The 144179-nt window shown below is 41.9% G+C and overlaps 4 protein-coding genes and 3 pseudogenes across 22 annotated transcripts; 3 read left to right on the plus strand and 4 right to left on the minus strand.

Annotated features, from left to right (window-relative positions):
* Window positions 1-5432: 5432 nt before the first annotated feature.
* Window positions 5433-32243, minus strand: ZNF404 (zinc finger protein 404). Of its 3 annotated transcripts, none has more exons than XM_081215400.1 (5): window positions 29701-32243; window positions 26177-26271; window positions 16338-16397; window positions 14795-14921; window positions 5433-10397 (listed from the first exon to the last, which is right to left on the minus strand). In XM_081215400.1, the coding sequence occupies exons 3-5, from the start codon at window positions 16365-16367 to the stop codon at window positions 8875-8877; spliced, it is 1680 nt and encodes a 559-aa protein (XP_081071526.1). In that variant the 5' UTR covers window positions 16368-16397; window positions 26177-26271; window positions 29701-32243; the 3' UTR covers window positions 5433-8874. The 3 variants fall into 3 exon arrangements, with proteins under 3 accessions (XP_081071526.1, XP_081071525.1, XP_081071524.1); XM_081215399.1 differs by having other exon boundaries at window positions 26177-27889; XM_081215398.1 differs by lacking the exon at window positions 26177-26271.
* An 11640-nt stretch (window positions 32244-43883) lies between these two features.
* Window positions 43884-64388, plus strand: ZNF45 (zinc finger protein 45). 6 transcript variants are annotated; one of them, XM_081215384.1, is made up of 9 exons: window positions 43884-44243; window positions 47286-47367; window positions 53600-53697; window positions 54260-54422; window positions 54509-54581; window positions 56012-56058; window positions 58641-58812; window positions 59358-59453; window positions 61801-64388. In XM_081215384.1, exons 6-9 carry the CDS (start codon window positions 56044-56046, stop codon window positions 63627-63629), a joined length of 2112 nt encoding a protein of 703 aa, XP_081071510.1. In that variant the 5' UTR covers window positions 43884-44243; window positions 47286-47367; window positions 53600-53697; window positions 54260-54422; window positions 54509-54581; window positions 56012-56043; the 3' UTR covers window positions 63630-64388. The 6 variants fall into 6 exon arrangements, with proteins under 6 accessions (XP_081071510.1, XP_081071515.1, XP_081071513.1 ...); XM_081215389.1 differs by having other exon boundaries at window positions 58641-58767; XM_081215386.1 differs by lacking the exon at window positions 43884-44243 and adding an exon at window positions 46508-46800.
* Window positions 63728-85888, plus strand: LOC308605768 (uncharacterized protein; the record flags this gene model as incomplete). The annotated part of the gene is made up of 7 exons (XM_081216045.1): window positions 63728-63862; window positions 67552-67753; window positions 71400-71568; window positions 71650-71870; window positions 75705-75799; window positions 79660-79786; window positions 81864-85888. The coding sequence occupies 7 exons, from the start codon at window positions 63728-63730 to the stop codon at window positions 83729-83731; spliced, it is 2817 nt and encodes a 938-aa protein (XP_081072171.1). The 3' UTR covers window positions 83732-85888.
* A 5505-nt stretch (window positions 85889-91393) lies between these two features.
* On the plus strand, window positions 91394-102840 carry LOC308605399 (uncharacterized protein). Of its 9 annotated transcripts, none has more exons than XM_081215359.1 (7): window positions 91400-92761; window positions 92847-92897; window positions 93476-93797; window positions 94992-95037; window positions 96925-97051; window positions 99073-99156; window positions 100581-102840. In XM_081215359.1, exons 4-7 carry the CDS (start codon window positions 95023-95025, stop codon window positions 102767-102769), a joined length of 2415 nt encoding a protein of 804 aa, XP_081071485.1. In that variant the 5' UTR covers window positions 91400-92761; window positions 92847-92897; window positions 93476-93797; window positions 94992-95022; the 3' UTR covers window positions 102770-102840. The 9 variants fall into 9 exon arrangements, with proteins under 9 accessions (XP_081071483.1, XP_081071485.1, XP_081071487.1 ...); XM_081215361.1 differs by having other exon boundaries at window positions 93523-93797; XM_081215363.1 differs by having other exon boundaries at window positions 91400-92372; window positions 93523-93797.
* A 3827-nt stretch (window positions 102841-106667) lies between these two features.
* Window positions 106668-111406, minus strand: LOC308605769 (protein FAM170A-like; annotated as a pseudogene). The gene is made up of 2 exons: window positions 111397-111406; window positions 106668-109128 (listed from the first exon to the last, which is right to left on the minus strand). The product of its transcript is annotated as a protein FAM170A-like (transcript).
* A 9040-nt stretch (window positions 111407-120446) lies between these two features.
* Window positions 120447-125602, minus strand: LOC308605770 (protein FAM170A-like; annotated as a pseudogene). Its single transcript has 2 exons — window positions 125593-125602; window positions 120447-123326 (listed from the first exon to the last, which is right to left on the minus strand). The product of its transcript is annotated as a protein FAM170A-like (transcript).
* Window positions 125603-134857: 9255 nt separating this feature from the next.
* On the minus strand, window positions 134858-139582 carry LOC308605771 (protein FAM170A-like; annotated as a pseudogene). Its single transcript has 2 exons — window positions 139573-139582; window positions 134858-137304 (listed from the first exon to the last, which is right to left on the minus strand). The product of its transcript is annotated as a protein FAM170A-like (transcript).
* Window positions 139583-144179: the final 4597 nt, after the last annotated feature.

Genomic DNA, 144179 nt, shown 5'->3' on the forward strand with positions numbered 1-144179 from the left:
GAAATAGAGACACAGACGTAGAAAACAAACGTACGGACACCAAGGGGGGAAAGTGGCAGGGGTGGTGGTGGTGGTGTGATGAATTGGGAGATTGGGATTGACATATATACACTTATATGTATAAAATAGATAACTAATAAGAATCTGCTGTATAAAAAAATAAATAAAATCCAGAAAAACCCCAAAACATGCTTATTTTAAATAAGGATATAAAGTACTCTCTAGAAAAGTTGTATATGAATTATTTACCACCAAAATTAATTAGGAACTAATAGTACATCAAAATTAAGGTACAGTGAACATTATTTTTATATAAACTTGCTAGTTTTAAGGCCAATATGGCATATCTTATAACGTTTCTATTTATTTGTCATAAGTTACATATGTTTTCATGTACATTTTTAATTCCTCTTTTATTAAATCTCCATTTCTATCCTTGGCTCACTCTTCTTCACATTGGTGTATTCATCTGTATATTGTTATATAAAAACATTATTCAGTCCAATAGTTTCTCATATTTGGAACAAAAATTTTCCACTTAATTTGCTTTAACTTTGCTCAAGGGGATATTAAAACAGGAGCTTTACTATTTTCGTAGATAAGTTTGTTTATTATTTACTTTATGTTTTCTACTTGGATGTTATGCACCCACACCCAGGATTCTGAAAACTTTCATTTATATTTTATAAATATATTGGTAGTCTATGTTTCTTTCATTATTTTCTTATTGTGGTAAAATATGTTTCATAACGTTTACCATTTTAACCATTTTTAAGTGTACAACTCAGTAGCACTAAGCACATTCACACTGCCACTATCCACCCCCAGAACTTTTGCATCATCCCAAATGGAAACTCTGTACCTATTAAACTATAACTCCCCATCACTCCAGCCTCTGTTCCCCCAAACCTCTGGTAACCACTATTCTACTTTCTGTCTCTGAATTTGACTGGTCTAGGTACCTCATGTAAATGGAATCATACAATATTTGACATTTTGTGTCTGGTTTATTTCACTTAGCATAATGCTTTCAAGGTTTCCATGTTGTAGCATGTATCAAAATGTTACTTCTTTTTTAGGGCTAAATAATATTTCATAATATGTATAAACCACAGTTTGTTTATGCACTCATCTGTTGTATACATTTGGGTTTTTTCCACCTTTGGCTATTGTGATATAATGTTGCTATGAACATTGGAGTATAAATATCTGTTCAGTTGTTTTGGGTATATACCTAAAAGTGTAATTGTTGGATTACCTGGTAATTTAAAGTTTTGAGGAATCACCATATTGTTTTCCACAGCAGCTGCACAATTTTACATTCCTATCAGCAATGCACAAGCGTTCTAATTTCTCCACGTCCTCACCAATGCTTGTTATTTTCTCATTTATTTTTAAATTATAGTCATCATAATGGGTGTGAAGTGGTATCTAATTGTGATTTTGACTTGCATTTCCCCAGTGATTGATGTTGATCATCTTTTCGTGTTCTCATTGGCCACTTGTGTATCTTCGTGGAAGAAATGTCTATTCATTTGATCATTTTAAAATTGGGTTGTTTTGTCGTTGTTGAAGTGTAGAAATTGTTTTTATATTTTGGATGTTAATCTCTTGCCAGATAAATAATTTGAAATTTTTCTCCCTTTTTGAGGTTGCCTTTTTTACTATACTTATAGTTACTTTGATGTGCAAAGGTATTTAATTTTGAAGTCCAGTTGATCTATTTTTGTCTTTTGTTTCCTATGCTTTTGGTGTCATGTCCAAGAAATCATTGCCAAATCCAATGTCATGAAACTTTCCCCTTGTGTTTTCTTCTAAGAGTGTTACAGTATTAACTCTTACTTTTAGGTCTTTGATCCATTTTGAGTTAATTTTTGAATATGATCTGAGGTAAGGGTCCAACTTCATTCTTTTGCATATAGATATCCAGTTTCCCCAGCACTGTCAGTTGAAGAGACTCTTCTTTCCCCATTGAATGGTCTTAGCCCCTTGTCAAAATCAATTGACAATAAATGTGTGAGTTTATTTACGGGCTCTCAATTCTATTCCATTGACCTGTATGTCTGTCTTTATGTCAGTAACACAGTTTTGATTACGATACCTTTGCAGTATAAGTTTTGAAATCAGGATGTTTCAAAACTTTGTCCATTAAAAAAAAATAACCCATGTGAGTTTCAGCTTGTATTCAGTGCATGTTAAGTGCGTGGCTTTTACAATATGCTCATTAGATCAGTATGTTTAGCTTGCAATTTTTGTCTGCCTGGCCTATCACTTACTGAGAGATATGTTAAACCGTCCACTATGTGTATGAATTTGGCTCTCCTTGTGCTTCTGGCATCACTCTTCTCTCCAGGTCCATTCATTTTGTAACATCTCATCGGAGCTGACTTTTCAGTTTCCTTTTTCAATTTTCCCCAGTGCAGATTTCTTTAATATTCTTAGATACTCAGCTATCTAAGCATTTGATAGACTGTCTATCAGCATTGGAAATAATAATTTCTCTATTTTACTGAGTGAGCATTTCTAAGTATTTTGTAAGATTTTTCAGGTTACCTAGTTTGCCCCAAATAGAAGTCTCCATATTATTTCATGAAGTCCTGCTAGACTCTGTTTTGGTGCCTATCTGCCTCAGCCCCCCTTCATTAGCTCTTAGTTGCAATACGTTATGAGTATCTTTTTATTGGTCTACATTTCTAAACCAACAGGCAGATCTTTGAAGGTAGATACATTTCAGATTTGTCTGTGTGGCCCCAGAGAAGGGCTATCTGTAGGATAAAAGAAGGTCCTTGGTCCCCACATGCTGATGGGAAGTGAAATCACAGTGTCAGAGGGTGTGATTGGGACTTACGCAAATTTAGTAGATGGTAGGCTGCTGGAGGAAGGAATTGAAATATTTGTTTCTGGGCTGGGTGGGAGAAGGGCCAATCACATGTCTATAGGGGTTAATTTGCATCTGGAAGTTCACAGGAGTATTTATCCCAGGCCTTAGAGCAGAAGCCTTCATCCTTACAGTGCCAGGGATATAAGTCTTATATCTGGTTTTTATGTCAGGAATTCAGCTCAAAACAGGTCAAGGATGGACATCTTAGGCTAGACCTCAATCCTCAGACTTCTCTGTCAGTCTAGTTTCAATTCTACCTTTTGTAAGAAAAGCTGTAAGCCCCCTCTGTGAACTGAATGAATCAGAATATGGCATCTAATAGGCTAGAGTTCCATCTTCATTCTTGAAAGAACCTAGAGTTCCCAAGATTGGAGGTAGGAGTTCAAGCTTAATAAGTCCAAATTTCAGAATGGAATTATTGTAAATTGGTCAGTTAGGAGATACAAAACAAGACTATTCACTCATGGATGTAACTCCCCTTTCTCTACCTGCCTTAAAGCACTGCTCTATTTCAGTTTCCCAAAGACAGGCATGGGGAAACAATCAGTTACTTGTTTTAAAAGCCAAGGATAGTGTGGTTTGATAATTCGACTTCTAATGCTCATTGTTTATGTTTCTCAAGCTTAGGAGCATTTATCTTACTAAGGCTCCTATCTTACAATGTTCTATAAATTAACCTGGCTGCTCTTCTTCCCCGAGGGATAATCTCAAATAGCATCCCCTAATACCTTTTTTTTCTAAAGTTCATGCTACCTTTCAAAATGTCATTTAGCATTTTTCTCATCCTACCAGAAAAACATGTCCTAGAAGGAAAATATAAGTATCTCCCTCTTGCAGGTACTCTGAATTTTTGATGAGGTGGGGATGAGTACTTAGGGAACACTCATGGGAAATCTTTGCTCTGCTTTTGATTGAGATGAGATAGGGGGATTTGATGACTATTTTAGTGTATAGCAACCTGGGTGCATAAGCAAAGATTATGTTTGGCTGTGAGTAAGACAGATAGACCCAGAAGGACAGTGGTTCAACCAGGAAAAATTTCTATGTCACATAAAATTCTGGAGGTTGGAAGTTTAACCCTGGCCTTATGGCTCTGCTCCAAAGCCCTCCAGTGCATCTTATTCAAATCCAGGCAGCAGAATGGAGGCATGGAGGAAGAAAGCAAAGGGGACGAACTAGGCACATTTAAGGAAGGTTCCCCAAACTGCCACACAGTTCCAGTTATCTCCAATTGGCCATAACTGAAAATCCATGGACCAATAAAGTGGAGAAAGACAATCATGATCCTAAGTGGCTCTACATGAGCAAATAAAAAAGAGATGGTTCTTTTATTATTGGAAGAAAGGGAGATGAATATTGGGAATAATTAGCAGACTTGGCCCCTACTTAAAATACCAATGATGGCACACAACTTCCTGGACACCAGTACTGGTACAAAATATCTAGCAGGCTGGAATTAGATAATTGAAATGTGGGCTTATAGGTATACCTTACACTGTTTAAGATCTTTCTGGAATTTTTGGTCTCTCCCATCCTATTGATCATTATGTCCTGCTGATTCTACTTAACATATGAAAAATATTTGACATTTTTCTACCATCACAGCTGTGGTGGGTCTTCCTTATGTCCAATCTGGATTATTGCAATAACTAATAATACTGCAGATACCTTGCATTCAGTTTTTTTCTCTCATTCCCACACTATGTCTAATATATTCTGTATTACCACCAGATTGAACTTTGTAAGACACAAGGTTAGTGTGACTGAAGAACTGACTTTTAAATTTTATATAATTTTAATTAATTTAAATCTAAATTTAAAAACTGAAGCAGTGTCAGATATTTTCCCATCACTGACAACTTTGTTTTGGTAAGACTGCATTTCACTTTAGTCATTGCACTGCATAGATATTTGTAGTATACTGTGCATGTTGTATGTATGTGTTGTGTCTAACATCACACATAAACACATCACTGATCTAGTTGGTGTCAAGAAATTGATGTGTTTATTTGAATATTTTATGAAGACAACACGAGTTACACTGATAAGAAGGAAATAATTGGTAACTAAGTTACTTTATCATTAAATTAGCATTCTAGGTTTAAAAAAATAAGTATGTACATTTAAAAAATTTAAAATGAAAGCATACTACTGATGCAGAATCAAGTGGAGTAAGTACTATGGCCAGAATAGTTAAAAATAAGAGACTGGAAGAAGATATACTGTGAATTTCATGACGAATGACAATTGCAATTTGCTGTGACAGAGCAAATCAAAAAAGCTGTTTGATTATGGAAAAAAAGAACATTTAAGTTAATGAAGTGGAAAATATTGTGAGACATTTTCAGCAAATACTAGTAAATTTGATGAGAAATTTCCTCTTGATAAGCAAATAGGAATAGATGAAATTAGTTGCCTAAAATCTGAATTAAATATGCAACGAAAACTTTAAATAAATTTTAGACATAATCTGAGCTTATAACTGTCTAGCTATAAAATGGCTTTGGGTCTTGCCCCAAAAAAGGAATCAAATTTTAGATGGAGAATAGCAAGATAAATGATCAGTTTAATTGTGGAAATTTTGTTATGATTTTATGAGCAAAGACTAAAAATTATATTTTATAAAAAGTGAAAAGAATCTTCAATTAAGCCACCCAACAACTGCCCTTAGAATACAAGGTCTTTCTAACAATATCAAAAATCAATTAACTTAAAATTTGTAAAGCTACACATATTCTTCTTTAGTTTCAGATGAGTTGTACAATATGAGATACTGCCCATTTAATACTCTGGGTACATTGTAATACAAAAGGCTTCCAAATCAAAAGGAAATTTTGTCAATTTTCAGCCTAAAAAATCAGATTCATAGCACATATATTTTTGAATTTTTTATATATGTCAAAAAAACAGTTTCCACTAGGTATGAAAAAAAATAATTTCTATCACAATGGATAGTGCTCCGACAATGTTACACTAAAAATGTGGATTCCTTGGAATTTTGAGGCAAGACACTAATGTCTTCCTAACTGCTTCGCTTCACAGTATGAAAAGTATCATGGTTTAGAATATACACATAAATATTATGAATCATTATTACTTTATGGAACTGTTGAAAGAGGAAACAATGAATTTATTTATCTTATGTTTTTGGCCAATGCTCATTGATTGAATGACGACAGAGTTTTACAAAGATTTACCATACTTTGAACTTTGAGACTTAAAAAAAATACTTGCCAAGTATTTCATAATCAAAACCCCCCCAAATGACAATGTGATTTATGTTTTCTTACCATATCACGCTGCATATGAACAAACAAAACCTGAAACTCCAAGGAAAGGAAAAGCTTTTCTTGTGACCTAGCTAAAAGGGTAGGAACATTTGTTGAAACTGAAACTTTTAATAAGTTAATAAAAATAATTTTACATATTTTCTAGATGAATCAACATAGAAAAAATTCACTGTAATCGAAAGCACTGTAAAAATATGCTGGCAATGAAGAAGTAGGAAATCTTAGTAGAGAAACAGAAACTATAAAAAAGTACTAAAGGGCTTCCCTGGTGGTGCAGTGGTTCAGAGTCCGCCTGCTAATGCAGGGGACACGGGTTCGTGCCCCGGTCTGTGAAGATCCCACATGCCGCGGAGCGGCTAGGCCCGTGAGCCACGGCCGCTGAGCCTGCGCGTCCGGAGCCTGTGCTCCTCAATGGGAGAGGTCACAACAGTGAGAGGCCTGCGTACAACAACAAAAAAAAAAAAAAAAAAAAAGTACTAAAGAAAAATTCTAGAATTGAAAAATGCAATATCTCAAAATAAACATTTGATAGATAAGCTTAACAGCAGAATTGAGAGGACAGAAAAAAGAATCAGTGAGCAATAGAAATTATCTAATCTGAAAAACTGAAAAAAAAAAGGTTGAAGATAAATAACAGAGCCAGTGACCTGTAGGACAATATCAAAAGATTTAACATGTGACTACTTGGAATTTACTCCAGAAGGAGAAGTAAGGGCAGAAAACTTACTCCAGAAGGAGAAGTAAGGGCAGAAAAAATATCTGAAGATATAATAGCCAAAGTTTTCTGAAATTTAGTGAAAGGCATGAGTGTACAGATTTCAGAGGCTCAGAGAACCCCAAAAAGGATTAACACAAAGAAAACTATACCAAGGCACATCATGCTCAAACAGCTGAAAACTAAAGGTAATAAGAAAATCTTGAAAGCACAAAGAGGGAAATGACACATTACACACAGAGGAAAAATAATTCAAATGACTTCTCATAACCTATAGAGGCCAGCAGTCAGTGATATAATATCTTTTGTAAAAATATATAAAACAAAACCCAGGATTCTATAGCAAGAAAAAAAATCCTTCAGGAACAAAGCATTTCAGTAAAAGAAACAATGAAAATTCACCACCAGCAGACATATACTCCAAGAAGTGCTAAATTAAGTACTTCAAGCTGAAGGGAAATGATACCAGATAGAAATTTAGATCATTGGGAAGGAATGAAGATCATGTGAAAAGGTAAATATATGGGTAAATATGAAAGATGATGGTGTTTTTTTGGTCTTAATTTCTTTAAAAATACAAAAGACTGTTTAAATTTCCAAGTGGAATGGTGATGTGACTTTCTGTGGGCTACTTCTTAATTGCAAAAAACAAAACAAAAAAACCCCCCAAAACCAGTACTGATACAATGGAGAGAGCTGGTGGTCAATACATGAATCAAGAGATCAAACATAGCTTCACTATGTGCCACCTGTTATTTTACAATATTGAGTACACAATATTATCTATAAGTTATCATGTCAAAAATTCTTAATCTGAAACCTAATCAAGTCTCTAGACATAACATCCAGCTCAGAATAAATGCGAGGGATAGAGAAACAACTTAAGCCCACTCAGAGAAAAATTAGTACAAATACAGAATGTGCAAAATTGTATGGGTTACTTCTCCTGAGTCTTCAAAAAGTTTGTCACAAAACAGGTAGAGGATAAGTGTTTGACCAAAAGAGACTCAATAGCCATAATCATATAAAATATGTGACCTTAGTTTGGTTTTAGCCTTTTTTTAAAAAAGCCAGCACTTTCAAAAGACATTCTTTAAAAAAACTGGAGAAGTCTGTAAATGGGATGAATATTACAGAACATTATAGGTCTACTGTTGTTTTTTAGGTGACAATGGCTTAGTGGTCATGTAGAAGATAATCTTTAAATCTAGCAGTTGTATTTTTGAGTTGTATGTTGATTTTTTTTAGAGGTGAAGTGATACCTAAAACATTCACTCAGAAAGAACAGCAAAATTATATATATCATATATATATATAAAATGTATGATGTATGTGAATCTGTATATATACATTTTCATGAGAGAGATACTAAATATAGGTGGAGGGTAAATAAACTTTCATTGTACCATTGTTGTACCTTCTATGTAAATTTGACATTTTTCAAATACTTGAGGAAACCTCCAAGTCAACATCTGTCTTTTGGCTACCCATTGTTAATCTCTAATTTCCATGAATTGTAGGGAAGGTGGATTGTATGTTATCTGTATTATAGAAATTATTGTAAAAAAATTTCTTCAAACCACTTTCCAATTTTTCAACAGCTATACTCTCAATATTCAGCAAAAGCATAGGGTTTCTTACCATTATTAATCTTCAGGGGGATGAGCTTTGAATAAAAAAGTTTCTTGTTTAAAACATCCTATGGGATTTTGTCCAGAATTAATTATCTGAAATGAAATATGGATGAGTGATGATAGATTTTTAAAATATGCTCATAGAGTCTTCCTTCCATATGAATTTATTTATAGTAATACTAGTAATTGTCATTAAAGAATGATACAGTATTTAGTAAGCAAATACTCTGTGTCAGATGCCCTTCCAAACAATCATATTTTATGTTAAATAATTTAATCTTTACCATATCGTTAGGTGGTAGAATAGTGATAATGTTAAAGGATGTGTCATGGCTAAAGGCTTTCTGACTCTCATTACATTAAGACTTTCTTGCCAATGTGAAATCTTTGATGTTGAGTAAGTTGATAGCAACGAGTAAAGGCTTTCCCACATTCCTTACATTTATGTGGCTTCACACCAGTATGAATTCTCTGATGCTGAGCAAGTCGATCGCTACGATTAAAGGCCTTACCACATTCTTTACATTCATAAGGTTTTTCACCAGTATGAATTCTCTTATGTTGAGAAAGACCTGAGATAGAACGGAAGGCCTTCTTACATTCTTTACATATATATGGTTTCAAACCAGTATGGATTGTCTGATGATAAATTAGTTGAGAATTAAGTCTAAAGGTTTTTCCACATTCCTTACATTCATAAGGTTTCTCCCCGGCATGAATTGACTGATGTGTTTTAAGGTCTCCAACACGACTGAAGGCTTTCCCACATTGTTTACATTCATATGGTTTCAAATCACTGTGAATGATCTGATGTTGAATAAGGTAAGAATGGAGCTTAAAATTCTTCCCACATTCTTTGCATTCATGGGGCTTCTCGCCAGTATGAATTCTCTGATGTTGTGTAAGTTGAGAGCCTCTACAGAAGGCCTTGCCACATTCCTTACAATCATAGAGTTTCTCGCTACTATGAATCCTCTTATGTTTAAGAAGGCTTGAGCCCCTACTAAAGGCTTTTCCACATTCCTTACATTCATGAGGCTTCTCACCAGTATGACTTCTCTGATGTTCAATAAGTAGATAACTGCGAACAAAGGCCTTTCCACATTGTTTACATTTATATGGTTTCTCACCAGAATGAATTTTCTTATGCTGATAGAGACTTGAACGATGACCAAAGGCCCTTCCACATTCCTTACAAATATAGGGTTTCACACCATGATGAATTTTCTGATGGAGACACATATGTCGGTACAACCTAAAAGTTTCCCCACATTCCTTACATTTGTAGGGTTTCAAACCAATATGAATTTTCTGATGTTCAGTAAGGTGAGAATGACGTCTAAAGGCCTTCCCACATTGCTTACATTCATAGGGTTTCACACCAGTATGAATTATCTGATGTTGAATAAGCTGTGAATAAAACCTAAAGGTCTTCTCACATCCATTACATTCAAAGGGTTTCAAATCAGTGTGATTTTTTTTATGTCTAATAAAATGCTGGAGAACTATAAAGATCTTTCCACACTCCTTACATTCATAGGGTTTTACACCACTATGGTCTCTCAGATGTTCCATAAGGTGTGAGTATTTCCTAAAGCCCTTTCTACATTCCTTACATTCATATGACTTGTCTTTAATGTGAAGTCTTTGATGTAGAGGAAGGGATATATGTTTTCTGAATATCATTTGATTAAAATATCCCATTTTAAGTTTCTGTTGTCTTTCAAATTTAGTTCTGTTCTGTGAGTCATTTCTGAAAATAAACGCCGTAAAGTTGAAGGTTTTACTTCTATTCATTGTCTCCCGATGGTATGAATTTACTTCGTAACTGCTTTTTTCTGAAGATAATTTGTTGCTCTCACTTGTGAAATCAATGTCTGAAAGAAAATGAGAGAACAAACAAATGCTATTTTTCTTGTACAAGGGGAAATATAGTAATAGTAATAATAAATTGACAAGTAAATTCCATTAGAAGTAAAAGTGTCATAAAATTCTAAAATAATGTGATGAAATTTTTTAAAGGCAAGAAGGGCTCAGAAAAATTTTAAAGCTAACATGAGAATGTAAAGTTTGTGAATAGGCAAAGGGAAAAATCAGTAGTTCTCATATTTAGTTGTGGATCAGTATTACCACAGGAATCTCTTACATATACAACCCTTTTTTTTTTGAGGGAGGTGAAGCAGAAAAGAATAGCTTTATTTGCTTTGCCAGGCAAATGGGACAACAACAGGCTAATGTCCTCAAAACTGTGTGTGCCAATCTGGAGGGGGGTAGTGAGAAGTTTTATAATAATGGTTCAAAGAGGGCATGATCAGCTCATGTATATACTACCCTTTAGATATCCACTGAGACTGAGTGAATCAGAACCTGTGAGTAGGTCCTGGTCATCTATATTTTTAATATTCTCTACCAGAAGGCTCTCTATGTAATTTTTTCAATGGTCTGTCTTTATCTTAGAATGAAACCTAAACGCATAACCATAAATAAGAAGACTCTGTCTTACTTGTACAAATTATTTCAAGCCCTTGACATCTTTTTCCCTATATCTGACCACACTGCATCTTTTCAGCTACTAGAACATACTGCAACTTTTCCCATTGCCTGTGGCTTCACACGGATGCTTTACCTTGCAGGAATCCTCTTAGGTGGCTTCTCTAAATGACTATCTCCAGGTGTTGCAGGTTACAAATTACTTCCTCAGAAAGGCTGGCTCTGCTAACTGTAAGTAAATTCATATCCTTTATTCTATATTCCAACATCTAATTCTTTGTCTTCATGATGCTTTTTTCTCATACATATTTATTGTTCCGTTTGTTTTACTACTTATTTTCTTACTCTAAAGCTCAAGTATGAATTCAAAATTTCTTTCAACTACCACTGAAAAACAAGTTCTACCAAAAGGTAAGTATTAAATAGTGAACTGTAGAATAAAATAGTGAATTAAAAAAGGTAACTTGGATGAAAATCAAGGTAAGTAAGGATAAAAATCAAGGTCAGTGGAGAAGGCAACTGAGTAAAATGATGATCTAGTTTCTGAAAATTATGCAACAGTTACCAACTATCTCACTCTGACTCTAATCTCTCACACCTTATTGCCTCAGTAGTGGGGCCAAATTAGCCCTAGACTAAAAGCTGTTCTGGACCCAGCTTAACAGAGCTTAAAAGCAAACCATGAAAGGATCAACAGGTCCCATTTACTGAATCCCAGAACAAAGTCCCCCAATCCAGCATTATAACACAGTAAACGTTGCAATGTCTGGTACCTAATACAAAAATTATCAGGCATGGGCTTCCCTGGTGGCGCAGTGGTTGGGAGTCCGCCTGCCGATGCAGGGGACACGGGTTTGTGCCCCGGTCCAGGAAGATCCCACATGCCGCGGAGCGGCTGGGCCCGTGAGCCACGGCCACTGAGCCTGCACGTCCGGAGCCTGTGCTCCGCCACGGGAGAGGCCACAACAGTGAGAGGCCCGTGTACCGAAAAAAAAAAATTATCAGGCATGCAAAATAGTAGGAAAATATAACCCTTCCTAGAAGAAAAATCAATAAAAAGAAACAGAGCATGGAGTGACACAGATAATAGAATTAGTAGACAAGGATATTTAGAGAGCTATTATAAATATACTCTGTATTTTCAAGTAGCTATTTTCTAGTCATCTCTTACTTTTCTGTAGCTTATCCTTTGTCAGAATCCACATATAAGAGGTCATGGGAAAAATTTCCCCCTAATTCTTACCTGTTCAAAGTTTTGCACTTTAATGATAAATGACCCAGGCCTGAATCTTCCAATCTGTGGGAAGGCTCTTGATGACTGATGCAGTTTCTTTAGTGCTTGTGAGAGTTTTCATATTTTCTATTTTTTTCTTGAGTGTTGGTTTTGTAGATTAAAATTTTCTAATAATTTATTTCATTCAATTTTTCAGTGTTTGGCATAATGTTTATCAAAATTAGCATCATATTTTCAAGGTTTCAGGATTTGTAATGAGGCCCCCTTTTTTCCTTACATAGATTCATGTTGAGAGAGTTGCACCAATTTTATTAATTCTTTGAAATAACCAAATTTATAGTTTTGACTTGCTCTTTTATATGTTCAGTTTTTATTTCAATAATTTATGTTCTTTCCTTTATTATTTCCTTTCTTCCACTTTCTTTAAGTCTGTTGTGCTCTTCCTAACTTACCAAATGGATGGTTAGCTTATTAATTGTCAGAATTTCTTCTGGAAATAAAAGATCCATTGGGAGAGTAAATTTAAAATCCAAACAGATAAGAGCCATTAAAGGAGTGAAGAATTGGCCCTGAAGATCTACCACTGCTTTTCCCCTAGAGAAACTCACTGATTCTGAGCACAGTGATAAAAAAGAGGTAGTTGAGTATTACCAAACTGAAAACCAGCACTGACCCAGCTTAATATCTGCTATTCTATCAGACCCAGAGAGGAAAATGTTAAGTTCTCTCTGGTGGAAGATACCACTATCTAGAACCTCTTCAGTTCTTTTGTACACAATGTCCAGCACATGATCACTATTACTAGTAACTTGGAGAGGCATTACCATATGACAAATAACAAGCGGAAAAACCAGAAACAGTAGAAACAGATCCACAGATGATACCAAACAATGAAGGCATACAAGAATTCCAAAATAACTATTGACGGAAGTGTTTAAAAAACAGATGAGGGACTTCCCTGGTGGTCCAATGGTAAAGAATCCGCCTTCCAATGCAGAGGATGTGGGTTCGATACCTGGTTGGGGAACTAAGATCCCACATGCCATGGGGCAACTAATCCTGCACACCACAACTACTGAGCTCACGTGCCTCAACAAGAGAGCCCACGTGCCGCAAACTACAGAGCCCATGCACCCTGGAGCCCACGTGACACAACTAGGAAGAGAAAACTTGCACACCACAACTAGAGAGAAGCCCGCACGCCACAACGAAGAGCCTGCACGCAACTAAGACCCGACGCAGTCAACAAAAGAAAAATAAAATAAATTAAATAAAAAAAAACAGGGACTTCTCTGGTGGTCCAGTGGTTAAGAATCTGCCTTCCAATGCAGGGGACGTGGGTTTGATCCCTGGTCGGGGATCTAAGATCCTACATGCCGAGGGGCAACTAAGCCCGCATGCTGCAACTACTGAGCCTGCTCACTCTGGAGCCCACACACCACAACTAGAGTGAAGGCTGCTCGCCTCAACGAAGAGCCTGCGTGCTGCAATGAAAGATCCCACGTGCCAAAACTAAGACCCGACACAGGCAAAAATAAAATAAATAAATAAGAATAAATAAATTAAGACATAAAAATAGTAATAAAAAGACAGTAAATAAAAGAATTGCAACAGGTAACTGGAAGTTATAAAAGACAATCAAAGTGAATTTCTAGAGAGATAAGTTCTCTAAAGATCTAATGTAGGTATAACTGGAATCCCAGAGGAGAGGAGAGAACGGTCAAGTATTGTCCAAAAACTGAACAAAGACAGTTCTGAGTAGAATCTATCAAGTCACTGAAAGCCAACATTTTCACTGCTATAACAGAAAAATACTCAAAAAGATAATGATCTTGACTCATTCTACCACTGTAAAAATTACAAAGGCTCATCTGTAATAAAGAGAAAACCAGGACTCTATGTTACCTGTTCTCCATGTAGGTGGATTGGCAATTAAAATAGAATATTTATTGACATTATGAAAATATACATAATTTGACATTTGTTTCCTTTGCCAGTAGTTATGCAGAAAATTCCCAGAATTCAATCCTTTGGTCATTTAGAAAAAGCAACTGCAGGATGGATCAGAAGGAGGTAGGAAGGTAAATGAAGGACAGAGAAGATTTAGGTGCTGTCATGCTGCGGAGCAACTAAGCCCATGCGCCACAACTACTGAGCCTGCGCTCTAGAGCCCGCGAGCCACAACTACTGAGCCTGCGTGCCACAACTACTGAAGCCTGTGCACCTAGAGCCCATGCTCCACAAGAGAAGCCACCGCAATGAGAAGCCTGTGTACTGCAACGAAGAGTAGCCCCCGCTCGCCACAACTAGAGAAAGCCCGCGTGCAGCAATGAAGACCCAATGCAGCCATAAATAAATAAATTAATTTTTAAAAAAGATTTAGGTGCTGAATGAAGGTGCTTATTTCAATCTAACATAGCCCAAAATAGTCCTTTGAGAATATGGAGCAGAAATTTCGCTAGTTTCTTGGCACAGAGCATAAAATATACAGTAGAAAAAGTGGATATTCCAGATAGCAGATTCTACATTACTTCAGGCAGATGTCCTTACCCAGTGATATCAAGTTAGTATAATTCTCCAACATCACATCTCTGTACAAATTCCTCTGATCTGAGTTTAGGCATTCCCACTCCTCCTGAGAGAAGTCTATGGCAACATCACTGAATGTCAATGGCACCTGAAATGACAAATTCATGCATTATTTGTAAAAGTAGAAAAAAAATTTCAAGATGGAATATTGAGTTGCAGTATGGGGGTGATATATAAAAACAAGTAGGCTGAAATTAAAGATCATGACATGGATAGATGAGAATAAATAATAAATAAATTAGCATATCTGAAGTAGATTCCCTACCCAATCTTGAAGAATCCTGTTGGAACACAAAAAGTTTCTTTAATTTTAATTTTCAAAATTTTCTTTAACCTCTCCCCCACAGTTCAGTATTATCCACCAGATGTGGTCCTCATCTTCCCTTTCTACAATCCCTTACTGAACTTCTGGTTCTTGAGTTAGAACACACTAATGTAGGGTGATCCAGAACAACACTGAATGACTCAAGCCAAGCAATCTCTCTTCCCCTACAAAATGGGCCTCAGAACCCTATTCACTTCTTAGTGATTCCTTAGCCAGAACCCCTCCTCTCTCTAGGCAGGCACCAATCCCATTTCAACCCAAACCTAAAAGCTTTTCAAAGCTGGGATCTCATCTCACACTGAGACTGAGACCATTCGAAACTAAATTCTCCCTTATCTACCTGGAAAACTATGGAGAAAGTTCTCCCTCTTCTGGTCAAATAGGACAACCATTTCTTTTTTTTTTTTTTTTTTTTTTTTTTTTTTTTTTTTTTGCTGTACACGGGCCTCTCGCTGTTGTGGCCTCTCCCGTTGCGGACGGAGCACAGGCTCCAGACGCGCAGACTCAGCGGCCATGGCTCACGGGCCCAGCCGCTCCGCGGCATGTGGGATCTTCCCGGACCTGGGCACGAACCCACGTCCCCTGCATCGGCAAGCGGACTCTCAACCACTGCGCCACCAGGGAAGTCCAAGGACAACCATTTCTATACAATGAAACTACAAACCTAACAAGGGAAGCTAAAATACTTCCTTCAAGGTACTTCACCCCTTTACTGCTCCAACACTGCTCTCGAGAGAAGACTGAACATATAGAAGAGGAATAAATCATTTGATGAAAAACTGAAAAATCAGGTTGAAAAAAGGGAGCAAATAGGGAGGACACCATCCTTCTCTGTAAAGGCAGCAACTGTGAAACAGGCTGAGACACAGCTTTCCTAGGAAGGAGGTTTTGGGATAAAGAATGAAAATATTATCTGAATTAAAAATTGTAATATTTGGGCCTCCCTGGTGGTGCAGTGGTTGAGAGTCCACCTGCTGATGCAGGGGACACGGGTTCGTGCCCCGGTCTGGGAAGATCCCACGTGGCGTGGAGTGGCTGGGCCCATGAGCCATGGCTGCTGAGTCTGCGTGTCCGGAGCCTGTGCTCCGCAACGGGAGAGGCCACAACAGTGAAAGGTCTGCGTACCACACACACAGAAAAAAAATTGTAATATTTCAGGAAGGAGAGACATCCACTTACCTGGCCCATGGTTTTAGAACTGCCAATCATCCTCAGAAGCTGAGTCCAGAGAAGCCAGAGCTGAGGGAGTAAAAAGAAGGCTTGAGACCCAATGTAGCTCAGAACTCCCAAAATTAAGGTAAGAGAGCCTTTCCTTTTTCTTCTTTATTCCTGTTTCTCACCATCCTTGCCCACTCTCTGCCCTCCCAAACACATAAATACATGTCAGGGGATATGAGACAGAGTCCAGACAAACTCAAGCCCTTTCCTGTGTCTGGGAAACAAGCCTCACAAGCGTGGATACAGAGCAGAGGCTCTCTTGAACCAAAGCCAGATCCAGACACGCCCCTCTGGCCTATTTCTCATTCTGATCATGCCAAATGTACCCAGCTTGGGTTGTCCAGTCACACTAAGTAGATCCTCCCCAATTCAGCCCTACCTTCCAGGGTTGAGACCAGGCCATACAACACAAACTTCAACAACCTTCATGTCCTCAAAGTGGACCTGGACTCTGCCAGACAAAAGGCAGAAAACAGGGACTTCCCTGGTGGTGCAGTGGTTAAGAATCCACCGGCCAGTGCAGGGGACACGGATTCGAGCCCTGGTTTGGGAAGATCCCACATGCCGTGGAGTAACTAAGCCCGTGAGCCACAACTACTGAGCCTGCGCTCTAGAGCCCTCGAGCCACAACTACTGAGCCCACATGCCACAATTACTGAAGCCCATGTGCCTAGAGCCCATGCTCTGCAACAAGAGAAGCCACCACAATGAGAAGCCTGCGCACCGCAATGAAGAGTAGCCCTCACTCACTGCAACTAGAGAAAGCCTGCGCGCAGCAAAGAAGACCCAACGCAGCCAAAAATAAAAATAAATAAATAAAATAAATATTTTAAAAAGGCAGAAAAGAGTAGCGACCAACCTGGAAAACTTGACCACTGTAAAACTGTCTGCCCATGTGAAGCCTGAACTTGACTCCAAGGTCCTCTGGGCTGACCAACCTGGATTTCCCTATCAGGATCCACTTTGCTTGCTGGCATGAATCACTGCCACCCAGTACTCACAAGGGAGATGTGAATTCATACTTGGTAAAGCCATACAGTAATACATAGATATTTGTAACCTTCTATGTGATAGCTGCACTATACACATTAACATTTAATCCTGAAATGTACTTATTAACTCAATTCAACAGATGAGGAAATAAAAGCTCAAAGAAGTAAAGGTATTTTCCCATATCACAAACTATAAGTAGAAGTGATGTTTTCGATCACATTTCTATAATTATAAAGTCAACTTTTTTTTTGAACTGTTGTCTCTGACACCCAGATTTTTTGTTTCATTATGTGAAACCTGAACATAAATAATTAAGACAGCACCTGTCAAAAGATTTACTAAAGAGATGTTTTAAAGCAACAAAGATGGTACAATTTTACAGGTATTCAACTGTCAGATTTTAAAAGTTGATGATACACCACATATTAGTAAGGCTGTAGGGAAAAGAGCATTCTCATGCTGTCCTATAGACCTGTGAAAACCTAGTGCAATTGAGGCATGTACGAAAAATTATGCATAAGAAGAATTTAACAATGAAAGGCCGTTTCTGAGACTTCACCTAAAGGAAATAACTGTAAAATGTGCCTAGAGATGTATAAAGGAATATGATGATAGACACTAGTGAAAATGAAAAAAAAAAACCCTGGAGAAAAATCTAAATGTACTTAGATGGGTAGTTAATTCAATAAAGTGTATTCATTCATATAATGGAAAATGAAATAGATACTGAAAATGATCGTGCAGATCACTGGTTCTCAATAGGGGGTGATCCTGCCCCCCAGGGCACAATTGGCAATGTCTGGAGACATATTTGTTTGTCAAAATGTGTGGAGGGGTGCTACTATAACTAGTGGGTGGAGATCAGGGATGGTGCTGACCATCCTACAAGGCATAGGAAAGCCCCCCACCACAGCTAAGAATTATCTAGTCAAAAATATCAGCAGTGCTAAGGTTGAGAAACCCTGACATAGACTTATTAAAGGAAGATAACGTAATCCAGAGTCTCTATAATATATTATCGACAATGCCAGTATATGATAAAACTTACGAAAAATGCAAAGAAACAGGAAAGTTACTGATAATCAAGAGAAAAATCTCAATAGAAATAAACCCAAAGATGATCCAGACAATGGAGCTAGTAGACAAGGACTTGAAGATATTATGATTAACATGCTAAAGAAAATAGAGGAAAAGATGGACAAAATGGAATGCAAAATGGAGTATATCAATAGAGATTTAGTAGAATCAAAAAAGAGACCCACATGAACATTTTATAGTTATAAAAATATAACTATCAAGATTTTTTTAATGTATTGGATGGATTTAACAGCAGAAAATGGTATTAATTAACATAAAGTCAAATTAACAATAATCTTACGCAGGGAGAAAAAAGAAAGAACAGAGCTGAACGTAAGAGAAATACAAGGAACAGACAAAATGTGGAACTGAACACCTAAAAGAAAACAGAACGGAAAATTGATTTGAAGAAACAATGGACAAAATCATTCCAAATCTCATGAAATACCTTGATACATAAATCAAAAAGCTCAGCAAACCTAACCAGATAAAATAAGGAAATTCTAACCCAGGCACATCATGGCCAAATTGTTGAAAAACAAAATGGAAAAACATATCTTGAAAGTATGTAGTTTAAAAAAGACATCAGTTATAAATAAACAACAATGAAAAAAGTTCTTATCTCAACAGAAACATTAGCGGCCTGAAAAATGGAATTGTATCTTCAAAGTGCTGAAAGAAAAAACCCTGACAACTCTGAATCTTATGGCTGGAGAATATATCTTTCAGAAATGAAGGTAAAATAAAGATTTTTTTGAACAGAAGCTGAGAGAATTTCTGATCAACAGACCCACAATACAAGAAATACTAAAGGACAGCAGTCAGGCTAAAGGAAAATAATCCTAGATGGAAGCATGAATTTGCCAAAAAGCAATGAACAGCTGTGGACAAGTAAATATATGACTAATATGACCAAGCAAATGGACTGTTTAAAGGAACCAAAACTAGAATGCTTTATGAAGATTGTATTACTGGAAGAAGGAATGACAATAACAGCATAAATGGATTTAAACTATTGAAATGTTCTTATGTTATTTGGTATGTGGTTAAAAACCCTACATTTTTTTTTTCTTGGCTGTGCCATGCGGCATGCAGGACCTTAGCTCCCCAATCAGGGATTGAACCCATGCCCCCTGCATTTCGAGTGCAGAGTCTTAACCACTGGACCGCCAGGGAAGTCCCCTAAAAACCCTATTTTAAGGAAGACTGTATTAAAGATGCACCCTATATGGGGAAATATGTGTACATATAGCTGATTCACTTTGTTATATAACAGAAACTAACACAACATTGTAAAGCGATTACATTCCAATAAAGATGTTAAAAAAAAGATGCATCCTATAATAGCTCAGGTAACTACTAAAAGAATTATACAAAGATGCACAACTAAAAAAGCTAAAAGAGGAGATTAAATGGAATAATGAAAAATACCTGATTAATTCAAAAGAAGGCAGGAAAGGAGGAATAAAGAAATGAAGAATAAATGGGATAAACAGAAAACATATAGCAAGATGGCAGATTTAAACCAAACTGTATCAGTAATTGTAATAAAATGTGAATGGACTAAACATTGCAATTAAAAACTAAAATTTTCAGATTAAATTAAAAACAGGATAAATTACACTGCTTATAAGAAACATACTTTAAAGACACAGATATGTTAAAAGTAAGAGTAGAAAAGTATATTAGAGGGCTTCCCTGGTGGCGCAGTGGTTGAGAGTCCGCCTGCCGATGCAGGGGACATGGGTTCGTGCCCCTATCCCGGAGGATCCCACATGCCGCGCAGCGGCTGGGCCCGCGAGCCATGGCCGCGGAGCCTGTGTGTCCGGAGCCTGTGCTCCGCAGCGGGGGGGGCCACAGCAGTGAGAGGCCCGCGTACAGCAAAAAAAAAAAAAAAGAAAAGTATATTAGAGAGTAATTAGAAGCACACTGGTATATTAACAACAGATAAATAGACTTAAATGCAAGAAGTATTATAAGTAATAGAGATATTTCCTACAATTCAACAAGAATATAATAGTTATCCTACATTCCTTATACTCCTAATAAGATAGCTTCAAAAGCAAAAGTCAACAGAATTAAAGGACAAGTTTATAATTAAATATAGAGATTTTTTAGACCCTCCATTGGTAACTGATAACAGGAAGAGAAAAAAAAATCAACAAGGCCATAGAAGATTGAACAGGAATAACCAAAATGACCCAACTGAACATTATACTCCCAAACTACAGACTACACATTCTTTGCCTATTTTTCAGAATATTCTGGGCCATAAAGCAAGTATCTATAAACTTCAAAGGATAAATATCAAAGAATGTATATTTTGGAACTCAAAAACAGGTATTTCTCAAATGTTTCCAAATATAAAAATTCACTTGAAATAAGTACAGGTCAAAGAATAAATCATAATGGAAACTAGAACATATTTGAGGCTAAATGATAATAAAAGTATGCCATAACAAAGCTTGTGAGATGCAGTCAAACCCATGCTTACAATGACATTTTTAGTTTTAAATATATATTTTTTGTTTTTGTTTTGTTTTTACAAATGCTGCAGATAAATGCCATTCATTATCTAATCACCACTGGTAATTACTAGGTGTACTAAAGACATATTGACATAGTAAATCAATTAGTAGTGAAATTATGAAAATCCTTTGTCAAGTTACTACAATGCCAAATAAACCCATAATTTATTTTCTCCCAGTAGATAGCATGAGCATTTATAATGATTGCCCACTTATTATTTTTCTTTCTTATTACTCTTTGATCCCCTTCACCCAGACATAAATTTATGTTTTATAAAAGTAGTATGGTTAAAAACCAATGATCTACCTTTGGAAGCTAGAAAAGGAAAAGCAAATTAAGCCTACAGAAAGTAAAATATACTAAAACAAATGGCATAAAAAACCCAGATCTATAACAGGGAAAAATCAATAAAGCCAAAAGCTATTTCATTGAAGGGATAAGATTAATAAACCTCTAGCTATACTGTTCAAGAAAAAAATTGCCAATATCAGGACTATAAAAGGAGATATCACTACATATATTATACACATTATTAAATTGATAACAGAATTTTATGAACAACTCTATGACAATAAACTTGAAAATGTAGATGAAATTTTAAAATTTCTTGAAAATACAATTCAATGAAACTGATATAAGAAATGGAAAATCTGAATATTGTTATATATATTAAAGAAATTAAATCTATATTAATTAAAGACCTTCCCATAAAATGTCAGACCCAGAGGCTTCAGTGGCAAATTCTCCAAACATTTAAGGAATTAAAAATGCCAATCAAACTCAATATCTTCTAGAAAACATAAAAATGGACCATGTCATGAGGCCCTCATAATTGTGATATTAAAACCTGACAATGACATTACAAGAAAGGAAAACTACAATATATCTCTCTCATGAACACAGATGCAAGTATATTAAATATTAGCAAGGAGAGGCCAGTGATATATATGACCAAGAGATTTATTCTCGAAATGCAAAGTCACTTTATTTTTAAAAAGCAATCAATGTACTCTTCAAACTTTAAAGAATAAAGGAGAAAAACCATTCAATCATTTCATTACATGCAGAAAAACCATTTGATAATATTCAACATCAGTTCATGATAAAAATTCTCAGCAAACTAGGAATAGAACTTCTTTAATTTGATAAAGGGGATCTACAGAATAAAACTGAGAGGTAAAATATGGACTACTGCCTTGAGTTCAGGAATAAGGCAAGGGTCTCCACTTTTACCACTTCCATTTAACTTTGTATTTGAAGACCTATCCAATACCATAAAAGAAAAAAGTGAAATGAAAGGTATGAAGATTGGAAGGAAAGAGGTAAATCCATATTTATTTGCAGATAACATGATTTTGTACAGAGAAAAAAGTTTTCAATCCTACAGACTATTAGAATACATGAATTTATTAGAAAGTTTGTTGACTAAAAGGTCACAGTATAAAACAAACAATTATATTAAAGCAGAGCTATTGAAAAATGAGATTTAAAAAATCCCAACAGTTCATAAAAAACATGAAAAATATAAAACACTTTGGAATGAATCTAACAAAAGAGGTGCAAGACTTTTAGACTGAAAACAACAAAACATTAAGGAAAGAAGTTAAAGAAGAATTAAATAAATGGAAACATATTTCATGTTCATGAATTGGAAGAATCTATTTTAAGATGACCAATTCTCTCTAAATTGATCTACTGATTCAATGCATCTCTAAACAATATCAGCAGCTTTTTTTTAGAACATTAAGAAAATCATTCTAAAATTATATGGAAATGCTAAGAATCCAGAACAGTCAGGGCAATTTTGAAGAACAAAGTTGTCGAATGTACATTACCAGATATCAAGACATAATATAAAGCTACTATAATTAAAACAGCGGGACTGACACAGGATTGACAAACAGACCAACAGAATAGACAGTCCAGAAAGAGCCCTGTACATATATATATATTTTTTAACAATAAAAGTCTGACTTAGAGGAGAAAGGATAGTCTTTTCAACAAATGGTGCCTGAGCAATTGGCAATCTGTGTGGAAAAAATGGTTTTGACCCTGATCCCACCACATATACAGATGTAAATTCAAGATGGATCATAGGCCTAAATGTGAAAGCTAAAGCAATAAATTTTCTGTAAGAAGAAACAGGAAAATATCTTCATGATCTTGGGGTAGGCAAAATTTTCTCTCTTTTTTTTGGTTTAATTTTTATTTCCACTTATTTTAGACTTAGAGAAAAGTTGCAAGAGTAGTACAGTTTCCTATATACTGCTCAAACTAATTTGAACATCTTACATAGGACAATGGTCAAAACCAGGACACTAACATTGGTACAGTACTACAAATGGCATATCTTATTCAAATATCACCAGTTTTTCCCACTAATGTCATTTGTCTTTCCCAGGATCCTATACATGATCCCACACTACATTGAGCTGTTATTTCTCCTCAGTCTCTTCCAGTCTCCACAGTCTTTCTTATGGTAATAGTTTTCAATTGCTGCCATAACAAATTACCACAAATTTAGCTTAAAACAACACACATTTATTATCTCACAGTTTCTGTGAACTTGGAGTCTGGACACAGTTTCGATGAATGGTCTCCTCATGCTGGTCTTATAAGCTACAGACAAGGTATCAGCTGGGCTGATTATTCAGAGGCTGAAGTGGGGAAGAATCCACTTTCAATTTCATTCAGATTGTTGGCAGAATTCATACCCTTGCGGCTGGATGACTGAGGGCCTCAACTTTTTGCTGGCTGTCAGCTGGAGAATGACCTCAGGTCCTAGAGGCTGCCTGCAGTTTCTTGCAAGGGCTTGTCCAACACTGCCTTACTTCATCAAGCCCACGAGTAGAGTCTCTAGCTCCAGTCTGCTATGATGGAGTCTTTTTTTGTTTTGTTTTTGGTTTTTTTTTGGCCATGCCTCGCAGCACATGGGATCTTAGTTCCCTGACCAGGGATCAAACCCACGTCCCCTGCAGTTTAAGTGCAGAGTCTTAACCACTGGACCACCAGGAAAGTCCCTATGATGGAGTCTTATGTGACACAATGTAACCATAGTAGCGACATCCCATTACTTTTGCCATATAAAGTAACCTAATTACAGGACAGACATCCCCTCACCAATTTTCTATTGGTTAGAAACAAGTCACAGGTCCTGCTTGCACTCCAATGGAGGGGGATTATACAATGGCATAGACACCAGCAGGCAGGAATCATGGCGGTCACCCTAAAGTCTGTCTATCACACCTAATTCATGACCTCTTCACTTTGGAGGAGTACCAATCATTTAAGTTATCAAACGTTCCCCCCACTTGGTTTGTCTGATGTTTCACAATTGGAATGAGGCTCTGCATTTTTGGCAGTACCACAGTGATGCTCTGTCCTTCTCATTGCATGATATGAAAGGGCTCATGATGTCAATACTTTATCACTGATGATGTTAACCTTGATCACTTGGTGAAACTGCTTTCTGATGTGTTTCCCCACTAGAAAGGTACTACCTTTCCCTCTGTTGTTAATAAATATCGTGGGTGATGGGGAATCCTTTGACACTATGCAAACCCTTTTTCTCTTCAAACTTTCACCCTCTAGTTTTAGCATCTACCAGTGGATCTCGTCTAAAACAACGATTACTGTGGTGTTTGCCTAATGGCCATTTTCCATGTCCCTCTTTCCTTCTACATTTAACAACTGGAATTCTACCATAAGGAAGATCTGTCCCTTCTTCCCCAGGAAAAGATGTTTTAAACAGAACAAAAATGCAATAGCCATAAAAGAAGAAGATTGCTAAATGAGCTCAGTTAAAATTAAGAATATCTCTTCATTATAAGATATCATTAAGAAAGTGAATAAGAAGCTACAGGCTAACAGGAGATATTTCCTTTCTCTGTCTGTCTCTGTCTCTCTCTTTCTACACACACACACACACACACACACACACACACACACAGGTTTATATACACACACAAAGGACTTGTATTCAAAATATATCTAAAATTCCTACAAATCAATAGGAAAAGCAACAAAAGCCAGGCTAACAAATGGACAAAAGATTTGAATAGACAGTTCATCAGAGTCTGTCAAAATGGGCAGTATCATATGAAAAGATGCTCACATTTTTTATCAGAAAAATACAAATTAAAATCACAATGAGATACTCCTACGCATGCAACAGAATGGTTAAATTTAAAATGACTGACAATATCAAGTGTTGGCCAGTTTGAGAAGTAATTAGACCTTGCATACATTGCAGTAGGAGTGTAAATTAAGTTAACCACTTCCACCCCCAGGTATATTCCCAGGAAAAACAAGAACATGTGTCCACAGAAAGACTTGTACAAGAATTTTCATAGAAGGTTTATTCATAATAGTCAAATACTGGAAACAACTCATCATCATAAGAATGAATAAACAAATTGTGGTAAGGTCATACAATGGAATACTACACAACACTTGGGTTGGTTGATTCACAAAACAACACGTATGATTCTCAAAAGTTCAGTTTTGGACAAAAAGCAGCAGAGACAAGAGATACCATTTATATGAAGTTCAAGAACAGGCAAATCTCTTCTTGAGTGATAGAAGTCAGTATAATGTTTACTTCTTGTGGGGGAGGGTTCCTTCTAACTGGGACAGGACGCAAGCACATCTTCCAAGAGGGGACAGAAATGTTCTATTTCTTGATTTGGGTGGTGTTTTCAAATGTAAAGATTCATTAAGCTATATGCACAGCTAAGATATGTATACTTTATTATATATATTTCCATGAAAAAATGATAGACCTTTATTTGATGATAATGGGTAAAACCATTATATTTCAAAATGTTACCCTATTATGACAAGTAAAATAACATGTACGAATATATGCATGTGCATTGAGGGATGGATAAAAAAATTTGGAGTAAAATGTTTACAGTAGTCTCTTCATTTTGAGCTTTTCTGTACTTTCTGAATTACTGTATGAGAATGTATTACTTCTATAATAAAAATTATAATAGAGCTAATCACTCTCTTTGAGATTGGAGGGTGAAATAAAAGATGAATATGGTGATATTTGGGGTATGATGATGAGGCCTTTTTTTCCTCCAAGGGCTTAAAGTCTTTGAGTTGATTGTCTCATACTGGAATATCAAGGTTCTGTGTCATCAGTCATGAACTTTGATATTCCATAGTTTTCCCTTTTCTGGATTCCCCTGACTCACCTGGACAAATCCTCTTGTCACTACACTCTCCACCTACTAGGCCTGGACTCCTTGTTCCAATTCAGGAATTACACCTGGCTTGGAAACAGAAAAACCTGCACATAAAAGAAATGGAACTTAGGCATGCTGCAGCTCTCAACAAATCCAGATACAGTCCTATGGTGAAGGGGCAGGGAAGTCCAGCATAAGAAAGGCCAAAGGAAAGCCATTCAAGGAACCAGGATGATGATGCCTCAAGGAAAATAGAGTCAAACAGTCATTTAAATCTCAAATCCCTTGGAAATTCAAACACTTCAACCTCCCTAGAGGGTCTCATTAAGGGAAGAAAAAAGCCCCAGAGATCATATTTTGAATTTAAAGATTTGATCATAAAGACTCTGCTTCTGGGCTTCCCTGGTGGCGCAGTGGTTGAGAGTCCGCCTGCCAATGGAGGGGACACGGGTTCACGCCCTGGTCCGGGAAGGTCCCACATGCTGCGGAGCGGCTGGGCCTGTGAGCCATGGCCGCTGAGCCTGCGCGTCCGGAGCCTGTGCTCCGCAATGGGAGAGGCCACACTAGTGAGAGGCCCGTGTACCGCAAAAAAAAAAAGACTCTGCTTCTATGATTTTTCAGTATCACATCCTTATACAAGTTCTTCTGAGACAGTACAGTTATCAGTAGAGGCTGTTGCCACATTCCCAAACATCACTAACCCTGAAATGACAAAGCCCTAAGTTCCCATATGGCCTGAGAAATTGGAAGAAGTGAAGTTGATCAAGATATATAAGTGGTACAGCATGGAGAGCAGGCGTGTTCAGCATTCTAAACTCAGCAACAGCCGATGTGTCCATGTAATGAAATATTAAACAGTCATTAAATGCTAAGTTTGAGAAACTGTTAAGGGAATGAAAATATTCAAAATATCATGTCAGTAAAAAAAATTAGGTTACAAGGACCAAAAGCTCAATTAAAAAGTGGGCAAAGAATCTGAACTGACGTTTCTCCAAAGAAGACATACAAATGGCCAGTAAGTATGTGAAAAGACCCTCAATATCATAAGCCAACGGGGAAATGCAAATCAAAACCACAAGACCCACTTCATACCCACTGGGATGGCTATAATAAAAAGGACAGATAATAACAGGTGTTGGTGAAAATGTGGAGAAATTGGAACCCTCACACGTGGCTGTTGGGAATGTAAAATGGTACAGACATTTTGGAAAACAATCTGACAGTTCCTCAAAATAGTTACCATGTGACCCAGCATTTAGCTAAATGTATACCTAAGTGAAACAAAAATATATGTCTACACAAAAACCTGTACACAAATGCTCCTGTCAGCATTATTCATAATAGCTAAGAAGTAGAAACAACTCAAATGTCCATCAACTGATGAATGGATAAATAAAGTATGGTATATCCATACAATGGAATATTATTCAGCCTTAAAAAAGAAGAAACTTCCGACACATGCTACAACATGGATGAATCTATGTGAATCACAGTGAAAACACTATGGTAACTCAAAGAAGCTGGTCACAGACCACATATTGTGTGATTCTAGCTCTACAAAACGTCCAGAGGGGCAAATTAATAGAGACAGAAGGTAGGAAAATGGTTGACCATGGCTGGGGAGGTTGCAGGAAATGGGGAGTGACTGCTGGTGGGAACAGGGTTTCTCTTTAGGGAGATGAAAATGTCCTAAAGTTGACTGTGGTTGATGGTTTCACAAGCCTGTGAATATATTAAATGGATAAAATTGTACACTTCAAGTAGCTGAATGGTGTGGTATGTGAATTGCGCCTCAATAACACTGTTAAAAAATTAGGTTACGAATGCACAAAATCATACAAATACAAAATACGATTATATTTATAAAAATATATATACTTATCAATATATATAGAAGAAGTGACAGACATCAATAAATAGAAAAAATATATAAATGTATGTACCTATTTATTAACATTGCTTATTTGTGTGTCATAGCCCTGGTTTTCTTCCTTTTCCTAAATGTATATTTCAGAAAATTTTAAACAATAGCCATTCCTTAATTTCACACACACACACACACAGATATGTTTATTTTTTAAAGGAGCAACCTCTTCTCCAAACAGGTGGAAAAAAATCTCACCTCTTCCTCCCCCCCTTTAATATCCCTGAACCTGAAGATAAAGCCTAGTACACTCCATAACAAAGCTTCTCAAAATTTTACCTCTGGGAACTTATCAGAAATGCAGATTCTCAGCTCCATCCCAGACCCACTGAATTAGAAATTCTGAGGCTGGGGCCCAGCAAACTGTATTTGAACAAGCCCTGCAGGTGATTCTGATGCAGCTTACATTTGAGAACCAACGCTGTTCTAAAAACAGTTCCTGTGTTTTTACTGAAAGGTTTTACTTCATTTCCATCAGTTCCCAGTACTTGAACCAACCCTCATTTGTTTGTCTATAGAAATGTATGTCTGTGTAAACTGGAGGCTATGATGTTTTGTATACATTAATGGTAGTCTCAATGCTGCTTCCTATTATGTATTCCTGATTGATAGATTTATTTTGCTTCTGAACCTGTCCTCCTAGCTAAGATGTCCTGCAAACAGCTGGTGAGACATCTTGTCGCATTTACTGTCACTATGCATTTAACATCACTAGAATAAAAACGCTAAGGTGTAAAATCCATTTTTCTTCACAGAGTTCTAATAATTTGGTCATATTCTGGCAGTGCTGCTATAAACAAAATGATGTCTCTTCCTATCAACTCCTGAGGCAGGTCACCTGAATTTCTCTAGTCGCATTTCAGATCCTCTATCTTACTTATTCCTCTCCTGATTTCATTTCTTTTTTTTTTTTGAATTTTATTTATTTTTTATACAGCAGGTTCTTATTAGTTATCTGTTTTATACATATTAGTGTATATATGTCAATCCCAATCTCCCAATTCATCCCACCCCCATTTCCCCCCCTTGACGTCCATACATTTGTTCTCTACATCTGTGTCTCTATTTCTGCCTTGCAAACCGGTTCATCTGTACCATTTTTCTTGATTCCACATATATGCATTAATATATGATACTTGTTTTTCCTCGTTCTGACTTACTTCACTCTGTATGACAGTCTCTAGGTCCACTGATTTCATTTCTTTACTGGATAACAAGTCATTTGAGGATAGCAACTATATCTTCTTGTCATTGTGTTCCAATGAGTACAAGCATAAATATCTGGTATTTGACTCAAATTTCAAAACCAGAAATTTATCCTTAGGTTATGACTATAATAGGACATAAAGATCTATGCATAATGATGTTCATTATAGACTAATTTAATTTTTAGTCAAAAATAGAAATATAATAGCTAACAGTAGGCCACAGGTTAAATACATTATGGAGAGAAGGGCTTGGGGACCCTGACCGGGTGATTCCTCTGCATGGCCCTATGATTTACGGATATGTCAGTACCAGGCAGGACATTTCAGCTGAAGGAAAAGAAGGACTACATGCCTTTAAAATTAAAGTGTGTTTTATGAGTAATGAGGAAACACCAACTCACCTGAACTTAAACTTCTAGTTGTGTAACAAAAATTCTTTCCTCTCTCAGGATCCTTTTTTATTCCAAGACAGGCAGCACTGGGAAAAGAGAAGGCAATCATGAGACATCAGGATTTTCTCAGAGAGCACATTCATTTACAAAATACCCTCCCTCCATGACCATACCCCTTTACCCAGTCCACCACAAAAAACCAAATGGGAGTAGGAAGGAGACTGGGACAGCATTGACCTTTCCCAGTATGAGAGAGGCCCCGTCACTGATGTCTAGGGTGGAATCTGTCTAATTCACAGCAGGTTCCTGGGGCCAGAGTTTTGGAAATGCTGTGGTTGTGAAACATAGCTGGCCCCTCGGAACTTTCTAAGGGGACCCTCCCAGGAGGGAATCCTACTCCTGGGACCTTATCAAGTCTTCCCAGATGCCTGTCTTGGGGCCGCATCCAGCTTCAGAAAATCTCATCTCATGATCGAGTCTGTGTCTTCTTGCTGGGATCCTCCATTCTTCCATTCTAAAGCTCAGAATCTGGCTTCCCTCCTTTATCTGCGCCAGACCCCAAGTGGCTGTGAGGGGAGAGGGCTGAGGAATCAGCGAAGTCTAGAGCCAAGAGTTCCAGTGACAACCCACATGGCCACACAACTCTCGCTCATCCATAAGCCACGCAGTTAAATAAGCACAATCGCCCAGTTAAATAATGACACGCAAACATTGTCACGGAGACACGTCTACACCTACACACACACACACACACACACACAAATATCTCAATAGGCATACAAATCTTCTCTGCTGCTCACGCAGACACGAGCCTGAGACTCGAGGCCCGACAAGCCGCGTCCGCGCCCCGAGCGTCCTTTCCTTGAGCGCCTGTCACCCCAACCCCGGGTTCCAGTCCAGCTGCAGTGAGAGACTCTGGAAGCTTCCGCCGATTTTTATCTTTGGATACGATCTACTCACCACGTAGGGACCACAGCTGCTCGGCCACCGGAAGAGGACCCAGGGACCGAGGCTGATGCGAGCCCGGTGGCTTCTGGGAAATGCAGTCCATCCGGAACCGTCCTGGCCCCGGGAGTGCGCGGTGTTCCGAGTGCGCAGGCGCGGGCGTGTGTCGGCGCGCGGCGGAGGTTGACCCGATCTCGGGAGGACTGTGGCTTCAGGTCGACCTGCGTACGTGGAAAAGGCGAGTGGAATATGAGTCCAGACTGTAGCAGGCCGAGCAGGCGCTTGGGGACTTCAGAGCCTCAGACCTGCGTGCAGCAGGAGGAAGAGTAGGTGGTGGGCTCTTGGGTACGGTGGTTACCTACGTGTGAGCTGTGAGGACAGGACTTTAGTTTTTCACCCTCCGCCCAGGTAGCATCATCACCTGGAGTAGCGCCAGGAGCACAGCTGGCATTAAGTATGCATTTGTTTTAAAGAAAGAACGCCTGGGCGTGTGTAGGTGTGTTCGCGTTCTCATGCTGTACGATGTTGTGGAACCCATTGTTTGTCTGTAACCATGTATGGGATTCTTTCTCTTTGGTTTGTTTCGTAGAGTGTGGATGTGAAAATGGTTTGTGTTTCAGATTTTGAGGTATTATAAAACTTGTTAAACACACTTCCTCCCCACTCCTCCATCCCCACCCCGAAATTCCTCCTGCCCAGTAACTTGCCTTTCTGTCCATAAAAGGCCGAGTATGGCTGACTTTTGCCGAAGACACATACTAGCAGGGCCGACTCATCCATTAGACACAGAGGCAAAATGCCTAGGGCCCACAATACTTTTAGGGGCCTACAAAAATGTCTTTTAAAATCAGAAATAAACATTAATTTTTGGTCAAAGAAAGTTTAGTTCAAAGAAACTCAATTTATTATTATTACTATACCTAAACAATCGTAAAATACTATTATTTTTATTTTCTGTTTTTTGGAAGAAGGGGCCCACAAAGGTCATAATGCAGCCTTAGCCAAATCAAATCAGATTTCAATACAGCTCCCCAGTGGGACTTGTGAAGACAGCACTGTACCCGCTGACCTTAGATGAAACTGCGGTGAACTCTGACCTTCCCTCATGTGAGCCCTCTGTGGCCCCAGTGGAGAGTGGAACATTTCCTTTCCCAGCTCTCTGGGCAGCTTGAAAGGAAGTTTGAACGTATTTTAGTCTCCTAATAAAACTTTATTTCCCAGACTCTTCTCGAATAAACATTAAAAAGTTTGAGTGCTTTTGTGACTGTGTGTGGAATTATATAATATGATGCACTATTTGAGGCCTGTGAGATTATGACTTTAGTTATGAGATTGTATGTTTTTATCTGTGAGTATGACTTAAAATTTATTTGACTTTTTTGCTTTTCTTATCTGTGCATTCTGTGAATATTGTGAATGTGGATCACTGTGAACAGGCTTACTGAGTGAGAAACTACATGACTCCGAGATGGATATGTGGGATTTTGATTTTATGAATATAGAACCCTGTGATATTATGACTGTGTATGTTTGTGAGTGACTAGGCCGCCTTACTCTTCTCAACAATGAAAGAGAAATGTTGCACCTTTTTGCAGCAATAACTTAAGATTTGGGTAAAAGGATTTGCTATTTATTTGGCAAATCATTTGGATATTTTATGTTCAGTCAGACAGATTTTTTTTTAAGAAGAATCCAAATCAACATATCTTTTCAAATAAGAAAGAATTCAGAGTCGTATGCTGTATATGCAAACGGTTGCCACTTTTGTGTCCATGTTAGACTCCCAGAGGTAAGCTTTCATTCTTCTGTGCTGTGAAGGAATTTTTAGTGGATAAGTTTGGAAAGCCCTGGACTAAAAACCTAATTATTTACACTTGGAGAGTCAGAGAAGAAGGACCAGGGAGTCATGACCTGAATTCTACATCAAGCAGCATTGTTACTTCATTTTCTGAAGAGAAAACTGTGACTCAGAGAAGACACACTTAAGACCATTCAGTTTGTCCACCAGAGAGCTACTTGCCAAACTTCAAATTATAGGTAATTAATATTGTTTTATAAATATAAATATGAAATGCAAAATTATAGTACTATTTCCTATGTAAGACCTTATTGCTGTTAAAATATGGCAACTATGAATGGGAGAGTGGTCATTGTCAGTGATAATAGTTATATCTTTGCTGTTCCCATGCTTCACATTGATTATTTATTTATTTTAAAAATAGATTTATTTATTTTATTTTTGGCTGTGTTGGGTCTTCGTTGCTGCGCGCAGGCTTTTCTCTGGTTGAGGCGAGTGGGGGCTCCTCTTCATTGCAGTGTGCAGGCTTCTCATTGTGGTGGCTTCTCTTGTTGTGGAGCACAGGGTCTAGGTGAGCGGGCTTCAGTAGTTGTGGCACACAGGCTCAGTAGTTGTGGCTCGCAGGCTCTAGAGTGCAGGCTCAGCAGTTGTGGCTCATGGGCTTAGTTGCTCCGTGGCATGTGGGATCTTCCCAGATCAGGGTTCCAACCCGTGTCTTCTGCATTGGCAGGCTGATTCTTAACCACTGTGCCACCTCATTGATTTTTTAAAATTATATTTCCTTCCACTTTTAATAAAATACTAAATACTTCAGTATGCATTTCCTAAAAATAAGGGTATATGTACTTTTAAATAAATTCCTAATGGAATTACAGGACAGAAGTTATATACATTTTTTAGAATCCTTCCACAAGAGAACTTTGCAAGAACAGTTAAGTAATATAAGCAGAGAAATGGAGACCCTAGGAAAGATTCCAGAGGAAATGCTAGACACCCATGTTCATAGCCACATTATTCACAGTAGCCAAAAACTGGAAGCAACCCAAGTGTTCACTGATGGATGAACAGGAAAACAAAATGGGACATATACATATGATAGGTTATATTATTTAGCCTTAAAAAGAGGAAATTCTGACACATGCTATATAACATGGATGAATCTAGAGGACGTTATACTAAGTGAAACAAGCCCATCACAAAAAGATGAATACTGTATGATTCCACTTATATGAGGTACCTAGAGTAGTCACATATATAGAGACACAAAATAGAGTGGCAGTTTCCAGGTCTGTGAGAAGGAGGAATGAGAAGTTATTATTTAATGGACGTATTCTCAGTTTTGCAACATAAAAAGGGTTCTGGAGATGGATGGTGGTGATGGTTGCATAACAGTGTGAATGTACATAACACTACTGAACTGTACACTTAAAAATGGTAAAATGAGGGCTTTCCTGGTGGCACAGTGGTTGAGAATCCGCCTGCCAATGCAGGGGACACGGGTTCAAGCCCTGGTCCGGGAAGGTCCCCCATGCTGTGGAGCAACTAAGTCCATGTGCCACAACTACTGAGCCTGCACTCTAGAGCCCGTGAGCCACAACTACTGAAGCCCGCGCGCCTAGAACCCATGCTCCACAACAGGAGAAGCCACTGCAGTGAGAAGCCCGTGCACCGCAACAAAGAGTAGGCCTCGCTCACTGCAACTAGAGAAAAGCCCGTGTGCAGCAATGAAGACCCATTGCAGCCAAAAATAAATAAATAAATTTATTTTAAAAAATAAATAGAAAATAAAAATGGTAAATTTTGTGTAATGTGTATTTTACCACAACTTAGAAAAATAATAATAAAACCAGAAATGCCTGAAATGAAAACACTGTGACAGAAATGAAGAATGCTTTTGATGGGATCACCAGTAGACTGGAGTGTCCAAGGAAAGAATCAGTGAGCTTCAAGATAAGTCAGTAGTAACTTTCTAAACTGGAATGTAAAGAAAAAGAATGAAAAAAAGATAAGTGGAACAGAATATTTTAAAAAACCTTGAGGATAAATGTAAAAGGTGTAACATATGTAAATGAGAACACAGGGAGAAGAGACAGAGAAAGGAGAAAAAATATTGACTTAATAGTGGTTAGGAACTTTCCACAATTAATGATAGACACAAAACCACAGATCCAGAAAGCTTAGGATAAATACCAAAAACGACACCTAAGCATACCATGTTCAAGCTTCAGAAAACCAAAGACAAGGAGAAAATCTTGGAAAAGAAGCTAGAGGGTGGGGATAGCAACTGACCTATGGAGATACAAGGATAAAAATTAAATCAGGCCTTCCCTGGTGGCACAGTGGTTGAGAGTCCACCTGCTGGGGACGCGGGTTCGTGCCCCAGTCCGGGAAGGTCCCACATGCCGTGGAGCGGCTGGGCCCGTGAGCCATGGCCTCTGGGCCTGTGTGTCCGGAGCCTGTGCTCCGCAACGGGAGAGGCCACAACAGTGAGAGGCCCACGTACCGCAAAAAAAAAAAAAAAAAAAAAAATTAGACTTCAGAAAACATGCAAGAAGAAAATGAACTATTTAAAGTGTTGAAGGAGGGACTTCCCTGGTGGTCCAGTGGTTAAGACTCTGCACTCCCAATGCAGGGGGGCCTGGGTTCAATCTCTGGTGAGGGAACTAAGATCCCACATGGCACATGGTGTGGCCCAAATAAATAAATAAATAAAATAAGGTGTTGAAGGAAAAAAACTACCAACCTAGAATCCTATATCCAGTGAAATTATCCTTCAAAAGTTAAAGAGAAAGACTTCCTCAGACAAGCAAAAACTGAGGGACTTTGTTGCCAGTAAATCTGCCTTCAAGAAATGTTAAAAGAAGTTTTTCATAGAGAAATGGAATGATATAGGTCAGAAATTCAGATCTACATGAAGAAAAGAAGATCACTAGTAAAGGAATAAATGAAGAGAAAATAAAATATTTTATTTTTTCTTATTATTGATCTAATTTATATATAAATTATATTTATTCAAAGTAATAATAACAATAATGTAATTATGGCATACCAATAAGTGAAATGAATGACAGCATTGTTATAAGGGATGAGAAGGAGGAATTGGGAATACTCTATTATAAAGTACCTATACTGCCTGCCATTAGGTATAATATTCAGGCTTCTGGTTACAAATGTTCAGCAATATTCATAATAGCCAAAGTGGAGACAACCCAAATATGCATCAATTTATGTGGTATATCCACACAATGGAATATTATTCAATACTAAAAGAAATGAAGTACTGATACATGCTAAAACATGGACAAACCTTGAAAACATTATGCTAACTGAAAGAAGCCAATCACAGAAAAATCACATATTATGTGATTCCATTTATATGAAACCTCTAGAATGTGTAAATATATAGAGATAGTACATAGATTACTGGTTGTTTGGGCCAGGAATTGTGGTTGGGGGGTGGGGTGGGAAGATAGCTAATGAGTTTGGGACTTTGAGGGGGATGAAAATGTTCTAAAGTTAGATTGTTGTGATGGATGCACAGTTCTGTAAATATATTAAAAACCACTGTACACTTTAAATGGGTGAATTGTATGGTATGTTAATAATATTACAATCAAGCTGTTTTAAAATGAAATTTATTAAGTAGAAAAACAGAATCAATGAAACCAAAACCTGGTTCTTTGATAAGATCAATACAATTGACAAACTTATCATCAGACTAAAAAGGAAAAATAGGAGAAGACACAAATTACCAGTATCAAGAATGATAGGGACTTCCCTGGTGGTGCAGTGGTTAAGACTCTGCCTGCCAGTGCAGGGGACACAGGTTCAAGCCCTGGTCTGGGAAGATCCCACATGCCGAGGAGCAACTAAACCTGTGCGCCACAACTACTGAGCCTATGCTCTAGAGCCCGCGAGTCACAACTACTGAGCCGGTGCGCCACAACTACTGAAGCCCGCACGCATAGAGCCTGTGCTCCACAATAAGAGAAGCCACTGCAATGAGAAGCCTGCGCACCACAATGAAGAGTAGCCCCTGCTTGCCGCAACTAGGGAAAGCCTGCGCACAGCAGCAAAGACCTAACGCAGCCAAAAATAAATAAATATATATTTAAAATGGAGTTATTACAATAGAGAGTTCACCAAATAATATGCAAATGGCTAATAGACACATAAAAGGTGTTCATTAACCACCAGAAAAATCCAAATTAAAATTGCAATGAGATACCCTTACACACCCATCAGAATGGCTGAAGTTGTAAAGACTGATGACACCAAATGCTGTCTGGAGCACTTATAAATCTCACATTTTTTGGTGGAGTGTCAAGTGTTGCAATTATTTTGGAAAACGGTCTGGCATGTTCTTATGAAACTAACCCTGTTAACATTTACCATGCAGACATACCCTTACCAAGCAATTCAAGTCAAATATTTGTTTAAGTGAAAAGTAAACATATGTTCCCCCAAAGATGTGTACAAGATCGCTCAATCACTGCTTTATTTCTAATAGCCCAAACCTGGAAACAGCACAGCTGTCCATCCTTAAGAGAATGGATAAACAAACTGGTTTATTCATTCAATGGGCTGCTATTCATCAGTAAAAAGGAATGAACTTAGAATATATATACAACAACGTGGATGAATCTAAAATATATTGAGTTAAAGATACATTAATCAAAAGAGTATATGCACTTTGATTCAATTTCTATGATGTTCTAAAACAGGCAAAAGTAATCTGTGGTGGAAAATGAGAGCAGTAGTTCCTTCCTGTGGAGTTGGAGTGAGGATTGATTAGAAGGGCATGAGAGAACTTTGTGGGCTGGTAGTAATGTTCTATATCCTGATGGAGATTTGGCTTATACCAATGAATGCATTAGTCAGAACTTAGTAAATGTTTACTTTAGATTTGTGCATTTCATTGTATGTAAGTTTTACCTCAAAAGAAAATTACTATAAGTAAATATTGGATTCTGGTTAATAATATGAATGTGGAAGTACACACATACTCAGAATAGTCAAATACAATGATACAGAAGTAGAACAGCAGTTACCAGAGGTTAGGGGAGGGAAAATGGAAAGTTATTGTTTAATGGGTACAGTTTCAGTATGGGATGATGAAAAAGTTGGAGATGGGTAGTCGTTGTGGTTACACAACAGTGTGAATATACTTAACACTACTGAATGGTACACTTAAAAATGGGTAAAATAATAAATTTTATCACAATTAAAAAGGAAAAATGTAACTGATGTGGTTACATTAATATCAGACAATCTTAGACTTTAGAACAAGGAAAATCACTAGGGATAAAGTGGGATATTACACAATTATAGAGGACCTATTCACTAAGAAGACATATCAGTCCTAAATGTGTATGCACCTAGCAACAGAGCTCCAAGATAAATGAAGCAAAAATTGAAAGGAGAAATAAACACACAATCAGAAATTGAAAGTAAAAAACACTTTATACTAGAACTAAAATTATGAAATATTCCTAAATAATTTATGTAGCTGCTCTGCCCTCAAGGAGGTGGACCGTAACTCCCCATTTCCTCAGTGTGGGCTATGCGTAGTAACTTTTTTCCAAAAAGCACAATATGGAAAGGGGGAAAAAGAGAAATTTTATGATAGAGAAACCTGACAAACCCTACCTCATCTAGTGGTCAAGGTCAACATCAACAGTGATACATCCTGTTGATTGTACATCCTTAATATGATGTGATAAAGAGGCACTTTACCTCTGTGAAAGGCTGAGAGAAAAAAGCTGCAAACCAAGGATACTCTGACAATGTTATCTTTCAGAAATGAAGGAGAAATACTTTCCCAAACAAAAATGGAGGTAATTCATCACCACTAGACCTGCTTCACAAAATGCTGAAAGGAGTTCTTCAAGCTGAAATGAAACAATGCTAATTAGTAACATGAAAATATGAAAGTATACAACACACTGGCAAATATAAATATACAAACTCAAAATCTACTACTGTAGTATGGTAGTGTGTTAATGACTTAAGTATAGTATAAAGGACAGGAGTATTAAAAATAACTATAGGAACTTCCCTGGTGGCACAGTGGTTAAGAATCTGCCTGCCAGTGCAGGGCACACAGGTTCAAGCCCTGGTCCGGAAAGATCCAACATGCTGTGGAGCAACTAAGCCCATGCGCCACAAATACTGAGCCTGAATTCTAGAGCACACGAGTCACAACTACTGAAGCCCGTGTGCCTAGAGCCTGTGCTCCGCAAAAAGAGAAGCCACCGCAATGAGAAGAGAAGCCCACGCACTGAAATGAAGAATAGCCCCCACTCACCGCAACTAGAGAAAGCCTGCGCACAGCAACAAAGACCCAGCGCAGCCAATAAATAAATAAATAAATGAAATTTTAAAAAAATAAAAGTTTTTTTTTTTGAAAGAAGGACCCCTGCGTGTGTGGTCTCCTCCTCAGACATATAGACTGAGGAGAAAAATAAAGACCCAATTAAAAAAAAACTATAGCTACTATAATTTGTTAATGAATGATTTCACTCTTAGATTTTCTAAGATTTATTTTGTGACCTATTGTATGATCTATCTTGGAGACTGTTCTGCGTGCTCTTGAGAATAATGTGTATTCTGTTACTGTTGGGTGGAATGTTCTATATATGTATGTTGGGTTCATTTGGTCTAATGTATGATTCAAGTTCAACATATCCTTGTTGATTTTCTATTTGAATGAATAGTTCAACAAGGAAATGTTGAACTTGAATCATACGAGTGAAATTATATCAAGTATCTCTTCCAACCACAATGGTATGAAACTAGACATCAATAACAGGAGGAAAGGTGGAAAATCTACAAGTATGTGGAACTTAAACAGCACACTTTCGAACAACTGCTGGATCAAAGAAGAAATTAAAAAGGAAATCAAAAAATATATTGAAATGAATGAAAATGGAAACACAATATGCCGAAACCTAAAGGGATGCTGCAAACGCAATTCTATGAGGGAAGTTATTAGTAATAAACACCTATATTAAGAAAATAAAAAGATCTCAAATAAATAACTGAACTTTACACCAGGAGAAACTAGAAAAAGAAGAACAAACTAAGCCCAAAGTTAGCAAAAGGAAGGAAAAAACAAAGAGCAGAAATAAATGAAATAGAGACTAGAAAAAACAATAGAAAAGATCAATGAAGCTAAGAGCTGTTTTAAAAAGATAAATAAAATTGATAAACTTGCTAGATGAAGAAAAAAGAAGTACTCAAATAAAATCAGAAATGAAAGAGGAGACCTTACAACTGATACCACAGAAATACATAGAATCATAAATGACTAGTATGAATAATTACATGCAAACAAATTGGATAACCCAGAAGAAAAGGATAGATTTCTAGAAACATACAACCTACAAAGACCAAGTCAGAAAGGAATAGAAAATCTAATTAGACTGCTAACAAGTAAGGAGGTTGAATCAGTAATCAAAAACCTCCCAACACAGAAAAGCCCAGGACCAGATGGTTTCACTAGTGAATTCTACCAAACATTAATGAAGAATGAACACCAGTATTTCTCAAACTCTTCCAAAAATTAAAAATGAAGGATCACTCCCAAACTCATTTTACAAGCCTAGAAATATCCTGATACCAAAGCCAGATAAGGACACTACAAGAAAAGAAAACTACAGGCCAATATCCTTGATGAACATAGATGCAAAAATTCTCAACAAAATATCAGCAAACTGAATTCAACGTCATATTAAAAGGATCATACACTATGACCAAGTGGGATTTATCCCTGGGATACAAGGATGGTTGAACTTACACAATGTGGGGACTTCCCTGGTGGTCCAGTGGGTAGGACTCTGCAATCCCAATGCAGGGGGCCCGAGTTCAATCTCTGGTCAGGGAACTAGATCCCACATGCATGCCACAAGTAAGAAGTCTGCATACCACAACGAAGATTCCGTGTGCCACAACTAAGACCCGGCACAGCCAAAATAAATAAATATTTTTAAAAAATATGCAATGTGGGGCTTCCTTGTTGGCGCAGTGGTTAAGAATCCGCCTTCCAATGCAGGGGACACGGGTTCGAGCCCTGGTCTGGGAAGATCCCACATGCCGCGGAGCAACTAAGCCCATGCGCCACAACTACTGAGGCCACGTGCCATAACTACTGAAGCCTGCGTGCCTAGAGCCTGTGCTCCACAACAAGAGAAGCCACTGTAATGAGAAGCCTGCACACTGCAACGGAGAGCAGCCCCCGCTCACCGCAACTAGAGAAATCCCACACCCAGCAACGAAGACCCAACACAGCCAAAAATAAATAAATAAAATAAATAAATTTATTTTAAAAAATTAAGGATTTAAAAAAAATGCAATGTGTACCACATTACATCACATTAACAGTATGAAAGATAAAAATCATAGGACCATCTAAAGAGATGCAGAAAAAGCATTTGACAATACAACATCCTTTCATGATAAAAACTCTCAACAAATTGGTATAGATGGAACATATCTCATCATAATAGAAGCCATATACATCATTCCCAGAGCTAACATCATACTCAGTGGTGAAAGGTTGAAAGATTTTCCTCTAAGAACAGGAACAAAACAAGGGTGCCCTCTCTCACCACTCCTACTCAACATAGTACTGGAAGTCTCAGCAGAACAATCAGAAAATATAAAGAAATTAAAAGGCATCCAAATCAGAGAGGAAGACATAAAATTGCCTTTGTTTGCAGATGATATGCTTTTATATATATAGAAAATCCTAAAGACTACACCCCAAAACTGTTAGAACTGATCAACGAATTCTGTAAAGTTGAACAATACAAAATTAACATGCAAAAATCAGTTGCTTTTTTATACAGTAACAACAGTGTCTAAAAAAGAAATAAAAAATTCCATTCACAATATCATCAAAACAATAAAATGCTTAGGAATAAATTTAAATAAGGAGATGAGAGACTTGTATACTGAAAATGATAAGACTTTGATGGAAGAAATTGAAGACACAAATAAACAGAAAATATCCTGTGTACTTGGACCAGAAGAATTAATATTGTTAGAATGTTCCTACTACCCAGAGCCATCTGTAGATTCAATGCAATCCCTATCAAAATTCTAATGGTATATTTCACAGAAATAGAAAAAAAAAATTCTAAAACTTTGTGTGGAACCACAAAAGATCCCTAATAGCCAAAGCTATCAGAAGAAAGAAGAGCAAAGCCAGAAGCATCACACTTCCTAATTTCAAACTATACTACAAAGATATAGTAACTAAAACAGTGTGGTCCTGACATAAAGTTAGACACATAGACCAATGGAGCAGAATCAAGAGCCCAGAAATAAGCCCCTGCATATATAGTCAACTAATACTTGACAAGGGAGTCAAGAACACTCAGTAGGAAAAGTATAGCCTCTTCAAAAAACGGATAACCACATGCAGAAAAATGAATTTTTTTGTGTGTGTGTGCTGTACACGGGCCTCTCACTGTTGTGGCCTCTCCCGTTGCGAAGCACAGGCTCCAGACGCACAGGCTCAGCGGCCATGGCTCACGGGCCCAGCCGCTCCACGGCACGCGGGATCTTCCCAGACCGGGGCACGAACCCGTGTCCCCTGCATCGGCAGGCGGACTCTCAACCACTGCGCCACCAGGGAAGCCCAGAAAAATGAAATTTGACCTCTGTCTTGAACCACTCACAAAAGTTATCTTGAAATGTATTAAAGACTTAAATGTAATACCTGATGCCATAAAACTTCTAAAAGAAAACACAGGAAAAAAATTATTTGACATTGGACCAGGCAATTATTTTTCGGATATGACACAAAAAGCACAAGCAACAAAAGCAAAAATCAACAAGTGGGACTACGTCAAACTGAAAAGCTTTTGTACAGGAAAAGAAATAATTTTTAAAATGATAAGGCAATTTATGGAATGGGAGAAAATATTTTCAAAGCATATATCAGATAAGGGGTTAACTTCCAAAATATGTAAAGAACTCATACAACTCAATAGCCAAAAAACCCAGACAGTCCATTTTTTAAAAAAAGAGCATAAGAATTAAATAGACATTTTTCCAGAGAAGAAATACAAATGGCTAACAGGTACATGAAAGATGCTCAACATCACTAATCAGCTTGGAAATACAAATCAAAATCTCAATAAGATATCACCTCACACCTGTTAGAACGACTATCATCAAGAAGGCAAGAGATAACAAGTGTTGGTGAAGATGTGGAGATAAGGGAACCCTTGTACACCTTTGGTGGGAATGTAAATTGGTGTATCCGTTATGGAAAACAGTATAGAGTTTCCTCGAAAAATTTAAAATAGAATTACCATATGATAACAGCAGTTCTACTTCTGGGTATATATTCAAAGTACATGAAAATAGGAATTTGAAGAGGTATATGCACTCCCATGTTTATTTCAGCATTATTCACAGTATGGATACAACCTGAGTGTTTGTCAACAGATGACTGGATAAGGAAGTTGTGGCATATATACAATGGAATTTATTCACCCATGAGAAAGAAGGAAACGCTGATATTTGCAACAACGTAGTTGGACTTTGAGGGGATTATGCTAAGTGAGATTAATTCAGACAAAGAGGGATACTGTATGATATCACTTATATGTGGAATCTTAAGGCGAACTCATAAATAGAGTAGAATGATGGATATTACACGTTGGGGGTTGGGGAAATGGGATACATTTGTTTGTTTGTTTGTTTAAGGGTACAAACTAGGAGATAAATAAGTCCTGGAGAGCTAATGGACAGCATAGCGATTACAGTCAATACTACTGCATTATAAACTTCAAAGTTGCTAAGGGACTAGACCCTAATTGTTCTGACCACAAAAAAGACATGAAAATTAGGTGAGGTGATAGACGTGTTAGCTAACACTAAGATGGTAATCATATTGCAATAAATAAATATATCAAATCAACACGTTGTATACCTTAAACTTACACAATGTTATATATCAATTATATTTCCGTTAAAAAGGAATACGAATTATATGGTGTGATTTCTTAATTGGAACTCAAAGAATAACTTTTTCGAAATATTATGTATGGTGGTATTAAATACTGAAATATTTTCTCCAATTACCTAATCATGCAAGAAACCAAAGCAAAGGAAAAGCGGAGAATTTTGCTGCTTCTCTTTCATGTCCCATTGGTTGCACTTCCTTTTTATGGGTTCTTGGTCAAAGGTGACTCCAGGTCCAGGTAGTAAAGAAGATTGTTCATTATAGCTCAGCCCGTCCCTTTTACGATCTCTATTTTTACCTCACGCATAGCACGCCTTTATAATTATTTTCCATTTACTTTTCCATTTATATTTCCAATTTCTCTGAGGGAACAATGAGAAAAAGAAAACGCAAGCCAAGTTCTACAAGCGCCCCAAGACTCCACCTGCTGATTCAAAAATAAAATTGCAGACAGGCGGGAAGCTCAGCCCTACAGAGGATTCTGGGACGTGTAGTCTCGACGCTTCCTGCGATTGGGACACTTCCGCTCCAGGAAAGCGCCGATGTGTTAATCGCGCCGCTGGAGAAATCGGAGAGTACAATCCAGTGCTGTGCGTGTTTGGAGGCATTTCGGATACCGGAGGGCAAGAATACGAAGCCGCTCCTTTCGTGGATTCTGGGAAACTCGATTCAGGCCGTCGATGTTGGAGTCGGCACTTTCACCCCGGGGGACGGGGCAGCGGCTCTTGTTCCTCTCGGGGATGCTGGGAAATGTAGTCCAGGAGCTCAGCGTAGTCGGAGGTATTTCCGCTTCAGGAGGTTGCGATTGCGGCCTTCGGTTCTCTCAGGGAGGTGAGTGATCTTTGGGAGCCTGCGATTTCTTTTAACTTTTCTGATCTGGTCCTGGGATCAGCCGGCCTCGGTCCTCGGTCACAGGGCAGAAAAGCCTCGACCTGCTGCAGAGGGCGGGGTGGAGGGGCGGGGGCGGCCGCTTGCCTTCCCCTCGCCCGATTCTCTGCGTTTGCGGCGGTTCTCAAGTCCTCGGATTGTAGGCGGACTGAAATCGGCAGTTTGTCTCCCGGGCTCCTTGTCGTCCAACCCGCCTGCCCCCAGCACCTTCCTTCCACACGCTCTGTTACTTCCTAGTGACATAAGGTTGGATGTAAATTTAATCTTTCTGTGCCTTGGTTTTCTTTTCTGTAAAAAGGGATATTACGAGTACCTGCCTTATACAAGATAAATGTTTGGGACAGATCAGGCGTGTGGCAAGGTGTCAGCTGTTAATGTTAGTGATATGATAATCAGAAAAGCATCGCTTTTGGTGGAAGTTCCTCGAAGTGCTACTGGCTCTTCTTTCTGATCCCTGCCGGAAAGGAGGCAGTGCCTGGACGACTTCTGACCCGTTTTTAAAGAAAAAGTGGGTCACCCACAGATACCCGCTGTAGTTTTCCCAGGACCACAAAGTCGTTGTGTCTCCCAGCCTCCTTTCCTTCTCCTGCCCTGGTATCTGAAAAGGGGGGCTGTAGAAAAGAGAGGAGTGAGCCCAGGGCTTCTGGTAGCAGAGCCCCACCGTGGCAGGACTTAGCGTCTTCCTTTTCTGTTCCAGTGGTAAAAGGTATTTTATTCATTAGTAAATATTTCTGCTACAAAAGCGTTCAGTTACTGTTAAATAATTGTGAAAATATGTAGATCGTGTATAGGGCATGAGTGGTAATCAAAATAGTTAAACATTGAGGCCTAAGTCTCATCCTAAGGGCTTTATAAAAATTAGTGCATTTAACCTTCACAAGGCCCTATGAAGTGAATACTTTTATTACCTCTATTTTACAGATGAGGAAATGGAGATAGAGAGAGCATACGTTACTTAAGAGCAGTGGGATTTGAGTCTAGGGCTTGCGTTCCTTATATCCTTGGTCCCCTAGTTTAAAATCCCAAAATTGGAATTAGGAAACAAAATAGAAAAACAGTCTATCGAAATATTCAACCATAGGAAACTGGCTGCAGAGGAGGCATTTGGCATCAAGTTGTGGAGGTAGGTTGGAATTTTATTGTAGAGGATTTGAAAGCAGGGTTAGTGAGTTTGGGTGTCTTTATAAAAATTTGAGGGCTTCCCTGGTGGCGCAGTGGTTACGAATCCGCCTACCAATGCAGAGGACACGGGTTTGAGCCCTGGTCCGGGAGGATCCCACATGCTGTGGAGCAACTAAGCCCATGCACCACGACTACTGAGCCTGCACTCTAGAGCCCGCGAGCCACAACTACTGAGCCTGTGTGCCTAGAGCCCGTGCTGTGCAACAGGAGAAGCCACCGCAATGAGAAACCCGCACACCGCAATGAAGAGTATCCCCTGCTCGCCGCAACTAGAGAAAGCCCATGCGCAGCAACGAAGACCCAACGCAGCCGAAAATAAAATAAATAATAAAAGTAAATACATTAAAAAAAATTGAAAGCATTCTCATTTAATCTTATTTTAAATAATATTTATATTTATATTCCGATTATAGAAGAAATGCACATTCATTTTAGAGAATTCAGAAAATGTAGAGATATGATGTAATGAAAAACATTAAGAATTACCAACATAGATGTATATATTATAACGTATAGGATATGTATGACATATATAGGACATAGACATATAGGATATAGATGATTATTAACATTTCAGTGCATTTCTGTTTGTCAGTTTTTCAGTGTGTATTTACATTATACAAAATTGTTATCAGATTATTCATATCTTAACTTTTTTTTGTAAATTTATTTTATTTATTTTTGGCTGTGTTGCGTCTTCATTGCTGTGTGCAGGCTTTCTCTAGTTGCGGTTCGTGGGCTTCCCATTGCGGTGGCTTCTCTTATTGTGGAGCATGGGCTCTAGGCGCACGGGCTTCAGTAGTTGTGGCACGCGGGCTCAGTAGTTGTGGCTCGTAGGCTGTAGAGCGCAGACTCAGTAGTTGTGGCTCACGGGCTTAGTTTCTCCGTGACATGTGCGATCTTCGCGGACCAGGGCTCGAACCCGGGTCCCCTGCATTGGCAGGCAGATTCTTAACCACTGTGCCACCAGGGAAGCCCCATATCCTTAACTCTTAATTCTGGAAATTGCCAGACAACCCGAAGTATAATATCAATATAATGAATTTCTGTGTAACAGTCACCCTGCTTCAGTCCTTACTAATCTTGTTGCATCTCCCTCTCCCCACGCACACATTTTTCCCATTGAGTATTTTAAAGCAAACCCAGATGCTGAGTTACTAAAAAATTAATTATTATAAGTCGTTTATATACGAAGACCAAGGGAGGGGAGATTGTATTAGTTTGCTAAGGCTGCTGGAACAAACTATTACAGCCTGAGTGGCTTAAACAACAGAAATTAATTTTCTTACAGTTCTGGAGCTGGGAGTCCAAGATCAAGGTATCAGCAGGTTTCGTTTCTTCTGAGGCCTCTCTCCTTGGCTTGTAGATGGCCGCCTTCTTGCTGTGTCCTCCCGGTCTTTCCTTTGTGTGTGTGTGCATGCCCCTGCTGTCCCTGTTTGTGTCCAAATTTCCTCTTAGAAGGACACCAGTCAGATTGATCTAGGGCCCACCCTAATGACCTCATTTTAACTTAGTCACCTCTTTAAATGCCCATCTCCAAATACAATCACATTCTGAGGTCCTGGAGATTAGGAGTTTAACATATGAGTTTGGGGCTGGGGGGGGGACCACAATTCAGCCCATAACAGGTATTAACAGCAACTCTAAGATTTTCACACATGGCAACTAGGAGAATGTTATTTATATGAGAAAGTTAGAAAGAGTTGCAGTTATGAAAGGAAAATGATGAATTTCCTTTGCTCCGTTGGAGTTGCACTTGCCACAGGGCATGTAACTCTCAGTTTCATCTCTCTCTCCTGTTAGGCTGCAGGGTCCTCTGACTCATGGATGCGGTTATATTCTTCTCGGAGTGCCCAGCACGGGGTCGGCAGAGAGGAGTTGTTCAGTAAGTGTGATTCATGCAGCTGCCCAAAAGGGCTACAGCCTGTGATTAGAGAACAAAAATAGAACGACAGTCTATAACCATATGCCTTGTCTGATACCTCACTTACTTTTGGGGAGATGTAGAATCCACCAACTTTTTCGGAGCGTTCAAAAGTTAATGTATGAGCATGCCTAGTATCATCATGCTCTAAAACAAATTTCCTTGGCAACGAATTCTTTTAAAAAATTGAAGTATAGTCGATTTACAGTGTCATGTTAGTTTCAGGTGTACAGCACAGTGATTCAGTTATACATGTGTGTATATATACATTTAAAAAGAATCCATCTTTTTTTTTTTAATTGAAATATAGTTGATATACAATGTTGTGTTAGTTTCTGGTGTACAGCAAGGTTATTCAGTTATACATATATGTATATATTCTTTTTCATATTCTTTTCCATTTTAGGTTATTACTAGAAACTGAGTATAGTTCCCTGAGCTGTACAGTAGGTCCTTGTTGGTGATATATTTTATACATAGTAGCATGAATATATTTATCCCAAACTCCTAATTTTTCCCCCCCTTCCCCTTTGGTAACCATAAGTTTGTTTTCCAATCGATGTTAATGTTCAGTTTTTTTGTTTAATATGTAGGGAACATGATAGAGATGATGAGAATAGCTGACATTTGTTGGGCACCTTTTGTGACTCAGTGAATTTCCAGTGCTGTACGTGCACTGACTCATTTTTCTTTCATCACAATGCTATCATTACTCTCATTTTTAAAAGGAAGAAGCAGGGAATTCCCTGGCAGTCTGGTGGTTAGGACTCTACACTTCCACTGCTGAGGGCATGGGTTCAATCCCTGGTCGGGGAACTAAGATCCCACAAGCTGTGAGGCATGGCCAAATAAATAAATAAATAAATAAAAAATAAATAAAGGGAAGAAACAGTTGCAGACAATTGAATAAATGACCTGGTTGCACAGTCAGCAAGGGGCAGAGCCAGGATCAAACCTCAGCCGCTGGGTTTGAAACATGGCTCCAGCACTTTGTGACTGGATGACCTCGGGCAACTTACTTGTCTGTGCCTAAGTTTTCTTATGTCACAATATTAATACCTACCACAGAATTAATGCCTACCTCCTAAAGTTTTTGTGAAGATTAAAGGGGATATGATATGGAAAGTGCTTGAAATAGTGCCTGGCACATAGTACCTCCTCTATATATTACAGACTAGAGTTGTCCTTTATTTATTACAGGGGAGTATGCAATATGAAAAATGCAGTGAGTTACTAAAAGGGCAAAGCATATTTTAGGGTATTCTTTTCTCCCCTACCTTATTCTTTTAATACTTCAGTTCTACCATACAGTTGAACAAAAATGAATAGTTTCAGTAATAATCATTGTTGAAACTTACAACTAACATAGTTGGCTGTCTTTTGAACCTAGTGAGTCCCTGGGGGATGATTATATGGTCTCTGTTGCTTTAAAAAGGCCTAAGTCTACACCAGCCAGTATCGTAGCCATTGGCCACATGAGACTATTGAGCTCTTGAGATGTGGCTGGTGCTGAGATGTACTGTAAGTGTCAGACACACAAGAGATTTCAAGCACTAAAAAAGAATGTAAAAGATCTCAATAATTTTTATATTGTAGTAATATTTTGGATATGTTGGGTTAAATAAAATATATTGTTAAAATTAAGCTCACTTCTTGGGCTTCCCTGGTGCTGCAGTGGTTGAGAGTCCGCCTGCCGATGCAGGGGACACGGGTTCGTGCCCCGGTCCGGGGGGATCCCACATGCCGTGGAGCAGCTGGGCCCGTGAGCCATGGCCGCTGAGCCTGCGCGTCCGGAGCCTGTGCTCCGCAACGGGAGAGGCCACAACAGTGAGAGGCCCACATACCGCAAAAAAAAAAAAAAAGAAAAAAATTAAGCTCACTTCTTTTTACATTTTTAATGTAGCTGCTAGAAACATTTAAATTACCCATGTAGCTTGCATTATATTTCTGTTGGACAGCACTGGTTTAAATGGAAGCCTCCCTTTTCCCTCTGAGGATTTGCGTCCAGGGGGCGTTTACAAGTTACTCTTGCCTCTTAGACCTCCAAGGTCATCTTACAATGGAGAGGAGCAGGGAGCTGGTCATCAGGAAGCCTGAGTGCCAGGCCTAGCCCTACCCTGGGCTGCCCGGCTATTCTTGGGCAGCTCGGATAACTCCTTGAGAGGCAGAATAGAATAGTGCAGTGGTTCCCAGACTTTGGTCCTATTAGAATCACCTGGGGAACCTGGTTAAAAATAAAGACCCAGTCCTTTTACTACTTCAATGAGTCTAGGCTTCTGTGTTCTTTATTAGCTCTGTGGATGATTCTGATGCTGTTCCAGGCACTTCCTGTTCACCTGGTTTAGGAAGGAGAAATCCTTGTCATAAACAGTATGAGATGGCCACACCGGCCAACTGATGTTGGCGGCAGTTTATTTGTTACATACTCACAGCCTGTGGGAGGAGGACGCTGCCTGCTATGCCGGGCCACCCAGGGCTGCACTCGGGACTAGAATGAAGCAGCGGGGGCTCTGGGAGGCAGGCTCGGTAGTGAACAGAGGGTAGGGTGACCTTGCTTCCGGCAGGAGGATGTGATAGGCTTCTTTGAACAATTTCGCAGCTGGCACAGAGATGAAACCTGTTAGGCTGAGGACTCAGTGGGTGAGGCTGGTCCAGCTGATGGAGTGAATTGTGTCAGGTCTTCATTTATAAAGGTGACCGAGTGACAGCGTGGAGAGGTGACTGAGAAAGAAGGTTTTTAGTACTTACAAGTCCCCCAGGAACAAGAGACACAGCATGCCACCGAGGGCCACATGAATCCTGTCACATGCAGGGGTCAGGGAGCAGGGAGAGAGGACCGTGCCTCTGTGACTGTAGTAGCGGGAAGGAACTAGGTGGAGACATCCCCTGTTGGGCACTATGTGAGAACGGGCAGGTCAGAGGGCAGTGACTGGGCGGATTATATTATGACCCTCTTGTGCCCTCGAAAACTTGCTTGTGGGGAATGTGTAAAGAACTGTGGTCGACAGCCTGGCCTTGTGATTCAACAGACTTAGGAAGAGGTTAGTAATCACAGATGTCAAACAGCTAATACAGAATCTAAAAACATGGTTAATCCATAGGGGAACTAGCTGGATGGGGCACCTCTTCCCAGGGGAAAGGGCCATATCTGGAGAGAGCACAGGAACTCACGGCTAGGCCTTCTGGGCCCTGTGAGGCTCAGAGATGTCTTGGTAGCACTTGAAATTTAGGCCTTACAACAGAGATGCACACCAGAGTTTGAGAACCACTGCATATTGGTCAAGGGCATGGGCCTCGGTGTCATTTTGCCTGGGGTTCATTGCCTGGTGCAGTGTCCTGACTGGACAATGAAATCATAGCCTGGGATGGTGGGAGAGGGGCAAAAATGCAGATATCAGCAGCCCACCTCCACAGATTCTGATTTAATTAGTTTTGGATAAGGTCTGAGCTTTTTAAAAATAAATAAATTTATTTATTTATTTACTTTTGGCTGTGTTGGGTCTTCGTTGCTGCGTGCGGGCTTTCTCTAGTTGTGGCAAGCGGGGGCTACTCTGTGGTGTGTGGGCTTCTCATTGCAGTGGCTTCTCATGTTGTGCAGCATGGGCTCTAGGCGCGCAGGCTCGGTAGTTGTGGCACGCAGGCTCAGAAGTTGGGGCTCGCGGGCTCTAGAGCGCAGGCTCAGTAGTTGTGGCACGCAGGCTCAGTAGTTGTGGCTCGCGGGCTTTAGAGCACAGGCTCAGTAGTTGTAGCGCACGGGCTTAGTTGCTCCTCGGCATGTGGGATCTTCCCGGACCATGACTCGAACCCGTGTACCCTGGATTGGCAGGAGGATTCTTAACCACTGCTCCACCAGGGAAGTCCCAAGAGGGCTGTTTTTGACTGATGCTACTCAAATTGTGATCCAGGGACCAACAGTATCATCACCTGGCATCTTAGTAGAAATGTAGATTCTTCGTCCCCATCCTTGACCTCCTGACTTAGAATTTCTGGGGGTGAGACAGAGGACCCTCTATCTTGGCAGGGTCCCCGCCCGGTTGATTCATGGAACATTAAAATTTGAGACACACTGGTAGTGAGAACTGACTCAGGACTTTTTTTTTTTTTTTAATTTTTAAAAAAATTTTTAATTTTTTAAATTTATTTTTATTTTTATTTTTATTTTTTTATTTTTTTAGACTCAGGACTTTTTAACAAAAATATTTTCTGTTTCCCTCTGGCTAAATTACTTGCCCTTCAGATATCAGATACCTGCATGGTTCTGTCTGCCTTAGTTCAGGTCTCTGCTCAAAGGTGAGAGAAGCCTTCCATGACAAAAGCTTATTCTGTACCAGCCCCTCCTTCCGTCTCTTCCTATACCTTTACCCTGCCTTATTCTTCTTAAAAGCATCTCTCACTGTATCAGTGTGTTACTGCTCTGGTACCCCATTATGCTACCAACTCCATGAGATCAAGGTCTTTGCCTGCTTTGTTCACTGCTGTATCTTTCACATCTAGGCTCCTTGGCTGGCACAGAGCAGGCTCTCAGTAATTATATTTTGAATGAATGATTCGGGAGGTAAATCACGAGGCCCTCATCTACATGGTGCATCTTTCAGTTCTTCGTTCCAGCAGTCATTCTGTGAATCTTTGTTGAGTTCCTGGCAAGCGCCTGTGGCAGCGTCCTAGGTGTTGGGGACACAGCAAGAAACAAAACTCCCGACAGGACAGATGTGATGAATATAAATGAGCAAAATACCTAGTAGGATGTTAAAGAGTGATACGTGCTAAAGAGAAAAGAATTAAGCAGGGATGGGGGGGTCAGAAGTGTTGGGATGTCATTAGGAGATTGAAATTCTCTGTAGGGAGGAACTGTCTGAGGAGGTGACATTCAAATAAAGAAGGACGTGGTTCTTGGTGTGGCCCTGGTAACAGTCTCTCTGGCCCCAGCCCCTTCCCCCTCAGATCCCCCATTTGCTGGGAGAGTGATCTGTTTCCAACACCGAAGGAATCTTCTGACTCTCCCCTCCTTTGCTGCTTTCCTGCTGACTTGCCGATAAACTGGGGCACCCGTCATTATGGTTTGAATCCTGCCTTCCTGCCCAGCTTTTTCTGCCTCTTGTTTGTGTTCACTTATAGTCGTAACATTTGTTCTCTTGAGGTTTTTCAGAGATTCTGCTTTTCTCTGGCCAATAGAACTCAGTCATCCTCCAGGGCTCAGCTCAAGCCACGCTGACGTAGAACCTGCTCCAAACAAGTGTGGACCCCAAGGCCCATAACTTGTGCTTCTAAAGTACCCAGTTCACTACCCTGGTACTTAGCAATGTGCAGGGTGATTGCTGGTTTCCTAATCACTAGGCTGTGAACTTGAGTAGTCGTATCTTTTAGTCTGATGTCCATAAATGTTCATTGAATTCATACACTCATTTTTTAATGAAGAGTTAACAAGTTATCCTGTCTAGTGCTAATCATGCAGGCAATTAAATAGTTGTCGTTCTCAGTGTTTTGATGGACACACTCTGTGGATTTTGTAACAGGAGTCTCTTTAGACATTGACTTTGAAGGGTGGGAAGCACTTTCCTAAGACAGTATTAAAAATCCAGAGGCCCTTTTCCTTCCAAAGATGACCTTGGTCTTGCAAATATTGTGGAAGACCTAGAAGAAAAACTTGGAAATAAAACCCCCGCTCTCCCAATCCTCCCAAGTGGGACCAGCCTCAGAATTTTGCCTCTCAAAGAGACCTTTGACCAACTAGTCTAGTCTTTTTACGTGCCTCTGCTGGAATGAACCTGGATGGGGGGGCTCATGTGTCAGGACACTGACATTGACACTGACTGCTAAGTGATCACTGTGTTACAGGCACTGCTTTAGGTGCTTGGGATGTAAAGCTGAGTTAGTATTAATCCCAAAACAGACAGTGATTTACTGATTATCCCCTTTCCACAGAGGTAGTGGAAAGATCTCCCTGTAAAGCACTTCTTACTGAGCAGAGGTCACTGGACAAATATAGAGTCAGAACAAGGTGAATTACAAATCCTGAAAGGATATCTCTTCTAAGATTGGAAAGTTTTACACTGCCCTTTTCCATACAGGAGTAGGACTATCTGGAGTAGGAGTAGCTAATAATAATAAACTAATAAGTAATTAATGAACCAGTAATTAACTAATACTAATCTCTTAATCTGGATATCTTACTCTCAATTTGCACACTCCCCAGAATCAGAATCATACTCTGACAGCTACGAGAACTTGTATTAGGGCCACTGTGTGTGGTTGGGCGGGTCATTCATCGCACCGGAGCTCTCCGTTGAAGGCGTAAGTGGCATCTGGAATCCTGCCCATGTCTGCTCATCAAGCCGTGTGCGGTTGCAGCCACCCCAAGGAAGAGCTTCCTTGACTATTTCATGTAAAGCAGCCCTAGTGAATGTTTAAGCTGCCAGATACTGTTCCACATGTTTTATGTAGAGTCACTTAGACTGACTAACCTTCCTGTGAGGTTGGTATTATTATAATTATATTACTATATTATATATAATTATATTTTATATAAATATATTATACTATATATCTATATAATATATAATTATAATATATTGTATAATAATAATAATAATTATTATTATTATAACCATCCCTAATTTATAGATCAGACCCTGGGACTAAGTAGTAACAAGTTGGAGGTGCCAGGATTCAAATACTGGGGGTCTGATTCCAGAGCCTACACCCTTCCCAACCCTGTTCTCATCTCCTTCAAGCAGATCCTCTGGCTTCAGAGTCCTCTCCCTGTTTCTATGTCAGTCTTTTATCCCTAGCTCTCAAGCTCTCATTTCTCTTTGCATGAGACCTCAGACTCCCATCTGTTTATTTTTTTCTTTAGAAGCAGCAGAGAGACAAGATCTAGAAGACTGGCTTCTTTGTGAGAGCTGGATTCAGGTTCCACCCCTGCCCCTTGACTTCACCAAGCCTCGGCTTCCTCATCTGTTCCGTGGGAACAACAGTCGTCATCGTCATCATTTATTGAGAACTTCGTAAAATGCCAGGTACAATGCCAAGGGCGTTTAGCTCATTCATCCACCACAGTAACCCTAGGACTGACATTCTTTTTTTTTTTCTCTCGTTGTTATAGTTGAGGAGAGGCACAGAGGTGGAGGTGATCAGACTGGAGTCACACGGCTAGTACACCCTTAGCTTCTTCACAGGTGTGTGGGAGGTACCTTAGTGGAACAATGCATGCCAAGTGCTTCTCAAGGTCCCTAACACGTACTTAGTGCTTATGTAATGTTAAACATTGCCGTTTTTGTTGTTTTCATCATTACTATGATTAGCTTGTTAAGTGGCATGTTGACGAACTTACTGTTAAATCACAGGATTCTATTCATTTTTCTTCATCTCCATGATAAGAGTGTTTTTAAGGCCCTACTGTTTACAAAGTCAAATTTTCAAGGTCTGGGGCTTCCCTGGTAGCGCAGTGGTTGAGAGTCCGCCTGCCGATGCAGGGGACGCGGGTTCGTGCCCTGGTCCAGGAAGATCCCACATGCCGCGGGGTGGCTGGGCCCGTGAGCCATGGCTGCTGAAGCCTGTGCATCCGGAGCCTGTGCTCCGCAACAGGAGAGGCCACAACAGTGAGAGGCCCGCGTACCACAAAGAAAAAAAAGAATTGTCAAGGTCTTACATCTTTGAAAAAGCTGTCATCCACAATATCAGATTCATAGAGAAAATAGAATAGTGGTTACCCGGGACCGAGAGGAAGGGGAATGGGGAGAGTTAGTGTTTAATAGGTACAGAGTTTCAGTTTGGGATGGTGAAAAAGTTGTGGAGATGGTTAGTGGTGATGATTCACAACAATATGAACGCACCTAATGAACTCTACACCTAAAAAATGGTTAAAATGGAAAATTTTATGTGATGTATATTTTACACAGGAAAAAAAATAATCAATGTAATCTTAAATATTACTGCAAAAGCATCAACTTAAATATGACAAACCAAGAGAGAATAACAGATATTGCAGAGGTTAAAGGTGATTTTCATACAACAAAGCAACAGCCTTTTAAGGCTCCATTATAGCTATTGGTGAGGACAGGTTTTATGTTACTGAATATTACCTGCTTTCTGCTGCTACTGAGAAATAAGGTGCCCTGAAAGTGTTCTTTGAACTTTCTGCCTACTTATTTAATTCTTACAACTATCCTATGAGGTAGCCATTGTTAATCCCTCAATTTTTACAGATGGAAGAATTGAAGCACAGAGATACTAATAATTTGTCTAAGATTTCACAGCTAATACATCACAGTTTCATGAACCTAGACGTTTGGCCCCAGAAATTACTCTCTTAACCTGGGTACTTTACTCTCAATTTCCGCCCTCCCCAGAATCAGAATCATACCCTGAGAGCTACACGAACTTGTATGAGGGCCACTGTGTGTGGTTGGGTGGCTTGTTCACTGCCCAGGGGCTCTTGGCTGAACGGGTGGGTAGCATCTGGAATCCAGCCCAGGCTTTGCTCATCAGGCCACCCTGAAGAAGCAGCACTGTTGCTGCTTCACAGTAAGCAGCCATATGGGTCAGTGACACCCTTGGCCAGACTCTTGACGGCTTTTTTCTCCTTCCCCTGTTGTGCCTGCCCAAGACTCAGCACTTCCCCAGAAGGAGGAGGACAAAATGACCAAGTTCAAGGTGAGTTGGGCTTGCCCTTCTAGGTGTTAACTTGTCACCTCATTTCTCAGTGATAAGACACATCCTATTTCTCTTTCTTGGGAAAGGTTAAAGAGAACAGTAGGCATTTGGAAAACTCTTCCCAAGAAGAGGGCCGAATGATCCCTACCTTTTATTTTTGTTTGATTTATTTTTTTTGTTTTATCACCTTTTGTAATTTCACAAATAAGAGTAGAACAGAAAAAGTCAATAGCAACGAAAAAAATCTCTCACGTTATTACTGTTTCCCTTACAAAACAACTGTCTTCATTTTCCCATGTTCTTTTCCTCATATGCGTTCATAACTGTATATTTGTAATTGCTATAGTATAAACTTCTCAAATTATACCTTTTCTAATTGATATTATATATCCCACATCTTTAATGGCAACATCATATTCCCTTGAATTTGTGTACATTGTGTGTGTGTGGCGGGGTGTGTGTGTCTCATAACTTTTCCCCATTCATGGACATTTAGGTAGTTTAGAATTTTTACCGTTTTAAAGAACACTGTAGGGGCTTCCCTGGTGGCACAGTGGTAAGGAATCCACCTGCCAGTGCAGGGGACACGGGTTCGATCCCTGGTCAGGGAAGATCCCACATGCCGCGGAGCAACTAAGCCCATGCGCTGCATCTACTGAGCCTGCGCTCCAGAGCCCGTGAGCCACAACTGCTGAGCCTGCATGCCACAACTACTGAAGCCCGCACGCCTAGAGCCTGTGCTCCGCAATAAGAAGCCATCTCAGTGAGAAGCCCGTGCACCGCAACAAAGAGTAGCCCCTGCTCGCTGCAACTAGAGAAAGCCCGCACGCAGCAACGAAGACCCAACATAGCCAAAAATAAATAAATAAAAATAAATTTTGAAAACAAAACAAAGCACTGTAATAACAGTTTTCCTAATACAACCAATTTCCTCAAAAGGGAATTTAGAAGAATTTGCCATTCTTTGGTCTTAATGTTCTAGGTACTCTAAATTGATAAAGTACATTTGCTATGCAGTACCTCGGGTATTTTGTATGTAGAATATTCCAGAATGGCAGAGTGCACCAGGATCTAACTAACACTTCACACAGAGAAAATATTGTTAGATATTTTCATGTAAGAAAGCTAGATTGTTTCTTACCCATGTCTGAATCATATCATGTACGTTTTACTTATTGATTTATATTTTTTATTCACATATTAATGAATTTTTTCAAAGTACTAATGTACTTAATTTTAAAACTACAAAAGGACCTGTACAGAGACTTTTCATTTCTTAACTGCATTTAGTCTCAGACCAACCTTACGAGGCTGAACTTGGTCTCCTCTGCATTTTAATGACAAAGAAACAGGATTGTAGAATTTCAGAAAACTGCTCAAGTTCACATAGGAAACCAAAGATCCAACTGATCCAAAAAAAGACTCCTAGGATTTTTACTTGGATAAAGAGAGTGAGACAAGGGAAGAGAATTCTCCATCTGGGACTTAGCCTGTTCTGTGGGGTGCCTAGTTGTCCTGGTGGGTGGAAGACTCCATAGATGATACTGTCCCTACCATAGATCACTCTCGGTGGCCCCTTCTTCTCCATGACCTCTGTTGCTCATATAGGGCACTGGATGTGCAGGGCTCTGGCACTGAACACAGTCTTTGTAGGAAAAATTAAAACAATGCTGTATACGAGTGATTCTTAATTATGGGCGATCTTACCCCTCAGGCAACATCTGGAAACATTTTTAGTGTCACAGCTTGGGAGTACTACTGATATCTAGTGTGTAGAAGCCAGGGATGCTGCTAAACATCCTACAGTGAACTCAGCAGCCCCCTGCCCCACCCCCAACTAAGAGTCATCTGTCCTCAAATGTCAGGAGTGCCAAGGATGAGAAAGCATGCTGTACCTAAAGCTGTACAAGAACAATAGCAGAATGTGGGTGAAAATATTTATAATACCCTAAAAAAAAAAACCTTAAAATCTCTAATAGGAATTTTACAGAATCCCAAGATAAAACCCCGATTGGAGTATGAGCAAAGATCATTAACAGGCAAGGTTCTGAAGAAAAAAATGAAGATGGCTAGTAAATATGTGAAAATATGAGCTTATTAATTATCAAATAAGTACAGATAATCCAGATAAGTTGTTTTTTACTGATAAAATTGCCTAGGATTTAAAAATATGGTTATATTGAATGTGTATGGTTTAGAGAATCAGGGATACTTATATACTCTTGGAGGAGGATAAAATAGGGGAAAAGTTGAAAAGAAAATCTGCTGCTGTACATAATTATTTTGAAGCTGCCTATTCTTTGACATTGCAGTTTTCACTCTTTGGAACTTATCCTAAGAACATAATTGGATGGGAAGCAAAAATCTATGTAAAAAGTTGTTCTTCTCCACATTTATTGTGAAAAGAAGAAAATCTAAAACATAAATGCGTTATGGGGACTGTTTATGTTACGGTAAAATTGACTCTGGTCTCTCAGAACCTGGAACCACTTCGTACACATCGTCCCCACTTTCCTCAGTGCTGCCCTTTCACCAGGGGACCTGCATTGCAAGGTTCAGGTGGAGTGTGTTTGATGTCTTAGGAGGCGGTGACCTTCAAGGATGTGGCCGTGGTCTTCACAGAGGAGGAGCTGGGACTGCTGGACTCTGCCCAGAAGAAGCTGTACCAGGAAGTGATGCTGGAGAACTTCCAGAACCTGGTCTCAGTGGGTGAGGAAGGGCACTCTGGGACTGAACATCGCATCAGCCCCTGTGGTATTTATTTACATGTCCTTGAATGGGCGGGGCTTTGGAGCTCTTGAACTGGTTTCCGGTTTTCTAATCAGCATGAGACACAGAGATGGCGTTTTCTAGTCTTTCTCCCCGGGCCAAAGTGTGTTTGTAAATGAACTGTTAATTGACCGCATGACTGCTGTATGTTTTCTGGCTTTTCAAATTGTGGTCATCTCCAATTAGTAGGTCATGACACTCTTTAGGGAATCGAAATAAAATAGGGTAGAAGATACCAGAGCCCTTGGCAATAACTGCACATTACAGTAAAAACTGTGGCCCGTTGCCAAGAATAGTGTGAGAAATGGTGAAAAGGGTGCGATGAAAATAATGTTTTCCCATAATTTATGCTTATGCCTACCTATCCTGGGTTTTTGCATAAAATGTATTTCCTCCTATGGGTCATAATTAAAAGTTTGGAAAACACTGACTTTGATGTCCTGAAGACAGTGCAGTGGGAACCACAATTTTTCTTAATTTGGGCATCTAACATATTGATTTTAAATGTTTTTCCTTGCCTTTTTTTGCAGGGCATCAGTCGTTCACACCAGATATAATATCCCAGTTAAAGAGAGAAGAAAAGCTTTGGATGATAAAGATAGCAACCCAGAGCCGTCACTCCTCGGGTGAGAGCCGTGTGACCCTGAGTCTGTCCTGCTTCTTGTTGCCTCCGCAGCTGTGACTCTGGTCCAAGTCAGCACCTAGACTGTGGATTACTGCCTCAGTCTTTGTAACGCTCTCTCTCTTCTGCTTTGCTCATTCACAGTTAATTCTCCACTCAGAGTGACTCTTTTAAATTCAAATCTTGTCATTTCTCTGCTCAGAACCTCTTGTAGCTTCTTACTGATTCAGAATAAAATCCCATCATTGAAAGTGGCTTATGATATCCCATATGCCCACCAGTTTTATAGTCTGGTTTCAAAAACAACTTTTTCCCTTGGCTGTGGGGTGGAGGGGAGTGGTTTAAATATTGACTCCTACTTGAAAAAGGAAAAATTTTACACATACAGAAAGAGAGTATAAAAATTTCAGAAGCAGGCAATCCATAGGCCCCATGGCCATTTTTATACCCTATGCTTTCTTTTTTTTGGCCTTCTGAGTGAATTTTGCCATGATTTTTTTTTTTTTTTTTTTTTTTTTTTGCCACACCGTGTGGCTTGTGAGATCTTAGTTCCCCAATCAGGGATCGAGCCTGGGCCCTTGGCAGTGAGAGTGTGGTGTCCTAACCACTGGACCGCCAGGGAATTCCTTGATTTTGTGATTATGATTTTCTCATCAGCAACATCCACGTAGGTTAGCCCTGCATCTAGTGAAGCCTTTCAGCTTCCCAACAACATGGCTGTTTCCACTTTCTTTCCTGTTATGGGTAACTTACTTCAAAAAGCTCTTTTACTTTTGTTGGGCTTCCCTGGTGGCGCAGTGGTTGAGAGTCCGCCTGCTGATGCAGGGGACACGGGTTCATGCCCCAGTCTGGGAAGATCCCACATGCCGCGGAGCGGCTGGGCCCGTGAGCCATGGCCGCCGATCCTGCGTGTCCGGAGCCTGTGCTCCGCAATGGGGGAGGCCACAACAGTGAGAGGCCCGCATACCGCAAAAAAAAAAAAACAAACAAAAAAGCTCTTTTACTTTTGTAACATGGCTCTAACTCTCACAGAGATGTCAAACTGGGGTTTATTGATCCATTCAACATGTACTTATTGAACACTGACTGTATCAGACAGGGTTCTGGGAGTGGTGATAAACCAGTGAATAATACAAAATGCTTGTCCTCATGGGTATCGCATTCAAGTGGGAGATGACATAAAATGAAAAGATCAAGGACGTATGTAGTATGTCAGATAGGAATATGTGCTGTGTAAAAACAAAACAGGGTAAGGCAAATGGAGATTGCCAGGCATGTAGAATGGATAGGGAGACTTTACTATATGATACTGTGTGGTAAAAGAGGCCTCACAGATAAGGTGTTATTTGAAAAGACACCTGAAAAGAAGTTAATAGCAAGCTATATGGCTAATCGGTGGAATAAAGTTCCAAGGAGAACGTAACTCTTCCGGTCCAATGTTGATTTCGAGACTCTGTATTATGCCCTATTTATTTCCTCCTCGTGAGTTCTTGCTCTGTTGTAAAAGATAACCTTCTAATTTTTCACTCTTTTTTTTTTTTAACCCCTGGTGGTTATAGGAACTTTACTGTTATGAGGTTTTAGATAATGTATGTTATTACAGTAACATACTAATTCCAAAACTTGGCTTTGATTTTTTTCCAGCTAATCCTTTCAGTGTTGGGAAGACCTGGCTCTGTGGTCAGGGAAAGTAAAGTTTACAGCCCATTTGTAAGGATATTTCCCAGCAGGAGGCAAAGAACCACTCTCTGCTTATATTCTGAACTTTAGGGCCTTAGGTGATAAGGTATTTCTCCCAGACATTTATCTTTCCAACTTATTCATTGCCTCAAAGTCTCCTTCCATTGGAGTAAACTTCCATTAAAATAAAGCAGAGGTTTTTCAACATTGCTTGGGGACATCCTCTGGTAATCTGTGTAAGGGTCTTACTAGACATTTTGAGCATTTTCGTCAGATGTGCATGCAGTAGGCAGAATTATGTGGAAGCTGTTTATTAGCCATCTGCTACAGCAAAGAAGATAAGGCTTTGAGTAAGGTACATCTTTGTAAACATTCCCTAGGAGGTATTTTTCTTGCTCTGTAGCCATCAGATTTCTAATTTATATCTCACCTATGAAACTTACTATGATTCTAAATGGATTCCACTAATGTGTAGTGAATGACAGCCTGGTGGGCCACCTCTTGGTGTCTGGAGGCATGTAAATCAGAGAACATGATACATGATGTTAAAGAAAAACAGAAGCTTTTCGAGGTTCAGTAAAGCCTTAGGGTGTGGGCCTAAGTTTATAACCTTGACATCTCTGAGCAAAGCATTCACATGCCCCATCTCTAAATTCTCTTTATCCATTTAGGAGACAAGAATCTAAATGGCATGGAGAGTCTTCAAGAAGTTGGATTAAGGTATCTGCCACATGAAGAGCTTTTCTGCTCACAAATCTGGCAACAGGTTACAAAGGAATTAACCAGGTGTCAAGATTCCATGGGAAATATTCAAGGAACTGGCTCTCAGATGGAAAAACAAGGTGGCACAGTCAATAAAGATGAGGAGTTTGGTAAAGACTTCAATCAGACTTCACATCTTCAAGTTCACTGCAGAGACCACACTGGAGAAAAACCCTACGAAGGGGTGGAGTGTGAGAAAGGTTTCATATGGGACTCTCACCTTCAAATGAACCAGACAGCCCATGTAGGAGAGAAGCCCTACAAGTGTGAAAAATGTGAAAACGCTTTCCGTCGGCTTTCAAGTCTTCAAGCCCATCAGAGGGTCCACAGTAGAACAAGATTGAACAAATATGATATGTCGTGTAAGGGTTTCAGTCAGAGGTCGTATCTTCGTCATCATCAGAGGGTCCCCACTGGAGAGGATCCACACAGGTTTGAGGAGTGTGGGAGGAACGTCGGGAAAAGTTCACATTGTCAAGCTCCTCCCATAGCCCACACGTTGGAGAAACCCTATAAATGTGAGGAGTGTGGACTGGGCTTCAGTCAGCGCTCCTATCTTCACATCCATCAGAGAGCCCACACGGGAAAGAAACCTTATAAATGTGAAGAGTGTGGGAAGGGCTTCAGTTGGCGTTCGCGCCTACAGGCTCATCAGCGAATCCACACTGGGGAGAAACCCTACAAATGTGAGGCATGTGGCAAGGGCTTTAGTTACAGCTCACACCTGAACATCCACTGTAGAATCCACACAGGCGAGAAACCCTTTAAGTGTGAGGAGTGTGGGAAAGGCTTCAGTGTGGGTTCCCACCTCCAAGCCCATCAGATAAGCCACACGGGAGAGAAACCATACAAATGTGAGGAGTGTGGCAAGGGCTTCTGTCGGGCCTCAAATCTTCTGGACCATCAGAGAGGCCATAGTGGTGAGAAACCATATCAGTGCGATGCATGTGGAAAGGGCTTTAGTCGTAGCTCAGATTTTAACATTCATTTTAGAGTCCATACAGGAGAAAAACCTTATAAGTGCGAGGAGTGTGGGAAAGGTTTCAGTCAAGCCTCAAATCTTCTGGCCCATCAAAGAGGCCACACTGGAGAAAAACCATACAAATGTGGTACATGTGGGAAGGGCTTCAGCCGGAGTTCAGATCTTAATGTTCATTGTCGAATCCACACGGGAGAGAAACCCTATAAATGTGAGAAGTGCGGGAAGGCCTTCAGTCAGTTCTCAAGCCTTCAAGTGCATCAAAGAGTCCATACCGGAGAGAAACCATACCAGTGTGCAGAGTGTGGGAAAGGCTTCAGCGTGGGCTCACAGCTTCAGGCCCATCAGAGGTGTCACACTGGAGAGAAACCCTACCAGTGTGAGGAGTGTGGGAAGGGCTTCTGTCGGGCCTCAAATTTTCTGGCTCACCGTGGAGTCCACACAGGAGAGAAACCATACCGATGCGATGTGTGCAGTAAGCGCTTCAGACAGAGATCATACCTTCAAGCCCACCAGAGGGTCCACACTGGAGAGAAACCATATAAGTGTGAGGAATGTGGTAAGGTCTTCAGTTGGAGCTCATACCTTCAAGCCCATCAGAGAGTCCACACTGGGGAAAAACCATACAAATGTGAGGAGTGTGGGAAAGGCTTCAGTTGGAGCTCAAGTCTTATAATTCATCAGCGAGTCCATGCTGGGGATGAGGGTGACAAGGACTGTCCCTCATCAGAGAATACGTACAGCAAAGAAGCTCTATAAAATTACATGGTTTAATACCTCAAACGGGTGCTGAAGTAGTCCTGCTGTAGAAGACAAAACATCTGTTTGATAAAAGAGTATTTCTGCCAGAGCTCGACATGTCTGTGTGGTTGGGTGACCACACGGCAGAGAAGCCTCATAAGAGTGGAGACATAAGAACTTCATTCAGAACCTTGACATTTAGCAGATATGACAGAGAAGAGAGGCTTAAGAAGGATGAGTCTGAGCTGAAGGTAACCAAAAGTACTAAGCTGGAAATGCCCAAATCTCTTCCACCAGAATAGAAGCTCTCGGAGGGCTGGGACTTTGTTGACAGCCAAGTCCACTCTGCCTCTTCAGCGCCTAACACACTGCAGGTGTCCAGTAATGTTAAATGAGTAAAAGGGAGAACAGTCACTTCTGAAATTTTCTTTCAGTTCCTCTCTAAAACTTTCTATAAAATTGTAGAAGGAGGAATTCTCCAAGGCTTGGAGGATTAAATAAGACACTTGGGCTCATTTCCCCAACCCTGCAGGTCCTGTGAACTAGTGCTTATCAAGCTCAAGGTTCTAACCCATTAGTGGGTCCAGAAGTCAGTTTACCAGGTTGTGGCCAGCACTTTTCTATGCTAACAGTTCTTTATGGAGATGTGATTTGCATGCAGCCACATGCATAAATAAGTTTACAGCTTCATGAATTTTGACAAATGTATCTACTTGTGTAATCATCACCAAGATCAATATATACCATATTTCTATTAAACCAAAATGTTTCCTTGTGGACTATTCTTGTCATTCCCACCTCCAGGGGCAACAAGTACTATGATTTCTATACCGTGTATTAATTAGGCCTGTGTTCTTGAGCTTCCTGTGTGTTCGGTATGTACTCTTTATGTCTGGATTCTTTTCATCAAATATATGATCATCCTAGGTTCACAGAAGGCAATTGACAGAACTCAGTATACATGATAAAAATTCTTCAGTGGGATAAAAGGCATCTATGAAGATCCTATATGCTCATGTTCTTCTTTTATTATTAAGGAATAATTTATATACAGTAAAATCGACTGGTGGATCATTCTGTGTTTTGACAAATGCTTACTATCAATTTACATCACCACAATCAAGACATTTAACAGTTCCACCAGCCCCGCCTTTCTACTCTTTTTTTTAATATAATTTTATTTATTTATTGCTGTATTGGGTCTTCATTGCGGTGCGCAGGCTTCTCATTGCAGTGGTGTCTCTTGTTGCGGAGCATAGGCTCTAGTCATGTGGGCTTCAGTAGCTGTGGTGTGCAGGCTCACTAGTTGTGGTTCGTGGGCTCTAAGAGTTCGCGTGCCACAACTAAGGAGCTGGCGAGCCACAACTAAGGAGCACTCAAGCAGCAACTTAGGAGCCCACATGCCACAACTATGAAGCCAGCGAGCTGCCACTAAGGAGCCTGCGAGCCGCAACTAAGACCTGACACAACCAAATATTTTTTAAAAACTCTGTTGGGGAAGGATAGAAGGTTTGGCAGAGAGCTTTCTTGTAGCCTATAGAATAGCCTTTTTGGGGGTCATGGGTCCTCACTTCTCAATGGGTCTCATTCTATTGCCTGCCTTAGAACTGAGTGCCAATCTGGCACACACTGTGCCAGAATCTTTTCAGTTCTCTTTATTTTAGATTAGGCGAGTGGAGAGGTGTCATTAATTGGGAAAGGGAGTTCTGTCTGGGTATTTTAGAGAGACTAGAAAGAGGAGGGGATGGGTCCCTTAATTGCATTTTGACAGGGTGTCTTGGGACCTACAGGTTGAAAGTTCAGGGTAAATAAGCAGTGTGCAAAAGAGCCATTTGGAAGCCATTATCCATTTTGTAATTTTAATAGGGCATCCTTCAGTAGATCATTGTTTATCTGTAGATGATAGGACAAATGAAAGTTGCAAGTGCTGCTTTCTTGTAAGGTCTGTGCCTGTACTGAATGAGCACTAAAGTGTGTATCCTGATCAGAGTCCATGATATCTGAGGGCCCAGAGGAAACCAAGTTTTAATGAGGGCTATAGTGGTGAGGTTAGCACCCTGGAAAGGATAAGCGAAGAGTAGACCTGTATACGTATCTGTCATTGTGAGGGCAAAATCATTTGTGTCAGCACATTGGCACAATGGCCCAATAAAATCAATCTGATGGTGAGAGAGGGGTCATTCACCCTTTGGTATAGACCTTCATGGGCTGTGTCACCAGTAATCACGTTGGGAGGGTAGGGTTTGGGTTAGGGCCAGTGACATGGAGATGCCATGAATTTTGGCCCCAGATATAAGCATCTGGGGCCCAAGATGAGGGTAATACTTGAGTTTATTTGAGAAATGGGAGCAAATTGGACAGATACGACATTTAAATGAGCCACCTCTGGGAGTCATGGTAGGAGCTGAGATGGGAAATTTTCATTGTAATACAATGAGGTCTGAGAGGTAATATATTGCCAATGTGGAAGGCCCTGTCATAGGGGATAAGCCTGAATGTGAAATCTATTTTGAGCCCATCAACTGAAACAGTCTAGGAGTCTGTAAAAATATGAAAAAAATGACAATTTTTTGATGGTGTCCTCCAGTGTCAAAGTGACTACAATTAGCTCTGTGAATTTTGTCATCCTTTATTCGGGATGTCCCCAGTCATGGGATGGAAAGTGGTAACTCTCCATTGGGCTCCAACACGAATGATGTGGTGCTGCTGTCTGAAATAAACGGACTCCCTTTCCACTGGGACTTGGTTTATCCCAAGAGGCCCCACGGATGGCCAGTGGGGCCAGGAGGGGGCAATCTCTCCTGGATTTGTGGACTTGGGCAAAGGACAGAGGGTGGGAAAAGCCACATTCGCCTGTAGTTTGGATATGCCTGAGGGTTCAAGCTGTATCCTGTAGGTACCATTTCCTTTTAATAAGGAGGCTTCACTGCCTGTTCCAAGCCTGTGGGGTGTTGTTTCCATAACCTATGGTAAAATAGGCAGTTGCACTTAAGGGTCATGGGCTCAGGGCCTATGATGGCTTTTTTCTGAAGTAGGGCCCAATCAGCACTAAGATTTGTCTTTTAAGAGAAATCTACCTCAGCCGCTGAGGGTAGTTTGTATCTGAAACACATAGGGAGTTGTTGGCTATCAAGTGTGGTCCAAAGACTCCAAGGGGCACAAGACAGTTGCTAGGACTTCCACCATCCCACCAAGGGGTCACCAGGCACATGTGGCATCACTTGTTGGATGGTCTTTTTACATGGGCCTGCTGTTGGGGTGGCCCCCATTCAAATTGAAATGATTTTTGCCATGATTTTTGTCAATAGATTTTAAAAAGACTATTGTAAATGAATTGTTGCAACCAAATGTTGCAGGCCATGGCCTGATAGTGCGCTGCCAGAATGGAGCTCACGGATTTTGGGTGGCTCGGACTCATGTAGGAGACACAATAAAGAATCAATCAAATTACTCTACCTCTCTTGGGCCCATGAAGGTTGTAATACAGTTTTCCTGTTTTATTTTGTTTTTGCCACGCCACATGGCTTGCGGGATCTCTGTTCCTCGACCAGGGACTGAACCCCAGCCACAGCAGTGAAAGGCCAGAATTCTAACCACTAGCCCACCATGGAACTCCTTGTAATACAGTTTTAAATTAAAATATTTTATCAACAGTTCTGCTATGTAGATCTCCAAATGCGCAGCTTCTTGAGCCTTCATCTTGTGCATTCTTCAGAGGATCTGAAGTTCACCAATGGGGTTTGAACTGAACTTTCCAATGATATATTATCTAGGTTTGCTGTTCTAACAGAGACAAAACGAACAGCAGCTTAAACAACATACAATAGTTTTCGCTCACGGATTCAGGTTAAGGTAACACTAGCCCCAGTAGGAAACCACCTTACTGCCCAGGAACTCGGCAATATGAACTTTGTCCCCAAGGGATTTGTGTGAACTGTAGTCCAACAGCTCCGAAGTGGCTCAAGTACTTCCGGCGGAAGAGGGTGGGAACTCGGGCAGTGTTCTCCTCTGGCTTTCTGGGAAGTGTAGTCCCGTAGAGACTCGGACGCTTCCGCGCAGGCGCCGCTGGGACAGGGGAATTGTGGGAAGTGCATCCCCAGCGCAGCCTGGGGGCGGGGTTTCAGGTCCTGCCCTTCTGGGCGGTTAGGTAGTCTCCCTCTCTTCCCTCGCGCTGGTGAGTTGCTTCCGCGTATTGCGACCCGTGGGAATTTCCCCGGGAACCTGTCCAACCCAGCCATCAATTTGGGGGAAAGAGCTTCTTCAGAGAGCAATGGTTTGAGGGCTGGGGCGTGGGCGGTGGTTCCTCTGGGCGGAGTCCTCTGCGTTTGGTGCGGTGGATAGGATCGTTCCTGGCCTGGTTGGAGGGGCTCCAGGGCTCTCGCCTTGAGGACCCATGCCCTAGGACGTGCACCTAATACCCTGCTCTGTCATTTCCCGCAGTAGAACATTGGGTGAATTACTTAAATTTCTGTCTCTGATGGTTTCTTGTAAAATTGGGATGACATTACTACTCTTAAAAAACAAAATTCAGGGAATACTCCGAAGGTCCAGTGGTTAGGACTCCGAGCTTTCACTGCCGAGGGCCGGGGTTCAATCCCTGGTGGGCGAGGTAAAATCCCACAAGCCACATGGCGGGGCCAAAAACAAAACAAAAAAGGCAAAAATCAAAATTCAACTGTGTAAATTTGAAGATCTAATTGGCTTTATGCAATAGTTGGTGAATTGGGCAGCATCCCATCTAGTAAATAGAAGGGTTGTACAAAATGGAAAGTTTTTTTTTTTTTTTTTAGGCAGAAGAGTAGGGCAAAGGAATTATTAGTAAAAGAAAAGAAAGGATTGTTTTTAGGTCAAGGTCTCTTTTTGTGGGGAAGGGAATGGCAAGGGCTTTATCATGAAGATTGCCTCTTCTCTGGGGGTTGGAAATGGGCTTTGTAATAGATTACCTCGTTAGTGCTGGCCATAAAATACCAGCCTGGTTGATTAACATTATATTTTTATGTAAGGTGGAAACTGCAGTTAAGTCTTGGTTTGCTGTCATGGGGCGGGGTGTAGCAAATGACTCCATTTGGGGCCTTTTTTTTTTTTTTAGCCGCCTCCGGGCATGCGGGATCTTAGTTTCCCCCCACGAGACAACAAACCCTTGCCCCTTGCAGTGGAAGCACGGAGTCTTAACCACTGGACCACCAGGGAAGTACCGGGCCTGTTTTTTCTTTTTTAACACTACCTTCCTAATACGGTGGTTTGAGAATTAAACGGGATGGTATGAATAAAAGTCTTGATGGAGAAAATGTTCACATATCGAGGTATGGGGCAGTCATTTTAGCTTATACATGGTTCGGCCTGAACTTTGTGTGAGCCAAAGCAGCCTGACTCATGGCCTGTCAAACACACACAGCACATCTGCTTTAACCATTGAGGTAAAGACTATCCATCTCAAAGATAAGGATAAATAACTCCCTTCCTGTGGCATCTTCCTGCATCTCTCCTCTACCTGAGTATCTTTCCCAGAACAACATAAAACCGTGTTCATTGCAGCTTCCTATATAATGGCAAATCTAGTACTCATCAGGGACTGTGCCAAAATGCTTACTTAATTCATCCAGGAACACAGCAGTGGTTTGATAAACCGGGTTTATTCGTTGCAGTGAGAGATTACACCCACCATGGGGAACCATGAGGTGCCATGAGGGTAAGAGGGTGTCAGAAAAAAATCTTTTACAGGATTTGGGCTTCATTTAAGTGTTTTGGGAGAGGGCCTAAGGATGCAGGGTTCACTCCAGATTGGATGCTGCCAGAAAGCAGGAGCAATTTTAAGATTTAGTATCTCAATAAATGTTATATTTTGGGAGAGCAGACTAGAACAAAGATAAAGCTCCAAGTGGTAAGCAAATAGCATCACTCTTTTAGCCAAGAGGAGGAGGTTTGGCATTGTGTGGGTGGCACAGTGACCTTGTTTTTGTCTGTCTAAAAATTACGAAGGGGGCTTCTTTTGTCTCACTTTACCGTGGTCTCAGAGGAACCTCATTTGAGGATGGTAGTCTGTGATTTATGTCCCAAAGGAGAATACTATTGGCCTGTGAGTGCCATGCCAGCTTCCAGAGGTCAGGAGTATTTTCTTTTTAGTTCTCATTACATTCAACGCACCATTATACAGCCATCTTTTGGAAGGAGTTAGATTTTCAGTGGCTGACATTAAAAAATGACTAGCTTATATTGAGTGTAGAAAAATAGATACAGAACACAAGATTTCATTTAAAAAAACAAAAGATGGGGCTTCCCTGGTGGCGCAGTGGTTGAGAATCTGCCTGCTAATGCAGGGGACGCGGGTTCGAGCCCTGGTCTGGGAGGATCCCACATGCCGTGGTGCGGCTGGGCCCGTGAGCCACAACTGCTGAGCCTGCGCGTCTGGAGCCTGTGCTCCGCAGCAAGAGAGGCCGCGATGGTGAGAGGCCTGCGCACCGCGATGAAGAGTGGCCCCCGCTTGCCACAGCTAGGGAAAGCCCTCGCACAGAAACGAAGACCCAACACAGCAAAAATAAATAAATAAATAAATAAAAAGCCAAAAAACAAAAAACAAAAAAAAAAAAAGGAAAAACTTAAAAAAAAAAAAGATGTATGTTGATAGGCATATGTATTGACATGTTTACAGAAAGAAAAAAAATCTGGTTATCTTCAAGGGGGAGGAGTCTAGGTGCATCCCCCTCTCCCCCATTTTGCTTTATACTATTTTTAATTGGCTTCCAAAACATATGTGTTTTTTTAAATTTATTTTATTTATCTTTGGCTGCGTTGGGTCTTTGTTGCTGTGCGCAGGCTTTCTCTAGTTGCATCGAGTGGGGGCTACTCTTCATTTTGGTGCACAGGCTCCTCATTGCGGTGGCTTGTTTTGTTGTGGAGCACGGGCTCTAGGCGCACCGGCTTCAGTAGTTGTGGCGCACGGGCTTAGTTGCTCCGTAGCATGTGGGATCTTCCGGGACCAGGGCTCGGACCTGTGTCCCCTGCACTGGCAGGCGGATTCTTAACCACTGCGCCACCAGGGGAGTCCCAACATATGTGTTTTTAAATTGCTCACTATAATAAAGATATTTTAACCAGAAAATATAAAGGAAAAAACTCAGTATAAAACATCCTCCGTCATCAATAGAATCCTCCTCAGTGCTCTGGCATTTTGGCTTTGGGAGTCAGAATGACTCCAATGCCAAGCTCTTCAGCCTTCATTATGCTTGCTTTGAGATAGCAGACAGTTTCTTAACGTCTCTGAAATTTGGTGTTTTCACCTCCAAAGTAGGGATCATAACTTCAATGAAAAGTTTAAATGAGTGAAGAGCACTTTTCCATGAGGACAAGCTTCCACTTTGGCCCTCTCAAGTTGTTTTTCCTGCCAAACCAGTGGTACCACAGGGTCTGCTACCTTCTTCGATCCTCCTGGTCCCTCCCAAATCATTCTACCTCGCCTATTCTTTGACCTCTCAGTTTTAGCCTCATATTGTCAGATTATATTCAAATTAAACCACTTTCAATCACCTAGTGTTCCCTAAACAGTCATCCCCCCTTAACTTCTTTCTTTTTTATTAAAAAAAAATTCTGGCTGCGCCCTGCGGCATGCGGGATCTTAGTTCCCAACCAGGGATCAAACCCTTGTCAAGGCCCTGGAGTGGGAACGTCCAGTCCTAGCCACTGGACGGCCAAGGAAGTCCCCCACCCTGTTAATTTCTTGAAGATTTCATCTCCTCACTTGTTCCCTTTCCAACAATATTCCTGCCATAATTGGAGGCATTTCGACTTCAGAAAGTCGTGTCTATGGAACATTTTCGCTGGAGGACTCGGGGAAACGTAATGCAGACTCTCAGTGTAGGGAGCCGCCTTACCACCCCGGAAGTCGGGACTCAGCGGGATTCTTTTCTCTCTGGCATTTTGGGAACCGTAGTCAAGGAGCTTCCCGTAGTCTTCCTGGAAAGTGAGCCTCCGGACTGTTTTCCTCGGCATTCTGGGAGATGTAGTCCAGGCACTCTGTGTAGTCGCTTGCACTTCCGCTCAGGAAGGCGGATCTGACGAATTCTGGGAAGTGTAGTCCAGAAGCTCGGTGGACTCGTAGGCACTTCCGTTCCCGGAGTGGGCGGGTTCCCGGTGTGTTTTCTGTGGGCCCGTGCGTCTGTTCCGCGTCTAGCTGGCCCTTGCGAGCTTCCTGGGTCTCCGCTTGGGATGCGCAACCAACTGGCAATCGATTTAGGGGAAAAGAATCCTCGGCGGAGAACGCAGGTGCGGAGGGGCGAGGGCGGCCGTGTGCGTGCCCCTCGGCGGAGCCTCTGTGCGTTTGGGGCGTTCTTGAAACCCCAAGAGGGGACTGGCGCCGCTCGCGTATCCCCTGGATTGGGAGTTTACACGGCTCTCACCTCTCCCCGTCCGCCTCCCTACACCTTCCACGCGCGCTTCCACTTCCTCGCGTGGGGAGTTAATCTCCCTGTGCCTCCCGTTGCTTTTCTTTAAAATATTAGGACCTTCCTAGTAGAATTGTTTTGGGAATTGAAAAAGGTGGTACAAATAGAAGTCTTAGTTCATGGCACGTAGTGAATGGTGATCTCTCCTTGGTGTTAATTTCTCGAGGAGCGGTCAGGTCCCCCCCCCCGGGTTAGGGTCAGAAATCCAGCTTCAATGACCCTTTCCCTTCTCTCTATCTCTGCGTGACGCTGGATAATCCCGGACCCCTTCTGACTTTTTTGGAGGCGAAGGTTCCGGATTGCTCGGGATTGCGTCTAGATTGCTCGGAGGGAGGGGAAGCTTTAACTTTTATGGGGACGGGGACTCAATCGTGGTACTTCATAGCATTCTTTCTTTCTCCAGCGTGATTTCTCAAAAAGGACCACACGGAGGTAGAGGGAGTGACTCCTGAGCTACTGATAGCAAAGCTCCACGTGAGTGGGACTTGACAGTTTTGTTTTACAATGATCTTCACATCAGTCAGAGAAAGTGTAGGATGTGTAATTGGACATGAGTATTGCTAGTAATTAATCCTTAACTGTTAACTTAACTGATGAGGGCTTTACACAAATAAATACATTATGTCACACCATGGCTCCGTGAAGAAATATTGCTCTTTTCCGGTTCTGAAAAATGAGATTGAAACCCAGGGAGCTGAAAGTTATTTGCCCATAGTCACCCACCAAGTAAGAGGCTGAGCTGGGGCTGGAATTCAGGCAGTCTGAGTCCAGAGCTTGAGTTCATAATCTTTTGGATGTAATTCTCCTCAAGCTTTAGGAACTAGGTGGAATCAAGCAGTTTAGTCAGGACTTGACTGTGAGGGACCTTAAAATCAAATAAAATGGGCTTGGACTTTTCTGTGAGTTTTTAAAAATATCGTCAACTATTTTGTTTCATTTGTTGCAAATATTTCTTACTCTCATAGAACTGTATCATTGTGGAACATTCAGAAATTAAAGAAGTTTGAGAGAAAAGAATTGTTTAGTTACTTATTAATCCAGGGTGTAAAGATAGCAGCAGTTAAGCTTCTAATGCATTTCTGTTTAGTGATTCTTTTTGTGTATTTGTTTATAAACACTTTACAGATTTTATTTTATCCTACCTTTCTCAGTGATTTTTCCATATGTGTTTTAACTATAGAGATTTCCAAACACTGACAAGAAAGAATAAACTAATGAACTTCCATGTAATTTAATGATCAGTCTTACTATTTTCATTATTATTGTTATTCCTGTGACTGTTTCCTGATTTTTAAGGAAGTTTTATTTTTATATAATTTTAAACCTATAGCAAAGTTGCAGAAGTAGTGTAAAGAACTGTCCTATACTTGTTACCTAAATTCACCAATTGTTTACAGTTTCCCTATCTACTTTGTTCCTCCATCAGGAATGTACCTATATTCAGTGACAGCTCATCTTAGCTTTCTGCATGAAGGGAGCCCACATACCATGAGTAATCAGGAGGTGTCTTGGTAAGAGGGATTTAGGAAAGGCTGACTATAGGATTTTAGCATCAGAAACTTGGTAATAATTAGACTATTATACTAGATATATTTTTTTAATTTATTAATTTATTTATTTATTTTTGGCTGTGTTGGGTCTTTGTTGCTGCACGTGGGCTTTCTTTAGTTGCGTCAAGTGGGAGCTACTCTTTGTTGCGGTGTGCAGGCTTCTCACTGCGGTGGCTTCTCTTGTTTCAGAGCATGGGCTCCAGGCACGCGGGTTCAGTAGTTGCGACATGCGGGTTCAGTAGTTGTAGCTCACAGGCTCTAGAGTGCAGGCTCAGTAGTTGTGGCACACGGGCTAAGTTGCTCTGCGGCATGTGGGATCTTCCCAGACCAGGGCTCAAACCCGTGTCCCCTGAATTGGCAGACGGATTCTTAAACCACTGCGCCACCAGGGAAGCCCCTATACTAGAGATTATACTAGAGAATAGTGTTTATATATTAGATGTCTATTAAGTTATTTCTAATCATAGTTAATAGGTAACAGTAGATAATGCCAGATAGCATATTAGGTAACATACTGTTATATAATCCACGTCCTGTATTTTGTTCTGTTTTTCATTGGAAGTCTTCATAACTGGTTTTCCCCTCAGTTCAAAGTCCAGTTTTATACCCAGCTCACAGATACAGAGAACAGATTGGTGGTTGCCAGAGACAGGGTGTTTGGGGGGGTGGGTGAAATGGATGAAAGTGGTTAAAAGGTTCAAACTTGCAAGTACAGAGTAAATAAATCATGGATATATAATGTACATCATTATGACTCTAGTTAATAATACTGTATTGCTCATTTGAAAGTTTCTAGAAGAGTAGATCCTAAATTTTCTCATCACACACAAAACATAAATTTGTAATTATGTATGGTGATGTATGTTGACTAGATTTATTGTGGTAATCATTTCACAACATATACAAAACTAGAATGATTATGTCGTACACCTGAAATTAATATTATAAGCCAATTATACCTCAATTTAAAAAGCAATAATAAAGCTCATGCACTTGATCATTAAAAAAAATTCCAATTTTATGCCTTGCCTTAAGGTGTATATTTGTTTATAAACATTTTACAAAATTTTTCTCATACTTTTCATAATGTTCTTCTTTGACATGGAATGATTCCACAGCCTTTGTCTTTTTTGTTCTTGATGCTTTTAGGGAGTATAGAGGCAAGTTATTTTGGAGGACCATTTGAGGTTCATCTGATATATTCCATGTTTAGCTGCAGATTACGCATTGTTGGCAGGGATTCCACAGAAGTGGTGAAGTGTCCTCGTCACTGCAACATAGCAGGAGCCAAAGGATATCAGTTTGTCCCTATATTGGTAAACTCAACTTTGTTTACTAGGCTAAGGTAATGTCTGTCAGATTTCTCCATTGTAAAGTTACTCTTATTTTTCGGAATTAATAAAGTTTTCTTGTGGGGAGATACATTTATTAGTGGGAGTTCTACTATAAAGAGAAGCTTCTTCTCTCCCACTTATTTATTCATTTAAATATAAATATTAGTATGGACTCAGGATCCATAAATTAGTATTCTAAATGACATGTAGATTAATAAACATTTATTTTTACCAGCTTGAGGTATATTGTACATATCATAGAATTCACCCACTTGAGATGTACAAATCAATGATTTTTAGTAACTTTGCTGAGTGGTGCAACCATTGCCATAATAATTTGGAACATTTTCATCTCCCCAGTTGGATTCCTTAGTTAACCCCCATTCTCTCACCAGATACCCAGGCTACCACTAACCTACTTTCTGTCTCCATAGATTTGCCTATTCTGGACATTTCATATAAATGGAATCATACAACATGTAGACTTTTGTGTCAGTCTTTTTTTGCTTTCCCACACATTTGCAAGGGTTCATCCACGTTGTAGTATAATCAGGACTTCATTCCTTTTCATTGGTGCATAATATTCCATTGTATGGATATGCCACAATTTGTCTGTTCTTTCACGCATAGGCCAACATTTTGGTTGTTTCCAGATTTAGGTTATTATGAATAATGCTGCTGTGAACATTCACATGCTCATTCACAAGAAGCATCTGCATGGGTGAGCGGCGACCCAGGTCACTCTTTCATGTCTTTTTTCTGCCTTCCCAGACACTCTGCCAGGTGCAGTTCTGACCTCCCAGGATCTGTGTAAGTCAGGACTGTGCCCATCCCCAGACACAGGAGGAAACATGACCATGTTCAAGGTGAGTAGGGCCCGCCTTTCTCACTTTTAAAGTTCCATCTCATTACTCAGACTGTTGCATGTTTGTCTTGGGATGACTCAAGCAGAACAAGAGACGTGGGAGGGCCTGTTCTCCTCCCAGCTCTTAAGTTGTCCCTTTTGAGTTTTTTTTTTTTTTTTTGCGGTACGCGGGCCTCTCACTGTTGTGGCCTCTCCCGTTGCGGAGCACAGGCTCCGGACGCGCAGGCTCAGTGGCCATAGCTCACAGGCCCAGCTGCTCCACGGCATGTGGGATCTTCCTGGACCGGGGCATGAACCCGTGTCCCCTGCATCGACAGGCGGACTCTCAACCACTGCGCCACCAGGGAAGCCCCCTTTTGAGTTTTCATTGCATTTGTTTTTATTGTTTAATTTGTGTTATTATTATTTATTTTATAGAGTAGAAAAATGACTAGAAATGAACAACTCTCTCACTTCACTGCTTCCCTCCTGACAAACAAGCTGTTTTTATTTTCTCTTACTCTTTTTCTCATGTGCATTCATAAGTCTTTTGTATTTATGGTCTACATTTAATTTTAAATTGTAACTTCTTTCCTTTAATATTAGATAACATTCATTTTTTTAATGGATACAACATATTTGTCATTGAATTGATGTACGTTTTTATTTTATTTTTTTGTACCCTTTTATTTATAACTGCTTCCCACTTGTAGCCATTTAGATGGTTTAGGAATTTGACTGTTCTAAGCAACCCTGCAGTGACAGTTTTCCTACATTAAACCTTCCCCCCTGCAAATCAGTTCTGAAAACAGTCTCATTTTTTTCTCCTTATTGTACCGTGAGCTCAGTATAGAAAGAGTACATTTGATATGTGTCATGTTGGCTGTTTTCTAGGTAGAATATCTAAATACAAGCATGGCGCAGCCCTAACTTGCTTTGCACAAACATATTTGGAGGTTTTCATACAGGAAGAGCTGGATTCTGACTTCCCCAGGCCTGAGTCATGGCTTGTGTATATTTTATTTATTGGTCCTTTTTTGTTCTTTTATGTATTAACCAGTTTGACTAAAGTAGTATGTAACCTTAGCTTAAAATGTCCAGTGATACTAGATTCGCCAGTAACTTGAGTTCTGTTTCTGCATTTACTCTTTACAGCAGCTGCATGAGGAGATTTTTTCTCATTTTCTTCTTAAACACTTGAAATATGAGACACCTGCTCACATTGACACAGGAAACCAAGGGTCTGGAATGCTAAGTAGTTTGCTTAAGTGAAAGATAAACAGGAAGAAAGAAAGAGTTCATTTGAGACCTGTGTCTTGTAGTGTTGTTGTCTGGAGAGCCTTTTGAGTGATGATTTCCACAGTCAGTAGGTGGCGCTGCTCCTCCCTGACCCCTTTCTTGGGTTGCATCTCTTCCCCTTTTGCATCTCTCCTCTACCTGAGTACCGCCGCAGGTACTCTGAGATGCTCAGCGCTCCAGGCTCACAAAGACAGCAGTTAGCACAGTCGTTGTATAAAATCTTTAAATTTCTCTGTGGCAAAAGATACCTTACATGGTATTACCAGAAAAAATAGCAACCTGGGGCAAAAGTATTTACCAAACGGATTCCAAAAAAAGACAAAATCCAGAATAAAGAATCTTATACATAGGACAAAGGAAAAAATCTAGCGGAATATGAATGAGGACATGGACAGGTATGTTAAAGAGGACAGATACAGATGGTTAATAAACGTCTGGAAAGGTATTAGTATTAATTTATAATCAGATAAGTGGGAATACTAAAGCAAATTGTTCTTCCAAATCAGATTACAAAAACCATGGGAAAATTTATAACCTGCTCTTGGCCAATATATGGAGATTCAGGGTACTTGTACTCTCTTCAAAGATTAGAGAAGTAGGAAAAAAATTGGGAAGAAAATCTGCCATTATATAATTTTATAATTTATATTTTTAATATATAATTAAAAATATAATTTTAAATATGCCTATTTTGACATTTTAATTATCATTTGCAATTATTTATTTATTTATTTATTTTTGGCCACGTTGGGTCTTCATTGCTGCGTGCGAGCTTTCTCTAGTTGTGGTGAGTGGGGGCTACTCTTTGTTGTCGTGCGCAGGCTTCTCATTGCAGTGGCTTCTCTTGCTGCAGAGCACGGGCTCTAGGCACATGGGCTTCAGTAGTTGTGGCACACAGGCTCAGTAGTTGTGGCTGATGGGCTCTAGAGAGCAGGCTCAGTAGTTGTGGCGCACAGGCTTAGTTGCTTCGTGGCATGTGGGATCTTCCCGGACCAGGGATCGAACCTGTGTCCCCTGCATTGGCAGGTAGATTCTTAACCACTGTACCACCAGGGAAGTCCTGCAATTATTTTTTAATAATGAGGGAAATAATAACATCTACAAAAATGGTGTACTTTGCAGGATGGGTTATAAAGAGAAAAATATGTAAAATTAAATATGCTTTATTTAGAACAGGTAAATGTAGATCATCAGTTCTCTGGCATAATACGCAGCCACGAAATGGGATGAAATAGGTGTTGATAATGATAATATGAAAGAATAATAAGAGTACTAGCAAATGTTTATCAGGCACTTACTCTGTGCCACATACTCTTCCAAATGCCATAGATATTCCCTTGTTTAATCCTTGAAAGAACTCTGTCATGTAAGGACCATCATACAGAGAGGAAACTCAGGCACATAGGCAAGCTTGTCCAAAGTCACGCAGCTAGTAAGGGTAAGGGCCACGCAGACCTTTGGGAATCATGCCAAGGCATGCTGGATCCAGAGCGTGACACTGAATGCTGCAATTAAGAGACGTAGTGTGTGCAAGATGGGAACCCATGTCTCTAGGAAGATCCTGGAACCGAGACTCTTCAGACTGTGGAACTCAGAGAATAGAAATGTTGCTACCAGAGCCCTTTACCAAGTAAGAAGTCCTTCAATAGGAAAATCTGGCTTCTAGCAGCATGAGCAGCTTATATGCACTCTAATTCAAGTCTAGCCAGTCAGCTTCCAAGTTTGAAATTCCCCTGACCCCTTAAATTTTGCCCCAGACCCTGGATCGAGGAAACAGACTTGAGAGCCTTGCCTCCTGTCTCCTTGTTGGTTGATCTCGCCATAAAGCTTTTTCTCAAAAAAAACCCACAAAAGTGTACCTTGAGGTTACATAGGGTGAACTACATCGATGTCCCACACAGGTTACTAAAAGCTTGTTAGCTTGGCAGACAATAAAGAAAAGTGGTAGCGTTTCTATCACAACAGGGTTCTTGTGTGTGAGAGGAAGAAGGTCATTGCTGTCAAATATGTTTGGACTAAATTGCGAAATTCTTCTGGGGACAATTGGCAATATTCAACAAAAAGTAAAATGCATGTAGTCCAGGATATATATTTAGGGTTTTGGGAGGCTTACTTGTAAGTAGACCCAGTGAGGGCACAAAATACAAGGACAGTTGTCACTGCCACACTTTCCGTGAGGCTGAGGAAAATCAGTGTGTGACATTGGCAGGATGAAAGGAGAAGGTCTGGGAAGTATACAGATTTGACTGAAGTCCCTCAGAATCTGGACTCACTTCACTCCCATCCTCTCCACCTTCTCAGCACTGTCCCTTTTCCTTCTTTCTTTTTTGTTTTTTAAATATTTATTTATTTATTTGGTTGCATTGGGTCTTAGTTGTGGCAGGCGGGCTCCTTAGTTGTGGCATGCGAACTCTTAGTTATGGCATGCATGTGGGATCTAGTTCCCAGACCAGGGATCGAACCTGGGCCCCCTGCATTGGGATCACGGAGTCTTAACCACTGTGCTACCAGGGAAGCCCCAGCTGTCCCTTTTCAAGTGACCATTGGTTGTAAGATTGAGGCTACATGTGTTTGGTGTCGTAGGAGGCGGTGACTTTCAAGGATGTGGCTGTGACCTTCACGGAGGAAGAGCTGGGGCTGCTGGACTCCACCCAGAGGAAGCTGTACCAGGAAGTGATGCTGGAGAACTTCCGGAACCTGGTCTCAGTAGGTGAGGACAGGCACCCTCTCTAACCTAATGTCAGCTCCCTGGTTTGGCTTTGTGTCCTCAGGTGTTGAAGGCTTTGGGGGTCTTGAAACGGTCACCTGCATTTGGGGACCTCACTTTTGTACCAACAGTTTTTTAACAAAATCAAATAAGGTAGAAAAATACCAGGATTTGTTGGGAAGAATGGAATACATTGCAGCAAAAACTCTTGCCAATTGCGTGAGTGATGTAAGAACTGATGGGAGGAGATTTAATGAAGATAGACGTCGGCAATAGATTGGTTTCTGTAATACTTATTACGCATATGTGTCTGAGTCTTGAAATACTGGTATTTCTTCAAATAGGTCATGTTTTTTTTTTTGTTGTTTTGTTTAAATACACTGGTTTTGATTCATTGATCAACATTTAATTCAGGAATCTAAATTTCCAGTAAATTGTACCTTTAGTGTGTTCCTTTTAAGTATGTGACTCTGCATGTTCACAGGGTGTCCCTCCTTCAAACATGATATATTCCACTTAGAAAAGGAAAAAAGGCTTTGGGTGATGAAGACAGCAACCCAAAGAGAAAGGACATCAGCTAAGAACCAGGCAGATAAGAGTCCTTGGAGATGCTCTTCTATGTGTTTTTACTTTTCTCCAATCCTTTGCTGTCATCTGGTCCAAACTGCCAGACCCCTTCTTTCACACGCCTTTGTACTGGTTGCCCTGCTCCTACCCTTCCCCTCCTATAGTCTGTTCTCCCCGTCACAGCCAAAAGTGATGCTTAGGAAAGATTGCCATTCCTCTATTCCAGACCTTTTATGGCTTATTTTTCTTAAAGTTAAAACCTCTTCAAGTGGCTTCTGGAGTCCTCCAGGGTCCGCTCATGGGCCCCTGCTGCCTCTCCAATTCCTCTCCTCTGCTCTCCTCTCTCGCTCCATCCCTCCTACCCCTGCCAGCCTCCCCAGTGTTCTCAGACCTGCCGGGGACGCTGTATTGCCCGTGGCTGCCCTAATAAATCACCACAGACTTCATGGCTTAACACAACACATGTTGATCATCTTACACTTCTAGAGGTCAGAGCTGTAACGTGGTTCTCATGGGGCTGAAATCAAAGTGTCGGCACCATTGCGTTTCTCCCTGGGGTCTCTAGGGGAGAACCTGCCTTTCCAGCTGCTAGTGGTCACCCAAATCTCTTAGCCTGTGGCCACCTTCCTCCATCTTCACAGCCAGCGACATCGCTTCTCTCTGCCCCTTGCTGTGTATTCGCACGCCCCTCTCCCGCTCTTCTTCTGCATCCCACTTCCTCTTTGAAGGGCCCTTTTGACTGCATTGAGACCCCACGCCCACCCCATAGTAGAGGATCATCCCTCCTTCCCCCTAACCCTTGGCAGCCACTGACCTTTTTACTGTCTCCATACTTTTGCCTTTTCCAGAACATCAAATAGTTGGAACCATACAGTATGTAGGCTTTTCAGATTGGCTTCTTTCTTTCTTCTTATTTAATAATATGCATTTACATTTCCTCCATATCTTTTCCTGGCTTGATAGCACATTTCATTTTAGCACTGAATAATATTCCACAGTGTGGAGGTACCACAATTTATTTATCCATTCACCTACCGAAGGACATCTTGGTTGCTTCCAAATTTTGTTTACGGAAAAGTTATTGCTCTTCCTTAAAGTTCTAGTTGATTCAGATTTTATTATCTATATAACTTTTTTGTCTACATCATTTATTAACTATATAGTTTACTATCCAAGATTCTAGGCCGCCTTTGAAATTCAGTAGAAATGGCCATAGGTGAACAATTTGAATCTAGTTATCAATTTTTTAAGTTAAGTTTTTGATGTCTAACTTGCGCCTCACATAGGAAATTTGCACCAGTGGGTTTTGTTATGCTTAGTGGATAGGAGCCAGCTGGACCACCTCTTGGTTTCCTTTGGCATGCAAACCAGAGCCCATGACACACAATGGAAGAGGCGAACTGAACATTCTCTGGATTCATTCAAGTCTCACACTCTCTCCTAAATGTGAAATCTTGACAGCACTGAGCAGAGCCTTCAGTTGTCTACATCTCTGAACTTTATGTCTTTGCAGAAGGAAAGATCCAAAGTGAGATGGAGACTGTTTCAGAAGCAGGACCACATGAAGAGCTTTCCTCCTGGCAGATCTGGCAACACATTGCAAGTGACTTCACCAGGTGTCAAGACTCCATGATAAAAAGTTCTGAATTCCACCAACAAGGTGACTCATCCGGCCAGGTTGGGGCAGGATTCTCTGAAACTCACACAGGCCAGAAACCTTATCAGTGTAATGAATGTACAAGATCTTTCAGTGATGTCTCCAACTTTGATCTTCATCAACAAATACACCCAGGAGAGAAGTCTCATACATGTGGTGAGTGTGGAAAAAGCTTCTGTTACAGCTCAGCACTTCGCATTCATCAGAGAGTTCACTCGGGAGAGAAACGCTATAAGTGTGATGAGTGTGGCAAGGAGTTCAGTCAGAGCTCACAGCTGCAAGCTCATCAGAAAGTCCACACCATAGAGAAGCCATTCAGATGTGAGCAGTGCGGGAAAGGCTTCAGTCGTAGGTCAACACTTACTGTTCATTGTAAATTACATATGGGAGAGAAACCTTATAATTGTGACCAATGTGGAAGGGCCTTTATTCATGCTTCACATCTTCAGGAACATCAGAGAATCCACACTGGGGAGAAACCATTCAAATGTGATATATGCGGTAAGAACTTCCGCCGTAGATCAGCCCTTAACAGTCATTGTATGGTCCACACTGGAGAGAAGCCATACAAATGTGAGGAGTGTGGGAAGTGTTTCACTTGTAGCTCAAATCTTCATATCCATCAGAGGGTCCACACAGGAGAGAAACCTTATAAATGTGAGGAGTGCGGTAAGTGCTTCATTCAGCCTTCACAATTTCAGGCCCATCGGAGAATCCACACGGGAGAGAAGCCATATGTCTGTAAAGTGTGTGGTAAGGGCTTCATTTACAGTTCAAGTTTTCAGGCCCATCAGGGAGTCCACACAGGAGAGAAACCATACAGATGCAGTGAGTGTGGGAAGAGCTTCAGGATGAAAATCCATTATCAAGTTCATCTGGTCATCCACACAGGAGAGAAACCCTATAAATGTGAGGTATGTGGGAAGGGCTTCCGTCAGAGTTCATATCTTAAAATCCATCAGAAGGCCCACAGCGTAGAGAAACCTTACAAGTGTGAGGAGTGTGGGCAGGGCTTCAATCAGAGTTCACGACTTCAGATTCACCAGCTGATCCATACCGGTGAGAAACCATACAAATGTGAAGAGTGTGGGAAGGGATTCAGTCGTAGAGCAGATCTTAAAATTCACTGCAGAATCCACACCGGAGAGAAACCGTATAATTGTGAGGAGTGTGGGAAGGTTTTTAGTCAGGCGTCTCATCTTCTGACCCATCAGAGAGTCCACAGCGGAGAAAAACCATTCAAATGTGAAGAATGTGGGAAGAGCTTCGGTCGGAGTTCACACCTTCAAGCCCATCAAAAAGTCCACACTGGAGAAAAGCCATACAAATGTGAGGAGTGTGGGAAGGGCTTCAAGTGGAGCCTGAACCTCGACATGCATCAGAGGGTCCACACAGGAGAGAAACCATATAAGTGTGGGGAGTGTGGGAAGCACTTCAGTCAGGCCTCAAGTCTTCAGCTTCATCAGAGTGTCCACACTGGAGAGAAGCCGTACAGATGTGATGTGTGTGGTAAAGTCTTTAGTCGCTCTTCACAACTTCAGTATCACAGGCGAGTTCACACAGGGGAGAAACCTTACCAGTGTGAGACGTGTGGTAAAAGCTTCAGTTGGCGCTCCAATCTTGTAAGTCATCACAAAATGCATACTGGGGATACATTTTATGAAAGCAGCGAGAGTGGTAAGAATATCAAGGAACTGTCAGAGGAAAGAAGTTCTACAAAATGATGTTTTCAAAAGACTCACATGCAACGTGAATTCTTGCAAACGTCAGGTCTCATAGAAGAGAAAATATTTTAGGTTAGTTGGTGTTGAAGCGGTAGCTAAACAGATCCTAGTGTTCACCAGACCACACAGCAGAGACCCCTTCTGAGTGGTGCAGTAAGGGCTGCATTCAGAACTTTGACATTTATCAGATGTCACTTAGGAGATAGCACTTAGAAAGGAAAAGAGTTTGGTCTGGCCTTTAACAAAAGTGTAAGGATGAGCTAGTCAAAATTGACGTCCATGAGAATGTGCGCTCCGTGAGGGCAGGGACTTGGCTGCTGAATCTACACGACCTTATCATTGACTAGTGCTTTTAGGTGTGCTCAGTACTTGTGTTTTAAATAAACCAAAAGGGGGAAATGTATAATATATGAAAGTTGTATCCAGAGGAGGAAACCTCCAAAATAAAATTAATTCAGGACATGAACATTTGTTGAAATACTGAAAACCACTGCAGAAAACCAATCTGCAACATACATTTTTAAAATTTATTTTTGGTTGCGTTGGGTCTTCATTGCTGCACACAGGCTTTCTCTAGTTGCAGTGAGCAGGGGCTACTCTTCATTACGGTGCGTGGGCTTCTCATTGTGGTGGCTTCTCTTGTTGTGGAGCACAGGCTCTAGGTGTGCAGGCTTCAGTAGTTGTGGCACGCGGCTGAGTTGCTCCGTGTCATGTGGGATCTTCCCGGACCAGGGCTCAAACCCGTTTCCCCTGCATTGGCAGGCAGATTCTTAACCATTGCGCCACCAGGGAAGCCCCCCAATCTTCAATATTAATATACTATTAGCCTATCACAACTGGCTCCTTGCCTCCCACAGCCTCTGTTCTCAAGTTGGGTGGTTATTTGAGGCCCCATCTAGTTTCCAAGGACTGTGTTCAGTAGAAATTGAACTATCTTGTGATTTTTTTTTTCTGATGGTACAGACTGAAAAAACATGATTAACTTTGCAACAACAGTAACTGCATAGTATACAACTGAATTTTTTGTCTGTCCATGTTAAGGCGGGGTTTACTGTAACACTTTGCAAGTGTCACAAAAATTGTTTTTCCCTAGAAAACAATGTTTTAGTTGACCTTGAACTTACTGATTTCTAATTCTCTGAATTTTCATCCAGACTTTGAAATGTTTGCCTTCTAATTATTGTAGCATTTCTTCTAAACTTCTCAGGTAGGGGCTATGCCATATTCTTCCCCCACATCCATGAGGCAAATACCCAGAAAACTTGTAGGAATTTGATAAAATTATCAAATGTATTATTGAGACAAGACTGACATTTATGTGCTTTTCCCTATTGGTAGGAGTAAAGCATGGTTTCAGGAAAGGAGTATATATCAGAATATATTAGATTGTACATCTCTTTGATCTAGAAATCATATAATTGGAAGTTATTGATTATGAGATTAAAATACCAAAAAGATGAGCACCACATCAATGATGTCACTCAGTTTTTTAATGGAAATTAGTGTACAGCTGTAAGAATTTGATATATTCCTATATTAATCTGAAGCCATTAAAATGATGACAGGGACTTTCCTGGTGGTGCAGTGGCTAAGAATTCGCCTCCCATTGCAGGGGACATGGGTTCGAGCCCTGGTCCAGGGAGATCCCACATGCCGCGGAGCAACTAAGCCTGTGCGCCACAACTACTGAGGCTGTGTGCCACAACTACTGAAGCCTACGTGCTTAGAGCCTGTGCTCCGCAACAAGAGAAGCCACTGCAATGAGAAGCCCACACACCGCAAAGAAGAGTAGCCCACGCTCACTGCTACTAGAGAAAGCTCGCACGCAGCAACGAAGACCCAACATAGCCAAAAATAAATAAAATAAATAAATTTATTTAAAAAAAGAAAATTATGACAGATACCATAATTGCAGGAGATACACAATGTGGGATTTGAGAGATCACAGATTGTAGCCTTCATAGTATAATCAACCATAAATCTTTGTTAGTGTTTGTGTATGTGTGCGTGTGCACACATGTATGTGTACATGCATAAGATGATGTGTAAAGGGGTACTCTTCCAGAGTGGTTTTCCTAGGCGAGGAGCATTTTGTGGTATTTTTCCATTTTGTAACTTCATGTTATATTTTTTTCATTGAATAGTGGATATTGCCAAAGCAGGAAATTATTACAATAGAATTTGAAAAAGTACTAAATAATTATCCCTTGCAGTTAAAACCTCATAATATGATTGTTCTATATTGTCATAAGGCATATAAGATCAAAATTATGGTATGAACTCTGGAAGCCAATTTCAAAAACAAAACAATTCTCATATTATTTTGCGTACACAGAAAAATTGATGAGTTTCAACAATTGAAGCTTTATTATTTATGCTGTGCTTTAACTACAGATCCATAATAGGGAGAGGGAAAATCCTGGAGCTAGAAACAAAAGTGGGTATACCTACATTGTGGAGGTTTAAAAAAAATAAAAGTTTCTCTTGTTGAAAAGATGCGCATGAGGAGAGAACTGAGCATAATAGCAGAGGACCCTCTGGATGCGGAACCAGTAAGGACAAAGCAGGTTTGGATGGCATTCCATACTCAGACCAATGGTGGTATTTTTAATATAGTTGGTTAAAGGGCTTTATTTAGCAAGTTACAGTTGACCCTTGAACAATATGGGTTTGAACTGGGCAGGTCCACATATATGCAGGGTTTTTTTTAATAGTAATTACTACAGTACTACATGATCTGTGGTTGGTTGAACCCATGGTTGCAGAATTGCAGATACAGAGAAACCAGGGATATGGAAGTCTGACCATAAGTTATTTATATAGATCTGTCTATCCATCCATCCATCTGTCCACCCATCTGTAGAGAGAGAGAGGGAGTGAGTGCACCTGCTAGGTATTTACAGAAGTAGATATGGAAGTGTGAGGATATACAAACACACACATGTGTATGTGATGTATATAAGCATGTATATCCACGTTTCTATTTCAGGGCTGGAGCAAGGAAAGTGTAGAATGATCCTGGAGAAAATTTGCTGTGCCAGAAAGTAGGAAATGAGTGGTGGGATGTGTAAAAAGATCCAGCTTGAAGAGACTCACACTGGGTAAATCTGAGCAATTTGACCATAAAATAAATAATTATCATACAGAATATGAATAAAAAAAGAGGAAGGGAGGGAAGGAAGGGCTCTCATAATAGAATGCCAAGCCATAAATATATAGAAGGAATGATGTAATGTAAAAATCATTATTTACAACCATCATAGTAATGATAGATTCTGGCAAGAGTAATCAATGAATTATAGAACTACTGGTTGAAAGGTTACGAGGAGCAGGATGCTACAAAACCCAAAATATCTCTCCACAAAGTATTAATCACAACAAGAAATACAGTAGGTATAAATTTGGTGAACACTACCTTAGCCAAGAGATGAACATTATCAATAACAGAACAAACGAACATTTTAGATCTCTGGGGTATGCTATACTGAGAAGGACGCAACGTTGCTTCAGTACTGTTACTGACAGAAATAAACAACTAGATCTTATCGCAAGGAAGCATACACGTTGAGAGTCTCCTGTTTCACAGTTATGACCACAGGGAGCATAACTGGCCAAAGGTCCCAGCTGCTGCTCTTAAATCCATCACCAGGTTTGCCTGGAGGCCGGCCTTGCCCCTGATTGCTCCTAGTCAGCACAGCAGGGATCCTAAGGCAGGCCATTTCTTGGAGACCAGGATTCCTCTGTCCAGTGACCTTTTTTCAAGGACTCTGACAGCCTTGAAGGAGTTTACGTAGATGACAAGGCAGCCTCGGATGATCTACCAAATCTTTCTTCCAAATCTTCACTCAGGGTCAGACTTGCACTATGAGCTGATAGCTCCGCCAGCCTTCCAGAGCTCCCTGCCATTGTCTCTCCGATGTTTTCCCTAATGAAAGATTTGTTCATTAAAGTCTTTCTCAGCACTTTGCCGTCTAGTTCTTGGAGGACCAGGACAAACCCCAAGCCCTAGAAGCATCCCTTTTTGGCTCTTTCCAGTAACCTTCCTTTCCATATGGTAGCCACTAATTTGTAATGGTGTAGATTCACTTAGCCTATTTTGTACTTGATATAAATGGAGTCGTGTAACAGGTGCTGTTTTGTGTTGGCTTCATTTGCTCCACAGTATATCCATGACATTTATCCATATTGTTGGGAGTGGATACCTTTGATTCATTTTCATTGGTGGATATTATTGCAGTGTGTAAACATATCAAAATCTATTTATTAATCCCATTATTGGTGGGTATTGGGTACTTCCCCATTCTAGGCTATCACAGTTAGTGGTGATGGGAGCAATCTAGAACGTGCCTTGTGCACTTGTTTGAGGGATAGTTCTATGGGTGGAACCAAAGGGTTATAGGGTATATGTTCAACTTTGGTAGATACAGTTGACCCTTGAAGAATGCATGGGCATGAGGGATGCATCTGAGTCTTTTATTCCATAGATGTTTTAAAAATATCTCTCACTTTTGGCCCAAGAGTGCTGCGTTTGGATTTACAGCGTTTCTTAACTTTAAAATAGTCCAATTTTTCAATTTTTTCTTTCACAGTTGGTGATTTCTTTGGTCTTAAGAAATTCTTCCTACTCCAAGGCAAAAAGGCTGTTATCTTACGTTTCTTTCCTAAAGCATCATTGTTTACTTTTCAAATTTAAGTCTGCAGATCTTCTGGAATTTATATTTTTATATCCTATGCAGTAATGATTAATATTTTTCCCATATGGATATCCAGCTGACTGAGAACCAATAGTTGACCCTTGGACAACATGGGTTTAAACTACACAAGTGCACTTATACGAGGATTTTTTTTCGATAGTAAATACTGCACTACTACACGATCCAAGGTTGGTTCAATCCTCAGATGCACAATTGCCGATTATGGAGAAACCATGTACGTACAGAGGACTGACTATAAGTTATACTTGGATTTTCAACTTAGCAGAGGGTTGGCACCCCTAACCCCCTTGAACCCTAGTTCAAGGATCAACTGTATTAGCAAGAGTTCTTTCCCCTCTCTGCTGCAGTGTTTTCTTTTCCTTCTTTTTTCTTTTGGCCGTGCTGCGTGGCTTGCAGGATCTCAGTTCCCTGACCAGGGATTGAACCAGGGTCACCACAGTGAAAGCGCCGAATCCTTACCACTGGACCACCAGGGAACTCCTTGCAGTGTTTTCTTTTTACACGTTGTTATAATGTCTGTTTCAACATGGATTTTTTTTTTTTTTTTGCACTATGCGGGCCTCTCACTGCTGTGGCCTCTCCCGTTGCGGAGCACAGGCTCCGGACGCGCAGGCTCAGCGGCCATGGCTCACGGGCCCAGCCGCTCCGCGGCATGTGGGATCTTCCCGGACCAGGGCAAGAACCCGTGTCCCCTGCATCAGCAGGCGGACTCTCAACCACTGCGCCACCAGGGAAGCCCTCAACATGGATTTTGATGTATATTATCTTGTCTATCCTTGAGCAAACACCAGACTATCTTATATTGTAGATTTATAGTAAGATTTAATGTGACTAATATCTTTCTTTTCATTCTTCTTTCAGATTGTCCCAGCTCTTCTTTTATTTTTTATTTTTATGTTTTTTTACATGTTGTGGGTAGGAGTTTATTTATTTATTTTTGCTGTGTTGGGTCTTCATTTCTGTGCGAGGGCTTTCTTTAGTTGTGGCAAGCGGGGGCCACTCTTCATCGTGGTGCGTGGGCCTCACTATCACGGCCTCTTGTTGGCAAGCACAGGCTCCAGACGCGCAGGCTCAGTATGTGGTTCACGGGCCTAGTTGCTTTGCGGCATGTGGGATCTTCCCAGACCAGGGCTCAAACCCATGTCCCCTGCATTAGCAGGCAGATTCTCAACCACTGCGCCACCAGGGAAGCCCCCAGCTCTTCTTGTAGCTCTTTGCTTTCCCACATAATATTTGTAAACATCTCATCAATTTCCAAGGGAAAAAATGCTGATGTTTTTATTGGGGTTTGCTTGAGCCTATAGATCATTTTGAGGATTACTGATATCTTTGTAATATTGAATCTTCAAGCCATGAATATCATTATTTTTAAGAATTTCTCTTGGAGAAAAATAAAAGTGGATCCCATGGAATAAAATGTACATAAATAGACTCCAAAATATTTAAAGGACCTACATGTGAAAGATAAGTCTAGAAAGTTAATTTTTAAAAGGTAGAAATACACTTTTTCACCTGAGGAGTTTCAGAAGCACAGATATTAAGAAATTATTGGTTTATTATCTTATAATTAAAGATTTCTATTCCATGAAGAACACAATAGAAAAATTTTAGAAACACGTGCCCAATTAGGAAAGGATACTTGTAATTGGTAAAACTGAAAAGGTATTAATAATCAGAATATGTGATAGAAATGAGGAAGAAAAAGATAGCATCCACATTAGAAAATGGGGCAAAAGTTTTAAGTAGACATTTATAGATGAAGCTACCAAGCATTTGAAAAACAGATCAAACTTATTAGAAATCAGAGAAATTTAAGTAAAACAAGATACTAGTATACATTTAATACACTAGCAAAACGATGGTGAGTCGTGCAAATGAAGGTAAGTGGTTGCACAAAAACCTGACTTGCAACTCTTTGGTAATCTGGACTGGTGTAGCCATTCAGGAAGTCAAACTGGCTATATTATTAAAGTATACACATTTGCTATGAAATAATTTCACTCGGGTATATATTCCAAAGCAATTCTCAGATATGTCTAAAAACAAATGTAAGAAAATGTTTATTTTATTATCATTGGCATGGCAGTTGGAAGAGTACAGGTAAAATGTGGGTGCAGAAAATGGAATTCTATGAAAACAAATTAGATGGATGGGCGAATGGTTTTTTTTTGTGTGTGTGTGTGTGGTACGTGGGCCTCTCACTGTTGTGGCCTCTCCCGCTACAGAGCACAGGCTCCGGATGTGCAGGCTCAGCAGCCATGGCTCTCGGGCCCAGCTGCTCCACGGCATGTGGGATTTTCCCAGACTGGGGCACGAACCCGCATCCCCTGCATCGGCAGGCAGACTCTCAACCACTGTGCCACCAGGGAAGCCCGGATGGGTGAATCTTAAAAATATACTCCTGAATGAAGGAAATAAACACCAGAATGAATTTTATGACAGAATATTATTTATATAAATTGAAAATATACACAAGTGCACATTTTGCACAAGAACACACCCAAAAGAAAACACATCAAACAAATTAGAATGTTAGCTTACGGGGTAGAGAAGGGAGTGGAGGGTGCCATAGGGAACAGGAGGTGAATAAATAAAACTTAATCATGTTACCGTATTTCATCATTCTATATCCAAGATTTCACTTTACTTGTAGTGGAAAGAAATCCTGTGTGCTATGTTGGCTTAAGTCAGGAATAGTTCTTGGAGGATATTTTCCTGAAAGAATTTGGAACAAATTTTTGAAAAAAATCTTTGTTTATACTATGGATGATCTTTTTTTGTTTGTTTTGTTTTTTTCTTTAATTTCTGTTTTGTGGGTGTGTGTGGGATCTACTTCATTTTGTATTTCATTAATCTGATCTTATATTTTTCCATCTGCCTTCTTCAGTTTTATTATTCATTTATTAACTTCCTGAAATGGATGTTTTCTGAATCAATTTTCAACTTCCTTTCTACTTTCATATATGCTTTTAAGGCTCAACATTTCCCTCTATGTATGTGTTCAAATCTCCAGATCCAATTATGAATTTGAATGTTTCTCTTCATGGTTCTGTCAATTTTTGCTTTATAAAGTATCAGCTGAAGTTATTAGTTTCTGATAATTTGAAACTTTTATGACTGTGAAGTGTCCCTCCGTATGTCAAGTAATGCTTTTTTCTTCCCCTTAAAGTTCACTTGGTCAAATAGCAATGTCACAGATTTTATAATTACAGAAATAACTTGAGACCTAGGATGTTGATGTCTGTCTCTAGGAAGAATTTTCCCTTGCTTCTGCACGGGTTGTAAGATGCTAACAAAACACGTTCACCTTTACACAATTTCAGGGAATGAGGTGTTTTGGCGTTTGGCTTCAGTCCCTGCCAAAGAAAGCCCAGTTTCCTTCTCCCCTTATTCCAATGGTGAAACTCTTTGGGGTTTACCAGGAAGCCTTCGTGGCTGGTAATGCTTTTATGTCGCTTAGCCTCTTGAAGACGTCCAAAATTCTACTGAGTTTGTACGCCTTTCAATGAACAGAATCTACACTCTTCTGAGGCCTACACAGTAGAACGGCAAGACTGCCTGAGACCTTCTCAGGGATTCCGGAAAGTGAAAACCAGAGTGAAAACATGTAGTCCAGAGCTCGTGCCGGTAGACACCCCCGCACCCACCCTTGCATTCTGGGACATGTAGTCCAGAGCTCGTAAACTCGTGTAGTCCCATATACTGCAGCTACAGAAACGCCTCGCTGTAAAGGTTTACCCGCGGAATTCTGGGAAATGTGGTCAGGAGTTCCGGGTTAGTCGCAGGCACTTCCGCCCCAGGAGGACACGTAGCAGCCATCTTTTGTTTGATGACGGTGTTTCAGGTCAGGAGGAGCGGCTAAAAGCGGAGGTTTGAGGGCCTAGAGTGGTGATGTACGTCCCGCGGGCGGAGCTTCTTTGCGTTTGGTAACGTACCCGGGATGGGGTGGGCTCAGGTCGTGCCTCCTGGGGTTTGAGGGTCTCCCCGGTTTTCTTCACCGCTAACCTGACCCCGTCCCCCACCTATGAGCTAGCCCTACCGCTTCATACGGCGTCACACTGGGTGAGTTGCTTAACTCCTCTGTGCCTCCGTTGCTGTTCGGTAAAAGGGGGAAAAAAGGAATGCCTTCTTAATATAGTGTTGTGAGAAGAAACGAGATAGCACAAGTAAAAGGTCTACAACTGCCTGATACATTGTTGTTATTAATACTACGCAAATTCGGGAGGCACCCATTTCGCAGCGGGATTCTGTGAGCCCAGGAAGCTGAATTGTCCTGGACTCCTGGCCTGTTTTGGAAGGAGAGGACTTCTAGCTGGTACGGGGGCGGAAGGGGGTGCGGTATGAATTAGTGGGGATGGAAACACAGCCCTGGTATTTCACAGTCTCCTTTCCTTCCCCAGCCCTGACTTCTCAAAAAGCACTGCACGGAGGAAGAGGCAACGGAGCCCCACGTGAGTAGGACTTGGCATTCTTCTACTTAAGATATTCCTATAAATTGTAGAACGTATGGGACATGGGTAACGATGATAACTGAGCCTTGGTCACTAATTTCCATTCTAAAAGCTTTATGCAAATGACCACATTTCCATCAGGCAGTGGCTCTGTGAATTGGTACTGCTGTTTTCTCTACTTTAAGGCTGAGGAGATGGGGGCAGGGACCACAACCCTGTTGGCCCATCCTCACCCAGATGGTAGGAGGCAGAGCTGGGGTTGGGACCCAGGCAGTTTGAGTCCAGCAGCTGAGTTTGCTAATCCCTTTGGTATATTCTCTTTGAGCATAGGGTCCTGGCTAGAATCGTATCATGAAAGTAGGTTGGGACTTAATTGTGGGGACCTTGAGAGCAAGGTTTAGGCTATTTTATGAGTTTTTAAGATAGCTTTCTCAACTGGGTCATTTATTTTATTTCAAATAATATGTATATCATAGAAGTAGCATAATCATTATGGAAAAATGCAGATATATACATAAAGAAAAATTTTAATTATCTATAACTTTAGGATGTAAAGATAACAGTTGTTAATGTTTTAGTGCCTTTTTGTCTGGTTACTCTTTGTGTATGTTTCTGTGTAGTGGAGGCTGTTTTTTGTGGGAGTGATGTTACACTGCAGTGCTACTCAAATTGTGGTCGACAAACCAGCGGCATCGGCGTCACTTGGATAGAAATGCCCAGCCTTGAGCCCCATTTAAGACCTTCTGATATATAATTTCTGCGTCGGGGGCCCAGGAGGCTGCATTCCAACAAGATCCCGCAGTAATTCACATGCACGTGAAAATTCGAGAAGCTCAAGAGAGGGTCTTTTCTGGAAACTGAGGCCGAGGAAATTGACCCTGCTGGATGTCACAGATAAAACTGAGCTGGATTCACCAAAGCCCTACTTAGTCCAATGATTTTATTCCCCCACTAATGATTGTCAACTGTCAGGGCCCCTTTCAGAATCCTGAATTGAGCAGAAGACAGCTAGCAAGTGTAGAGTCAAAATGGAGGTCGTTAGAAGTTGTGAAGATCTATCTCTCCCAGGCTTTGGGGAGTGGAATCATTGCCATCTTTTGTACTAGATCGAACCCGGGCCCCCTGCATTGGGAATGTGGAGTCTTATCCACTGCACCACCAGGGAAGTCTCCCATTTATTTCTTAAACTTTCCTATATTTATAATGATATAATTACAATTCAGATTCCTGTCTTTTTTCATTTGAATGAGGTATGGACTGTCAAACTATTTTTTATTGTTGTTGCAGAATCCTGGCTTTTATTAGTTCTCTTTACCTCTGTGCATAATTGTCAAAAGGGTACTTCCTGTTGAAAAAGAAACTTAACGTATTTTTATACCTTTTGTAAAAAGTTGTCCATGTCAATTTAAATATTATTGTTGCAGTCACAAAATCTTTAGGAAGACAAGCAGAGATTTTCAGAAGTCTAAAGACTCTCACATAACAGGGCAACAACGTATGACCTCCACATGTCTGACAGTGTTCTGTTGGTGGAAATCACATCTCTAAGGATAATTTCTAACTAAAATACCATCTGCTTTACCGCAGTTGCTAAGAAATAAGAAACCCTGACAGTGGTGTTCTCAGAGTTTCCTACCTTACGACGATCTCATGCAGTGGATGCCCGTGTTCTCCCCCACTGGCAGAGGACAGAACTGAGGTGAAGAGATGTGAATAATTTGCCCAGGATGACACTGCTAGTGAATGGCGTAGCCTGATCACAGCCCATGCATATTGACTCCAAAAGCTACTCTGACTTACATGGTCTCTGTTTACACCATACCCAGAATAAGAATGACCCCTGTGGAAGCTGCAGGCACACTGTGAGGGGGCCACTGTGTCTGGATGGGCAGGTCATTCCTCACACAGCCACTGAGGGGGTTCACGGGGGCATCTGGTATCTGCGTGGGGCTCTCTGCTCATCAAGCATAATCAGCTGTAGCCACCCCGAGGACTGGGAGCCTTGGTAATTCACAATGAGCACCACGTGGGTTAGTGCCTTTTTTTTTAAAATCAGTTTCCATTGACTACTTCTTTCCCTGTCTGTCTTGCTAGGACTCTGCACTTCCCCAGAAGGAGAGAGAAAATGAGCACATTCCAGGTGAGTAGAGCTTGCCTTTCTTGCTGTTAAAAATGCCATTTTTGTACTCAGATTGGACACAGGTTTTCCTCTTTTTTTTCTTTTTCTTTTTTTTTTTTGATGGGAGTATAGTTGATTTACAATGTATTAATTTCAGGTGTATAGCAAAGTGATTCAGTTATACATATATATACATATATTTTCAGATTCTTTTCCCTTATAGGTTATTACAAAATATTGGGTATAGTTCCATATGGGTTTTCTCTTTCAAGGAGAGTCTAAGCATATGAGGACCTGAGTGTGCCATGTGTGCTTTTTTTAAAATTCCTGTTAAATTTAATTGGTTTTGGTTTTAATTTTTGTTTTATTTCATCATTTTTTTATTTTACAAGTAAAAGAAAAATTAAGGGAAATGAAGGACATCTTCCACTCTACTGCTTACCTGCTTACAAATTAGCTGCTTTTATATTTCTGTAATCTCTTCATCATATGTATTCATGGATGTGTATTTGTATTTATAACATAGATACAGTTTTAAATTGTTTTTTTCATTTAATACTAGCTAACATTCACTTTTAATTGCTTTATCATGTTCCTGCAAACTTATGCACCTATTTTTTTTTGTTTTTTTTTTTCCGGTATGCGGGCCTCTCACTGTTGTGGCCTCTCCCGTTGCGGGGCACAGGCTCCGGACGCGCAGGCTCAGCGGCCATGGCTCACGGGCCCAGCTGCTCCGTGGCATGTGGGATCTTTCCGGACCGGGTCACGAACCCGTGTCCCCTGCATCGGCAGGCGGACTCTCAACCACTGCGCCACTAGAGAAGCCCTGCACCTATTTTTTAAACTATTCTTTATTCACAGACATTTAGTTTAAAGACTTTTACTGTTTTAGGAGCACTACAGTGACAGTGTTCCTGATTTAACCTTTTTGTCAAAATATCTGTTCTGAAGAATATTGCCCCTTTTTGCCCTTAACATAGTTCGTTTAGGTATTCAGAATTTAAGAGGTATGTTTTATATGTGGTGCCTTGGATGTTTTTTGGTAGAACAGCCAAGTAACGGCAGAGCAGAGCAGGATCAAACTGCTGCTTCACGCAGAAAAAATAATGTATTGTTAGAAGTTTTCTCACGACCAGAGTTAGATTCAGGCTTTCCCATGCTTGAGTCAGACCCTTTGTGTATTTTATTTACTGGTTTGTTTCTTTTTGCATCTTATATTTTTTTCTAATCAGAGTAATACATGACCTTAGTTTAAAAAGTCCAGTGGTACTTAAAGCACTTGTCACTGCATAGACAGCTCAGAACAATTGTATAAAGAGGTGCTTGGTTTCATCTTTGTTTTAAATATAAAGAATAGGGGTTGTGAAAAAAGGAGGAACCAACTCAGACTCACCCAGAAAACCAAGGGTCTGGAGTCAGAGTATTGCATTCAAGCGAACGACAGAAACGGGGAAAGAGAGAGTTTTCATTCAGAGACCTGGCATGGCCTTTTGGTTAATTTCCATATATAACACTCCTTCTCAGCTGGTTCCCACATCAGTGAGAAAGCAGGTGCCATCAGATACTGCCAGGATTAAACTGGTAACTGTTTCTGGGGCACTTGGCAATAATAATTAAACAGTGAAAGCTTTTTAGTTCAGGATCCAGTGGTTAGAATTCTAGGGAGTTTACTTATGAGTTGTCTGAGAGCCCCAGGTAAATACACAAAGCTTTCTCTTTCATAGCTGCACGTCCGGTGAGGCTGAGGAAAGTCAGTGTGTGGCATTGGCAGGATGGAAGGAGGGGGTGCTGGGAAGTCTGCACACCTCACAGGAGCCAGAGCAACTTCCCATCCTCCTCGTCTCCTCGGGGCTGCCCCTCTTCCACTGGCCACTGGGTATAAGATTGAGGTGGTGGTGTTTGTTGTAGGAGGCAGTGACCTTCAAGGACGTGGCCGTGGCCTTCACAGAGGAGGAGCTGGGCCTGCTGGACTCGGCCCAGAGGAAGCTGTATCAGGATGTGATGGTGGAAAACTTCCGGAACCTGGTCTCAGTGGGTGAGGACAACCTTTCTCTGCGAGTGTCTTTGTGACCTTGGTGTTTCAAGGCTTTGGGCCTCTTGAGGTGGTTCCCTGAGTTTGGAGACCAGACTTTAGCAATTCCTGTGGGACACGAGAGGATGTCTCTGGTCTTTCTAAACAGTGTGTTTCAGGTCCTTTTCATTTATTTTGTAAAAGAACTGTAAATCGACAGTATCTTGCTGTACCTTGTGTATTCTTTTTCAGATTTCCCTCCCTGCCATTAGTGGATGATAAAGCCAATTTATCGAGCCCTACGTGTGATTTTTTTAATGAAATAAAATAGTATAGAAAATATCAGTTTCTTAGGAAGAGTACACACATTGCAGCAAAAACTCTGGGCGATGGCATGAGTGGTGTGAGAGCCAATGGGAACAGATTTCGTGGAAATAGACATTGGTTAGAAATAGGTCATTCAAGCTTCGTTTTAGTAATGTATACTTCTACATGTGTATCTAGGTCGTGAAATAAATGCTGTTTCTTCAATGGGTCGTGATACAAAGTTTGAAAAAACACGGCTTTCAATATCCTGAATATGCAGTTGGAACTCAAATGTCTAGTAAACTTTAGCTCTAGCCCGTTCATGTTAACTTGTGACTTTGCATGTTCTCATTCTTCAAACAAGATACAAAACATATAGAAAGAGAAGAGAGGCTTTGGTTGATGAATTCAGCAACCCAGATAGAAATTTAGGTAAGAACCAAGCAGTCGTGAGTTCCTGTGGTTAGCTCTTTATCTGTTTTGCTTCTCACCAGCCCTGTGCTGTCCATCACCTGGTCCCAGTTGGAAATCTCTTTCCAGGATTATTGCATAGTCTTTGTACTGGTCACCTGTTCCCACCCTTCTCCTCCCACAGTTTGTTCTTTAGGTGGCAAAGTGATCTTTTGTAACTTTAAGTCAGGTTATGTTCTTGTTTCAAAATTCTCTTGTGGCTTCTTTTACTTAGAATAAAAACCACTTAAAGTGGCTTCTAGAGCCTTCTGTGGGCTGCTGTTTGTTCTCCACCACCTCCCTGAATACATCACCTCTCCTCCCTCTTACCCTATCTTTTCCAGTCCTGCAAAGGATGCTTCTGCCACAGAGCCTTTTCCTTGTCCTTCTCTCTGCCTGGAATACTCTTCCACCTGTAATCTTTTAGGCCTCTACTTGTTTCAGTCAGTCACCTTAAAGATGAGGAGGTGGCTGTCCTCTGACCACCCTATGGAAAATACAGTCCTCTCTTTCTTACTCTCTCTGCCCTGCCTTGTTTTGTCTCTAAGCGTTTCACTCATGTACATTTTTTTTTTTTTTTTTTTTGCTGTACGCGGGCCTCTCACTGCTGTGGCCTCTCCCGTTGCGGAGCACAGGCTCCGGACACACAGGCTCCACGGCCATGGCTCGCGGGCCCAGCCGCTGCGCGGCATGTGGGATCTTCCGGGATAGGGGCACGAACCCGTGTCCCCTGCATCGGCAGGCGGACTCTCAACCACTGCGCCACCAGGGAAGCCCTCATGTACATTTTTGTTCACCTGTTTCTCACCTCTCTTTCTTCCACTGGAGGGTAATCCAGGAGTGGAGGAGGAATTTGGTCTGTTATGTTTATTGCTCACTAGCCTCAGTGCTTAGCATAGTCTTGGTACATGACAGGAACTCTTAAATATTTCTTGAATAAACGAATGAGTTAATGGATAGAGAAATTAGCCTTCCATGAAAATAGCTAGTAGGCGGTGAACAAACCCGAGTGAATAAGGGATGTTGCTAAATGTTTTTTTTGTCTTCAAATGAATTCCTAGCCTAATTCTAACTTCTCAGGTGCCCATGATGTGTGTATGTGTGTGTTTGCCTTTCTGTACAAGTTGGCCCTCATCAACTTGCACAAAAAATATGTATAGAACCTGTAATTATAACCAAACTGAGTAAAATGCTTTCCCTGTGACTTTCCTTGAGCTCTTAGTAGCAGAGCAAATTCATTTGGGGAGGAAATACTGTTTTGAATGAGGATTCTTATGTCTACTTCTTAGGTAACCCTCCCATAGAAGGAAAGAAATTTCTGTTTCCTTATCCCTTATACCAGGGGAGAACAGGTCTCAGAGAACAGCCAGCTGGTGAGTTAGCCTTTCCCTTAAAAGATTTGCCCCGCTGCGTCCCATTTGCCTCCTCCAAAGCCCACCTCACTAATAAGAAATCGATCTTTGTTAGCTCTACAAACATTTTGTGTGTGTGTGTGTGCATTTGTATGTATCTTGTAGAAGCCATTTTAGATAATGTCACCTTGAGTACTTTGATCATTCTTTAATAGTTTCTAGTCTGTTTTTTCTCAATACTTATCACAGGCTATGGAATTTATTCCCAGCTCACTCATAAACCCCATTCTTCACTTTGGAACTCATTCTTGTTAAAGACCAATGTATCTGTGTCCAAAAATTTTCCATGCTGTTTTTAAAGAGGCAGCATTCTTCCCTAGCCTCTAAATTTTGACTCCTGCTTGGCAGGGGGAGTGGAGGAATGTATTAGGCAGCACAAATGCCTCAGAAGGATCCAGTGCATAGGTCTTCATGCTTCTTTTTACCCCCACTGATTCTTAGAACCTTTTTTAAAATTAATTAATTAATTTTTGGTTGCATTGGGTCTTCGTTGCTGCATATGGGCTTTTCTCTAGTTGTGGCGAGTGGGAGCAGCTCTTCGTTGCGGTGTGCAGGCTTCTCATTGCAGTGGCTTCTCTTGTTTCAGGGCACGGACTCTAGGCACGCGGGTTTCAGTAGTTGTGGCACATGGGCTCAGTAGTTGTGGCTCGTGGGCTCTAGAGCACACGCTCAGTAGTTGTGGCTCACAGGCTTAGTTGCTCTGCGGCATGTGGGATCTTTCCGGACCAGGGCTCGAACCTGTGTCCCCTGCACTGGCAGGCAGATCATTAACCACTGTGCCACCGGGGAAGTCCCGGTTTTTAGCACCTTTCATATCCTCCTCAGCACTAACCCCCTTGGTGTGCTGCCGCCTCGGGTGCAGCCTTTCAACTTAAGCAAAACTGTACTTTCCAGTCCTTTTCCTGTATCTGATACCTGACTTGTAAAAGCTCTTTCGCTTCTCTGACTTGGTTCAAACTTAACCTGGGATTCACAATTGTGGAGAATCCTAGAAATCAAACTGAGTTCACCTGTGCATGCATTTCTTGAGCCCTGACTAACTGCCAGGCACTGTTAAAGCTGTGAGCACAGCAAAATGCTTGTCTTTATTGATACTGTGTTATGGTAGGAATGACATGTAATTTTTGAAAGATGATTTAAATAGTATGTCAGAGTAGTCATTTGGTTTTAAATGGGTTTCATTAATGCTAAGTATTTGGGAGTTTAACAGACCATCTCTTGGTTTCTGTTAGTATATAAACCAGAGAACTTCATTTGTCGTGCGAAAGATAAGCTGAACCATCCTGAGGTTCGTTAAAGTCTCATACTGTGTCTTAAGTGTAAAATCTTGAATCTTTGAACAAAGCTTTCACGTGTCCACATCTCTGAATTCTCTGTCCTTATAGAAGAAAACAATCAAAGTGAGTTGAGGGCCGTTCAAGACAGAGGATCACGTGAAGAGCTTTCCTGCTGGCAAATCTGGCAACAAATTGCAAATGACTTAACCAGATGCCAAGACTCCATGATAAATAGTTGTCAGTTCCACAGACAAGGTGATTCCCCCTGCCAGATTGGGGCAGGACTCTCTATTCAAATTTCTGAAGATGAGAACCATATATTAAATGATAAAGCAGGTGATCCCAGTAGTACTGGAAATCCAAGGTTTGCAACTTTGAGATCCCAGGATTCTTGGAGGAAAACTTCATTGACTGAGTCACAGAATTATCAGAATAGACACCAGCAAATTTCCATGAAAAATAAACTGTGTCAGTGTAAAGAGGATCTTGACACCATCAGTCGGATTTCACATCACCTTGATGCTCATGGAGTACACAAGGGTCAAAAATCTTATGGCTACAGTGATTATAGAAAAGATGGCACGAGGGTTTCAACACTGGATCAGAATACTATGATTCACACAGGACAAAAACCTTACCAGTGTAATGAATGTAAAGAAACCTTCACCGATCTCTCCACCTTTGATCTTCACCAGCAATTACACTCAAAAGAGAAGTCTCATATGTGCAGTGAGTGTGGAAAAGGCTTCCGTTACAGCTCGGTTCTTCATATTCATCAGAGAGTTCACGTGGGAGGAAAACACAGTGAGTGTGATGAGTGTGGCAAGGAGTTCAGTCAGAGCTCACAGCTGCAGACTCCTCAGAAAATCCACACTGTAGAGAAACCATTCAAATGTGGGGAATGTGGGAAAGGCTTCAGTCGTAGGTCAGCACTTACTATTCATTGTAAAGTCCACACGGGAGAGAAGCCTTATAATTGTGAGGAGTGTGGGAGGGCCTTCAGTCAGGCCTCTCACCTTCAGGACCATCAGAGAGTCCACACTGGGGAGAAACCATTCAAATGTGACGCGTGTGATAAGAGCTTCAGTCGGAATTCACACCTTCAGTCCCATCAGAGAGTCCATACGGGAGAGAAACCATACAAATGTGAGGAGTGTGGGAAGGGCTTCATTTGTAGCTCAAATCTATACATTCATCAGAGGGTGCACACAGGAGAAAAACCCTACAAATGTGAGGAATGTGGGAAAGGCTTTAGTCGGCCTTCAAGTCTTCAGGCCCATCAGGGAGTCCACACTGGAGAGAAATCATACATATGTAATGTGTGTGGTAAAGGCTTTACTCTGAGTTCAAACCTTCAGGCACATCAAAGAGTCCATACAGGAGAGAAACCATACAAATGTAATGAGTGTGGGAAGAGCTTCAGGAGGAACTCCCATTATCAAGTTCATCTGGTTGTCCACACAGGGGAGAAGCCCTATAAATGTGAGGTATGTGGGAAGGGCTTCAGTCAGAGTTCATATCTTCAAATCCATCAGAAAGCCCACAGCGTAGAGAAACCTTACAAGTGTGAGGAGTGTGGGCAGGGCTTCAATCAGAGTTCACGACTTCAGATCCACCAGCTGATCCATACCGGTGAGAAACCATACAAATGTGAAGAGTGTGGGAAGGGATTCAGTCGTAGAGCAGATCTTAAAATTCATTGCAGAATCCACACTGGAGAGAAACCGTATAATTGTGAGGAGTGTGGGAAAGTCTTCAGGCAGGCCTCAAATCTTCTGGCCCATCAGAGAGTCCACAGCGGAGAAAAACCATTCAAATGTGAAGAGTGTGGGAAGAGCTTTGGTCGGAGTTCACACCTTCAAGCCCATCAAAAAGTCCACACCAGAGAAAAGCCATACAAATGTGAGGAGTGTGGGAAGGGCTTCAAGTGGAGCCTGAACCTCGACATGCATCAGAGGGTCCACACAGGAGAGAAACCATATAAGTGTGGGGAGTGTGGGAAGCACTTCAGTCAGGCCTCAAGTCTTCAGCTTCATCAGAGTGTCCACACTGGAGAGAAGCCGTACAGATGTGATGTGTGTGGTAAAGTCTTTAGTCGGCCTTCACAGCTACAGTCTCATCAAAGAGTGCACACGGGGGAGAAGCCTTACGAGTGTGAGACCTGTGGTAAGAGCTTCAGTTGGCGCTCCAATCTAACAATTCATCACAGAATCCATGCTGCTGATAAATCCTATAAAAGTGATAGGAGTGGTAAGACCATCAGAGAGCCCACACACGAAAAAAGTTCCATAAAATGATTAAAACAGAAACAAAAACAACTCAGGTGTCATGTGAATTCTTCCAGTCATCAAGTTCAAAAGAAAACAAATCATTTGTTTCATTAAAGTCGGTGTTTCAGCCATAGCTCAACATGTCCCAGTAGTCAGGAGGCCACACGGTAGAGAACTCTGGTAAATGGTGTAAGTTTGAACTTTGACCTCTATTAAATATTAGGGGAGAAGCCTTAGTGTGAGTTTTAGCAGGCCTTGTACAAAAGTATGATGAACATGCCAAAATTTATGCCCATTACAACGTAAATTCCACGAATGCAGCGACGTTTGTTCTGAATCTACAGCCTGAACATTGTCAGCTACTTTGTAGGTGCTCGATATTTGTTCAGTTAATGAATGAGGAAAAACTTTTTGAAAATTATGTTGCAATCCCCTCCAAAATTTCATAAAAATTTGTATTCAGAGGAGTTAACCTAAATCTGGCCTTAAAAGTAATTCAGGGAGACAAAAATTTGAAGTGTTAGAAAACCACTCAGTATTGCAATTTGTAATATTAATGTGGCATCGTCCTGTTATGATGAGCTCCATTTGTCTCCCCCCAGCCTCGCTTCAAGTTGGATCTTATCTTGGACTTTGTCTAATATTCTGTGAACCTTATACAGTACAAATTTGGTTATCTTTTGTGACAGTATAGACTTACTGAAAATGGATTGTTCATCTTGCAATACAGAAAGCATACTGTTGACCCTTTTTTCAAGAACGTCAAGGCAGAGGTTTAAGTGTCAGAAAGAGTTACTAATGACAGTGACAGAGGACAAACATTTCTTAGTAAATGAACTGATCGTTGGTTTCTTATCCACCACATTTCCGTCTAGGTTCTGATGTGATTGTCTCCCAAGGGCTTTAGCATTACTTTCATCAGGACTTCTTAAGTAGAGAAAAGAGGCTGTGTGAAGTAGATTACTTTTGTCAAGTTCTCTATCTCCTTACTCCTCTCTGGCCTGAGATAAGAAGAAAAAAATTATTTGTTGAAATTTGGTAATTTCATCAAACATATTTATTCAATGACTGACTTGCACACTTTCTCCTAGTGGTGGATTGAAAAATTGATTTTCAAAGTGAAGTTGCTGAGTACATATCAAAACATAGAACGTGCGTCCCTTTGATATAGAAATCACAGAATAGGACCTTATAATTAGGAAATTCAAATAGAAAAGGTGAGTAGCATGTCAATGTTACTAAATTTTGTAAAAGTGAAATATTCAATAGGAATGTCTTTATATTTTAAGATACTTATGTAATAACAGATCTGTTAAAATGATGGCTTAAACTTAATGACAGAAGCATGTAACAGTTTAATGTATTTTAGGTAGGTACATCACATACCTTATTCAAACATGTATGTGTGTGTGTTAATGCATCCTATCATCTGTAAAGGGATATTCACCCTTATGTTAACAGTGGCAAGATTTTCAGGGAGTTTTTCCACATTTAACTTCCATATTTTAAATTTTTCATTGAGCATCAATTTTCCAGTAAAATACTGTTATTTTTATAGTAACATAGGTAGTAAAATAATGTAAAATATAATATTAAAAATTACTAAGAACATATTAATCCCTCACAGTAAGAAATGCTATCATCATGAGGTATACATATATATGGCTAAAATTAAGGAATAGACCTCTAGAAATCAGTTATAAAAAGAAAAAATGTATATGGTTATTCAAAGATACAGAATATTAGTCAGTGTAACTGTATATTTATAATTAATGCATTTGAAGTTTAGGATAAATCCATGAAGCCCAGAATATTCTGTTTTAATTCCAACAGTAGAAATTTACACATCCTAGTTCTCCTCATCAGGCTTCCTTACTGGGTGAATGGATGGATAGCTCGGGGTACCGGCTTGTCCTTTCAAGTTCTTGGTCTGACTGGAGAAGTAGCTGGGTCGTTCCAGACACTATGACACACAGAACCATTAGCTGTGGGAAAAAAGGAATTTACCCCCCCAAAAAACTTTTTTTAATTGTTTACAAAGTAACAGTGATTGGGCAAATCCTGAAGATAGAGAGTGGAAATAGGTAAGTCTTAGAGGTAAAATTTATCAACGATTCCCTAAGGAAAAATGTGCATAGGGAAGAAACCTAGAATGATGGGAACAAGTTGTTAAGGAGGAGGTTTGCATACCATTTCCTACTTCTTAGTCATTTCCCTGATGTTTAACACTTACTTGGTTAAAGGGCTTTACTCAGCAAAAGATGTATTTAATGTGAGAGGCAGGTTTCCGAGATTGGTTTCCTAGACCACACCTTCACATGTGTATGTAAAGTCCATGCTACCTCAAGTTGCATTGCATTAGATGTCAGAAATCCTAGGGCTTTCATGTTTTGTTTGGTTTGGTTTGGTAGATACCAGGATAGCCCACCAACTCTCAAGGTAATTTGTAGTTTAGTGAGTTAAGTCAAGGGCTGGAAAACTACCTCCTGTGAGCCGAACCTGGCTCATTGACTTCAAAGCTTTATTGGAACACAAAAGCTCTTTATTGGCCCATCCATTTATTTACCATGTTTGAGTGTTTTCCATTGTGCTGACAGTGTTCAGTGGTTGTGACGAGCACTGTGGCCCACAAAACCTAAAATATTTACTTTCTGGCCCTTCAGAGAAAAAGTCTGTTGATCCCTGTGGTAAGCTCAAAAGTTTTGTCTCTGTAAGTGAAAGACCACAAGTAGAGCAGAACTTAGACTTGGTTCAGTGAGGATTCCAGAGAGGTTTCTTTTTTGATTCTCATATCTGCCCTTCTGGTTGACCTTGTTCTTTAGTTTGGTTCAAAGACAGTGGTAGCAACTAGGGACTACCTGTTTCTTTCTTGACATTCAATGAAAGAGCTGCTCTTCCATTCTTAGTGTTGAGTAGTTCACTACTCACTCCCAGTGCATGGCTTCCTCTAACCTTGACTCCCATCTATGCTAAAGACTAAATCTTTAGCTTTGTATCCAGTTCCATTGGTCTTTGTAGGGCCTTCAGTTTCAACTCCCACTTGATAACTTGAGCTCGAAATCTATTTTTACCGCTGGGGATTTTCTGTCTTAGCTTTGAGCTTGGCTACATAGCAACACTTTGGGGGACTTGTTATAATCAGCATTTCTATCTTTCTTTCCTTCCTTTTTTTTTTTTTTTTTTAAGGGGATCCAAAGTCAAATTCAGTCAGTGGCTGAATGACAACACATTGATTCACAACCTTGTACATTCTCTTATGTCATAGGGCATCAGTGGGAAGGAGTAGAATCCTGGAAATTTGAGGTGGAAATCTATGGGCAGATTCCAACAAAGCTGAAGCCTGTGACCTCTGACCTGTGACCTCTTAGTTGAGCCTGCTGTGCTATTAGAAGGAAGTCTGCCTCTACTCTGAGATAGTTTCCTTGCAGGGGACTGTAGATCCTCAAGACTTGCCTCCACTACCTCTCGTTTTTCTAGACCTAGTAATCAAACTAGAGTCCTTGAAATGGGGACGGGAGCAGGGAAGGGGTGGGTACCCACCGGGTATAAAGGATGACCATGAGGAGACACTATCTGCTAAAATAAGGAATTTTATAATTTATATCAATAGAAACCTGAGAAATAACGTGTGTGGATTTTGTCGGTATTGAAGCAGGTGGAAGTAATGTAATATTGTGTTAGGCTGGATTTGTTGATACGAGTGCATTCAACCCCCATTCCAGACTCAGCGTGTTAGCTTGGCTACCTGGGAATGCCTTCAACAGTTTGCTCAAATGACTGAGACCTGTACCCAAACTTAGCGTATGCTAAAGTCAAAATGCCAGAACTTTCTAAGTATGTTGTAGCAAAATTTCTTGACGTTGGCATGACTAACATTTTGAACTGGATAGCTCTTTGTTGTTGGGAGCTGCCCTGTGCAATGTAAGATGGGCCAGTGGCACATACTCTTCCCTGCCACCCTAGTTGTAACAATAAAAAGTGCCTTGAGGGCTTCCCTGGTGGCGCAGTGATTGAGAGTCCGCCTGCCGATGCAGGGGACACGGGTTTGTGCTCCGGTCCGGGAAGATCCCACATGCTGTGGGGCAGCTGGGCCTGTGAGCCACGGCCGCTGAGCCTGTGCGTCCAGCGCCTGTGCTCCGCAGCGGGAGAGGCCAAAACAGTGAGAGGCCTGTGTACCGCAAAAAAAAGAGAAAAAAAAAAAAGTGCCTTGATACCTTCGTGTGCACCAGCCACGTGGGGCTCATTCCTAACACAGCTCCTTAAAGAAAAATGTCTCAAGACACTGCCAAATATTTCCTGGGAGGGGGGACCAAAAGTGTCCCCAGCTGAGAACTACCGCTGTAGAAGGTTTACAAAGGCATAGGAATGCCAGACCACTGGATTAGATTTATCAGATAAGATCTGCTCACCCAAACCCCGTATGTGCCGTGAGAGGGCTCAGAGGACACTTCCTTTGCCAGAGGTTTAAGAAACGTATTGGTGAGGGGAGCGTTAGCAGTCTTGGAATGCTCTGTAGCTACTCTTCTCTGCAGGCCAGGAATGAGAGGGAAATTATGTCATGATAATGGGCTCCCTAAATTCAGTGAGGCTAATGGAATCGTGGGGCATCATTGGTCAAGTGGAAACACTTCATTGGCAGAGATAAACTGAGTGTGTTTTTCACAATGAACAGCAAAATGAAAGGGCTCATTAGAATGCTTTGATACACAGAGATTTTTTATATTTCCTCATGTGCTATCTCTAGGGCTGAAATAAATGGGAAGTCTACTAATACCCTACTTGATTTGAATCAGGAGAAAAGCTCTAGGTCTGATGAACATGTCTGACCAGAATCAACATGGGAGTTGTGCTCCCTCAGCCAATTCGATAACATGAGTCAGTTCCCATTTCCAGAGCATCTTGAATGAAGGGCAGGCCGGGTCCCCTTGAGGGAGGTTATACCCTGGTTTACTACCAACTATCCTGAGGGTCCTTTCTTCCTGGAAGAGATAAATGAGGTAGAACAGGAAGAGACAAGAAGCACTCCAAGCTCTGCTGGTCAGGGTTACCCTCCAGCGTTGCCTTAATGCTCAGAGCCACACACACCACAGTGAGCTTGGCTCCAGATCAACTACCACGCAACGAAGGTTCTGGAACATTTCCATATCTCGGGGGACCTCATTTCCACGTGACTCTCTTTCATATTCCCCTTTGTCTCAGAAGGGTAGGTCCAGTGGTCAGGGTGAGATCTCGGCTCAGGCCCAAGGCTCTCAGACCTCAAAGTTCCGGTCCTGCAAGGGCCCCTGTCCTCTCTTCAGACCACTCCTGGCTCTCTCTGCCGAGAAGGAGCCGCTGGCAGTACGTCCTCTAAGAGTTGAGGTCCGTCGTGCAGACCCTGAGAAAACTCCTAGGAAAAGGCTCCACCTTCTTGATTAAGTCAACAGAGCTCAATGCCTTTGGTAGTGCTGGGTGTGTCCCAAGCTGATGCAACTGCAGAGCCATTAGGTCAACCAGCCCATGTGTGCGGCCCCTTCCCTTAGACTCCTCTGGGCCCTCGTGACATAGGCTCAGAAGACTGCCAGCCTCAAGCCTTACCTCTTCCAAGGGACGGCCACACCGTCTTCCAGGACTTCTGTCCCATGAATCTCAGTTGCTGTGTGGAAATCAAAAGAGAGAAAAGACCCTACCTGCGGGGTCTCTTCGGGCTGGGGCCTTCCCCCGTGGGCTGCTCTCCCTCATTCTCCTTTTCTTCTTGCTTCTCTTCCTCCTCCTCCTCCTCCTCCTCTTGCTCGGGGGTGCTCTGGATTCCACATTGCCCATCAGCTTGGCCATGGTGAGATGAAAGACACGGCAGCTGAAGCCCTCCAGGACGCCGAACTTCACGTGCTGTTGGAGGATCTCCAAGGTGGGGAAGACCCAGCAGCAAGCCATGCACCTGAAGCCGGTCTCCATGGTCACCATCCAGTCCGGTGTCTTGGCGCTGGGTCTCTCCTCGACGGCAGGTGACCCTGATGGGCTGCCTGGCTCTGCCCTTTCCTCATACTCTTTCTCCTCCCCAGTGGGCTCACTGTCAGACAGGAGGCGTTCGGTGGACACATCAGAAGAGGGGTCAGTGGCTACTGCGCACACATCCTCAGGAAGGGTCACTTCTTCTATCCTCAGCTGCTTTTCAGGCAACTCCAAGGGTTTCTTTGTCTTCCAGGAGACAGCGACACCCTTGTTCACTTGGACCTGCATGTAGTATATTTTCATGCCCCTTTCCTCTTTGTCTGGGTGCAGATAGTTCTTACAGGGTGAAGAGGGTGAGGAGGAGACACAGTATGATGGGGAAGCGGTCTCTCCTTCTTCCTGATCCTGGGCTAGGGGTGCTCTAGGCTGGGCAGTGTCTCGATGAAATCTCCGGATTCCTGAAAAAGGAAATTAAAAACATAATAACATGCATGGGCCATGCCGGAAGCTGAGGGAGCAGGTGTGGTAGACGAGAGAGGGACATTTGCATGACATAGCTATGTCGTGAGCTTGGTGTCTGTTGGCCGTAGGACGGAGTGGTGTATCTGGTGTCATCTGTGGGCTTTTCATGTGCGTGGGGGGGATACTGGAGCGGTGTCTGTATACAGGGGTGTGGAGTATGGTGGTGAGGGCTGTGGTATGTGAGGGATGCGGCTGGATGCGTGTACGACGAGGAGTGTGAGTTTGGGAATATCGGTGGTGCATTCCTTGTGGAATGGGGCTGTGGTGCAGGAGAGGAGCATTGTGGATCACGTGCTTGGGGTTTATGTGTGCACTGAGAAGGGCTGTGCCTGGAGGGCGCATGTATGTGTGAGCTGTGTGGACCTGAGCTGGATGGTCCTGCTCTGAGCCTGGAGGTCTATGATGCAGAACTCTGTCCTTCTCTGGAAGCAAAGGCAAAGACAAAGCCTACATTTTCCTCTGAAGATGCTTAATCTGGTCCCTCTTCCCTCCACCTCAAGCCCAGACCTTTCCGGCCCCTGCTCCTTGACTTCCCCACCATGGTAGTAGCAGTATTCACACACACACACACACACAGACACACACTCAGCTGGCATCCACGCCCTCGTAACAGCTCAGCCATCCTGCCCAGGCTCTTCCACAGAGCCCTCATCACCTCTGATGACCCTGGGTTTCCTCTCAGCCTCCCTGGGATCTGTGTGCCTCCTGCCTCACAGCCAAGCACCCCCTCACCTGAGGAGCCCCGCGCCCTTACCAGCGTAGAGGAGCTTGCGTGGAGTAGAAGTACAGAAGAAGTATTTAGAGGCAGAGGAGACCTCCCCTGCCCCTGGGCTGCAGCCTTGGGCCACCACAGTGGATCCAAGCCGAGGGGGATCCTCTTGTGACTTCGAGATTCCTGAGGGAGGAATGAAAGGCTCAGGGTGGGTTCATCAGTCCTCTGTCCACAAATATTTACTGAGTGTGTGACACGTGTCAGGTGCAGTGAATACAGTTGAGAGTGTGGTTCCCAGTGGATACTCCAGGATTTAATTCCAATCAATACTTATTCTCTCACTGTCTTGTTGGTAATGTAGGCGTCGGTGGTGACTGTGAGTGTGTGGGAAGAGTGAGTGATGTGTATCAGTTATGTCTGTGGTGAGTGTGGGGTTGGCGTGGGGAGCACAGTGCAGATGTGTCTATCTGTGTCTGTGGCCTTTGTGTGCATGGTTTCTGTTCACAAGTCAGGAATTCTGGGACATGTAACTTTTCCTCATTACATGGTGTGGCTTGTATTTATGGTGTGTGTTCATTCATTCATTCACCAAGATTCAGTGAGCAGCTACTCCTGTGTATCCGGCACTCTTCCATTGTTGTAGTCTCTGGTAATGCTGCACATTCTAGTAGGGGAAGACACACACTAAACAAAACTAGAATAAATATATAATACATCAGCTGGTGGTAAGTTTATAAGGGTTGCCAGACTTAGCGAACAAAAATACAGGGCACCCAGTTAAATTTCAGTTTCAGATAAACCCAGAATAATTTTTTAGGGTAAGTATTCCCATGCAGTATTTGGTCTGACTTATTTTGAGTGTAAGTATGGCCCATACAATATTTGGGACATCCTGATACTGAAACATTACTTGTTGTTGATCTGGAATTCAAATTGAACTGGATAGCCCATATTTTCTCTGGCAACCCTGACATGGGTTAGTGAGACTGTGGTTTACTGTGGTTTGTACAAAGCGGGTATGGCATTACTCAAGAATGTGTTGTAAGTGTGGTGTGTATGACACGTGACTGGTTTTTATAGAGGTATTTAGAGATGGCTGCATTTAGCTGTGTTTGTGTGAGAGTTGAGGAGATACATATATATATAGTGTGTGTGTGTCATATATAGATAGTGTGTGTGTCTATATACGTATCTCCAGCGTTTGGTGTTGGAGGAAAGGATTGTGATACAGGTGGGTTGTATGAGAACGTAGTACAAGAGGGATGCGTGTATATACCTCCATGTGCTGTGTGTGGTTTAATAAGGAAGTTATATGTGGGGTGTGTGATATTTTTGCTGTATCAGAGTGTACATGGGTGTATGAGTTACTGTCTCATAAAACACCCCTAACAAGAATTCTGTATACACTCTTACGTACACCGAGTGTCAGCCAGGTCCAGGCAGGGTGACAAGAACTTTACCACGCAGACTTTCTATCTGGTAAGCACTCTACCCCCATTCATCCCGCTCTTCTCTGCAATACCACAAACACACAGACACACACACACTCACACACACACTCACACACCCACACACACAGAGGAACATAGAGAAAAATATTCTGAATGGTCAGGGGCAGTCATTGCCTTCCCCAGCCTGTCCCAGCCACTGCCTGAAAATCTGCCTGCTGTCTAGAGCTCCATTCCCAGGGCCCATCCTACAGTCTCCAGGGCCCTGGGCCTGGTAGGAGCTACTGGGCTCTAATCTGGGGCAGAGGCCTCTAGCTGGAGCTCTGGGGTGACCACCCCTCTCCCAGGGCAAGCTACTCGCCTACATTTAATGCACGCAGGCACCCCGTGGCCCGTGGCTCTCAGAGCTCCCCGCAGGACCCTGAGGCCATTTCTCACCCCCGCCCACGCGGTCTCAGTCTCTGGAAAACCCTTCCCTTCCCTTGATCTCCTTTGGGAAATTCTTCCTGTTGAAGGAATAAAACCTCCTTGCTTTCAATATGACACCATCCCTAGACAAACAGTGTTCTTTCGAAGTGCATTCCACTTGTCAAGATATTTTTCAACAGGGCCTTCAACTCATGGGGCTTCTCTTTCCACTTTGGTAAAAGAGGCCAAGCAACTCATGGGTCTCTCTCGGCATCCTTGCATCCTTCACATCCCCCACCTCATGACCCCAGGGAAAGATCCAAGAGAATAAGAGAGAAATCGGGGACTGAGAAAAGCTGCACCTCTAGGTCTGTGCAAGCAGGATGCAGCCTGCTATGAGTCCGACAGAGCTCCAGGCCCGGCTGCCCCAGGAGAGAGTCCTCAGACCAGCGGAGCTGACCTCCCATCTCCCAGGGGGCATCTGGCCGTTCTGTGCCATCTCACACCACAGGGACCCTCCGGATGGATACGGCAGCATCAGTGAGACAAGGTCTCTCGCTCCCTGCTTCACAGGTGACACGTTCTCAGTCCCCCGCTTCCTAGAGAAGGTTCAGTTTGGCAGAAACCCATGTGCCCCAGACAAGTTGCCCCCCACATACCTCCTCCGTTCTCGGCAGTTTCCTGGGACTCTTCATTTTCCAGATGTTTCCTCTTTTGTCGCCGTTCCATCGTACCAACTAGAAGTCTCCCTTAGAAGATGCCTCAAGAGATGTCCAACTCCTCCTCTTCCCTACAGGTTGGCCCTTGTTGGCTCTTGGGCAATCCGTTGAAATGATTCAGTACAAATAAAAATAGTCAAGTCTCCTAAATGGCTGAAAAACTTGTACCACTTAGTGAACCAGCAGTACTGCCTAGTGCTCACCAGGGCTGTTATGTTTGCAAGGTTGCCAGGCGCACAGCGGAATTCTGTGACCTCAGTGATGACATCAGAGCATTCGGTGGACCTAGGTTGAGCACAGTGTCTGCAATAGCACAGGCCCCATTTTCAAGAACAATTCCTTTTTCCCAGCCGAACCTTTCCCGTGAAAGGGAAAGGTTCATACCATATCTATTATAAATTGTATCATACCATGTCTATTATCAAATTAACATTTTGATTGGAGATCTTTTTTTTTTTTAGTTTCTGCTTTATAACAAAGTGAATCAGTCATACATATACATCCGTTCCCACATCCCTTCCCTCATGCATCTCCCTCCCTCCCACCCTCCCCATCCCACCCCTCCAGGCGGTCACAAAGCACCGAGCTGATCTCCCTGTGCTCTGCGGCTGCTTCCCACTATCTATCTACCGTACGTTTGGTAGTGTATATATGTCCATGCCTCTCTTTCGTTTTGTCACAGCTTACCCTTCCCCCTCCCCATATCCTCAAGTCCATTCTCAAGTAGGTCTGTGTCTTTATTCCCGTTTTACCCCTAGGTTCTTCATGACATTTTTTTTTAATTCCATATATATGTGTTAGCATACGGTATTTGTCTTTCTCTTTCTGACTTACTTGACTCTGTATGACAGACTCTAGGTCTCTCCACCTCATTACAAATAGCTCAGTTTCGTTTCTTTTTATGGCTGAGTAATATTCCATTGTATATATGTGCCACATCTTCTTTATCCATTCATCCGATGATGGACACTTAGGTTGTTTCCAGCTCCGGGCTATGGTGAATAGAGCTGCAATGAACATTTTGGTACATGTCTGTTTTTGAATTATGGTTTTCTCAGGGTATATGCCTAGTAGTGGGATTGCTGGATCATATGGTAGTTCTATTTTTAGTTTTTTAAGGAACCTCCATACTGTTCTCCATAGTGGCTGTACCAATTCACATTCCCACCAGCAGTGCAAGAGTGTTCCCTTTTCTCCACATCCTCTCCAGTAATTATTGTTTCTAGATTTTTTGATGATGGCCATTCTGATTGGTGTGAGATGATATCTCATTGTAGTTTTGATTTGCATTTCTCTAATGATTAATGATGTTGAGCATTCTTTCATGTGTTTGTTGGCAGTCTGTATATCTTCTTTGGAGAAATGCCTATTTAAGTCTTCTGCCCATTTTTGGATTGGGTTGTTTGTTTTTTTGCTATTGAGCTGCATGAGCTGTTTATAAATTTTGGAGATTAATCCTTTGTCAGTTGCTTCACTTGCAAATATTTTCTCCCATTCTGAGGGCTGTCTTTTGGTCTTGTTTATGGTTTCCTTTGCTGTGCAAAAGCTTTGAAGTTTCATTGGGTGCCATTTGTTTATCTTTGTTTTTATTTCCATTTCTCTAGGAGGTGGGTCCAAAAGGATCTTGCTGTGATTTATGTCATAGAGTGTTCTGCCTATGTTTTCCTCTAAGAGTTTGATAGTTTCTGGCCTTACATGTAGGTCTTTAATCCATTTTGAGCTTATTTTTGTGTATGGTGTTAGGGAATGATCTAGTCTCATACTTTTACATGTCCCTGTCCAGTTTTCCCAGCACCACTTATTGAAGAGGCTGTCCTTTCTCCACTGTACATTCCTGCCTCCTTTATCAAAGATAAGTTGACCATATGTGCGTGGGTTTATCTCTGGGCTTTCTATCCTGTTCCATTGATCTATCTTTCTGTTTTTGTGCCAGTACCACACTGTCTTGATTACTGTAGCTTTGTAGTGTAGTCTGAAGTCAGGGAGCCTGATTCCTCCAGCTCCGTTTTTCGTTCTCAAGATTGCTTTGGCTATTCGGGGTCTTTTGTTTCTCCAAACAAATTTTGAAATTTTTTGTTCTAGTTCTGTGAAAAATGCCAGTGGTAGTTTGATAGGGATTGCATTGAATCTGTAGATTGCCTTGGGTAGTAGAGTCATTTTCACAATATTGATTCTTCCAATCCAGGAGCATGGTATATCTCTCCATCTATTTGTATCATCTTTAATTTCTTTCATCAGTGTCTTATAATTCTCTGCATACAGGTCTTTTGTCTCCTTAGGTAGGTTTATTCCTAGATAGTTTATTCTTTTTGTTGCAATGGTAAATGGGAGTGTTTTCTTGATTTCATTTTCAGATTTTTCATCATTCGTGTACAGGAATGCCAGAGGTTTCTGTGCATTAGTTTTGTATCCTGCTACTTTACCAAATTCATTGATTAGCTCTAGGAGTTTTCTGGTAGCATCTTTAGGATTCTCTATGTATAGTATCATGTCATCAGCAAACAGTGACAGCTTTACTTCTTCTGGAGATCTTTTAATGTCTTTTCTAGAGAGATTTAATCTGAATATTTTACATGGTCTCCAGCTTCCCTGTGGATTATTGACATTTTAAACTCTGCACTTCAATTTTCCCTCAATACGTGTAATTTTGTCACGGCTATTTCTGTACTTAAAGATGAGGAACTATATAATTGATTTCTTCATTTTTTTTCCCATCTCTTTCCAAGGTACTGAATTTCATTGTGTCTTACGAATGAGTGAAAAATGTTAGTCCTTGAGTCAGGACATTGGGCCCTTTACCAAGTAACTCAACCTATCTGGGCTTCAGCTTCTGTATGTGCAATCAAGAGGTTTGGACTAGCTGACTTTTCAAATGCTGTGTTTCTTTGATTCACTCTCACTTACTGATCTGCTCCTTAAGAAGAGGGTCTGTTCTCATAAAGTAACAACAGTCTTTTCCTAACCTTGGGTTGGGCGGAGTTTAACTGGTCGTACTCAGTTTGTTAGTTCTATTTCCTTGTACGTATGCTTAGCTCTAAATAATTTATATAGCTCTTGTGACTATTTTTAGATCTTATTTTTTTCTTATTTTCTTTTACAGTTTCTAATTTGTTATCGCCAGTGTAGAGGAGCCTGATTGATTTTTAAAATTTATTGATCTTGCATGTGTGTGCCTTGTTGAACCGTCTTATTAGTTCCTGCTAGTTTATCTGTGGGTTCTTTTGGGTCTCCTAGATAAATGAGCATAGTAAATGTAAATAATGGGTTCTTTGGATCAAGTTTATTTTCTTGCATCTATATATATAGAAGCAATATGTTGAATTGATTTAAATATTTCAATACTTACATACCTGTTATCACAATCTAACGTTCTTGATCTTCTTTTCTTTCAATCAATATTATGTTTTCAAGATTTATCCACGTGAATCCATATAGATCTAGGTCTTTGATTTTTGACCGTTTGCTATTATTTCATCACATGCGTATAGCATCATTTATTTTCCATTCAAGCATTATTGGACAATTGGATTGTTTCCCTCCCTTCTGTAGAACAAACAACGTTTCCTAGAATATCCCTGAAGATGTCTGACAGTCGAGGAGGGCCAGGCTGCCCGAAGGATTGCTACTTGCTTTTAGCCACCTTCCAACAGGCCATCTCCAGCCAGCCATTTGAAGCACAGCGGAAATGAAAACTCCCCCAAATGTGGAGATCTCAGGCGCTTCCTAGAAGGTGGGAGGTTAATGATAGGCATCCTGCTGGGATCCCAGGGGAGTCTGAGCTGGCCTGAAGCTCATCTTCCTGCTCCACCTCTCAAGAGAAATGTGGAGGAAAGAAGACTTCAAAAACTGTGAGTAGGTAGAGGGAGAGATATTGGGGGCCGAAGCTGTGACTGAGGTCTTGGAGTGGGCTGTGAGCACACAGAGCCTCTAGAGAGCCAGGCTCTGCCTTCTGAGAACTTCTCCCCTAAGGCTGCTCCTAATTCAGGTGATACCAGCCATATAGAGCCGACTTGGCCCACACTGTCACAGAAAGCCTTATCAGAATCTCTTCTTCTTCATACCCTCTTGTGTCTGTGACTTGGTTATTGCCTTTGGTGCTCCACTGATGTGAACCACAGTCGCTCGGGGATGGAGGACACTAGTGACCCATCTTGCTCTGTGGCCTCAGTCCACAGCTTGCGGGTAAGGGAAGAGGCCAAATGAAGGTCAAGAAGGAAAGATGGAGTTTGAAGAGAAGACCTGAGTTAAGGGTGTCTTCTCAAGTCTTGATGAATGAAATGTAGCTCCAGTACCTGAAGTCCTGCTTGTTCTCAAGGCTGACCACGGGGCTGGGTGCACTCAGTGAAGGAGCCGTATACACTTAGTGTTTCCTTGCTTGCTCACACGTGCCCTCCTCTGATACACCCTCTGCAAGACTGATCTTCCCCTGAAACAACTTTCCACCTGCCACTGTCATCTCAGGAACATCTGCTTCCCCTTCCTGGTGTCCCCCTAGAATGCCATTGCAGCCAATTCATAATGTGATAATCATGCTTCTTACCATATTCTCAGCAACTTCTGATAAATTTTATTCACTTTCTTCCATAGTCTTCACACATCAATAATCTTCCTTAACTTCCTAGCTGCAGGTTAACCCATTCGGAATCATTTCTTTTTCCTTCTCTCCTTTGGCAAATCCTTTCTATCTTTTAAGGTCTTTTTCTTGTCTCTCTACCATCCTGCCTTCCTGAACTTCTTTTTTTTCCGTTTAAGTAACCTTTCAATCTCTTTCGCCAATTTCCTCATAAACATTTGGAGTTTATTCCTCACACGTTAGACAGCGGTTTACGAATGGCCAGGCATAATGGACTCAGAATGAGTTGGCACCCCCGAGGTACCTGTCTTGCTGGGGAGCCACAGGTGAAGGGCTGGCTGCTGGACACATGTTTGCATGGAGTCAGGCTGAGTGGCCTCAGGGTGTTTGCTCTGCACTTGTGTGTGTTTCTCCCTAGCTGGTTTCCTCGTCCAGCCACCTGTGACCTCCCTCCATCCAGCCCAGGGAATCCTTCTCATCACAGGGGTAGGATGTTTGTCTCATTTTCCATCACATCCTTTCCCCAAAGTTTGGTTGTGAGTTGTTCCCATTCCAAAGACCTTTCCTCTTTGAAGAGAAAAGAGAAAATCTTGTCTCTCCTTTTCTCTCACTTCACTTCTGCTCTATTATCTCCTCCGTCCAGAATGGCCCACTGACTCAAATGGGTGTAGATCCGAAGATGGCAAGAAATGCCAGCAATTCTGAGATAATAATACGGATGGATCAGGAAAACTTGAAAACCTTTATCCCGCCACATTAAACAAAACTGCACTTCCAGTGTATTCAGAGTCTCAGTGTAGACACACAAATGATATAGAAATGGAAGTACACTCAAGTTTTTCTTTCCTCCTTTCCTGATTTATTCTAATCCTCAAAGTTAACATGATGAACTATTTGTTAGGTAAAGTTTCAGACATTTTCTACACATGCACACTTTTCTTTTTCTCACACAAGAGTGTGAACTAGGTCACTTTCAACATGCTGTGATTCTGTGATTCACTGTCTCCCACCGAGTCATCCACTGATAAAGTAATCTGTTTCATGGAGAAATATTTCCAATAGGTAATAGCCAATGTCTGTGGAGTGCTTACTCTGTGTCGGTTTCTTGTAACTACTTTACAGATCTTTTGTACAACGTACCCATGGACCAGGTACAATTATAACCCCCAAGTGACAGATAAGTGCAGATAAGTACAAATAAATACAGAGGCCAAGTGACTTGCCCAAGACACTGGAGCAAATCAAAATCCATGCCTCTGTAATCATTTTGCTCTATTGCCTCTGTCTGGGAGGCTTGATGATTTGGCAACTAAAACCTTAAATATCATGTTCCATTTTTTTTTTTTTTTTTTTTTTTTGTGGTATGCAGGCCTCTCACTGTTGTGGCCTCTCCCATTGCCGAGCACAGGCTCTGGATGCGCAGGCTCAGTAGCCATGGCTCATGGGCCTAGCCACTCCGTGGCATGTGGGATCTTCCCGGACCGGGGCACGAACCCGTGTCCCCTGCATCGGCAGGCGGACTCTCAACCACTGTGCCACCAGGGAAGCCCTCATGTTCCATTTTTATATCTGTGACACAAGCGTGGGGCTGTGATACGGGGTAACTAACCTGACTACTTTAGAAAACCCTTATGCACCTGGATGAAAGTAAGCCAGGGACTGCAAGCTATAGATTGAAGGTTTCCTACCAACTTTTAAAAATAGCTTCTTGAGTGCAATTTATGTAATGTCAAGTCTAGGATGTAGTCCAAATAGTAACAGAAAAATGGAGCTATGTGGAAAAATACTTAAAGTTGACAAGAATTGGGAGTGTAGTATTTTTGGGGCCAGCGTGTAGACCACAGGAAAACTTGCTGTTTCCATCCCAAAGGGAAGAGCCCTATGTTGCAACTGCCAAGGTCCCTGGGGCAGCAAGTGTGCTCACTGCTTAGTAAAGAAGCATCCTGAGTTTGATAGAATCATATGGGAGCCTTACATTTGGTTAGCAGTTCTACATTCTTGATGTAATAATATTTTCAGGGTGTGGGAGGGTATCAAGCTCTGAAAATACCCTTGGAGAGATTTGCTTATTAAGTTTGGCTTTTTCAATCTCCCTACTACTTCTTTACTAAACACCAGGCGGTTTCCTTCACTTTTCAGAACCATGTTGTTTTTCCCTTGTCTAATGAACTTTGAAATACTTATGGATGAGCTATTAAGTTTGGAAAAAAATAAACGTCTCTTTAAAATAAGGAAGATAATAACAATGACAAGTAGAAAAAGCTCTAGAACAGAGAATATCCTCCATTCTAGCCAATGACTGGGAGTGGAAGGTTCGTGCTCGCTGTCCAGGACGTAGAAATAAAAGCTGAGGAGGCGCTGAGGTGTCTCCTGGATCTCTATAAGCCTCCATCATTTCTGCTGAGTAGGGTTGACAGATAAAATATAGGCTGTTTAGTTAAATATGAATGTCAGAAAAACAACGGGTACACTTTGAAGATAAGTATGCCCCAAATAGGACATAGGATCTACTTATAGTAAAAATAATGACTTATTATTCATGTGAAGTTCAAGTTTAACTGGGTATCCTGTATTTTTATTTACTAAATCTGCCAGCCCTACTGATGATCCACAATGGAGGCAGTTCAGGAGCGGTACATGCTGGCTCTCGGACAGTCAGAAATTGCTTCAGCAGATCGAGGTACAGTATGAAACTCTTTTTGGATGTAGCTCAGAAGCCATGGCCAGCCCTTGACTGCAAGTACTGCCTCGGGTTTGCCTGAGGTGGGGTAAACCTTCCTCTTAATGGCCTTTGGGTAAGTCTGGAAGACCATCTCCAAGGGGAGCCCCAAAGTCAGTTTCCTCCTCACAGCCATGTTTCCAATTCCTGGAATTGGCTGCATGTGACTCACAAGAGATGAGGAGGTTTGTGGAAATTGGGAGTGTCATAGCTTGAACCCTTTGTAGGTAAAGTTTTGCTGTTCTGAGAGTTTGAACAGGAGCAATGTGAGAGACTCCAGGTCCCCAGGTAGATAGAAATAATCCTGTTCTACTTCTGTGTATGTGACAAGTCTCTAATAGTTCAGAGAGCAAGTATCTGGTCTTAGAAAGACTGATCCAAGCTTGGATGTTTCTGGTGACAAGGCAAGGTCCTGAGTTTCAAGTTCACCTTTTATGGTTGAGGAGACAATAAGGTGGTCAGAAGGGAAATCATGGAGGAGACCTTGGCTTCATCCATTGTGCAGGCTTGTATATGTGGTTCTATGTAGATTGTGTTTCAAAGGTGGAGCTTGTTTACAACTATGAACATTCTCCGATGTGCTTTTTGGACCTTCATTCCCAGAGCGAGAGCAGTGCCGAGGCTCTAGAAATGCCATGGATATTCTGAGCTGTCAGTGGCATTTCCCAGGTAGTGTTCCCTTGGTGCCGCTCCTTGAAATGTCCAAAGGGATTATCATCTGTCTTGTGGCGGGTCCTAGCATTGTGAAAGGAAGCTGCTGCACCTGGCTCAGAGGATTTCGGATGTGGTGGGAGGAGTAGTAGTACTACGACTCTAAATTGTATCACAGCATATCTATTCCATCTTGAGAGTGGGGTTGGGGGGTTATGAAGGGCGGCTTTTATTGTGCTTTTATACATTGTACCCTTGAAACTAATTCAATATTTTAAAATTAATTAATTTATTTTGGGCTGCATTGGGTCTTTGTTGCTGCTAGCGGGCGTTCTCTAGTTGCAGTGAGCGGGGGCTACTCTTGGCTGTGGTGCACGGGCTTCTCATTGCAGTGGCTTCTCTTGTTGCGGAGCATGGGCTTCCGTAGTTGTGGCACATGGGCTCGGTAGATGTGGCACATGGGCTCGGTAGATGTGGCACACGGGCTCTAGAGCGCAGGCTCAGTAGTTGTGGCGTGCGGGCTTAGTTACTCCGTGGCACGTGGGATCTTCCCAGACCAGGGCTCGAACCCATGTCCCCTGCATTCGCAGGCATATTCTTAACCACTGCTCCACCAGGGAAGCCCAATAATTCAGTTTTTTATAAAGAGAAGATTCCTAATATTATTCCAAAATTTTAAAAATATGTAGTTGGATAACACTATGAAAAATTAACTGATATATTCTTTTATTATTTCTCTTTGCTCCCTGGATTTTTTTCCCCATCCAGTCAGCTAGGCACTGTGAGTTCACTGCATTAGGAAGGTAAAGACTCAGCAGAAATGAGGGAGAAAAAAAGAAAATTCTCAGCTTTGGAATGTTCACAACGGAGGCCACAGTAGAACAGGTGAGAATTCTGTGAACAAAAGATAAATGTCGTCTCAAATGTCAAAAAGTATTCTCTGCACTGGGAGGCAGGAGAGGGAGGGAGGGAAGGACTGAAGGAGAGAGATCAGTGTGGCCAGGGACATGGAGACTGTGCTTGAGGACGATATGCCCAGGAAGAGAATCAGAATCTGGAGAAGATTCAGCCTGCACGTGATCATTGCCTCCAGCCAGCACCCTCATCCGAGACCTCGGGAAATTCAGAGAGAGAGTGGGAGTACGTCAGGAGGGCCACGCGCATAGTCTGTGTGGCAGGGGTTGTGGCCATTCCCTATTTGTGAGGAGTCCCCAGCAATTTGCAGGCCTCTTCTGGAAAATGCTGGCGGACGTCTCTAGTGCTTATGTGAAAGCTTGTTCACAAACCTTGAAAGATACAGATGTAGATGACAGATAGATGCATAGGTAGAACAATGTAATTAAATAAAACCTCCAGGAAAGGTTTGGAAAATGCCCTTTATTGCATAGGACGTTTCTATTGTCATATGATGTTAGACTGAGTGCCGGTCCCTTCATCCTCCTTCAGACCACGGCATTCTGTCTGCTACTATCCCGAGGGTCCTTTCTTCTCCCTGGAAGGGATAAAACAAATGAGGTAGAACAGGAAGAGACAAGAAGCACTCCAAGCTCTGCTGGTCAGGGTTACCCTCCAGCGTTGCCTTAATGCTCAGAGCCACACACACCACAGTGAGCTTGGCTCCAGATCAACTACCACGCAACGAAGGTTCTGGAACATTTCCATATCTCGGGGGACCTCATTTCCACGTGACTCTCTTTCATATTCCCCTTTGTCTCAGAAGGGTAGGTCCAGTGGTCAGGGTGAGATCTCGGCTCAGGCCCAAGGCTCTCAGACCTCAAAGTTCCGGTCCTGCAAGGGCCCCTGTCCTCTCTTCAGACCACTCCTGGCTCTCTCTGCCGAGAAGGAGCCGCTGGCAGTACGTCCTCTAAGAGTTGAGGTCCGTCGTGCAGACCCTGAGAAAACTCCTAGGAAAAGGCTCCACCTTCTTGATTAAGTCAACAGAGCTCAATGCCTTTGGTAGTGCTGGGTGTGTCCCAAGCTGATGCAACTGCAGAGCCATTAGGTCAACCAGCCCATGTGTGCGGCCCCTTCCCTTAGACTCCTCTGGGCCCTCGTGACATAGGCTCAGAAGACTGCCAGCCTCAAGCCTTACCTCTTCCAAGGGACGGCCACACCGTCTTCCAGGACTTCTGTCCCATGAATCTCAGTTGCTGTGTGGAAATCAAAAGAGAGAAAAGACCCTACCTGCGGGGTCTCTTCGGGCTGGGGCCTTCCCCCGTGGGCTGCTCTCCCTCATTCTCCTTTTCTTCTTGCTTCTCTTCCTCCTCCTCCTCCTCCTCCTCTTGCTCGGGGGTGCTCTGGATTCCACATTGCCCATCAGCTTGGCCATGGTGAGATGAAAGACACGGCAGCTGAAGCCCTCCAGGACGCCGAACTTCACGTGCTGTTGGAGGATCTCCAAGGTGGGGAAGACCCAGCAGCAAGCCATGCACCTGAAGCCGGTCTCCATGGTCACCATCCAGTCCGGTGTCTTGGCGCTGGGTCTCTCCTCGACGGCAGGTGACCCTGATGGGCTGCCTGGCTCTGCCCTTTCCTCATACTCTTTCTCCTCCCCAGTGGGCTCACTGTCAGACAGGAGGCGTTCGGTGGACACATCAGAAGAGGGGTCAGTGGCTACTGCGCACACATCCTCAGGAAGGGTCACTTCTTCTATCCTCAGCTGCTTTTCAGGCAACTCCAAGGGTTTCTTTGTCTTCCAGGAGACAGCGACACCCTTGTTCACTTGGACCTGCATGTAGTATATTTTCATGCCCCTTTCCTCTTTGTCTGGGTGCAGATAGTTCTTACAGGGTGAAGAGGGTGAGGAGGAGACACAGTATGATGGGGAAGCGGTCTCTCCTTCTTCCTGATCCTGGGCTAGGGGTGCTCTAGGCTGGGCAGTGTCTCGATGAAATCTCCGGATTCCTGAAAAAGGAAATTAAAAACATAATAACATGCATGGGCCATGCCGGAAGCTGAGGGAGCAGGTGTGGTAGACGAGAGAGGGACATTTGCATGACATAGCTATGTCGTGAGCTTGGTGTCTGTTGGCCGTAGGACGGAGTGGTGTATCTGGTGTCATCTGTGGGCTTTTCATGTGCGTGGGGGGGATACTGGAGCGGTGTCTGTATACAGGGGTGTGGAGTATGGTGGTGAGGGCTGTGGTATGTGAGGGATGCGGCTGGATGCGTGTACGACGAGGAGTGTGAGTTTGGGAATATCGGTGGTGCATTCCTTGTGGAATGGGGCTGTGGTGCAGGAGAGGAGCATTGTGGATCACGTGCTTGGGGTTTATGTGTGCACTGAGAAGGGCTGTGCCTGGAGGGCGCATGTATGTGTGAGCTGTGTGGACCTGAGCTGGATGGTCCTGCTCTGAGCCTGGAGGTCTATGATGCAGAACTCTGTCCTTCTCTGGAAGCAAAGGCAAAGACAAAGCCTACATTTTCCTCTGAAGATGCTTAATCTGGTCCCTCTTCCCTCCACCTCAAGCCCAGACCTTTCCGGCCCCTGCTCCTTGACTTCCCCACCATGGTAGTAGCAGTATTCACACACACACACACACAGACACACACTCAGCTGGCATCCACGCCCTCGTAACAGCTCAGCCATCCTGCCCAGGCTCTTCCACAGAGCCCTCATCACCTCTGATGACCCTGGGTTTCCTCTCAGCCTCCCTGGGATCTGTGTGCCTCCTGCCTCACAGCCAAGCACCCCCTCACCTGAGGAGCCCCGCGCCCTTACCAGCGTAGAGGAGCTTGCGTGGAGTAGAAGTACAGAAGAAGTATTTAGAGGCAGAGGAGACCTCCCCTGCCCCTGGGCTGCAGCCTTGGGCCACCACAGTGGATCCAAGCCGAGGGGGATCCTCTTGTGACTTCGAGATTCCTGAGGGAGGAATGAAAGGCTCAGGGTGGGTTCATCAGTCCTCTGTCCACAAATATTTACTGAGTGTGTGACACGTGTCAGGTGCAGTGAATACAGTTGAGAGTGTGGTTCCCAGTGGATACTCCAGGATTTAATTCCAATCAATACTTATTCTCTCACTGTCTTGTTGGTAATGTAGGCGTCGGTGGTGACTGTGAGTGTGTGGGAAGAGTGAGTGATGTGTATCAGTTATGTCTGTGGTGAGTGTGGGGTTGGCGTGGGGAGCACAGTGCAGATGTGTCTATCTGTGTCTGTGGCCTTTGTGTGCATGGTTTCTGTTCACAAGTCAGGAATTCTGGGACATGTAACTTTTCCTCATTACATGGTGTGGCTTGTATTTATGGTGTGTGTTCATTCATTCATTCACCAAGATTCAGTGAGCAGCTACTCCTGTGTATCCGGCACTCTTCCATTGTTGTAGTCTCTGGTAATGCTGCACATTCTAGTAGGGGAAGACACACACTAAACAAAACTAGAATAAATATATAATACATCAGCTGGTGGTAAGTTTATAAGGGTTGCCAGACTTAGCGAACAAAAATACAGGGCACCCAGTTAAATTTCAGTTTCAGATAAACCCAGAATAATTTTTTAGGGTAAGTATTCCCATGCAGTATTTGGTCTGACTTATTTTGAGTGTAAGTATGGCCCATACAATATTTGGGACATCCTGATACTGAAACATTACTTGTTGTTGATCTGGAATTCAAATTGAACTGGATAGCCCATATTTTCTCTGGCAACCCTGACATGGGTTAGTGAGACTGTGGTTTACTGTGGTTTGTACAAAGCGGGTATGGCATTACTCAAGAATGTGTTGTAAGTGTGGTGTGTATGACACGTGACTGGTTTTTATAGAGGTATTTAGAGATGGCTGCATTTAGCTGTGTTTGTGTGAGAGTTGAGGAGATACATATATATATAGTGTGTGTGTGTCATATATAGATAGTGTGTGTGTCTATATACGTATCTCCAGCGTTTGGTGTTGGAGGAAAGGATTGTGATACAGGTGGGTTGTATGAGAACGTAGTACAAGAGGGATGCGTGTATATACCTCCATGTGCTGTGTGTGGTTTAATAAGGAAGTTATATGTGGGGTGTGTGATATTTTTGCTGTATCAGAGTGTACATGGGTGTATGAGTTACTGTCTCATAAAACACCCCTAACAAGAATTCTGTATACACTCTTACGTACACCGAGTGTCAGCCAGGTCCAGGCAGGGTGACAAGAACTTTACCACGCAGACTTTCTATCTGGTAAGCACTCTACCCCCATTCATCCCGCTCTTCTCTGCAATACCACAAACACACAGACACACACACACACACACACTCACACACACACTCACACACCCACACACACAGAGGAACATAGAGAAAAATATTCTGAATGGTCAGGGGCAGTCATTGCCTTCCCCAGCCTGTCCCAGCCACTGCCTGAAAATCTGCCTGCTGTCTAGAGCTCCATTCCCAGGGCCCATCCTACAGTCTCCAGGGCCCTGGGCCTGGTAGGAGCTACTGGGCTCTAATCTGGGGCAGAGGCCTCTAGCTGGAGCTCTGGGGTGACCACCCCTCTCCCAGGGCAAGCTACTCGCCTACATTTAATGCACGCAGGCACCCCGTGGCCCGTGGCTCTCAGAGCTCCCCGCAGGACCCTGAGGCCATTTCTCACCCCCGCCCACGCGGTCTCAGTCTCTGGAAAACCCTTCCCTTCCCTTGATCTCCTTTGGGAAATTCTTCCTGTTGAAGGAATAAAACCTCCTTGCTTTCAATATGACACCATCCCTAGACAAACAGTGTTCTTTCGAAGTGCATTCCACTTGTCAAGATATTTTTCAACAGGGCCTTCAACTCATGGGGCTTCTCTTTCCACTTTGGTAAAAGAGGCCAAGCAACTCATGGGTCTCTCTCGGCATCCTTGCATCCTTCACATCCCCCACCTCATGACCCCAGGGAAAGATCCAAGAGAATAAGAGAGAAATCGGGGACTGAGAAAAGCTGCACCTCTAGGTCTGTGCAAGCAGGATGCAGCCTGCTATGAGTCCGACAAAGCTCCAGGCCCGGCTGCCCCAGGAGAGAGTCCTCAGACCAGCGGAGCTGACCTCCCATCTCCCAGGGGGCATCTGGCCGTTCTGTGCCATCTCACACCACAGGGACCCTCCGGATGGATACGGCAGCATCAGTGAGACAAGGTCTCTCGCTCCCTGCTTCACAGGTGACACGTTCTCAGTCCCCCGCTTCCTAGAGAAGGTTCAGTTTGGCAGAAACCCATGTGCCCCAGACAAGTTGCCCCCCACATACCTCCTCCGTTCTCGGCAGTTTCCTGGGACTCTTCATTTTCCAGATGTTTCCTCTTTTGTCGCCGTTCCATCGTACCAACTAGAAGTCTCCCTTAGAAGATGCCTCAAGAGATGTCCAACTCCTCCTCTTCCCTACAGGTTGGCCCTTGTTGGCTCTTGGGCAATCCGTTGAAATGATTCAGTACAAATAAAAATAGTCAAGTCTCCTAAATGGCTGAAAAACTTGTACCACTTAGTGAACCAGCAGTACTGCCTAGTGCTCACCAGGGCTGTTATGTTTGCAAGGTTGCCAGGCGCACAGCGGAATTCTGTGACCTCAGTGATGACATCAGAGCATTCGGTGGACCTAGGTTGAGCACAGTGTCTGCAATAGCACAGGCCCCATTTTCAAGAACAATTCCTTTTTCCCAGCCGAACCTTTCCCGTGAAAGGGAAAGGTTCATACCATATCTATTATAAATTGTATCATACCATGTCTATTATCAAATTAACATTTTGATTGGAGATCTTTTTTTTTTTTAGTTTCTGCTTTATAACAAAGTGAATCAGTCATACATATACATCCGTTCCCACATCCCTTCCCTCATGCATCTCCCTCCCTCCCACCCTCCCCATCCCACCCCTCCAGGCGGTCACAAAGCACCGAGCTGATCTCCCTGTGCTCTGCGGCTGCTTCCCACTATCTATCTACCGTACGTTTGGTAGTGTATATATGTCCATGCCTCTCTTTCGTTTTGTCACAGCTTACCCTTCCCCCTCCCCATATCCTCAAGTCCATTCTCAAGTAGGTCTGTGTCTTTATTCCCGTTTTACCCCTAGGTTCTTCATGACATTTTTTTTTAATTCCATATATATGTGTTAGCATACGGTATTTGTCTTTCTCTTTCTGACTTACTTGACTCTGTATGACAGACTCTAGGTCTCTCCACCTCATTACAAATAGCTCAGTTTCGTTTCTTTTTATGGCTGAGTAATATTCCATTGTATATATGTGCCACATCTTCTTTATCCATTCATCCGATGATGGACACTTAGGTTGTTTCCAGCTCCGGGCTATTGTGAATAGAGCTGCAATGAAGATTTTGGTACATGTCTCTTTTTGAATTATGGTTTTCTCAGGGTATATGCCTAGTAGTGGGATTGCTGGATCATATGGTAGTTCTATTTTTAGTTTTTTAAGGAACCTCCATACTGTTCTCCATAGTGGCTGTACCAATTCACATTCCCACCAGCAGTGCAAGAGTGTTCCCTTTTCTCCACACCCTCTCCAGTGTTTATTGTTTCTAGATTTCTTGATGATGGCCATTCTGATTGGTGTGAGATGATATCTCATTGTAGTTTTGATTTGCATTTCTCTAATGATTAATGATGTTGAGCATTCTTTCATGTGTTTGTTGGCAGTCTGTATATCTTCTTTGGAGAAATGCCTATTTAAGTCTTCTGCCCATTTTTGGATTGGGTTGTTTGTTTTTTTGCTATTGAGCTGCATGAGCTGTTTATAAATTTTGGAGATTAATCCTTTGTCAGTTGCTTCACTTGCAAATATTTTCTCCCATTCTGAGGGTTGTCTTTTGGTCTTGTTTATGGTTTCCTTTGCTGTGCAAAAGCTTTGAAGTTTCATTGGGTCCCATTTGTTTATCTTTGTTTTTATTTCCATTTCTCTAGGAGGTGGGTCCAAAAGGATCTTGCTGTGATTTATGTCATAGAGTGTTCTGCCTATGTTTTCCTCTAAGAGTTTGATAGTTTCTGGCCTTACATGTAGGTCTTTAATCCATTTTGAGCTTATTTTTGTGTATGGTGTTAGGGAATGATCTAGTCTCATACTTTTACATGTCCCTGTCCAGTTTTCCCAGCACCACTTATTGAAGAGGCTGTCCTTTCTCCACTGTACATTCCTGCCTCCTTTATCAAAGATAAGTTGACCATATGTGCGTGGGTTTATCTCTGGGCTTTCTATCCTGTTCCATTGATCTATCTTTCTGTTTTTGTGCCAGTACCACACTGTCTTGATTACTGTAGCTTTGTAGTGTAGTCTGAAGTCAGGGAGCCTGATTCCTCCAGCTCCGTTTTTCGTTCTCAAGATTGCTTTGGCTATTCGGGGTCTTTTGTTTCTCCAAACAAATTTTGAAAGTTTTTGTTCTAGTTCTGTGAAAAATGCCAGTGGTAGTTTGATAGGGATTGCATTGAATCTGTAGATTGCCTTGGGTAGTAGAGTCATTTTCACAATATTGATTCTTCCAATCCAGGAGCATGGTATATCTCTCCATCTATTTGTATCATCTTTAATTTCTTTCATCAGTGTCTTATAATTCTCTGCATACAGGTCTTTTGTCTCCTTAGGTAGGTTTATTCCTAGATAGTTTATTCTTTTTGTTGCAATGGTAAATGGGAGTGTTTTCTTGATTTCATTTTCAGATTTTTCATCATTCGTGTACAGGAATGCCAGAGGTTTCTGTGCATTAGTTTTGTATCCTGCTACTTTACCAAATTCATTGATTAGCTCTAGGAGTTTTCTGGTAGCATCTTTAGGATTCTCTATGTATAGTATCATGTCATCAGCAAACAGTGACAGCTTTACTTCTTCTGGAGATCTTTTAATGTCTTTTCTAGAGAGATTTAATCTGAATATTTTACATGGTCTCCAGCTTCCCTGTGGATTATTGACATTTTAAACTCTGCACTTCAATTTTCCCTCAATACGTGTAATTTTGTCACGGCTATTTCTGTACTTAAAGATGAGGAACTATATAATTGATTTCTTCATTTTTTTTCCCATCTCTTTCCAAGGTACTGAATTTCATTGTGTCTTACGAATGAGTGAAAAATGTTAGTCCTTGAGTCAGGACATTGGGCCCTTTACCAAGTAACTCAACCTATCTGGGCTTCAGCTTCTGTATGTGCAATCAAGAGGTTTGGACTAGCTGACTTTTCAAATGCTGTGTTTCTTTGATTCACTCTCACTTACTGATCTGCTCCTTAAGAAGAGGGTCTGTTCTCATAAAGTAACAACAGTCTTTTCCTAACCTTGGGTTGGGCGGAGTTTAACTGGTCGTACTCAGTTTGTTAGTTCTATTTCCTTGTACGTATGCTTAGCTCTAAATAATTTATATAGCTCTTGTGACTATTTTTAGATCTTATTTTTTTCTTATTTTCTTTTACAGTTTCTAATTTGTTATCGCCAGTGTAGAGGAGCCTGATTGATTTTTAAAATTTATTGATCTTGCATGTGTGTGCCTTGTTGAACCGTCTTATTAGTTCCTGCTAGTTTATCTGTGGGTTCTTTTGGGTCTCCTAGATAAATGAGCATAGTAAATGTAAATAATGGGTTCTTTGGATCAAGTTTATTTTCTTGCATCTATATATATAGAAGCAATATGTTGAATTGATTTAAATATTTCAATACTTACATACCTGTTATCACAATCTAACGTTCTTGATCTTCTTTTCTTTCAATCAATATTATGTTTTCAAGATTTATCCACGTGAATCCATATAGATCTAGGTCTTTGATTTTTGACCGTTTGCTATTATTTCATCACATGCGTATAGCATCATTTATTTTCCATTCAAGCATTATTGGACAATTGGATTGTTTCCCTCCCTTCTGTAGAACAAACAACGTTTCCTAGAATATCCCTGAAGATGTCTGACAGTCGAGGAGGGCCAGGCTGCCCGAAGGATTGCTACTTGCTTTTAGCCACCTTCCAACAGGCCATCTCCAGCCAGCCATTTGAAGCACAGCGGAAATGAAAACTCCCCCAAATGTGGAGATCTCAGGCGCTTCCTAGAAGGTGGGAGGTTAATGATAGGCATCCTGCTGGGATCCCAGGGGAGTCTGAGCTGGCCTGAAGCTCATCTTCCTGCTCCACCTCTCAAGAGAAATGTGGAGGAAAGAAGACTTCAAAAACTGTGAGTAGGTAGAGGGAGAGATATTGGGGGCCGAAGCTGTGACTGAGGTCTTGGAGTGGGCTGTGAGCACACAGAGCCTCTAGAGAGCCAGGCTCTGCCTTCTGAGAACTTCTCCCCTAAGGCTGCTCCTAATTCAGGTGATACCAGCCATATAGAGCCGACTTGGCCCACACTGTCACAGAAAGCCTTATCAGAATCTCTTCTTCTTCATACCCTCTTGTGTCTGTGACTTGGTTATTGCCTTTGGTGCTCCACTGATGTGAACCACAGTCGCTCGGGGATGGAGGACACTAGTGACCCATCTTGCTCTGTGGCCTCAGTCCACAGCTTGCGGGTAAGGGAAGAGGCCAAATGAAGGTCAAGAAGGAAAGATGGAGTTTGAAGAGAAGACCTGAGTTAAGGGTGTCTTCTCAAGTCTTGATGAATGAAATGTAGCTCCAGTACCTGAAGTCCTGCTTGTTCTCAAGGCTGACCACGGGGCTGGGTGCACTCAGTGAAGGAGCCGTATACACTTAGTGTTTCCTTGCTTGCTCACACGTGCCCTCCTCTGATACACCCTCTGCAAGACTGATCTTCCCCTGAAACAACTTTCCACCTGCCACTGTCATCTCAGGAACATCTGCTTCCCCTTCCTGGTGTCCCCCTAGAATGCCATTGCAGCCAATTCATAATGTGATAATCATGCTTCTTACCATATTCTCAGCAACTTCTGATAAATTTTATTCACTTTCTTCCATAGTCTTCACACATCAATAATCTTCCTTAACTTCCTAGCTGCAGGTTAACCCATTCGGAATCATTTCTTTTTCCTTCTCTCCTTTGGCAAATCCTTTCTATCTTTTAAGGTCTTTTTCTTGTCTCTCTACCATCCTGCCTTCCTGAACTTCTTTTTTTTCCGTTTAAGTAACCTTTCAATCTCTTTCGCCAATTTCCTCATAAACATTTAGAGTTTATTCCTCACACGTTAGACAGCGGTTTACGAATGGCCAGGCATAATGGACTCAGAATGAGTTGGCACCCCCGAGGTACCTGTCTTGCTGGGGAGCCACAGGTGAAGGGCTGGCTGCTGGACACATGTTTGCATGGAGTCAGGCTGAGTGGCCTCAGGGTGTTTGCTCTGCACTTGTGTGTGTTTCTCCCTAGCTGGTTTCCTCGTCCAGCCACCTGTGACCTCCCTCCATCCAGCCCAGGGAATCCTTCTCATCACAGGGGTAGGATGTTTGTCTCATTTTCCATCACATCCTTTCCCCAAAGTTTGGTTGTGAGTTGTTCCCATTCCAAAGACCTTTCCTCTTTGAAGAGAAAAGAGAAAATCTTGTCTCTCCTTTTCTCTCACTTCACTTCTGCTCTATTATCTCCTCCGTCCAGAATGGCCCACTGACTCAAATGGGTGTAGATCTGAAGATGGCAAGAAATGCCAGCAATTCTGAGATAATAATACGGATGGATCAGGAAAACTTGAAAACCTTTATCCCGCCACATTAAACAAAACTGCACTTCCAGTGTATTCAGAGTCTCAGTGTAGACACACAAATGATATAGAAATGGAAGTACACTCAAGTTTTTCTTTCCTCCTTTCCTGATTTATTCTAATCCTCAAAGTTAACATGATGAACTATTTGTTAGGTAAAGTTTCAGACATTTTCTACACATGCACACTTTTCTTTTTCTCACACAAGAGTGTGAACTAGGTCACTTTCAACATGCTGTGATTCTGTGATTCACTGTCTCCCACCGAGTCATCCACTGATAAAGTAATCTGTTTCATGGAGAAATATTTCCAATAGGTAATAGCCAATGTCTGTGGAGTGCTTACTCTGTGTCGGTTTCTTGTAACTACTTTACAGATCTTTTGTACAACGTACCCATGGACCAGGTACAATTATAACCCCCAAGTGACAGATAAGTGCAGATAAGTACAAATAAATACAGAGGCCAAGTGACTTGCCCAAGACACTGGAGCAAATCAAAATCCATGCCTCTGTAATCATTTTGCTCTATTGCCTCTGTCTGGGAGGCTTGATGATTTGGCAACTAAAACCTTAAATATCATGTTCCATTTTTATATCTGTGACACAAGCGTGGGGCTGTGATACGGGGTAACTAACCTGACTACTTCAGAAAACCCTTATGCACCTGGATGAAAGTAAGCCAGGGACTGCAAGCTATAGATTGAAGGTTTCCTACCAACTTTTAAAAATAGCTTCTTGAATGCAATTTATGTAATGTCAAGTCTAGGATGTAGTCCAAATAGTAACAGAAAAATGGAGCTATGTGGAAAAATACTTAAAGTTGACAAGAATTGGGAGTGTAGTATTTTTGGGGCCAGCGTGTAGACCACAGGAAAACTTGCTGTTTCCATCCCAAAGGGAAGAGCCCTATGTTGCAACTGCCAAGGTCCCTGGGGCAGCAAGTGTGCTCACTGCTTAGTAAAGAAGCATCCTGAGTTTGATAGAATCATATGGGAGCCTTACATTTGGTTAGCAGTTCTACATTCTTGATGTAATAATATTTTCAGGGTGTGGGAGGGTATCAAGCTCTGAAAATACCCTTGGAGAGATTTGCTTATTAAGTTTGGCTTTTTCAATCTCCCTACTACTTCTTTACTAAACACCAGGCGGTTTCCTTCACTTTTCAGAACCATGTTGTTTTTCCCTTGTCTAATGAACTTTGAAATACTTTTGGATGAGCTATTAAGTTTGGAAAAAAATAAACGTCTCTTTAAAATAAGGAAGATAATAACAATGACAAGTAGAAAAAGCTCTAGAACAGAGAATATCCTCCATTCTAGCCAATGACTGGGAGTGGAAGGTTCGTGCTCGCTGTCCAGGACGTAGAAATAAAAGCTGAGGAGGCGCTGAGGTGTCTCCTGGATCTCTATAAGCCTCCATCATTTCTGCTGAGTAGGGTTGACAGATAAAATATAGGCTGTTTAGTTAAATATGAATGTCAGAAAAACAACGGGTACACTTTGAAGATAAGTATGCCCCAAATAGGACATAGGATCTACTTATAGTAAAAATAATGACTTATTATTCATGTGAAGTTCAAGTTTAACTGGGTATCCTGTATTTTTATTTACTAAATCTGCCAGCCCTACTGATGATCCACAATGGAGGCAGTTCAGGAGCGGTACATGCTGGCTCTCGGACAGTCAGAAATTGCTTCAGCAGATCGAGGTACAGTATGAAACTCTTTTTGGATGTAGCTCAGAAGCCATGGCCAGCCCTTGACTGCAAGTACTGCCTCGGGTTTGCCTGAGGTGGGGTAAACCTTCCTCTTAATGGCCTTTGGGTAAGTCTGGAAGACCATCTCCAAGGGGAGCCCCAAAGTCAGTTTCCTCCTCACAGCCATGTTTCCAATTCCTGGAATTGGCTGCATGTGACTCACAAGAGATGAGGAGGTTTGTGGAAATTGGGAGTGTCATAGCTTGAACCCTTTGTAGGTAAAGTTTTGCTGTTCTGAGAGTTTGAACAGGAGCAATGTGAGAGACTCCAGGTCCCCAGGTAGATAGAAATAATCCTGTTCTACTTCTGTGTATGTGACAAGTCTCTAATAGTTCAGAGAGCAAGTATCTGGTCTTAGAAAGACTGATCCAAGCTTGGATGTTTCTGGTGACAAGGCAAGGTCCTGAGTTTCAAGTTCACCTTTTATGGTTGAGGAGACAATAAGGTGGTCAGAAGGGAAATCATGGAGGAGACCTTGGCTTCATCCATTGTGCAGGCTTGTATATGTGGTTCTATGTAGATTGTGTTTCAAAGGTGGAGCTTGTTTACAACTATGAACATTCTCCGATGTGCTTTTTGGACCTTCATTCCCAGAGCGAGAGCAGTGCCGAGGCTCTAGAAATGCCATGGATATTCTGAGCTGTCAGTGGCATTTCCCAGGTAGTGTTCCCTTGGTGCCGCTCCTTGAAATGTCCAAAGGGATTATCATCTGTCTTGTGGCGGGTCCTAGCATTGTGAAAGGAAGCTGCTGCACCTGGCTCAGAGGATTTCGGATGTGGTGGGAGGAGTAGTAGTACTACGACTCTAAATTGTATCACAGCATATCTATTCCATCTTGAGAGTGGGGTTGGGGGGTTATGAAGGGCGGCTTTTATTGTGCTTTTATACATTGTACCCTTGAAACTAATTCAATATTTTAAAATTAATTAATTTATTTTGGGCTGCATTGGGTCTTTGTTGCTGCTAGCGGGCGTTCTCTAGTTGCAGTGAGCGGGGGCTACTCTTGGCTGTGGTGCACGGGCTTCTCATTGCAGTGGCTTCTCTTGTTGCGGAGCATGGGCTTCCGTAGGTGTGGCACATGGGCTCGGTAGATGTGGCACATGGGCTCGGTAGATGTGGCACACGGGCTCTAGAGCGCAGGCTCAGTAGTTGTGGCGTGCGGGCTTAGTTACTCCGTGGCACGTGGGATCTTCCCAGACCAGGGCTCGAACCCATGTCCCCTGCATTCGCAGGCATATTCTTAACCACTGCTCCACCAGGGAAGCCCAATAATTCAGTTTTTTATAAAGAGAAGATTCCTAATATTATTCCAAAATTTTAAAAATATGTAGTTGGATAACACTATGAAAAATTAACTGATATATTCTTTTATTATTTCTCTTTGCTCCCTGGATTTTTTTCCCCATCCAGTCAGCTAGGCACTGTGAGTTCACTGCATTAGGAAGGTAAAGACTCAGCAGAAATGAGGGAGAAAAAAAGAAAATTCTCAGCTTTGGAATGTTCACAACGGAGGCCACAGTAGAACAGGTGAGAATTCTGTGAACAAAAGATAAATGTCGTCTCAAATGTCAAAAAGTATTCTCTGCACTGGGAGGCAGGAGAGGGAGGGAGGGAAGGACTGAAGGAGAGAGATCAGTGTGGCCAGGGACATGGAGACTGTGCTTGAGGACGATATGCCCAGGAAGAGAATCAGAATCTGGAGAAGATTCAGCCTGCACGTGATCATTGCCTCCAGCCAGCACCCTCATCCGAGACCTCGGGAAATTCAGAGAGAGAGTGGGAGTACGTCAGGAGGGCCACGCGCATAGTCTGTGTGGCAGGGGTTGTGGCCATTCCCTATTTGTGAGGAGTCCCCAGCAATTTGCAGGCCTCTTCTGGAAAATGCTGGCGGACGTCTCTAGTGCTTATGTGAAAGCTTGTTCACAAACCTTGAAAGATACAGATGTAGATGACAGATAGATGCATAGGTAGAACAATGTAATTAAATAAAACCTCCAGGAAAGGTTTGGAAAATGCCCTTTATTGCATAGGACGTTTCTATTGTCATATGATGTTAGACTGAGTGCCGGTCCCTTCATCCTCCTTCAGACCACGGCATTCTGTCTGCTACTATCCCGAGGGTCCTTTCTTCTCCCTGGAAGGGATAAAACAAATGAGGTAGAACAGGAAGAGACAAGAAGCACTCCAAGCTCTGCTGGTCAGGGTTACCCTCCAGCGTTGCCTTAATGCTCAGAGCCACACACACCACAGTGAGCTTGGCTCCAGATCAACTACCACGCAACGAAGGTTCTGGAACATTTCCATATCTCGGGGGACCTCATTTCCACGTGACTCTCTTTCATATTCCCCTTTGTCTCAGAAGGGTAGGTCCAGTGGTCAGGGTGAGATCTCGGCTCAGGCCCAAGGCTCTCAGACCTCAAAGTTCCGGTCCTGCAAGGGCCCCTGTCCTCTCTTCAGACCACTCCTGGCTCTCTCTGCCGAGAAGGAGCCGCTGGCAGTACGTCCTCTAAGAGTTGAGGTCCGTCGTGCAGACCCTGAGAAAACTCCTAGGAAAAGGCTCCACCTTCTTGATTAAGTCAACAGAGCTCAATGCCTTTGGTAGTGCTGGGTGTGTCCCAAGCTGATGCAACTGCAGAGCCATTAGGTCAACCAGCCCATGTGTGCGGCCCCTTCCCTTAGACTCCTCTGGGCCCTCGTGACATAGGCTCAGAAGACTGCCAGCCTCAAGCCTTACCTCTTCCAAGGGACGGCCACACCGTCTTCCAGGACTTCTGTCCCATGAATCTCAGTTGCTGTGTGGAAATCAAAAGAGAGAAAAGACCCTACCTGCGGGGTCTCTTCGGGCTGGGGCCTTCCCCCGTGGGCGGCTCTCCCTCATTCTCCTTTTCTTCTTGCTTCTCTTCCTCCTCCTCCTCCTCCTCCTCTTGCTCGGGGGTGCTCTGGATTCCACATTGCCCATCAGCTTGGCCATGGTGAGATGAAAGACACGGCAGCTGAAGCCCTCCAGGACGCCGAACTTCACGTGCTGTTGGAGGATCTCCAAGGTGGGGAAGACCCAGCAGCAAGCCATGCACCTGAAGCCGGTCTCCATGGTCACCATCCAGTCCGGTGTCTTGGCGCTGGGTCTCTCCTCGACGGCAGGTGACCCTGATGGGCTGCCTGGCTCTGCCCTTTCCTCATACTCTTTCTCCTCCCCAGTGGGCTCACTGTCAGACAGGAGGCGTTCGGTGGACACATCAGAAGAGGGGTCAGTGGCTACTGCGCACACATCCTCAGGAAGGGTCACTTCTTCTATCCTCAGCTGCTTTTCAGGCAACTCCAAGGGTTTCTTTGTCTTCCAGGAGACAGCGACACCCTTGTTCACTTGGACCTGCATGTAGTATATTTTCATGCCCCTTTCCTCTTTGTCTGGGTGCAGATAGTTCTTACAGGGTGAAGAGGGTGAGGAGGAGACACAGTATGATGGGGAAGCGGTCTCTCCTTCTTCCTGATCCTGGGCTAGGGGTGCTCTAGGCTGGGCAGTGTCTCGATGAAATCTCCGGATTCCTGAAAAAGGAAATTAAAAACATAATAACATGCATGGGCCATGCCGGAAGCTGAGGGAGCAGGTGTGGTAGACGAGAGAGGGACATTTGCATGACATAGCTATGTCGTGAGCTTGGTGTCTGTTGGCCGTAGGACGGAGTGGTGTATCTGGTGTCATCTGTGGGCTTTTCATGTGCGTGGGGGGGATACTGGAGCGGTGTCTGTATACAGGGGTGTGGAGTATGGTGGTGAGGGCTGTGGTATGTGAGGGATGCGGCTGGATGCGTGTACGACGAGGAGTGTGAGTTTGGGAATATCGGTGGTGCATTCCTTGTGGAATGGGGCTGTGGTGCAGGAGAGGAGCATTGTGGATCACGTGCTTGGGGTTTATGTGTGCACTGAGAAGGGCTGTGCCTGGAGGGCGCATGTATGTGTGAGCTGTGTGGACCTGAGCTGGATGGTCCTGCTCTGAGCCTGGAGGTCTATGATGCAGAACTCTGTCCTTCTCTGGAAGCAAAGGCAAAGACAAAGCCTACATTTTCCTCTGAAGATGCTTAATCTGGTCCCTCTTCCCTCCACCTCAAGCCCAGACCTTTCCGGCCCCTGCTCCTTGACTTCCCCACCATGGTAGTAGCAGTATTCACACACACACACACACACAGACACACACTCAGCTGGCATCCACGCCCTCGTAACAGCTCAGCCATCCTGCCCAGGCTCTTCCACAGAGCCCTCATCACCTCTGATGACCCTGGGTTTCCTCTCAGCCTCCCTGGGATCTGTGTGCCTCCTGCCTCACAGCCAAGCACCCCCTCACCTGAGGAGCCCCGCGCCCTTACCAGCGTAGAGGAGCTTGCGTGGAGTAGAAGTACAGAAGAAGTATTTAGAGGCAGAGGAGACCTCCCCTGCCCCTGGGCTGCAGCCTTGGGCCACCACAGTGGATCCAAGCCGAGGGGGATCCTCTTGTGACTTCGAGATTCCTGAGGGAGGAATGAAAGGCTCAGGGTGGGTTCATCAGTCCTCTGTCCACAAATATTTACTGAGTGTGTGACACGTGTCAGGTGCAGTGAATACAGTTGAGAGTGTGGTTCCCAGTGGATACTCCAGGATTTAATTCCAATCAATACTTATTCTCTCACTGTCTTGTTGGTAATGTAGGCGTCGGTGGTGACTGTGAGTGTGTGGGAAGAGTGAGTGATGTGTATCAGTTATGTCTGTGGTGAGTGTGGGGTTGGCGTGGGGAGCACAGTGCAGATGTGTCTATCTGTGTCTGTGGCCTTTGTGTGCATGGTTTCTGTTCACAAGTCAGGAATTCTGGGACATGTAACTTTTCCTCATTACATGGTGTGGCTTGTATTTATGGTGTGTGTTCATTCATTCATTCACCAAGATTCAGTGAGCAGCTACTCCTGTGTATCCGGCACTCTTCCATTGTTGTAGTCTCTGGTAATGCTGCACATTCTAGTAGGGGAAGACACACACTAAACAAAACTAGAATAAATATATAATACATCAGCTGGTGGTAAGTTTATAAGGGTTGCCAGACTTAGCGAACAAAAATACAGGGCACCCAGTTAAATTTCAGTTTCAGATAAACCCAGAATAATTTTTTAGGGTAAGTATTCCCATGCAGTATTTGGTCTGACTTATTTTGAGTGTAAGTATGGCCCATACAATATTTGGGACATCCTGATACTGAAACATTACTTGTTGTTGATCTGGAATTCAAATTGAACTGGATAGCCCATATTTTCTCTGGCAACCCTGACATGGGTTAGTGAGACTGTGGTTTACTGTGGTTTGTACAAAGCGGGTATGGCATTACTCAAGAATGTGTTGTAAGTGTGGTGTGTATGACACGTGACTGGTTTTTATAGAGGTATTTAGAGATGGCTGCATTTAGCTGTGTTTGTGTGAGAGTTGAGGAGATACATATATATATAGTGTGTGTGTGTCATATATAGATAGTGTGTGTGTCTATATACGTATCTCCAGCGTTTGGTGTTGGAGGAAAGGATTGTGATACAGGTGGGTTGTATGAGAACGTAGTACAAGAGGGATGCGTGTATATACCTCCATGTGCTGTGTGTGGTTTAATAAGGAAGTTATATGTGGGGTGTGTGATATTTTTGCTGTATCAGAGTGTACATGGGTGTATGAGTTACTGTCTCATAAAACACCCCTAACAAGAATTCTGTATACACTCTTACGTACACCGAGTGTCAGCCAGGTCCAGGCAGGGTGACAAGAACTTTACCACGCAGACTTTCTATCTGGTAAGCACTCTACCCCCATTCATCCCGCTCTTCTCTGCAATACCACAAACACACAGACACACACACACTCACACACACACTCACACACCCACACACACAGAGGAACATAGAGAAAAATATTCTGAATGGTCAGGGGCAGTCATTGCCTTCCCCAGCCTGTCCCAGCCACTGCCTGAAAATCTGCCTGCTGTCTAGAGCTCCATTCCCAGGGCCCATCCTACAGTCTCCAGGGCCCTGGGCCTGGTAGGAGCTACTGGGCTCTAATCTGGGGCAGAGGCCTCTAGCTGGAGCTCTGGGGTGACCACCCCTCTCCCAGGGCAAGCTACTCGCCTACATTTAATGCACGCAGGCACCCCGTGGCCCGTGGCTCTCAGAGCTCCCCGCAGGACCCTGAGGCCATTTCTCACCCCCGCCCACGCGGTCTCAGTCTCTGGAAAACCCTTCCCTTCCCTTGATCTCCTTTGGGAAATTCTTCCTGTTGAAGGAATAAAACCTCCTTGCTTTCAATATGACACCATCCCTAGACAAACAGTGTTCTTTCGAAGTGCATTCCACTTGTCAAGATATTTTTCAACAGGGCCTTCAACTCATGGGGCTTCTCTTTCCACTTTGGTAAAAGAGGCCAAGCAACTCATGGGTCTCTCTCGGCATCCTTGCATCCTTCACATCCCCCACCTCATGACCCCAGGGAAAGATCCAAGAGAATAAGAGAGAAATCGGGGACTGAGAAAAGCTGCACCTCTAGGTCTGTGCAAGCAGGATGCAGCCTGCTATGAGTCCGACAGAGCTCCAGGCCCGGCTGCCCCAGGAGAGAGTCCTCAGACCAGCGGAGCTGACCTCCCATCTCCCAGGGGGCATCTGGCCGTTCTGTGCCATCTCACACCACAGGGACCCTCCGGATGGATACGGCAGCATCAGTGAGACAAGGTCTCTCGCTCCCTGCTTCACAGGTGACACGTTCTCAGTCCCCCGCTTCCTAGAGAAGGTTCAGTTTGGCAGAAACCCATGTGCCCCAGACAAGTTGCCCCCCACATACCTCCTCCGTTCTCGGCAGTTTCCTGGGACTCTTCATTTTCCAGATGTTTCCTCTTTTGTCGCCGTTCCATCGTACCAACTAGAAGTCTCCCTTAGAAGATGCCTCAAGAGATGTCCAACTCCTCCTCTTCCCTACAGGTTGGCCCTTGTTGGCTCTTGGGCAATCCGTTGAAATGATTCAGTACAAATAAAAATAGTCAAGTCTCCTAAATGGCTGAAAAACTTGTACCACTTAGTGAACCAGCAGTACTGCCTAGTGCTCACCAGGGCTGTTATGTTTGCAAGGTTGCCAGGCGCACAGCGGAATTCTGTGACCTCAGTGATGACATCAGAGCATTCGGTGGACCTAGGTTGAGCACAGTGTCTGCAATAGCACAGGCCCCATTTTCAAGAACAATTCCTTTTTCCCAGCCGAACCTTTCCCGTGAAAGGGAAAGGTTCATACCATATCTATTATAAATTGTATCATACCATGTCTATTATCAAATTAACATTTTGATTGGAGATCTTTTTTTTTTTAGTTTCTGCTTTATAACAAAGTGAATCAGTCATACATATACATCCGTTCCCACATCCCTTCCCTCATGCATCTCCCTCCCTCCCACCCTCCCCATCCCACCCCTCCAGGCGGTCACAAAGCACCGAGCTGATCTCCCTGTGCTCTGCGGCTGCTTCCCACTATCTATCTACCGTACGTTTGGTAGTGTATATATGTCCATGCCTCTCTTTCGTTTTGTCACAGCTTACCCTTCCCCCTCCCCATATCCTCAAGTCCATTCTCAAGTAGGTCTGTGTCTTTATTCCCGTTTTACCCCTAGGTTCTTCATGACATTTTTTTTTAAATTCCATATATATGTGTTAGCATACGGTATTTGTCTTTCTCTTTCTGACTTACTTGACTCTGTATGACAGACTCTAGGTCTCTCCACCTCATTACAAATAGCTCAGTTTCGTTTCTTTTTATGGCTGAGTAATATTCCATTGTATATATGTGCCACATCTTCTTTATCCATTCATCCGATGATGGACACTTAGGTTGTTTCCAGCTCCGGGCTATTGTGAATAGAGCTGCAATGAAGATTTTGGTACATGTCTCTTTTTGAATTATGGTTTTCTCAGGGTATATGCCTAGTAGTGGGATTGCTGGATCATATGGTAGTTCTATTTTTAGTTTTTTAAGGAACCTCCATACTGTTCTCCATAGTGGCTGTACCAATTCACATTCCCACCAGCAGTGCAAGAGTGTTCCCTTTTCTCCACACCCTCTCCAGTGTTTATTGTTTCTAGATTTCTTGATGATGGCCATTCTGATTGGTGTGAGATGATATCTCATTGTAGTTTTGATTTGCATTTCTCTAATGATTAATGATGTTGAGCATTCTTTCATGTGTTTGTTGGCAGTCTGTATATCTTCTTTGGAGAAATGCCTATTTAAGTCTTCTGCCCATTTTTGGATTGGGTTGTTTGTTTTTTTGCTATTGAGCTGCATGAGCTGTTTATAAATTTTGGAGATTAATCCTTTGTCAGTTGCTTCACTTGCAAATATTTTCTCCCATTCTGAGGGTTGTCTTTTGGTCTTGTTTATGGTTTCCTTTGCTGTGCAAAAGCTTTGAAGTTTCATTGGGTCCCATTTGTTTATCTTTGTTTTTATTTCCATTTCTCTAGGAGGTGGGTCCAAAAGGATCTTGCTGTGATTTATGTCATAGAGTGTTCTGCCTATGTTTTCCTCTAAGAGTTTGATAGTTTCTGGCCTTACATGTAGGTCTTTAATCCATTTTGAGCTTATTTTTGTGTATGGTGTTAGGGAATGATCTAGTCTCATACTTTTACATGTCCCTGTCCAGTTTTCCCAGCACCACTTATTGAAGAGGCTGTCCTTTCTCCACTGTACATTCCTGCCTCCTTTATCAAAGATAAGTTGACCATATGTGCGTGGGTTTATCTCTGGGCTTTCTATCCTGTTCCATTGATCTATCTTTCTGTTTTTGTGCCAGTACCACACTGTCTTGATTACTGTAGCTTTGTAGTGTAGTCTGAAGTCAGGGAGCCTGATTCCTCCAGCTCCGTTTTTCGTTCTCAAGATTGCTTTGGCTATTCGGGGTCTTTTGTTTCTCCAAACAAATTTTGAAAGTTTTTGTTCTAGTTCTGTGAAAAATGCCAGTGGTAGTTTGATAGGGATTGCATTGAATCTGTAGATTGCCTTGGGTAGTAGAGTCATTTTCACAATATTGATTCTTCCAATCCAGGAGCATGGTATATCTCTCCATCTATTTGTATCATCTTTAATTTCTTTCATCAGTGTCTTATAATTCTCTGCATACAGGTCTTTTGTCTCCTTAGGTAGGTTTATTCCTAGATAGTTTATTCTTTTTGTTGCAATGGTAAATGGGAGTGTTTTCTTGATTTCATTTTCAGATTTTTCATCATTCGTGTACAGGAATGCCAGAGGTTTCTGTGCATTAGTTTTGTATCCTGCTACTTTACCAAATTCATTGATTAGCTCTAGGAGTTTTCTGGTAGCATCTTTAGGATTCTCTATGTATAGTATCATGTCATCAGCAAACAGTGACAGCTTTACTTCTTCTGGAGATCTTTTAATGTCTTTTCTAGAGAGATTTAATCTGAATATTTTACATGGTCTCCAGCTTCCCTGTGGATTATTGACATTTTAAACTCTGCACTTCAATTTTCCCTCAATACGTGTAATTTTGTCACGGCTATTTCTGTACTTAAAGATGAGGAACTATATAATTGATTTCTTCATTTTTTTTCCCATCTCTTTCCGAGGTACTGAATTTGATTGTGTCTTACGAATGAGTGAAAAATGTTAGTCCTTGAGTCAGGACATTGGGCCCTTTACCAAGTAACTCAACCTATCTGGGCTTCAGCTTCTGTATGTGCAATCAAGAGGCTTGGACTAGCTGACTTTTCAAATGCTGTGTTTCTTTGATTCACTCTCACTTACTGATCTGCTCCTTAAGAAGAGGGTCTGTTCTCATAAAGTAACAACAGTCTTTTCCTAACCTTGGGTTGGGCGGAGTTTAACTGGTCGTACTCAGTTTGTTAGTTCTATTTCCTTGTACGTATGCTTAGCTCTAAATAATTTATATAGCTCTTGTGACTATTTTTAGATCTTATTTTTTTCTTATTTTCTTTTACAGTTTCTAATTTGTTATCGCCAGTGTAGAGGAGCCTGATTGATTTTTAAAATTTATTGATCTTGCATGTGTGTGCCTTGTTGAACCGTCTTATTAGTTCCTGCTAGTTTATCTGTGGGTTCTTTTGGGTCTCCTAGATAAATGAGCATAGTAAATGTAAATAATGGGTTCTTTGGATCAAGTTTATTTTCTTGCATCTATATATATAGAAGCAATATGTTGAATTGATTTAAATATTTCAATACTTACATACCTGTTATCACAATCTAACGTTCTTGATCTTCTTTTCTTTCAATCAATATTATGTTTTCAAGATTTATCCACGTGAATCCATATAGATCTAGGTCTTTGATTTTTGACCGTTTGCTATTATTTCATCACATGCGTATAGCATCATTTATTTTCCATTCAAGCATTATTGGACAAT

This window comes from Mesoplodon bidens, assembly GCF_964165515.1.
Source record: "Mesoplodon bidens genome assembly, chromosome: 18".
Taxonomy (NCBI): domain Eukaryota; kingdom Metazoa; phylum Chordata; class Mammalia; order Artiodactyla; family Ziphiidae; genus Mesoplodon; species Mesoplodon bidens.

Excerpts from the sequence above, each read along its gene's own strand:
- LOC308605399 (XM_081215355.1), top strand. The coding sequence starts at position 94,664 with ATGCATATTGACTCCAAAAGCTACTCTGACTTACATGGTCTCTGTTTA. Across the intron at positions 97,052-99,072 it reads CCGGAACCTGGTCTCAGTGG|GTAACCCTCCCATAGAAGGA; the intron begins GTGAGGACAACC and ends TCTACTTCTTAG. Across the intron at positions 99,157-100,580 it reads TCTCAGAGAACAGCCAGCTG|AAGAAAACAATCAAAGTGAG; the intron begins GTGAGTTAGCCT and ends CTGTCCTTATAG.
- ZNF404 (XM_081215398.1), bottom strand. The coding sequence starts at position 16,367 with ATGATTGGCAGTTCTAAAACCATGGGCCAG. Across the intron at positions 14,922-16,337 it reads GTTCTAAAACCATGGGCCAG|GTGCCATTGACATTCAGTGA; the intron begins GTAAGTGGATGT and ends TTGTCATTTCAG. Across the intron at positions 10,398-14,794 it reads TACTAACTTGATATCACTGG|ACATTGATTTCACAAGTGAG; the intron begins GTAAGGACATCT and ends ATTTTCTTTCAG.
- ZNF45 (XM_081215384.1), top strand. Across the intron at positions 58,813-59,357 it reads ACATCGCATCAGCCCCTGTG|GGCATCAGTCGTTCACACCA; the intron begins GTATTTATTTAC and ends CTTTTTTTGCAG. Across the intron at positions 59,454-61,800 it reads CCAGAGCCGTCACTCCTCGG|GAGACAAGAATCTAAATGGC; the intron begins GTGAGAGCCGTG and ends TTATCCATTTAG.